The 135,465-nt window shown below is 36.8% G+C and overlaps 4 protein-coding genes and 5 long non-coding RNA genes across 18 annotated transcripts; 6 read left to right on the top strand and 3 right to left on the bottom strand.

Moving 5' to 3' along the window:
* Window positions 1-88,697: 88,697 nt before the first annotated feature.
* On the top strand, window positions 88,698-91,133 carry LOC126876798 (uncharacterized). The gene is made up of 3 exons (XR_007694529.1): window positions 88,698-89,390; window positions 90,087-90,172; window positions 91,027-91,133. It is a non-coding gene; the product is annotated as an uncharacterized LOC126876798 (long non-coding RNA).
* Window positions 91,134-91,838: 705 nt separating this feature from the next.
* LOC126876796 (protein odd-skipped-like) lies at window positions 91,839-93,050 on the top strand. Its single transcript, XM_050639662.1, has 2 exons — window positions 91,839-92,426; window positions 92,568-93,050. The coding sequence occupies exons 1-2, from the start codon at window positions 92,385-92,387 to the stop codon at window positions 93,048-93,050; spliced, it is 525 nt and encodes a 174-aa protein (XP_050495619.1). The 5' UTR covers window positions 91,839-92,384.
* A 2,826-nt stretch (window positions 93,051-95,876) lies between these two features.
* On the bottom strand, window positions 95,877-98,908 carry LOC126876800 (adrenodoxin-like protein 2, mitochondrial). Of its 3 annotated transcripts, none has more exons than XR_007694530.1 (4): window positions 97,398-98,908; window positions 97,077-97,267; window positions 96,870-96,982; window positions 95,877-96,209 (listed from the first exon to the last, which is right to left on the bottom strand). XR_007694530.1 is itself a non-coding variant. In XM_050639671.1 (3 exons), exons 1-3 carry the CDS (start codon window positions 97,544-97,546, stop codon window positions 96,199-96,201), a joined length of 273 nt encoding a protein of 90 aa, XP_050495628.1. In that variant the 5' UTR covers window positions 97,547-97,943; the 3' UTR covers window positions 95,877-96,198. The 3 variants fall into 3 exon arrangements, 1 of the variants encoding a protein (XP_050495628.1); XR_007694531.1 differs by having other exon boundaries at window positions 97,131-97,267; window positions 97,398-97,946; XM_050639671.1 differs by lacking the exon at window positions 97,077-97,267 and having other exon boundaries at window positions 97,398-97,943.
* A 5,346-nt stretch (window positions 98,909-104,254) lies between these two features.
* Window positions 104,255-105,249, top strand: LOC126876805 (survival motor neuron protein-like). Its single transcript, XM_050639674.1, has 5 exons — window positions 104,255-104,276; window positions 104,625-104,747; window positions 104,823-104,922; window positions 105,043-105,122; window positions 105,191-105,249. The coding sequence occupies exons 1-5, from the start codon at window positions 104,255-104,257 to the stop codon at window positions 105,247-105,249; spliced, it is 384 nt and encodes a 127-aa protein (XP_050495631.1).
* Window positions 105,250-105,296: 47 nt separating this feature from the next.
* Window positions 105,297-109,851, bottom strand: LOC126876799 (katanin p60 ATPase-containing subunit A-like 2). 7 transcript variants are annotated; one of them, XM_050639665.1, is made up of 7 exons: window positions 108,670-109,851; window positions 108,337-108,526; window positions 107,964-108,247; window positions 107,619-107,741; window positions 107,430-107,560; window positions 107,035-107,234; window positions 105,297-106,884 (listed from the first exon to the last, which is right to left on the bottom strand). In XM_050639665.1, the coding sequence occupies exons 3-7, from the start codon at window positions 107,965-107,967 to the stop codon at window positions 106,524-106,526; spliced, it is 819 nt and encodes a 272-aa protein (XP_050495622.1). In that variant the 5' UTR covers window positions 107,968-108,247; window positions 108,337-108,526; window positions 108,670-109,851; the 3' UTR covers window positions 105,297-106,523. The 7 variants fall into 7 exon arrangements, with proteins under 7 accessions (XP_050495622.1, XP_050495623.1, XP_050495620.1 ...); XM_050639666.1 differs by having other exon boundaries at window positions 108,821-109,851; XM_050639663.1 differs by having other exon boundaries at window positions 108,337-108,877; window positions 108,951-109,851.
* On the top strand, window positions 107,689-110,469 carry LOC126876801 (uncharacterized). Its single transcript, XR_007694532.1, has 2 exons — window positions 107,689-107,829; window positions 109,842-110,469. It is a non-coding gene; the product is annotated as an uncharacterized LOC126876801 (long non-coding RNA).
* Window positions 110,470-113,922: 3,453 nt separating this feature from the next.
* On the bottom strand, window positions 113,923-119,903 carry LOC126876806 (uncharacterized). 2 transcript variants are annotated; one of them, XR_007694538.1, is made up of 3 exons: window positions 119,821-119,903; window positions 115,000-115,184; window positions 113,923-113,955 (listed from the first exon to the last, which is right to left on the bottom strand). It is a non-coding gene; the product is annotated as an uncharacterized LOC126876806 (long non-coding RNA). The 2 variants fall into 2 exon arrangements; XR_007694537.1 differs by lacking the exon at window positions 113,923-113,955 and adding an exon at window positions 114,433-114,599.
* On the top strand, window positions 115,900-118,543 carry LOC126876807 (uncharacterized). Its single transcript, XR_007694539.1, has 3 exons — window positions 115,900-116,653; window positions 118,071-118,268; window positions 118,447-118,543. It is a non-coding gene; the product is annotated as an uncharacterized LOC126876807 (long non-coding RNA).
* A 1,652-nt stretch (window positions 119,904-121,555) lies between the features above and the next one.
* On the top strand, window positions 121,556-122,397 carry LOC126876797 (uncharacterized). The gene is made up of 3 exons (XR_007694528.1): window positions 121,556-121,578; window positions 121,662-121,758; window positions 121,921-122,397. It is a non-coding gene; the product is annotated as an uncharacterized LOC126876797 (long non-coding RNA).
* The last annotated feature ends 13,068 nt before the right edge of the window (window positions 122,398-135,465 follow it).

Raw genomic sequence — 135,465 nt, 5'->3', positions numbered from 1 at the left:
ATTCGGCGTATCGTTCCTTCGTGGCTCGCCCCATTCTCCCGAAGGACGTGTTTGGTTTCCCGATGGTCTCGAAGCATAGGGTACGATTAATCCGGCATCTACTCGGGCTTTAAATTTGTAACAGTCTTTCACTAGATGCCCGGGTTTTTTGCAATAGTTACACGTGATATTTTGTCTTGTAGAATTCAAAAAATTCTGCGATGGAGGTAGCGATCTTCGATCTTGGCGGTTGTTCCTGATATTGTTGTTAGTGTTCGAAGGATGTGCGTTGTCGCGTCTGTAATAGTTCGAGGGTGTCGGTCGTTGGGGTCGCGTTCTATCGGTTATTTGTTTCAATTCGTGTGTTGCTTTGACGGCTTGACGATACGCATCTTCTAAAGTATGGTACCCTGCTATTTTTACTCGCACATATACCTCGTTCGGAAGTCCTTTAACGAAAGCTTCTTTCGTTTCCCAATCTATAGTATCTTGGATATCGGGGGATATGATGCCGTAGTCGCCTCTTTCTCCGTCCATTATTGCCAATCTAAGATTTCTAACGCGATCCATATAATCTAATATGTCTTCCCCGGGTCGTTGAAATATCGTTCCTAATTCCCCTTTATATTCGTTAAGAGATTTCTTTGGGCCGAATAGATCCTTTAATTTGTTTCCGAAATCGTTTAGACTCGTTAATTCTGTGTCTTCGATGGCGAGGAGCGCGTGTCCACGGAGCTTATTTACTAACAATTTTACCAATTGAGGTTCTTGATATCTGGAAATCATATTTCGCGCGCGCTCACAAGCTCTTAAAAAGTGGAATACCGATGGTCGATATCCGTCAAACACTGGCACCGATTCGATCGCATCTTTTAGCTTAATTGGCTGGGTATGTCCACTCGGCTGGACCGTCTCTTGTTGCGTTTTCGGCGGCGATACGGGTGTTTTAGGTTCTTGTTTTGTTTTAAGTTCGAATAAGCCGCTTTGTAATTCGGCGAGTTTTGCACTCATATCGCGAAAGTTCGCATCCCATGCTTTAAGCTTTTCCGACAATGTCAAAACCATTTCTTCGTCCAACGATTCCACTACACTCGCCATTGTTTCTTAAATATTTGTTAAATATATATATTAATCAAGATAGACTAACTAAATATTAACGACAAGACATAACTGACCTCGGTGCGAAGGAATAAAGTTATGCTACACGAAATAACTGGTAACACAATACACAAAACATTAACTAAATTAAACGAGACTTACATAAATGCAAGTCACGTATAATCAAAACAATGACTATTGAAATTCGGTAACAATACAATCCATGCTATCACATTAAAGTAGCACACGGTATTGACACACAAAATATCATGAAACACAAAACAATATTACAAAACACTACTGAATAAAATTATAGTGATTAACAATTAATTAGTTATTTCAACAACACGTTACTGTTGACATTAAACCAACGCCATACCAAAGAGACACGCGAGCGACCATGTTGAAAAATTCGTCGCGCGCACATACAAATAACAGCCAATGCAATACAATACAGCATCATAATAGCAATGTTAGGTACTAATAAAAAAAAAAAAAAAAAAAAAAAAAACAAGGAAAAGGGGGAGAGAGTTAAGGAAAATATATATAATAAATAACAACTAACATAATTATAACATATTGTTACGACCGTTCGCGGAGAGACGCGGTCGCGAGGAAAACGCGTCAGCGAGAGGCGTAAATTCTCGCTACGATTCGGTGAATCGACGCCGCGAAGTAGTCGTTCCCCTGTTTCGTTTAGGATAACAGAGGTGGTTGATATGAATATGACACAGTAGTAAGTTATATTTCACCGTTTATTCCACAACTTATGACGAGGATAGTTACACTGATGCGTATGTACGAGATGAGTGACTGAGTGATCTGCGGGTGTGTATACCCGCTCGAAGGATGTTGACCGTTCGAAGGATGCAAAAACAGTACTCTTGGAAGACGATGCTGTCTCGGAGGAGAGCTAAGGATGAGTGTGTCTAGCGCACGGGACTTTCGGATTGGTTGGTGCCGATGTTATTTAGGAGAGTGAGGGAATAGGCTTCGTTTTTAATTGGTTAAACGAAGGGTCTTAACCGCCCTCGAGAGAAAGTTGTTAGTGGGAGGAAAGTTGCAGCGTACGTGACAAAAACTGACTTTCCCTTGTTAAGCCGTGGTAGACAATAGTCTCTAGAAATTCCTCCGAACCAGATGTTTGTTTCGTTTGAAGGACCTTTTCCAGGAAATCTATGTGATTTATGGAAGGTCCTTGACATCATGGAAGATACGCTGCGAGTATCCGAAGACATCTGGTTGCCATATTGCCTGCGGTGTGTGGCCTCGGCTAGGTAGAGTGTTACGCGACGTAACACATATTATATATATTATATTATATACAGGGATACAGTATTCGTACAAAGGAACAGATCCAAACGAAAATTATATATATAAAAAAAAATAAATAATATATATATGTAATATCGTGATATAATATATTTACAAGGAATGGATGATACAGATGTTAATCGGACAGAAAAAGACGATTGTTGTTCAACCTGAACTATTCACACCAAACGTACAGAAAACAGCACAACTAAATAATTAGATAACGACTCGACTTTCACAAAATGCAATCAACACTCTCTCGGCAACGCCACTCGCAAACTCTGTTTGTTGATTCCTTTTCTCCCGTCCCTTGGCAACCGCTCGTGGCCAAGATCACGTAGGTCTCCTCTTTCCAAAACTACGCGATCAAAAACAAACGCCTCGGCTCTCGCGACATTCCACGCGGATCACCCGCCAACTCCCAGGCCTCTCACTCACGATACTACATATATACATTAACTATTTTTATATGTGTGTACAGAACTGATGGCGAACTCATCAACCATTTTCTGAACGACGGATGGAACAACATGAATAGCAATTCACACAGTGGAACTGTAAAGTATTTGTACGAAACCAAATACTGATGCTATCCACCTGTAAACAAACAATATTTATAACTATGCATATAATTTTCACTTATGTTCACCACTATATATATATATATATATATATACTCGAAGACAAGGTACATTTGTGATATTTATTCCTATTGATGATATATACTTATATATTTATAACAATAAAACAAATCTCATTTATACTACTTACCAATACGTACGCATATATGTATGTCGGATCACGATTCGAATTTTGGGCGCGCGACGACTCTTCATGTGGACTAGCCATCGTTTCACAAAGCCGAGATTTTATTTACACGTATATACAGGTCTATCACTAAGCTTAACAAATAATAAGTACAACTAATAATAAGTCTAACAAACACTAAGACTAATGAATAATACGATCTACGAATAATTAAATTAAATAATACTATTAGCAATGTTTGAGTTCAAACGAATCCACGGTCACCGGGATAACTCCTTACTAAGCGAAACTGACTTAGACGCAAATGCGATCGTCGAAAATGCTCGATGTATCACTCTCCAAGGCAATCGCAAGAATGCCAGCCTCGTGGTGATTTTTCTCCCTGTACGATTGCATTTTGTTTTCTATACCCGTTTGGAAGCATCGAGAAGGTTCCAAACGCCGTTGCTAGGCACACTCGTTGGAAGCATCGAGAAAGTTCCAAACGCCGTTGCTAGGCAGTTTCTGCCTGGAGTTTTGATTACTAATACAATGTATGTCCCATTGCATCGGCACCTCCGAGGCAACATCACACGTGGCTAGGCCCGCTCTCGAGGCCGCATGCCGCCACAACCACATTTCTCGGAAAACACATACAACCACTCCAGACCTCCGTTAGATAAAACATCCATCCCGTGACCGTGGCTACGTTCAGCGACCGATTCTCACCTCGAACCCAATCTCGCTTATTACAAATCTTAAGCAATTACAACTATAATAAAATCTAGGCTAAGGTACTAGAGGATGTTCCCAAAATTTCCAAGGAAAGGCTTCGGCTTTCCTTTCATCTCCGACATGTATATAATTACAAGCCAAGTAGTATTCATAATATTTATTTTCACTGACAACAAGTACGTAAAACCTAAAATAAATCAAAGGTTTTAACAATAAAAAAAAACAAAAAAAAAAGAAAGAAAAAGGGGAAGAAGAAAAATAAAGAAGAAAAAAAAGGAAAGAAAAAAAATATAATATTGTTAGGGAAGTGATACATTTACACTGTACATGAGAGTGTGTGTGTAAGGGCCAGAGGGCGTCAAGGCTTAGTGGAGACAAAAGACTGTTGCCAGATGTTAGCAGAATCTAGGATAGTCGGTTGGCGACCAGCGTGCGTGCAAGACGTTCTTCAGAGAGTAATATAGATGTATAACTGTTGTGTGGGAAATATAGGCAATAATTTGTATTCCCAAATCCTCGAATTTCCTTAACAAATATATATAAATATAAAATTTTCTTTTTCTATAAAAGGTTATTACTATTTCTGATAAACTCGAGAAATGAAAACATTATACCACTGACACAAAGATACACCACACAGAAGAAACTAACAGAGAACGCTTTAAGCTTGGCAAACTTACCGCCCGACGAATTTGCATACACCATAACCAAAACCCAGGACACATGGCTCTGATCGCAGGAGAAGCGATCCATATAGTCAAATGCATTCCGGTACAAGTAAAGGTACGACATACAACAAAATGCTACTCGGAACTACCCGTTTGGCAAAGGAATCGCACCACAGGAACTCCACCCGGACGTGCGCCAAACGTGGCGATATTCAGCACCATCGTCGTTGGCCACGAGCGGAAGCCACGTCATGTTCCCGGCAGAAAATCTGCAGTCTCGAACGCATTGGCGAGAGGAGCAACAGGAAAAACAATCGTCCCTGGAACAGTAAACATCCTGGGAATGATGGACAAAACACATTAACGACAATAGCGAAAAATACCGTATCAAGCTTATGGACTGGTTTTATGGAATTTGGAACTGTCAGTGCAGCAATATTTGGAATACTCGCAATATTTAAACTAATCAAAACAATAATAGATATAGCCGCACACGGATACCAGTTACGTGAAACTTACGAATGTGGAATCGCCCTATTAGGAGCAATATGCGGCTCAGTCACCCACCCGCTACGATACCTCAAAAGAAGACGAAATATCGATGATCAAACAGCACAACCTCAAGGGATATCGATAACACCGGTAGTCACTCAACTACCAACGACATCTACGTCCGCCTTGAGCGAACTCAGAGATACCATCAGTCAAATTTCCTTTGGAAATTTGAACTTCAAGGGCGGGGGTGTCACGTCCCGCGCTCCGCACACGCCGTAACAAGAACAAGAAAACCATTCTATACAAAACACGCGAATAAGGATTTGAATGCACAAACGAACACACGGCACTACGAAACGAAAGGAAGGATTAACAAAACGAGGGCGATTAACGGATCCAACCAATAAACAAAATACATATACACACAATTCAAAATAAACCAGGAAATAAGAATAACTACAAAAGGGGAAAATAATTGAAACGCCAGGAATATATATATATATATATATATATATATATATATATATATATATATATATATATTTCAATCAATCAATTTGGAGAGTTACATATAAGTATAAACATATATGCCGAACATGTAATAACCTAGTAAATATTAGAGACAGTGCTTCCAATACTATGCAATAAATACAATATTATCAATTTATGAAATAAAAGTATACATGAAGTCAAAAACTAATAGTTTAACGAATACATAAAACATACAATATTGTATTATTAAAGAAATGAAGGTTACATTGTCAGAAACATATATATATATATATATATATATATATATATATATATATATATATATATATATATATATATATATATGTGCGCATTCTATCAAATTGATAATCTAAGATACATACTTAAAACTAGCCTACATTCCGGTAAAGAATTATAAAATAAGAACTATATTACGGAACATGCATGTCTATATATAAATATATAAATTATATTCTAAACTAAACTACTATTAATGTATGCGCATTCTACATTATTGATTCAAATCGATAATCTAAGATACATACTTATAACTAGCATACATTCCGGTAAAGGATTAATAAGTAATTGACATTTCATTTCGTATGAATACTACACTGCCAGGAGAAATATGCATATGAATACGTATATATATACATATATATATATATGTATGTATGTATGTGTGCGCGTATGTTTTATATTATCGAATACTCTATAAAATAAACTACTCAAAACAATAAATAACGCAATCGAAGAATTACAAAACATTATATATATATATATATATATATATAACGTATATATATATATATATATACGTATTCATATGCATATTTCTCTTGACAGTGTAGTATTCATACGAAATGAAATGTCAATTATTTATTTATCCTTTACCGGAATGTAGGCTAGTTTTAAGTATGTATCTTAGATTATCGATTTGATAGAATTCGCACACATATATATATTTCTGACAATGTAACCTTCATTTCTTTAATAATACAATATTGTATGTTTTATGTATTCGTTAAACTATTAGTTTTTGACTTCATGTGTACTTTTATTTCATAAATTGATAATATTGTATTTATTGCATAGTATTGGAAGCACTGTCTCTAATATTTACTAGGTTATTACATGTTCGGCATATATGTTTATACTTATATGTAACTGTCCAAATTGATTGATTGAAATATATTTATATATATATATATATATATATATATATATATATATGCGTCTAAAAAATTTATTGTAGCTGTGTATGTGGACGACATCCTCGTGTTTGGGACGAATGAGTGGATTGAGATATTCAAAACTAGGATTAAGGACAAATTAGATGTTAGAATGCTAGGCGTAGACACTCAATTTCTGTCCATCCACCTGAGTAAGCCAAACAGCACCACTGTAGTATTCGATCAATCTGTACAGATAGGTCAAATGCTGGATCTGTTTGACATTACTCGTGAGGTTGGGGTGGTGGGAGTGTCGACACCGCTAGCTAGAGAATGCGAGGCTGGTTTTGATATTGAACGTGATGAGCCTCTCGACAGTAAATTATATGAACAAGCTGTGGGGCACATAATGTATGTAGCTACTGTAAGTCGTCCTGATGTTGCGTGTGCAATAGGGAAACTAAGCCAAAGATGCGCGAATCCGACTGTATCCGATTGGAAAGCAGCGAAGCGGGTATTCAGATATTTACTAAAGACCAAAGACTTGAAGTTAGTATACCAAAGGACCGGGCAACCTCTGAAGGTGTTTTGCGACTCGGATTTTGCGGGTTGTACGGTAGACAGGAAATCCAGGAGCGGGTATGTGTTCATACTCGCTGGTGGTGCGATATCCTGGCTATCCAAAAAACAACCGATTATAGCTCAATCGACGTGCGAAGCGGAATTTGTGGCAATGCAGGAAGCAGCAAGGGAAACAGTGTGGATTTCTTTACTGTTAAAGGAATTGGGTCAACTGTCATATTGCCATCGCCCCTGCAAGATATTCTGCGATAATATCGGAGCTATTTCATGGTCAAAGGACGAAATAGTTGCTGAGAGTTCTAAGCACGTCCAAGTGCGCTACTTTTACGTTAAGAACTGCGTATCGAGGGGGATACTAGATTATACTTATGTACCTAGTCCTGAGAATGTGGCTGACATTCTCACCAAAGGCCTAAATAGGATTAAGACCCAGCAATTTACCAAAGCTATGGGGCTTGTAGAAACTAGCGATCAAAGGGGAGTGTTGAGAAATGTTAAGTTGGTATGATCGCTGCTTACTACAAGCTAAGTTGGTACGACTTCTAACGACGCTCTTTTGTCTTAGAAGTCGACCACGTTGTTCTATTGACTTGGAGATTCCTGTGTGGTAAGACGTGTTATAAGACTGAAATATATTGGAGAAAACGAATCTAAGTGAATCGTTATTTTATAAACCCAAAACTTTATTAAATAACAATCAAAGCCATGTGTCCTGGGTTTTGGTTATGGTGTATGCAAATTCGTCGGGCGGTAAGTTTGCCAAGCTTAAAGCGTTCTCTATTAGTTTCTTCTGTGTGGTGTATCTTTGTGTCAGTGTATCATGGTATAATGTTTTCGTTTCTCGAGTTTATCAGAAATAGGAATAACCTTTTATAGAAAAAGAAAATTTTATATTTATATATATTATATTTTTTTTCTTTCCTTTTTTTTCTTCTTTTTTTTTCTTCTTCCCCCTTTTTTTTGTTTTTTTTTATTGTTAAAACCTTTGTTTTATTTTAGGTTTTACGTACTTGTTATCAGTGAAAATAAATATTATGAATACTACTTGGATTGTAACTATATACATATATGCGTACAAAATCCACTTCTACATGTTAGATATAATAATATAACAATACTACGTAGATTAATACACAATAAAATATCCTTTTACTCCGGTTATATTTATTACTAACTCTCAATTAATCTATCTTAATTATTTTCTAACCACTTTCTATATTTATCAGCTATTTTATTTCTTTTTGTTAATCTGCGAAATCCATGCATGTACACTTCCTTGTATGGCGATTGATTGTTCACGAGGTAAGTTGCACTTTCACTGTTTTCGTTATTCGTTGAACTAACACGTTTTACATTCAAACAGTAATTGGAACACTCGTAATAAACTTCTTTTCTTTTTCCAAGTTTCCGCTATCTGTGTCATTCGACGAACACTGCCACGCCTCCACAGCACCGTTATAACATTTAGCGATGCTGCTCTTTGCATTAAGGCAATTGAAGTTAATTCGTTCGTTTATTTTCAGCTGGTACATGGTGTCCCGCAAGCAGGGAGCCATATCATATTTTGCATGTAGACCTTCTTGTTTGATGATTACTTGTTTACAAGGTAACTTTCACTTCCCCTCTTTTAATTATTTATTGAATCGACACGTTGTATATTCAAACAATAATTGGAGTACACATAATAATTTTCCCTTTTTCTTTTTAGGTTTTCGCTATCTGTATTATTCGACGGACAGTGTTACACCTCCTTTTGATTTATCCATAATATAGTTATAACATTTAGTAACCTTGTATTTTGCACTGAGACAATTGAAACTAATTTATTCACTTATTTTAGGTAGCTGTCATACATTGTGTTCCACGAACAACGATCCATAACCTATACTTGCACGTACACTTTCTTGTATGTTGATCACTTGTTCACAAGGTAACTTTCACTTTCACTAGTTAATTGTTCATTAAGTTAACACGTTTTATATTTAAGCAATAATTGAAACACGTATAATAATTTTCCTTTTTCCTTTTAGGTGTTCGATATCTGTATTATTCGACGAACAGCACTATAACATATACTACCGCACTACGTTGCCCACTGAAATCGCTTTATTCATTGCTTATTTCGATTATGCGCTAGTTTTAACTTGTTTAAATGCACCGTTCGCGGAATCCCTTTTACTTCGATCTTGACGTTTTGGTTCTGCAAGATTTCTAGCACTTTGTATGGTCCAGTATATTGATCGGAGAATTTTCCTTTACTGGGTTCTTTTAGTAAATATATCGAATCTCCTATTTTAAAATCTTGGGGGTTGATTCGTCGGTCGTAATATTCTTTTGATCTTAGTTTGGATTTTATCAAATTTTCTCTCGCCATTCGTTGTACGGTGTTAATTTTATCGAACAGATCTTCGAGATATTCTGCGTAAGTTGGTTCCATGTTCTCTTCGATTATTACTTCACCAGTAGGTTCTCTGGCTAGATGTCCAAAAACTAATTCGTGCGGGGAGAATTTCGTTCCTTCGTGTACAGAGGTATTATAGGAAAACATAGCTAATTCTACCCATTCGTCCCAATTTTTGGAATTTTCAATGTATAATTTGAGATATTCTATCAGCACGTGGTGAGATCTTTCGATTGAACCGTTACTTTGTGGATGATATGCCGTCGTGGTATATTGTTTGATGCGGAATCTCTTTGCTACTTTCTTCATTAGTGAGGATGTAAAGTTCGTTCCTTGATCAGTGAGAATAGCTCTCGGTGACCCGAAACGACAAATAAATCGCTTTACAAAAACGTCCGCTAAGATAGGCCGAGAGGCTGAAGAGATTCCTCCTAGTGGAATCCCAATTGAGTATTTTGTTAATAAGTCTTGGATAGTTAATATATATTCGTTTCCCTTTTGGGTTTTTGGTAATGGACCTATAATATCCATACTAACCTTATCGAACGCTTTACCTGGTGTGTCTGTAAGTACCATTGGTTGCTTTGCTTTTATTCTTGTGAGTTTCTTCAATTGACATTCCTTACATGTTCTTACGTAATCTTGAATTTCCTTTTTCATATTTTCCCAATAGTAATGTTGTCGTATTCTTTGATAAGTTTTTGTTATTCCTTTGTGTCCTGCTACGCTTGATTCATGTTTTTCTCGTATTATGTTGTTCCGCGCTTCCACAGATGGGGTAATTACTTCCCCAGTGCAAATGGTGATGGTTAAGGTTTTTTCCATAAATATTTCCTTTAATTTTCTGATTGTATATCGCCAGGGTATTGTTTCTCATTTACTGCGTCTAATAGAGATCTTAGCGAGTTTAATAAATTTTCTGGTGTTATTGGAATATTTCTATTTTCCTTTATCGGTAGGAATACAATGTATTTTCCAGAATCGTAATTCAATCTTGCTTTTTCTAACATTAAATCTTCATAACGAGGTAACTTTCCCGTTTCCTTCATTTCTAAGGCTCCTTTATCTATCGGATTGCCATGTATATCTATAAATACTACTTTATGGTCATTTACTCTCGCAATTGAGTCTCGGGTTTCTGAAATTCTTAGTTCCGCAATTATCGTAGGTCTCGTGTCCTTTTCTCGTTGTTGAATTAGTTCTGGAATTACAGTGGAGGTCTCTTTTTCGCTTGTTGTATCCGTGCCTTCTTTTTCTCGATTGGTTATTGCTCTATCTGTACTTACATCGATTTCTGCTAATGCTTGGTCTAAATATTTTATGGGGGTTTCTTCTATTGTAAAATGTTTTCGGGTAAAACCCTTTCCTTGATTTTTAGAATCACTGGATTGAGGCAAGACGTGTGGTTTAGCTTCGAATATGGGAGAGTCTTCGGTTGACGTATCTATTTCGAATCTTTTTGAGACAGGATAGCGAATCGGTGAGACTTCCTCTCTCTTTCTGATTGGTAAACAAACTTCCGGAGGGTTCCTAGATAATGCGTCTGCGTTTGCGTTCGCCCTGCCTTCTTTGTATACAATATCAAATTCGAAGTCCGATAACTTTAATTTCCATTTCCAAATTCTTGAAGTAGGATCTTTGATAGAATGCATCCACGCTAAAGGTTTATGATCGGTTACGATGGTAAACTTTCTTCCGTAAAGATACGGTCGGAAGTGCATTGCGCTGTAAACAATTGCCAGACACTCCTTTTCTATGGTAGAGTAGTTTCGTTCGGCGGGATTTAATAGCCTTGAGGCATACGCAATCGGCAAATCCTTTCCGATTGGCCCTTGACTCAGTACACCGCTTATTGCATATCCTGATGCGTCTGTAGTAAGGTTAAAGGGTTTAGAAAAGTCTGGATATTGCAGGATGGGTTTCGTCACTAACGCTGTCTTTAAATTATTGAATGCGTTTTCTTGATTTTCTGTCCATTTAAAGGGAGTATCTTTCTTTAATAGTTGTGTCAATGGTTTCGCGACCTTGGGGAAATCGGGTATAAATCTTCTGTAATATCCTGCTAGTCCCAGAAATCGTTTGATATTTTTCGCCCTCTTTGGTCGTGGAAATTTTGATACGGCTTCGACTTTCTTTGGGTCGGGTTTCACGCCATCCTCACTAATTATATGTCCTAAATAATTCACCTCGTGTCGTAAAAATTCGCACTTATCAGGTTGTAATCGTAATTTAGCTTTCCTCAGTCTTTCCATTAATTTATTAAATTTAATTTCGCGTTCTTGGAGAGACGTGGAATAAATCACTATGTCATCCAGATAGACGAATAGTTCTATTCCTTGCAGACCAGATAATATTGAATTCATCAAACGTTGAAATGTTGCTGGGGCATCTTTTAATCCAAAGGGCATTCTTTTGAATTGAAAATGCCCGTATGGTGTCGAAAATGCAGTTTTGTGGGCATCTTCCTGTGACATACGGATCTGGTGAAAGCCCGATGCCAAGTCAAACGTGGAAAAATATTTTGCACTTCCTAATTGATCCAATATTTCTGTAATGTTGGGTAGTGGGAAGGCATCGCCAATCGTTTTATCGTTCAATTTTCTATAATCGATGACTAATCTCCAGCGCTTATTTCCTTGCGAATCGGGTTTTTGAGCACAATCCATAACGGGGAGTTATATGGAGATATTGATGGTTCCACTACGTCCGTATCTAGTAGTTCTTGGACCTGTCGATTTATTTCTTCTCGATGTATTGGTGGATATCGATACTGTTTAGTATTGATGGGTATATTATCCGTTGTAATTATCCTATGTTCCAGAACTTCGGTTGCTTCCAATGTATCTCCTGGAATATGAAACCTATCTTGATTATTACGAATCAATTTTTTAGCATTTTCCTTTTCTTCTTCGTTCAAATGTTCGAGTCGTAGTAACTCATTTATTTTATCGTATCTACTTTCCTCCGATCTTAGAACTGTATTGCACGCTGTCCTAGGAAGCGGGGTGGGGGGCGGGGGGGATTTTCAAATTCTTTAATTACCATCGTTGGTGTTGTAAATACGTAATCTCTCGAAGTAGTATTTATTACTCTTATGTAACCTTTTCCTTTATGATTCCTCACAACTGCATTACCAAAATAGATTCCCTTGTTCGGCTCGATTCTTGGAATAAATCCCTCTTTTATCTCTGGATTAGCGATATTAACTGAACACGTTATTGAACTTCGCTTCGGTATAATTATTTTTTCTTTACTATCGAAGGGAATATAAATATTTCCCCATCTGATATGTTTTCCCTCATAATCTAAACGAGCCTTACAACCTGCAAAAAATTCGGATCCTAGGATTCCGTCTTGATCGATTAGCAATGAATCATCGACTATGATGAAAACCAACCGGATGGCCCGCAACCTGTATTACCGTCTGCCCTAGGGAGACCAGGCTCGTTGCCGTAATTCCTCGCACTTCGATTGATTCCTTTTCGTCGATGATGGCTGAATCGAGTAAAGCAGGTTTCTTGATAATGTTGATTTCCGATCCAGAGTCTAATAATAAACTCGTCTTAGTCTTTAGATCTGGGGAAACTATTCGTGCAGTTGGGTTCGTTGGGGAATCGTTAAATTTTATTGAAATAATTCGGAGAGGTCGCCTTCCGAATCTGAATTCAACTCCTGATGATTTTCCTTCGCCGGTTGCTTGTGCTTCACTCTTTTCCTTTTGCCTTGAGATTCTGGATTCTCTGTCTGTGACCTCGTTTGGTTGTGGGATGACTCCCCCACAATATTTAGTGGTTGTTCGTTCGATCTTATGGTCGGCATTGCGTTCGCTCTGTCTCTCGTTATGGGTGGTGGAGTCGATCTCGCGGGGGTGGCTGTCCTTGTTCTGTTTGTTGCCGTCGGCGCCGGTCGCCTGGTTGCCGCCTGTACTCTTGGGCGATTCGGCGTATCGTTCCTTCGTGGCTCGCCCCATTCTCCCGAAGGACGTGTTTGGTTTCCCGATGGTCTCGAAGCATAGGGTACGATTAATCCGGCATCTACTCGGGCTTTAAATTTGTAACAGTCTTTCACTAGATGCCCGGGTTTTTTGCAATAGTTACACGTGATATTTTGTCTTGTAGAATTCAAAAAATTCTGCGATGGAGGTAGCGATCTTCGATCTTGGCGGTTGTTCCTGATATTGTTGTTAGTGTTCGAAGGATGTGCGTTGTCGCGTCTGTAATAGTTCGAGGGTGTCGGTCGTTGGGGTCGCGTTCTATCGGTTATTTGTTTCAATTCGTGTGTTGCTTTGACGGCTTGACGATACGCATCTTCTAAAGTATGGTACCCTGCTATTTTTACTCGCACATATACCTCGTTCGGAAGTCCTTTAACGAAAGCTTCTTTCGTTTCCCAATCTATAGTATCTTGGATATCGGGGGATATGATGCCGTAGTCGCCTCTTTCTCCGTCCATTATTGCCAATCTAAGATTTCTAACGCGATCCATATAATCTAATATGTCTTCCCCGGGTCGTTGAAATATCGTTCCTAATTCCCCTTTATATTCGTTAAGAGATTTCTTTGGGCCGAATAGATCCTTTAATTTGTTTCCGAAATCGTTTAGACTCGTTAATTCTGTGTCTTCGATGGCGAGGAGCGCGTGTCCACGGAGCTTATTTACTAACAATTTTACCAATTGAGGTTCTTGATATCTGGAAATCATATTTCGCGCGCGCTCACAAGCTCTTAAAAAGTGGAATACCGATGGTCGATATCCGTCAAACACTGGCACCGATTCGATCGCATCTTTTAGCTTAATTGGCTGGGTATGTCCACTCGGCTGGACCGTCTCTTGTTGCGTTTTCGGCGGCGATACGGGTGTTTTAGGTTCTTGTTTTGTTTTAAGTTCGAATAAGCCGCTTTGTAATTCGGCGAGTTTTGCACTCATATCGCGAAAGTTCGCATCCCATGCTTTAAGCTTTTCCGACAATGTCAAAACCATTTCTTCGTCCAACGATTCCACTACACTCGCCATTGTTTCTTAAATATTTGTTAAATATATATATTAATCAAGATAGACTAACTAAATATTAACGACAAGACATAACTGACCTCGGTGCGAAGGAATAAAGTTATGCTACACGAAATAACTGGTAACACAATACACAAAACATTAACTAAATTAAACGAGACTTACATAAATGCAAGTCACGTATAATCAAAACAATGACTATTGAAATTCGGTAACAATACAATCCATGCTATCACATTAAAGTAGCACACGGTATTGACACACAAAATATCATGAAACACAAAACAATATTACAAAACACTACTGAATAAAATTATAGTGATTAACAATTAATTAGTTATTTCAACAACACGTTACTGTTGACATTAAACCAACGCCATACCAAAGAGACACGCGAGCGACCATGTTGAAAAATTCGTCGCGCGCACATACAAATAACAGCCAATGCAATACAATACAGCATCATAATAGCAATGTTAGGTACTAATAAAAAAAAAAAAAAAAAAAAAAAAAACAAGGAAAAGGGGGAGAGAGTTAAGGAAAATATATATAATAAATAACAACTAACATAATTATAACATATTGTTACGACCGTTCGCGGAGAGACGCGGTCGCGAGGAAAACGCGTCAGCGAGAGGCGTAAATTCTCGCTACGATTCGGTGAATCGACGCCGCGAAGTAGTCGTTCCCCTGTTTCGTTTAGGATAACAGAGGTGGTTGATATGAATATGACACAGTAGTAAGTTATATTTCACCGTTTATTCCACAACTTATGACGAGGATAGTTACACTGATGCGTATGTACGAGATGAGTGACTGAGTGATCTGCGGGTGTGTATACCCGCTCGAAGGATGTTGACCGTTCGAAGGATGCAAAAACAGTACTCTTGGAAGACGATGCTGTCTCGGAGGAGAGCTAAGGATGAGTGTGTCTAGCGCACGGGACTTTCGGATTGGTTGGTGCCGATGTTATTTAGGAGAGTGAGGGAATAGGCTTCGTTTTTAATTGGTTAAACGAAGGGTCTTAACCGCCCTCGAGAGAAAGTTGTTAGTGGGAGGAAAGTTGCAGCGTACGTGACAAAAACTGACTTTCCCTTGTTAAGCCGTGGTAGACAATAGTCTCTAGAAATTCCTCCGAACCAGATGTTTGTTTCGTTTGAAGGACCTTTTCCAGGAAATCTATGTGATTTATGGAAGGTCCTTGACATCATGGAAGATACGCTGCGAGTATCCGAAGACATCTGGTTGCCATATTGCCTGCGGTGTGTGGCCTCGGCTAGGTAGAGTGTTACGCGACGTAACACATATTATATATATTATATTATATACAGGGATACAGTATTCGTACAAAGGAACAGATCCAAACGAAAATTATATATATAAAAAAAAATAAATAATATATATATGTAATATCGTGATATAATATATTTACAAGGAATGGATGATACAGATGTTAATCGGACAGAAAAAGACGATTGTTGTTCAACCTGAACTATTCACACCAAACGTACAGAAAACAGCACAACTAAATAATTAGATAACGACTCGACTTTCACAAAATGCAATCAACACTCTCTCGGCAACGCCACTCGCAAACTCTGTTTGTTGATTCCTTTTCTCCCGTCCCTTGGCAACCGCTCGTGGCCAAGATCACGTAGGTCTCCTCTTTCCAAAACTACGCGATCAAAAACAAACGCCTCGGCTCTCGCGACATTCCACGCGGATCACCCGCCAACTCCCAGGCCTCTCACTCACGATACTACATATATACATTAACTATTTTTATATGTGTGTACAGAACTGATGGCGAACTCATCAACCATTTTCTGAACGACGGATGGAACAACATGAATAGCAATTCACACAGTGGAACTGTAAAGTATTTGTACGAAACCAAATACTGATGCTATCCACCTGTAAACAAACAATATTTATAACTATGCATATAATTTTCACTTATGTTCACCACTATATATATATATATATATATATACTCGAAGACAAGGTACATTTGTGATATTTATTCCTATTGATGATATATACTTATATATTTATAACAATAAAACAAATCTCATTTATACTACTTACCAATACGTACGCATATATGTATGTCGGATCACGATTCGAATTTTGGGCGCGCGACGACTCTTCATGTGGACTAGCCATCGTTTCACAAAGCCGAGATTTTATTTACACGTATATACAGGTCTATCACTAAGCTTAACAAATAATAAGTACAACTAATAATAAGTCTAACAAACACTAAGACTAATGAATAATACGATCTACGAATAATTAAATTAAATAATACTATTAGCAATGTTTGAGTTCAAACGAATCCACGGTCACCGGGATAACTCCTTACTAAGCGAAACTGACTTAGACGCAAATGCGATCGTCGAAAATGCTCGATGTATCACTCTCCAAGGCAATCGCAAGAATGCCAGCCTCGTGGTGATTTTTCTCCCTGTACGATTGCATTTTGTTTTCTATACCCGTTTGGAAGCATCGAGAAGGTTCCAAACGCCGTTGCTAGGCACACTCGTTGGAAGCATCGAGAAAGTTCCAAACGCCGTTGCTAGGCAGTTTCTGCCTGGAGTTTTGATTACTAATACAATGTATGTCCCATTGCATCGGCACCTCCGAGGCAACATCACACGTGGCTAGGCCCGCTCTCGAGGCCGCATGCCGCCACAACCACATTTCTCGGAAAACACATACAACCACTCCAGACCTCCGTTAGATAAAACATCCATCCCGTGACCGTGGCTACGTTCAGCGACCGATTCTCACCTCGAACCCAATCTCGCTTATTACAAATCTTAAGCAATTACAACTATAATAAAATCTAGGCTAAGGTACTAGAGGATGTTCCCAAAATTTCCAAGGAAAGGCTTCGGCTTTCCTTTCATCTCCGACATGTATATAATTACAAGCCAAGTAGTATTCATAATATTTATTTTCACTGACAACAAGTACGTAAAACCTAAAATAAATCAAAGGTTTTAACAATAAAAAAAAACAAAAAAAAAAGAAAGAAAAAGGGGAAGAAGAAAAATAAAGAAGAAAAAAAAGGAAAGAAAAAAAATATAATATTGTTAGGGAAGTGATACATTTACACTGTACATGAGAGTGTGTGTGTAAGGGCCAGAGGGCGTCAAGGCTTAGTGGAGACAAAAGACTGTTGCCAGATGTTAGCAGAATCTAGGATAGTCGGTTGGCGACCAGCGTGCGTGCAAGACGTTCTTCAGAGAGTAATATAGATGTATAACTGTTGTGTGGGAAATATAGGCAATAATTTGTATTCCCAAATCCTCGAATTTCCTTAACAAATATATATAAATATAAAATTTTCTTTTTCTATAAAAGGTTATTACTATTTCTGATAAACTCGAGAAATGAAAACATTATACCACTGACACAAAGATACACCACACAGAAGAAACTAACAGAGAACGCTTTAAGCTTGGCAAACTTACCGCCCGACGAATTTGCATACACCATAACCAAAACCCAGGACACATGGCTCTGATCGCAGGAGAAGCGATCCATATAGTCAAATGCATTCCGGTACAAGTAAAGGTACGACATACAACAAAATGCTACTCGGAACTACCCGTTTGGCAAAGGAATCGCACCACAGGAACTCCACCCGGACGTGCGCCAAACGTGGCGATATTCAGCACCATCGTCGTTGGCCACGAGCGGAAGCCACGTCATGTTCCCGGCAGAAAATCTGCAGTCTCGAACGCATTGGCGAGAGGAGCAACAGGAAAAACAATCGTCCCTGGAACAGTAAACATCCTGGGAATGATGGACAAAACACATTAACGACAATAGCGAAAAATACCGTATCAAGCTTATGGACTGGTTTTATGGAATTTGGAACTGTCAGTGCAGCAATATTTGGAATACTCGCAATATTTAAACTAATCAAAACAATAATAGATATAGCCGCACACGGATACCAGTTACGTGAAACTTACGAATGTGGAATCGCCCTATTAGGAGCAATATGCGGCTCAGTCACCCACCCGCTACGATACCTCAAAAGAAGACGAAATATCGATGATCAAACAGCACAACCTCAAGGGATATCGATAACACCGGTAGTCACTCAACTACCAACGACATCTACGTCCGCCTTGAGCGAACTCAGAGATACCATCAGTCAAATTTCCTTTGGAAATTTGAACTTCAAGGGCGGGGGTGTCACGTCCCGCGCTCCGCACACGCCGTAACAAGAACAAGAAAACCATTCTATACAAAACACGCGAATAAGGATTTGAATGCACAAACGAACACACGGCACTACGAAACGAAAGGAAGGATTAACAAAACGAGGGCGATTAACGGATCCAACCAATAAACAAAATACATATACACACAATTCAAAATAAACCAGGAAATAAGAATAACTACAAAAGGGGAAAATAATTGAAACGCCAGGAATATATATATATATATATATATATATATATATATATATATATATATATATATTTCAATCAATCAATTTGGAGAGTTACATATAAGTATAAACATATATGCCGAACATGTAATAACCTAGTAAATATTAGAGACAGTGCTTCCAATACTATGCAATAAATACAATATTATCAATTTATGAAATAAAAGTATACATGAAGTCAAAAACTAATAGTTTAACGAATACATAAAACATACAATATTGTATTATTAAAGAAATGAAGGTTACATTGTCAGAAACATATATATATATATATATATATATATATATGTGCGCATTCTATCAAATTGATAATCTAAGATACATACTTAAAACTAGCCTACATTCCGGTAAAGAATTATAAAATAAGAACTATATTACGGAACATGCATGTCTATATATAAATATATAAATTATATTCTAAACTAAACTACTATTAATGTATGCGCATTCTACATTATTGATTCAAATCGATAATCTAAGATACATACTTATAACTAGCATACATTCCGGTAAAGGATTAATAAGTAATTGACATTTCATTTCGTATGAATACTACACTGCCAGGAGAAATATGCATATGAATACGTATATATATACATATATATATATATGTATGTATGTATGTGTGCGCGTATGTTTTATATTATCGAATACTCTATAAAATAAACTACTCAAAACAATAAATAACGCAATCGAAGAATTACAAAACATTATATATATATATATATATATATATAACGTATATATATATATATATATACGTATTCATATGCATATTTCTCTTGACAGTGTAGTATTCATACGAAATGAAATGTCAATTATTTATTTATCCTTTACCGGAATGTAGGCTAGTTTTAAGTATGTATCTTAGATTATCGATTTGATAGAATTCGCACACATATATATATTTCTGACAATGTAACCTTCATTTCTTTAATAATACAATATTGTATGTTTTATGTATTCGTTAAACTATTAGTTTTTGACTTCATGTGTACTTTTATTTCATAAATTGATAATATTGTATTTATTGCATAGTATTGGAAGCACTGTCTCTAATATTTACTAGGTTATTACATGTTCGGCATATATGTTTATACTTATATGTAACTGTCCAAATTGATTGATTGAAATATATTTATATATATATATATATATATATATATATATATATATGCGTCTAAAAAATTTATTGTAGCTGTGTATGTGGACGACATCCTCGTGTTTGGGACGAATGAGTGGATTGAGATATTCAAAACTAGGATTAAGGACAAATTAGATGTTAGAATGCTAGGCGTAGACACTCAATTTCTGTCCATCCACCTGAGTAAGCCAAACAGCACCACTGTAGTATTCGATCAATCTGTACAGATAGGTCAAATGCTGGATCTGTTTGACATTACTCGTGAGGTTGGGGTGGTGGGAGTGTCGACACCGCTAGCTAGAGAATGCGAGGCTGGTTTTGATATTGAACGTGATGAGCCTCTCGACAGTAAATTATATGAACAAGCTGTGGGGCACATAATGTATGTAGCTACTGTAAGTCGTCCTGATGTTGCGTGTGCAATAGGGAAACTAAGCCAAAGATGCGCGAATCCGACTGTATCCGATTGGAAAGCAGCGAAGCGGGTATTCAGATATTTACTAAAGACCAAAGACTTGAAGTTAGTATACCAAAGGACCGGGCAACCTCTGAAGGTGTTTTGCGACTCGGATTTTGCGGGTTGTACGGTAGACAGGAAATCCAGGAGCGGGTATGTGTTCATACTCGCTGGTGGTGCGATATCCTGGCTATCCAAAAAACAACCGATTATAGCTCAATCGACGTGCGAAGCGGAATTTGTGGCAATGCAGGAAGCAGCAAGGGAAACAGTGTGGATTTCTTTACTGTTAAAGGAATTGGGTCAACTGTCATATTGCCATCGCCCCTGCAAGATATTCTGCGATAATATCGGAGCTATTTCATGGTCAAAGGACGAAATAGTTGCTGAGAGTTCTAAGCACGTCCAAGTGCGCTACTTTTACGTTAAGAACTGCGTATCGAGGGGGATACTAGATTATACTTATGTACCTAGTCCTGAGAATGTGGCTGACATTCTCACCAAAGGCCTAAATAGGATTAAGACCCAGCAATTTACCAAAGCTATGGGGCTTGTAGAAACTAGCGATCAAAGGGGAGTGTTGAGAAATGTTAAGTTGGTATGATCGCTGCTTACTACAAGCTAAGTTGGTACGACTTCTAACGACGCTCTTTTGTCTTAGAAGTCGACCACGTTGTTCTATTGACTTGGAGATTCCTGTGTGGTAAGACGTGTTATAAGACTGAAATATATTGGAGAAAACGAATCTAAGTGAATCGTTATTTTATAAACCCAAAACTTTATTAAATAACAATCAAAGCCATGTGTCCTGGGTTTTGGTTATGGTGTATGCAAATTCGTCGGGCGGTAAGTTTGCCAAGCTTAAAGCGTTCTCTATTAGTTTCTTCTGTGTGGTGTATCTTTGTGTCAGTGTATCATGGTATAATGTTTTCGTTTCTCGAGTTTATCAGAAATAGGAATAACCTTTTATAGAAAAAGAAAATTTTATATTTATATATATTATATTTTTTTTCTTTCCTTTTTTTTCTTCTTTTTTTTCTTCTTCCCCTTTTTTTGTTTTTTTTTTATTGTTAAAACCTTTGTTTTATTTTAGGTTTTACGTACTTGTTATCAGTGAAAATAAATATTATGAATACTACTTGGATTGTAACTATATACATATATGCGTACAAAATCCACTTCTACATGTTAGATATAATAATATAACAATACTACGTAGATTAATACACAATAAAATATCCTTTTACTCCGGTTATATTTATTACTAACTCTCAATTAATCTATCTTAATTATTTTCTAACCACTTTCTATATTTATCAGCTATTTTATTTCTTTTTGTTAATCTGCGAAATCCATGCATGTACACTTCCTTGTATGGTGATTGATTGTTCACGAGGTAAGTTGCACTTTCACTGTTTTCGTTATTCGTTGAACTAACACGTTTTACATTCAAACAGTAATTGGAACACTCGTAATAAACTTCTTTTCTTTTTCCAAGTTTCCGCTATCTGTGTCATTCGACGAACACTGCCACGCCTCCACAGCACCGTTATAACATTTAGCGATGCTGCTCTTTGCATTAAGGCAATTGAAGTTAATTCGTTCGTTTATTTTCAGCTGGTACATGGTGTCCCGCAAGCAGGGAGCCATATCATATTTTGCATGTAGACCTTCTTGTTTGATGATTACTTGTTTACAAGGTAACTTTCACTTCCCCTCTTTTAATTATTTATTGAATCGACACGTTGTATATTCAAACAATAATTGGAGTACACATAATAATTTTCCCTTTTTCTTTTTAGGTTTTCGCTATCTGTATTATTCGACGGACAGTGTTACACCTCCTTTTGATTTATCCATAATATAGTTATAACATTTAGTAACCTTGTATTTTGCACTGAGACAATTGAAACTAATTTATTCACTTATTTTAGGTAGCTGTCATACATTGTGTTCCACGAACAACGATCCATAACCTATACTTGCACGTACACTTTCTTGTATGTTGATCACTTGTTCACAAGGTAACTTTCACTTTCACTAGTTAATTGTTCATTAAGTTAACACGTTTTATATTTAAGCAATAATTGAAACACGTATAATAATTTTCCTTTTTCCTTTTAGGTGTTCGATATCTGTATTATTCGACGAACAGCACTATAACATATACTACCGCACTACGTTGCCCACTGAAATCGCTTTATTCATTGCTTATTTCGATTATGCGCTAGTTTTAACTTGTTTAAATGCACCGTTCGCGGAATCCCTTTTACTTCGATCTTGACGTTTTGGTTCTGCAAGATTTCTAGCACTTTGTATGGTCCAGTATATTGATCGGAGAATTTTCCTTTACTGGGTTCTTTTAGTAAATATATCGAATCTCCTATTTTAAAATCTTGGCGGTTGATTCGTCGGTCGTAATATTCTTTTGATCTTAGTTTGCATTTTATCAAATTTTCTCTCGCCATTCGTTGTACGGTGTTAATTTTATCGAACAGATCTTCGAGATATTCTGCGTAAGTTGGTTCCATGTTCTCTTCGATTATTACTTCACCAGTAGGTTCTCTGGCTAGATGTCCAAAAACTAATTCGTGCGGGGAGAATTTCGTTCCTTCGTGTACAGAGGTATTATAGGAAAACATAGCTAATTCTACCCATTCGTCCCAATTTTTGGAATTTTCAATGTATAATTTGAGATATTCTATCAGCACGTGGTGAGATCTTTCGATTGAACCGTTACTTTGTGGATGATATGCCGTCGTGGTATATTGTTTGATGCGGAATCTCTTTGCTACTTTCTTCATTAGTGAGGATGTAAAGTTCGTTCCTTGATCAGTGAGAATAGCTCTCGGTGACCCGAAACGACAAATAAATCGCTTTACAAAAACGTCCGCTAAGATAGGCCGAGAGGCTGAAGAGATTCCTCCTAGTGGAATCCCAATTGAGTATTTTGTTAATAAGTCTTGGATAGTTAATATATATTCGTTTCCCTTTTGGGTTTTTGGTAATGGACCTATAATATCCATACTAACCTTATCGAACGCTTTACCTGGTGTGTCTGTAAGTACCATTGGTTGCTTTGCTTTTATTCTTGTGAGTTTCTTCAATTGACATTCCTTACATGTTCTTACGTAATCTTGAATTTCCTTTTTCATATTTTCCCAATAGTAATGTTGTCGTATTCTTTGATAAGTTTTTGTTATTCCTTTGTGTCCTGCTACGCTTGATTCATGTTTTTCTCGTATTATGTTGTTCCGCGCTTCCACAGATGGGGTAATTACTTCCCCAGTGCAAATGGTGATGGTTAAGGTTTTTTCCATAAATATTTCCTTTAATTTTCTGATTGTATATCGCCAGGGTATTGTTTCTCATTTACTGCGTCTAATAGAGATCTTAGCGAGTTTAATAAATTTTCTGGTGTTATTGGAATATTTCTATTTTCCTTTATCGGTAGGAATACAATGTATTTTCCAGAATCGTAATTCAATCTTGCTTTTTCTAACATTAAATCTTCATAACGAGGTAACTTTCCCGTTTCCTTCATTTCTAAGGCTCCTTTATCTATCGGATTGCCATGTATATCTATAAATACTACTTTATGGTCATTTACTCTCGCAATTGAGTCTCGGGTTTCTGAAATTCTTAGTTCCGCAATTATCGTAGGTCTCGTGTCCTTTTCTCGTTGTTGAATTAGTTCTGGAATTACAGTGGAGGTCTCTTTTTCGCTTGTTGTATCCGTGCCTTCTTTTTCTCGATTGGTTATTGCTCTATCTGTACTTACATCGATTTCTGCTAATGCTTGGTCTAAATATTTTATGGGGGTTTCTTCTATTGTAAAATGTTTTCGGGTAAAACCCTTTCCTTGATTTTTAGAATCACTGGATTGAGGCAAGACGTGTGGTTTAGCTTCGAATATGGGAGAGTCTTCGGTTGACGTATCTATTTCGAATCTTTTTGAGACAGGATAGCGAATCGGTGAGACTTCCTCTCTCTTTCTGATTGGTAAACAAACTTCCGGAGGGTTCCTAGATAATGCGTCTGCGTTTGCGTTCGCCCTGCCTTCTTTGTATACAATATCAAATTCGAAGTCCGATAACTTTAATTTCCATTTCCAAATTCTTGAAGTAGGATCTTTGATAGAATGCATCCAAGCTAAAGGTTTATGATCGGTTACGATGGTAAACTTTCTTCCGTAAAGATACGGTCGGAAGTGCATTGCGCTGTAAACAATTGCCAGACACTCCTTTTCTATGGTAGAGTAGTTTCGTTCGGCGGGATTTAATAGCCTTGAGGCATACGCAATCGGCAAATCCTTTCCGATTGGCCCTTGACTCAGTACACCGCTTATTGCATATCCTGATGCGTCTGTAGTAAGGTTAAAGGGTTTAGAAAAGTCTGGATATTGCAGGATGGGTTTCGTCACTAACGCTGTCTTTAAATTATTGAATGCGTTTTCTTGATTTTCTGTCCATTTAAAGGGAGTATCTTTCTTTAATAGTTGTGTCAATGGTTTCGCGACCTTGGGGAAATCGGGTATAAATCTTCTGTAATATCCTGCTAGTCCCAGAAATCGTTTGATATTTTTCGCCCTCTTTGGTCGTGGAAATTTTGATACGGCTTCGACTTTCTTTGGGTCGGGTTTCACGCCATCCTCACTAATTATATGTCCTAAATAATTCACCTCGTGTCGTAAAAATTCGCACTTATCAGGTTGTAATCGTAATTTAGCTTTCCTCAGTCTTTCCATTAATTTATTAAATTTAATTTCGCGTTCTTGGAGAGACGTGGAATAAATCACTATGTCATCCAGATAGACGAATAGTTCTATTCCTTGCAGACCAGATAATATTGAATTCATCAAACGTTGAAATGTTGCTGGGGCATCTTTTAATCCAAAGGGCATTCTTTTGAATTGAAAATGCCCGTATGGTGTCGAAAATGCAGTTTTGTGGGCATCTTCCTGTGACATACGGATCTGGTGAAAGCCCGATGCCAAGTCAAACGTGGAAAAATATTTTGCACTTCCTAATTGATCCAATATTTCTGTAATGTTGGGTAGTGGGAAGGCATCGCCAATCGTTTTATCGTTCAATTTTCTATAATCGATGACTAATCTCCAGCGCTTATTTCCTTGCGAATCGGGTTTTTGAGCACAATCCATAACGGGGAGTTATATGGAGATATTGATGGTTCCACTACGTCCGTATCTAGTAGTTCTTGGACCTGTCGATTTATTTCTTCTCGATGTATTGGTGGATATCGATACTGTTTAGTATTGATGGGTATATTATCCGTTGTAATTATCCTATGTTCCAGAACTTCGGTTGCTTCCAATGTATCTCCTGGAATATGAAACCTATCTTGATTATTACGAATCAATTTTTTAGCATTTTCCTTTTCTTCTTCGTTCAAATGTTCGAGTCGTAGTAACTCATTTATTTTATCGTATCTACTTTCCTCCGATCTTAGAACTGTATTGCACGCTGTCCTAGGAAGCGGGGTGGGGGGCGGGGGGGATTTTCAAATTCTTTAATTACCATCGTTGGTGTTGTAAATACGTAATCTCTCGAAGTAGTATTTATTACTCTTATGTAACCTTTTCCTTTATGATTCCTCACAACTGCATTACCAAAATAGATTCCCTTGTTCGGCTCGATTCTTGGAATAAATCCCTCTTTTATCTCTGGATTAGCGATATTAACTGAACACGTTATTGAACTTCGCTTCGGTATAATTATTTTTTCTTTACTATCGAAGGGAATATAAATATTTCCCCATCTGATATGTTTTCCCTCATAATCTAAACGAGCCTTACAACCTGCAAAAAATTCGGATCCTAGGATTCCGTCTTGATCGATTAGCAATGAATCATCGACTATGATGAAAACCAACCGGATGGCCCGCAACCTGTATTACCGTCTGCCCTAGGGAGACCAGGCTCGTTGCCGTAATTCCTCGCACTTCGATTGATTCCTTTTCGTCGATGATGGCTGAATCGAGTAAAGCAGGTTTCTTGATAATGTTGATTTCCGATCCAGAGTCTAATAATAAACTCGTCTTAGTCTTTAGATCTGGGGAAACTATTCGTGCAGTTGGGTTCGTTGGGGAATCGTTAAATTTTATTGAAATAATTCGGAGAGGTCGCCTTCCGAATCTGAATTCAACTCCTGATGATTTTCCTTCGCCGGTTGCTTGTGCTTCACTCTTTTCCTTTTGCCTTGAGATTCTGGATTCTCTGTCTGTGACCTCGTTTGGTTGTGGGATGACTCCCCCACAATATTTAGTGGTTGTTCGTTCGATCTTATGGTCGGCATTGCGTTCGCTCTGTCTCTCGTTATGGGTGGTGGAGTCGATCTCGCGGGGGTGGCTGTCCTTGTTCTGTTTGTTGCCGTCGGCGCCGGTCGCCTGGTTGCCGCCTGTACTCTTGGGCGATTCGGCGTATCGTTCCTTCGTGGCTCGCCCCATTCTCCCGAAGGACGTGTTTGGTTTCCCGATGGTCTCGAAGCATAGGGTACGATTAATCCGGCATCTACTCGGGCTTTAAATTTGTAACAGTCTTTCACTAGATGCCCGGGTTTTTTGCAATAGTTACACGTGATATTTTATCTTGTAGAATTCAAAAAATTCTGCGATGGAGGTAGCGATCTTCGATCTTGGCGGTTGTTCCTGATATTGTTGTTAGTGTTCGAAGGATGTGCGTTGTCGCGTCTGTAATAGTTCGAGGGTGTCGGTCGTTGGGGTCGCGTTCTATCGGTTATTTGTTTCAATTCGTGTGTTGCTTTGACGGCTTGACGATACGCATCTTCTAAAGTATGGTACCCTGCTATTTTTACTCGCACATATACCTCGTTCGGAAGTCCTTTAACGAAAGCTTCTTTCGTTTCCCAATCTATAGTATCTTGGATATCGGGGGATATGATGCCGTAGTCGCCTCTTTCTCCGTCCATTATTGCCAATCTAAGATTTCTAACGCGATCCATATAATCTAATATGTCTTCCCCGGGTCGTTGAAATATCGTTCCTAATTCCCCTTTATATTCGTTAAGAGATTTCTTTGGGCCGAATAGATCCTTTAATTTGTTTCCGGAATCGTTTAGACTCGTTAATTCTGTGTCTTCGATGGCGAGGAGCGCGTGTCCACGGAGCTTATTTACTAACAATTTTACCAATTGAGGTTCTTGATATCTGGAAATCATATTTCGCGCGCGCTCACAAGCTCTTAAAAAGTGGAATACCGATGGTCGATATCCGTCAAACACTGGCACCGATTCGATCGCATCTTTTAGCTTAATTGGCTGGGTATGTCCACTCGGCTGGACCGTCTCTTGTTTCGTTGTCGGCGGCGATACGGGTGTTTTAGGTTCTTGTTTTGTTTTAAGTTCGAATAAGCCGCTTTGTAATTCGGCGAGTTTTGCACTCATATCGCGAAAGTTCGCATCCCATGCTTTAAGCTTTTCCGACAATGTCAAAACCATTTCTTCGTCCAACGATTCCACTACACTCGCCATTGTTTCTTAAATATTTGTTAAATATATATATTAATCAAGATAGACTAACTAAATATTAACGACAAGACATAACTGACCTCGGTGCGAAGGAATAAAGTTATGCTACACGAAATAACTGGTAACACAATACACAAAACATTAACTAAATTAAACGAGACTTACATAAATGCAAGTCACGTATAATCAAAACAATGACTATTGAAATTCGGTAACAATACAATCCATGCTATCACATTAAAGTAGCACACGGTATTGACACACACAATATCATGAAACACAAAACAATATTACAAAACACTACTAAATAAAATTATAGTGATTAACAATTAATTAGTTATTTCAACAACACGTTACTGTTGACATTAAACCAACGCCATACCAAAGAGACACGCGAGCGACCATGTTGAAAAATTCGTCGCGCGCACATACAAATAACAGCCAATGCAATACAATACAGCATCATAATAGCAATGTTAGGTACTAATAAAAAAAAAAAAAAAAAAAAAAAAAAAACAAGGAAAATGGGGAGAGAGTTAAGGAAAATATATATAATAAATAACAACTAACATAATTATAACATATTATATATATTATATTATATACAGGGATACAGTATTCGTACAAAGGAACAGATCCAAACGAAAATTATATATATAAAAAAAAATAAATAATATATATATGTAATATCGTGATATAATATATTTACAAGGAATGGATGATACAGATGTTAATCGGACAGAAAAAGACGATTGTTGCTCAACCTGAACTATTCACACCAAACGTACAGAAAACAGCACAACTAAATAATTAGATAACGACTCGACTTTCACAAAATGCAATCAACACTCTCTCGGCAACGCCACTCGCAAACTCTGTTTGTTGATTCCTTTTCTCCCGTCCCTTGGCAACCGCTCGTGGCCAAGATCACGTAGGTCTCCTCTTTCCAAAACTACGCGATCAAAAACAAACGCCTCGGCTCTCGCGACATTCCACGCGGATCACCCGCCAACTCCCAGGCCTCTCACTCACGATACTACATATATACATTAACTATTTTTATATGTGTGTACAGAACTGATGGCGAACTCATCAACCATTTTCTGAACGACGGATGGAACAACATGAATAGCAATTCACACAGTGGAACTGTAAAGTATTTGTACGAAACCAAATACTGATGCTATCCACCTGTAAACAAACAATATTTATAACTATGCATATAATTTTCACTTATGTTCACCACTATATATATATATATATATATATATATATATATATATATACTCGAAGACAAGGTACATTTGTGATATTTATTCCTATTGATGATATATACTTATATATTTATAACAATAAAACAAATCTCATTTATACTACTTACCAATACGTACGCATATATGTATGTCGGATCACGATTCGAATTTTGGGCGCGCGACGACTCTTCATGTGGACTAGCCATCGTTTCACAAAGCCGAGATTTTATTTACACGTATATACAGGTCTATCACTAAGCTTAACAAATAATAAGTACAACTAATAATAAGTCTAACAAACACTAAGACTAATGAATAATACGATCTACGAATAATTAAATTAAATAATACTATTAGCAATGTTTGAGTTCAAACGAATCCACGGTCACCGGGATAACTCCTTACTAAGCGAAACTGACTTAGACGCAAATGCGATCGTCGAAAATGCTCGATGTATCACTCTCCAAGGCAATCGCAAGAATGCCAGCCTCGTGGTGATTTTTCTCCCTGTACGATTGCATTTTGTTTTCTATACCCGTTTGGAAGCATCGAGAAGGTTCCAAACGCCGTTGCTAGGCACACTCGTTGGAAGCATCGAGAAAGTTCCAAACGCCGTTGCTAGGCAGTTTCTGCCTGGAGTTTTGATTACTAATACAATGTATGTCCCATTGCATCGGCACCTCCGAGGCAACATCACACGTGGCTAGGCCCGCTCTCGAGGCCGCATGCCGCCACAACCACATTTCTCGGAAAACACATACAACCACTCCAGACCTCCGTTAGATAAAACATCCATCCCGTGACCGTGGCTACGTTCAGCGACCGATTCTCACCTCGAACCCAATCTCGCTTATTACAAATCTTAAGCAATTACAACTATAATAAAATCTAGGCTAAGGTACTAGAGGATGTTCCCAAAATTTCCAAGGAAAGGCTTCGGCTTTCCTTTCATCTCCGACATGTATATAATTACAAGCCAAGTAGTATTCATAATATTTATTTTCACTGACAACAAGTACGTAAAACCTAAAATAAATCAAAGGTTTTAACAATAAAAAAAAACAAAAAAAAAAGAAAGAAAAAGGGGAAGAAGAAAAATAAAGAAGAAAAAAAAGGAAAGAAAAAAAATATAATATTGTTAGGGAAGTGATACATTTACACTGTACATGAGAGTGTGTGTGTAAGGGCCAGAGGGCGTCAAGGCTTAGTGGAGACAAAAGACTGTTGCCAGATGTTAGCAGAATCTAGGATAGTCGGTTGGCGACCAGCGTGCGTGCAAGACGTTCTTCAGAGAGTAATATAGATGTATAACTGTTGTGTGGGAAATATAGGCAATAATTTGTATTCCCAAATCCTCGAATTTCCTTAACAAATATATATAAATATAAAATTTTCTTTTTCTATAAAAGGTTATTACTATTTCTGATAAACTCGAGAAATGAAAACATTATACCACTGACACAAAGATACACCACACAGAAGAAACTAACAGAGAACGCTTTAAGCTTGGCAAACTTACCGCCCGACGAATTTGCATACACCATAACCAAAACCCAGGACACATGGCTCTGATCGCAGGAGAAGCGATCCATATAGTCAAATGCATTCCGGTACAAGTAAAGGTACGACATACAACAAAATGCTACTCGGAACTACCCGTTTGGCAAAGGAATCGCACCACAGGAACTCCACCCGGACGTGCGCCAAACGTGGCGATATTCAGCACCATCGTCGTTGGCCACGAGCGGAAGCCACGTCATGTTCCCGGCAGAAAATCTGCAGTCTCGAACGCATTGGCGAGAGGAGCAACAGGAAAAACAATCGTCCCTGGAACAGTAAACATCCTGGGAATGATGGACAAAACACATTAACGACAATAGCGAAAAATACCGTATCAAGCTTATGGACTGGTTTTATGGAATTTGGAACTGTCAGTGCAGCAATATTTGGAATACTCGCAATATTTAAACTAATCAAAACAATAATAGATATAGCCGCACACGGATACCAGTTACGTGAAACTTACGAATGTGGAATCGCCCTATTAGGAGCAATATGCGGCTCAGTCACCCACCCGCTACGATACCTCAAAAGAAGACGAAATATCGATGATCAAACAGCACAACCTCAAGGGATATCGATAACACCGGTAGTCACTCAACTACCAACGACATCTACGTCCGCCTTGAGCGAACTCAGAGATACCATCAGTCAAATTTCCTTTGGAAATTTGAACTTCAAGGGCGGGGGTGTCACGTCCCGCGCTCCGCACACGCCGTAACAAGAACAAGAAAACCATTCTATACAAAACACGCGAATAAGGATTTGAATGCACAAACGAACACACGGCACTACGAAACGAAAGGAAGGATTAACAAAACGAGGGCGATTAACGGATCCAACCAATAAACAAAATACATATACACACAATTCAAAATAAACCAGGAAATAAGAATAACTACAAAAGGGGAAAATAATTGAAACGCCAGGAATATATATATATATATATATATATTTCAATCAATCAATTTGGAGAGTTACATATAAGTATAAACATATATGCCGAACATGTAATAACCTAGTAAATATTAGAGACAGTGCTTCCAATACTATGCAATAAATACAATATTATCAATTTATGAAATAAAAGTATACATGAAGTCAAAAACTAATAGTTTAACGAATACATAAAACATACAATATTGTATTATTAAAGAAATGAAGGTTACATTGTCAGAAACATATATATATATATATATATATGTGTGTGCGCATTCTATCAAATCGATAATCTAAGATACATACTTAAAACTAGCCTACATTCCGGTAAAGAATTATAAAATAAGAACTATATTACGGAACATGCATGTTTATATATAAATATATAAATTATATTCTAAACTAAACTACTATTAATGTATGCGCATTCTACATTATTGATTCAAATCGATCATCTAAGATACATACTTATAACTAGCCTACATTCCGGTAAAGGATTAATAAGTAATTGACATTTCATTTCGTATGAATACTACACTGCCAGGAGAAATATGCATATGAATACGTATATATATATATATATATATATGTCGGGTTTACATTAGAATTAGGGTTAGGGGCGTGAAACGAATCTTCGTTTGGGTTACACGTTGTCGTTATGCAATAGAGAAGACATTGACTAGTGCAAATACGATTATTATAGAACCGGACAGGTAACCGCGGTAGTTAGGTGCTCGAGATACTAATGACAATGATCCTAGGTTCAATAACGAATCCGCGGTCAACGGGATGACAACAGAACGTACTCACAAAGTCTAAGTCTGAGAATAATCACTGATCGCGAAGGCGTTACTCTTGGATCGATGAGATCGCGAGCGAGAATGCCTTTCCCGTCCCGATGATGCCACACAGGAAAACTATAACGGGGTGTGTCTAAGGATACGAGATCATCGGATTCGTCGCGGAAAGCCTTCGTTCAGAAAGTGTTGCTGCTAATTGGTTAATCTCCATATCGGTGGTTAGAAAAGGATGCTAGCCGCCCTCGAGGGAAAGTTGCTAGTGGGAGACGCCGCTCGTTGAAAAATATGTCTCCCCTATCTTCCCGTAGTTGGGACAAAGACTGTTTGTCTGTTTGAAGGACTTTAGTTAACTAAACCTTAAGATTTATAACGGGCCCTCGGGCTAGCCGAACATGTACTGCGGAGACGCATCGACATCTGGCAATCATCTTACTCGAAGAATAGGGTCTGCACGTGGCGAGCCACGGGACAGAAACCGTTGGAATGTTTACTGTCGCGTGTCGCCACAAATATTTCTTTTAAGGAGAGCTATAGAATTACTTCATACCTTTGTTAGGCAAAGCGTTCATCCCGTGACCGCGGCTACGTTCGGCGACTGACTGTCGCCTCGAGCCAAAGCTCATTATCACTATTCTCGAATAATTACAATCGGGTTGAATAACTACAATTGTTCAATTACAGCTATAGTAGACTCTAGGTTACAATGTTGCGGGGTTATCCAAAATTCCAAAGGCTCCGGTGTTCTCTCATCTCCGACATATATATATATATATATATATATATATGTTTCTGACAATGTAACCTTCATTTCTTTAATAATACAATATTGTATGTTTTATGTATTCGTTAAACTATTAGTTTTTGACTTCATGTATACTTTTATTTCATAAATTGATAATATTGTATTTATTGCATAGTATTGGAAGCACTGTCTCTAATATTTACTAGGTTATTACATGTTCGGCATATATGTTTATACTTATATGTAACTGTCCAAATTGATTGATTGAAATATATTTATATATATATATATATGCGTCTAAAAAATTTATTGTAGCTGTGTATGTGGACGACATCCTCGTGTTTGGGACGAATGAGTGGATTGAGATATTCAAAACTAGGATTAAGGACAAATTAGATGTTAGAATGCTAGGCGTAGACACTCAATTTCTGTCCATCCACCTGAGTAAGCCAAACAGCACCACTGTAGTATTCGATCAATCTGTACAGATAGGTCAAATGCTGGATCTGTTTGACATTACTCGTGAGGTTGGGGTGGTGGGAGTGTCGACACCGCTAGCTAGAGAATGCGAGGCTGGTTTTGATATTGAACGTGATGAGCCTCTCGACAGTAAATTATATGAACAAGCTGTGGGGCACATAATGTATGTAGCTACTGTAAGTCGTCCTGATGTTGCGTGTGCAATAGGGAAACTAAGCCAAAGATGCGCGAATCCGACTGTATCCGATTGGAAAGCAGCGAAGCGGGTATTCAGATATTTACTAAAGACCAAAGACTTGAAGTTAGTATACCAAAGGACCGGGCAACCTCTGAAGGTGTTTTGCGACTCGGATTTTGCGGGTTGTACGGTAGACAGGAAATCCAGGAGCGGGTATGTGTTCATACTCGCTGGTGGTGCGATATCCTGGCTATCCAAAAAACAACCGATTATAGCTCAATCGACGTGCGAAGCGGAATTTGTGGCAATGCAGGAAGCAGCAAGGGAAACAGTGTGGATTTCTTTACTGTTAAAGGAATTGGGTCAACTGTCATATTGCCATCGCCCCTGCAAGATATTCTGCGATAATATCGGAGCTATTTCATGGTCAAAGGACGAAATAGTTGCTGAGAGTTCTAAGCACGTCCAAGTGCGCTACTTTTACGTTAAGAACTGCGTATCGAGGGGGATACTAGATTATACTTATGTACCTAGTCCTGAGAATGTGGCTGACATTCTCACCAAAGGCCTAAATAGGATTAAGACCCAGCAATTTACCAAAGCTATGGGGCTTGTAGAAACTAGCGATCAAAGGGGAGTGTTGAGAAATGTTAAGTTGGTATGATCGCTGCTTACTACAAGCTAAGTTGGTACGACTTCTAACGACGCTCTTTTGTCTTAGAAGTCGACCACGTTGTTCTATTGACTTGGAGATTCCTGTGTGGTAAGACGTGTTATAAGACTGAAATATATTGGAGAAAACGAATCTAAGTGAATCGTTATTTTATAAACCCAAAACTTTATTAAATAACAATCAAAGCCATGTGTCCTGGGTTTTGGTTATGGTGTATGCAAATTCGTCGGGCGGTAAGTTTGCCAAGCTTAAAGCGTTCTCTATTAGTTTCTTCTGTGTGGTGTATCTTTGTGTCAGTGTATCATGGTATAATGTTTTCGTTTCTCGAGTTTATCAGAAATAGGAATAACCTTTTATAGAAAAAGAAAATTTTATATTTATATATATTATATTTTTTTTCTTTCCTTTTTTTTTTCTTCTTTTTTTTTCTTCTTCCCCCTTTTTTTTGTTTTTTTTTTATTGTTAAAACCTTTGTTTTATTTTAGGTTTTACGTACTTGTTATCAGTGAAAATAAATATTATGAATACTACTTGGATTGTAACTATATACATATATGCGTACAAAATCCACTTCTACATGTTAGATATAATAATATAACAATACTACGTAGATTAATACACAATAAAATATCCTTTTACTCCGGTTATATTTATTACTAACTCTCAATTAATCTATCTTAATTATTTTCTAACCACTTTCTATATTTATCAGCTATTTTATTTCTTTTTGTTAATCTGCGAAATCCATGCATGTACACTTCCTTGTATGGTGATTGATTGTTCACGAGGTAAGTTGCACTTTCACTGTTTTCGTTATTCGTTGAACTAACACGTTTTACATTCAAACAGTAATTGGAACACTCGTAATAAACTTCTTTTCTTTTTCCAAGTTTCCGCTATCTGTGTCATTCGACGAACACTGCCACGCCTCCACAGCACCGTTATAACATTTAGCGATGCTGCTCTTTGCATTAAGGCAATTGAAGTTAATTCGTTCGTTTATTTTCAGCTGGTACATGGTGTCCCGCAAGCAGGGAGCCATATCATATTTTGCATGTAGACCTTCTTGTTTGATGATTACTTGTTTACAAGGTAACTTTCACTTCCCCTCTTTTAATTATTTATTGAATCGACACGTTGTATATTCAAACAATAATTGGAGTACACATAATAATTTTCCCTTTTTCTTTTTAGGTTTTCGCTATCTGTATTATTCGACGGACAGTGTTACACCTCCTTTTGATTTATCCATAATATAGTTATAACATTTAGTAACCTTGTATTTTGCACTGAGACAATTGAAACTAATTTATTCACTTATTTTAGGTAGCTGTCATACATTGTGTTCCACGAACAACGATCCATAACCTATACTTGCACGTACACTTTCTTGTATGTTGATCACTTGTTCACAAGGTAACTTTCACTTTCACTAGTTAATTGTTCATTAAGTTAACACGTTTTATATTTAAGCAATAATTGAAACACGTATAATAATTTTCCTTTTTCCTTTTAGGTGTTCGATATCTGTATTATTCGACGAACAGCACTATAACATATACTACCGCACTACGTTGCCCACTGAAATCGCTTTATTCATTGCTTATTTCGATTATGCGCTAGTTTTAACTTGTTTAAATGCACCGTTCGCGGAATCCCTTTTACTTCGATCTTGACGTTTTGGTTCTGCAAGATTTCTAGCACTTTGTATGGTCCAGTATATTGATCGGAGAATTTTCCTTTACTGGGTTCTTTTAGTAAATATATCGAATCTCCTATTTTAAAATCTTGGCGGTTGATTCGTCGGTCGTAATATTCTTTTGATCTTAGTTTGGATTTTATCAAATTTTCTCTCGCCATTCGTTGTACGGTGTTAATTTTATCGAACAGATCTTCGAGATATTCTGCGTAAGTTGGTTCCATGTTCTCTTCGATTATTACTTCACCAGTAGGTTCTCTGGCTAGATGTCCAAAAACTAATTCGTGCGGGGAGAATTTCGTTCCTTCGTGTACAGAGGTATTATAGGAAAACATAGCTAATTCTACCCATTCGTCCCAATTTTTGGAATTTTCAATGTATAATTTGAGATATTCTATCAGCACGTGGTGAGATCTTTCGATTGAACCGTTACTTTGTGGATGATATGCCGTCGTGGTATATTGTTTGATGCGGAATCTCTTTGCTACTTTCTTCATTAGTGAGGATGTAAAGTTCGTTCCTTGATCAGTGAGAATAGCTCTCGGTGACCCGAAACGACAAATAAATCGCTTTACAAAAACGTCCGCTAAGATAGGCCGAGAGGCTGAAGAGATTCCTCCTAGTGGAATCCCAATTGAGTATTTTGTTAATAAGTCTTGGATAGTTAATATATATTCGTTTCCCTTTTGGGTTTTTGGTAATGGACCTATAATATCCATACTAACCTTATCGAACGCTTTACCTGGTGTGTCTGTAAGTACCATTGGTTGCTTTGCTTTTATTCTTGTGAGTTTCTTCAATTGACATTCCTTACATGTTCTTACGTAATCTTGAATTTCCTTTTTCATATTTTCCCAATAGTAATGTTGTCGTATTCTTTGATAAGTTTTTGTTATTCCTTTGTGTCCTGCTACGCTTGATTCATGTTTTTCTCGTATTATGTTGTTCCGCGCTTCCACAGATGGGGTAATTACTTCCCCAGTGCAAATGGTGATGGTTAAGGTTTTTTCCATAAATATTTCCTTTAATTTTCTGATTGTATATCGCCAGGGTATTGTTTCTCATTTACTGCGTCTAATAGAGATCTTAGCGAGTTTAATAAATTTTCTGGTGTTATTGGAATATTTCTATTTTCCTTTATCGGTAGGAATACAATGTATTTTCCAGAATCGTAATTCAATCTTGCTTTTTCTAACATTAAATCTTCATAACGAGGTAACTTTCCCGTTTCCTTCATTTCTAAGGCTCCTTTATCTATCGGATTGCCATGTATATCTATAAATACTACTTTATGGTCATTTACTCTCGCAATTGAGTCTCGGGTTTCTGAAATTCTTAGTTCCGCAATTATCGTAGGTCTCGTGTCCTTTTCTCGTTGTTGAATTAGTTCTGGAATTACAGTGGAGGTCTCTTTTTCGCTTGTTGTATCCGTGCCTTCTTTTTCTCGATTGGTTATTGCTCTATCTGTACTTACATCGATTTCTGCTAATGCTTGGTCTAAATATTTTATGGGGGTTTCTTCTATTGTAAAATGTTTTCGGGTAAAACCCTTTCCTTGATTTTTAGAATCACTGGATTGAGGCAAGACGTGTGGTTTAGCTTCGAATATGGGAGAGTCTTCGGTTGACGTATCTATTTCGAATCTTTTTGAGACAGGATAGCGAATCGGTGAGACTTCCTCTCTCTTTCTGATTGGTAAACAAACTTCCGGAGGGTTCCTAGATAATGCGTCTGCGTTTGCGTTCGCCCTGCCTTCTTTGTATACAATATCAAATTCGAAGTCCGATAACTTTAATTTCCATTTCCAAATTCTTGAAGTAGGATCTTTGATAGAATGCATCCACGCTAAAGGTTTATGATCGGTTACGATGGTAAACTTTCTTCCGTAAAGATACGGTCGGAAGTGCATTGCGCTGTAAACAATTGCCAGACACTCCTTTTCTATGGTAGAGTAGTTTCGTTCGGCGGGATTTAATAGCCTTGAGGCATACGCAATCGGCAAATCCTTTCCGATTGGCCCTTGACTCAGTACACCGCTTATTGCATATCCTGATGCGTCTGTAGTAAGGTTAAAGGGTTTAGAAAAGTCTGGATATTGCAGGATGGGTTTCGTCACTAACGCTGTCTTTAAATTATTGAATGCGTTTTCTTGATTTTCTGTCCATTTAAAGGGAGTATCTTTCTTTAATAGTTGTGTCAATGGTTTCGCGACCTTGGGGAAATCGGGTATAAATCTTCTGTAATATCCTGCTAGTCCCAGAAATCGTTTGATATTTTTCGCCCTCTTTGGTCGTGGAAATTTTGATACGGCTTCGACTTTCTTTGGGTCGGGTTTCACGCCATCCTCACTAATTATATGTCCTAAATAATTCACCTCGTGTCGTAAAAATTCGCACTTATCAGGTTGTAATCGTAATTTAGCTTTCCTCAGTCTTTCCATTAATTTATTAAATTTAATTTCGCGTTCTTGGAGAGACGTGGAATAAATCACTATGTCATCCAGATAGACGAATAGTTCTATTCCTTGCAGACCAGATAATATTGAATTCATCAAACGTTGAAATGTTGCTGGGGCATCTTTTAATCCAAAGGGCATTCTTTTGAATTGAAAATGCCCGTATGGTGTCGAAAATGCAGTTTTGTGGGCATCTTCCTGTGACATACGGATCTGGTGAAAGCCCGATGCCAAGTCAAACGTGGAAAAATATTTTGCACTTCCTAATTGATCCAATATTTCTGTAATGTTGGGTAGTGGGAAGGCATCGCCAATCGTTTTATCGTTCAATTTTCTATAATCGATGACTAATCTCCAGCGCTTATTTCCTTGCGAATCGGGTTTTTGAGCACAATCCATAACGGGGAGTTATATGGAGATATTGATGGTTCCACTACGTCCGTATCTAGTAGTTCTTGGACCTGTCGATTTATTTCTTCTCGATGTATTGGTGGATATCGATACTGTTTAGTATTGATGGGTATATTATCCGTTGTAATTATCCTATGTTCCAGAACTTCGGTTGCTTCCAATGTATCTCCTGGAATATGAAACCTATCTTGATTATTACGAATCAATTTTTTAGCATTTTCCTTTTCTTCTTCGTTCAAATGTTCGAGTCGTAGTAACTCATTTATTTTATCGTATCTACTTTCCTCCGATCTTAGAACTGTATTGCACGCTGTCCTAGGAAGCGGGGTGGGGGGCGGGGGGGATTTTCAAATTCTTTAATTACCATCGTTGGTGTTGTAAATACGTAATCTCTCGAAGTAGTATTTATTACTCTTATGTAACCTTTTCCTTTATGATTCCTCACAACTGCATTACCAAAATAGATTCCCTTGTTCGGCTCGATTCTTGGAATAAATCCCTCTTTTATCTCTGGATTAGCGATATTAACTGAACACGTTATTGAACTTCGCTTCGGTATAATTATTTTTTCTTTACTATCGAAGGGAATATAAATATTTCCCCATCTGATATGTTTTCCCTCATAATCTAAACGAGCCTTACAACCTGCAAAAAATTCGGATCCTAGGATTCCGTCTTGATCGATTAGCAATGAATCATCGACTATGATGAAAACCAACCGGATGGCCCGCAACCTGTATTACCGTCTGCCCTAGGGAGACCAGGCTCGTTGCCGTAATTCCTCGCACTTCGATTGATTCCTTTTCGTCGATGATGGCTGAATCGAGTAAAGCAGGTTTCTTGATAATGTTGATTTCCGATCCAGAGTCTAATAATAAACTCGTCTTAGTCTTTAGATCTGGGGAAACTATTCGTGCAGTTGGGTTCGTTGGGGAATCGTTAAATTTTATTGAAATAATTCGGAGAGGTCGCCTTCCGAATCTGAATTCAACTCCTGATGATTTTCCTTCGCCGGTTGCTTGTGCTTCACTCTTTTCCTTTTGCCTTGAGATTCTGGATTCTCTGTCTGTGACCTCGTTTGGTTGTGGGATGACTCCCCCACAATATTTAGTGGTTGTTCGTTCGATCTTATGGTCGGCATTGCGTTCGCTCTGTCTCTCGTTATGGGTGGTGGAGTCGATCTCGCGGGTGTGGCTGTCCTTGTTCTGTTTGTTGCCGTCGGCGCCGGTCGCCTGGTTGCCGCCTGTACTCTTGGGCGATTCGGCGTATCGTTCCTTCGTGGCTCGCCCCATTCTCCCGAAGGACGTGTTTGGTTTCCCGATGGTCTCGAAGCATAGGGTACGATTAATCCGGCATCTACTCGGGCTTTAAATTTGTAACAGTCTTTCACTAGATGCCCGGGTTTTTTGCAATAGTTACACGTGATATTTTATCTTGTAGAATTCAAAAAATTCTGCGATGGAGGTAGCGATCTTCGATCTTGGCGGTTGTTCCTGATATTGTTGTTAGTGTTCGAAGGATGTGCGTTGTCGCGTCTGTAATAGTTCGAGGGTGTCGGTCGTTGGGGTCGCGTTCTATCGGTTATTTGTTTCAATTCGTGTGTTGCTTTGACGGCTTGACGATACGCATCTTCTAAAGTATGGTACCCTGCTATTTTTACTCGCACATATACCTCGTTCGGAAGTCCTTTAACGAAAGCTTCTTTCGTTTCCCAATCTATAGTATCTTGGATATCGGGGGATATGATGCCGTAGTCGCCTCTTTCTCCGTCCATTATTGCCAATCTAAGATTTCTAACGCGATCCATATAATCTAATATGTCTTCCCCGGGTCGTTGAAATATCGTTCCTAATTCCCCTTTATATTCGTTAAGAGATTTCTTTGGGCCGAATAGATCCTTTAATTTGTTTCCGGAATCGTTTAGACTCGTTAATTCTGTGTCTTCGATGGCGAGGAGCGCGTGTCCACGGAGCTTATTTACTAACAATTTTACCAATTGAGGTTCTTGATATCTGGAAATCATATTTCGCGCGCGCTCACAAGCTCTTAAAAAGTGGAATACCGATGGTCGATATCCGTCAAACACTGGCACCGATTCGATCGCATCTTTTAGCTTAATTGGCTGGGTATGTCCACTCGGCTGGACCGTCTCTTGTTGCGTTGTCGGCGGCGATACGGGTGTTTTAGGTTCTTGTTTTGTTTTAAGTTCGAATAAGCCGCTTTGTAATTCGGCGAGTTTTGCACTCATATCGCGAAAGTTCGCATCCCATGCTTTAAGCTTTTCCGACAATGTCAAAACCATTTCTTCGTCCAACGATTCCACTACACTCGCCATTGTTTCTTAAATATTTGTTAAATATATATATTAATCAAGATAGACTAACTAAATATTAACGACAAGACATAACTGACCTCGGTGCGAAGGAATAAAGTTATGCTACACGAAATAACTGGTAACACAATACACAAAACATTAACTAAATTAAACGAGACTTACATAAATGCAAGTCACGTATAATCAAAACAATGACTATTGAAATTCGGTAACAATACAATCCATGCTATCACATTAAAGTAGCACACGGTATTGACACACACAATATCATGAAACACAAAACAATATTACAAAACACTACTAAATAAAATTATAGTGATTAACAATTAATTAGTTATTTCAACAACACGTTACTGTTGACATTAAACCAACGCCATACCAAAGAGACACGCGAGCGACCATGTTGAAAAATTCGTCGCGCGCACATACAAATAACAGCCAATGCAATACAATACAGCATCATAATAGCAATGTTAGGTACTAATAAAAAAAAAAAAAAAAAAAAAAAAAAACAAGGAAAAGGGGGAGAGAGTTAAGGAAAATATATATAATAAATAACAACTAACATAATTATAACATATTGTTACGACCGTTCGCGGAGAGACGCGGTCGCGAGGAAAACGCGTCAGCGAGAGGCGTAAATTCTCGCTACGATTCGGTGAATCGACGCCGCGAAGTAGTCGTTCCCCTGTTTCGTTTAGGATAACAGAGGTGGTTGATATGAATATGACACAGTAGTAAGTTATATTTCACCGTTTATTCCACAACTTATGACGAGGATAGTTACACTGATGCGTATGTACGAGATGAGTGACTGAGTGATCTGCGGGTGTGTATACCCGCTCGAAGGATGTTGACCGTTCGAAGGATGCAAAAACAGTACTCTTGGAAGACGATGCTGTCTCGGAGGAGAGCTAAGGATGAGTGTGTCTAGCGCACGGGACTTTCGGATTGGTTGGTGCCGATGTTATTTAGGAGAGTGAGGGAATAGGCTTCGTTTTTAATTGGTTAAACGAAGGGTCTTAACCGCCCTCGAGAGAAAGTTGTTAGTGGGAGGAAAGTTGCAGCGTACGTGACAAAAACTGACTTTCCCTTGTTAAGCCGTGGTAGACAATAGTCTCTAGAAATTCCTCCGAACCAGATGTTTGTTTCGTTTGAAGGACCTTTTCCAGGAAATCTATGTGATTTATGGAAGGTCCTTGACATCATGGAAGATACGCTGCGAGTATCCGAAGACATCTGGTTGCCATATTGCCTGCGGTGTGTGGCCTCGGCTAGGTAGAGTGTTACGCGACGTAACACATATTATATATATTATATTATATACAGGGATACAGTATTCGTACAAAGGAACAGATCCAAACGAAAATTATATATATAAAAAAAAATAAATAATATATATATGTAATATCGTGATATAATATATTTACAAGGAATGGATGATACAGATGTTAATCGGACAGAAAAAGACGATTGTTGTTCAACCTGAACTATTCACACCAAACGTACAGAAAACAGCACAACTAAATAATTAGATAACGACTCGACTTTCACAAAATGCAATCAACACTCTCTCGGCAACGCCACTCGCAAACTCTGTTTGTTGATTCCTTTTCTCCCGTCCCTTGGCAACCGCTCGTGGCCAAGATCACGTAGGTCTCCTCTTTCCAAAACTACGCGATCAAAAACAAACGCCTCGGCTCTCGCGACATTCCACGCGGATCACCCGCCAACTCCCAGGCCTCTCACTCACGATACTACATATATACATTAACTATTTTTATATGTGTGTACAGAACTGATGGCGAACTCATCAACCATTTTCTGAACGACGGATGGAACAACATGAATAGCAATTCACACAGTGGAACTGTAAAGTATTTGTACGAAACCAAATACTGATGCTATTCACCTGTAAACAAACAATATTTATAACTATGCATATAATTTTCACTTATGTTCACCACTATATATATATATATATATATATATATATATATATATATATATATATATATATATATATATATATATACTCGAAGACAAGGTACATTTGTGATATTTATTCCTATTGATGATATATACTTATATATTTATAACAATAAAACAAATCTCATTTATACTACTTACCAATACGTACGCATATATGTATGTCGGATCACGATTCGAATTTTGGGCGCGCGACGACTCTTCATGTGGACTAGCCATCGTTTCACAAAGCCGAGATTTTATTTACACGTATATACAGGTCTATCACTAAGCTTAACAAATAATAAGTACAACTAATAATAAGTCTAACAAACACTAAGACTAATGAATAATACGATCTACGAATAATTAAATTAAATAATACTATTAGCAATGTTTGAGTTCAAACGAATCCACGGTCACCGGGATAACTCCTTACTAAGCGAAACTAACTTAGACGCAAATGCGATCGTCGAAAATACTCGATGTATCACTCTCCAAGGCAATCGCAAGAATGCCAGCCTCGTGGTGATTTTTCTCCCTGTACGATTGCATTTTGTTTTCTATACCCGTTTGGAAGCATCGAGAAGGTTCCAAACGCCGTTGCTAGGCACACTCGTTGGAAGCATCGAGAAAGTTCCAAACGCCGTTGCTAGGCAGTTTCTGCCTGGAGTTTTGATTACTAATACAATGTATGTCCCATTGCATCGGCACCTCCGAGGCAACATCACACGTGGCTAGGCCCGCTCTCGAGGCCGCATGCCGCCACAACCACATTTCTCGGAAAACACATACAACCACTCCAGACCTCCGTTAGATAAAACATCCATCCCGTGACCGTGGCTACGTTCAGCGACCTATTGTCACCTCGAACCCAATCTCGCTTATTACAAATCTTAAGCAATTACAACTATAATAAAATCTAGGCTAAGGTACTAGAGGATGTTCCCAAAATTTCCAAGGAAAGGCTTCGGCTTTCCTTTCATCTCCGACATGTATATAATTACAAGCCAAGTAGTATTCATAATATTTATTTTCACTGACAACAAGTACGTAAAACCTAAAATAAATCAAAGGTTTTAACAATAAAAAAAAACAAAAAAAAAAGAAAGAAAAAGGGGAAGAAGAAAAATAAAGAAGAAAAAAAAGGAAAGAAAAAAAATATAATATTGTTAGGGAAGTGATACATTTACACTGTACATGAGAGTGTGTGTGTAAGGGCCAGAGGGCGTCAAGGCTTAGTGGAGACAAAAGACTGTTAGCAGAATCTAGGATAGTCGGTTGGCGACCAGCGTGCGTGCAAGACGTTCTTCAGAGAGTAATATAGATGTATAACTGTTGTGTGGGAAATATAGGCAATAATTTGTATTCCCAAATCCTCGAATTTCCTTAACAAATATATATAAATATAAAATTTTCTTTTTCTATAAAAGGTTATTACTATTTCTGATAAACTCGAGAAATGAAAACATTATACCATGATACACTGACACAAAGATACACCACACAGAAGAAACTAACAGAGAACGCTTTAAGCTTGGCAAACTTACCGCCCGACGAATTTGCATACACCATAACCAAAACCCAGGACACATGGCTCTGATCGCAGGAGAAGCGATCCATATAGTCAAATGCATTCCGGTACAAGTAAAGGTACGACATACAACAAAATGCTACTCGGAACTACCCGTTTGGCAAAGGAATCGCACCACAGGAACTCCACCCGGACGTGCGCCAAACGTGGCGATATTCAGCACCATCGTCGTTGGCCACGAGCGGAAGCCACGTCATGTTCCCGGCAGAAAATCTGCAGTCTCGAACGCATTGGCGAGAGGAGCAACAGGAAAAACAATCGTCCCTGGAACAGTAAACATCCTGGGAATGATGGACAAAACACATTAACGACAATAGCGAAAAATACCGTATCAAGCTTATGGACTGGTTTTATGGAATTTGGAACTGTCAGTGCAGCAATATTTGGAATACTCGCAATATTTAAACTAATCAAAACAATAATAGATATAGCCGCACACGGATACCAGTTACGTGAAACTTACGAATGTGGAATCGCCCTATTAGGAGCAATATGCGGCTCAGTCACCCACCCGCTACGATACCTCAAAAGAAGACGAAATATCGATGATCAAACAGCACAACCTCAAGGGATATCGATAACACCGGTAGTCACTCAACTACCAACGACATCTACGTCCGCCTTGAGCGAACTCAGAGATACCATCAGTCAAATTTCCTTTGGAAATTTGAACTTCAAGGGCGGGGGTGTCACGTCCCGCGCTCCGCACACGCCGTAACAAGAACAAGAAAACCATTCTATACAAAACACGCGAATAAGGATTTGAATGCACAAACGAACACACGGCACTACGAAACGAAAGGAAGGATTAACAAAACGAGGGCGATTAACGGATCCAACCAATAAACAAAATACATATACACACAATTCAAAATAAACCAGGAAATAAGAATAACTACAAAAGGGGAAAATAATTGAAACGCCAGGAATATATATATATATATATATATATATATATATTAAACTATTAGTTAAACTATTAGTTTTTGACTTCATGTATACTTTTATTTCATAAATTGATAATATTGTATTTATTGCATAGTATTGGAAGCACTGTCTCTAATATTTACTAGGTTATTACATGTTCGGCATATATGTTTATACTTATATGTAACTGTCCAAATTGATTGATTGAAATATATTTATATATATATATATATATATATATATATGCGTCTAAAAAATTTATTGTAGCTGTGTATGTGGACGACATCCTCGTGTTTGGGACGAATGAGTGGATTGAGATATTCAAAACTAGGATTAAGGACAAATTAGATGTTAGAATGCTAGGCGTAGACACTCAATTTCTGTCCATCCACCTGAGTAAGCCAAACAGCACCACTGTAGTATTCGATCAATCTGTACAGATAGGTCAAATGCTGGATCTGTTTGACATTACTCGTGAGGTTGGGGTGGTGGGAGTGTCGACACCGCTAGCTAGAGAATGCGAGGCTGGTTTTGATATTGAACGTGATGAGCCTCTCGACAGTAAATTATATGAACAAGCTGTGGGGCACATAATGTATGTAGCTACTGTAAGTCGTCCTGATGTTGCGTGTGCAATAGGGAAACTAAGCCAAAGATGCGCGAATCCGACTGTATCCGATTGGAAAGCAGCGAAGCGGGTATTCAGATATTTACTAAAGACCAAAGACTTGAAGTTAGTATACCAAAGGACCGGGCAACCTCTGAAGGTGTTTTGCGACTCGGATTTTGCGGGTTGTACGGTAGACAGGAAATCCAGGAGCGGGTATGTGTTCATACTCGCTGGTGGTGCGATATCCTGGCTATCCAAAAAACAACCGATTATAGCTCAATCGACGTGCGAAGCGGAATTTGTGGCAATGCAGGAAGCAGCAAGGGAAACAGTGTGGATTTCTTTACTGTTAAAGGAATTGGGTCAACTGTCATATTGCCATCGCCCCTGCAAGATATTCTGCGATAATATCGGAGCTATTTCATGGTCAAAGGACGAAATAGTTGCTGAGAGTTCTAAGCACGTCCAAGTGCGCTACTTTTACGTTAAGAACTGCGTATCGAGGGGGATACTAGATTATACTTATGTACCTAGTCCTGAGAATGTGGCTGACATTCTCACCAAAGGCCTAAATAGGATTAAGACCCAGCAATTTACCAAAGCTATGGGGCTTGTAGAAACTAGCGATCAAAGGGGAGTGTTGAGAAATGTTAAGTTGGTATGATCGCTGCTTACTACAAGCTAAGTTGGTACGACTTCTAACGACGCTCTTTTGTCTTAGAAGTCGACCACGTTGTTCTATTGACTTGGAGATTCCTGTGTGGTAAGACGTGTTATAAGACTGAAATATATTGGAGAAAACGAATCTAAGTGAATCGTTATTTTATAAACCCAAAACTTTATTAAATAACAATCAAAGCCATGTGTCCTGGGTTTTGGTTATGGTGTATGCAAATTCGTCGGGCGGTAAGTTTGCCAAGCTTAAAGCGTTCTCTATTAGTTTCTTCTGTGTGGTGTATCTTTGTGTCAGTGTATCATGGTATAATGTTTTCGTTTCTCGAGTTTATCAGAAATAGGAATAACCTTTTATAGAAAAAGAAAATTTTATATTTATATATATTATATTTTTTTTCTTTCCTTTTTTTTCTTCTTTTTTTTTCTTCTTCCCCCTTTTTTTTGTTTTTTTTTTATTGTTAAAACCTTTGTTTTATTTTAGGTTTTACGTACTTGTTATCAGTGAAAATAAATATTATGAATACTACTTGGATTGTAACTATATACATATATGCGTACAAAATCCACTTCTACATGTTAGATATAATAATATAACAATACTACGTAGATTAATACACAATAAAATATCCTTTTACTCCGGTTATATTTATTACTAACTCTCAATTAATCTATCTTAATTATTTTCTAACCACTTTCTATATTTATCAGCTATTTTATTTCTTTTTGTTAATCTGCGAAATCCATGCATGTACACTTCCTTGTATGGCGATTGATTGTTCACGAGGTAAGTTGCACTTTCACTGTTTTCGTTATTCGTTGAACTAACACGTTTTACATTCAAACAGTAATTGGAACACTCGTAATAAACTTCTTTTCTTTTTCCAAGTTTCCGCTATCTGTGTCATTCGACGAACACTGCCACGCCTCCACAGCACCGTTATAACATTTAGCGATGCTGCTCTTTGCATTAAGGCAATTGAAGTTAATTCGTTCGTTTATTTTCAGCTGGTACATGGTGTCCCGCAAGCAGGGAGCCATATCATATTTTGCATGTAGACCTTCTTGTTTGATGATTACTTGTTTACAAGGTAACTTTCACTTCCCCTCTTTTAATTATTTATTGAATCGACACGTTGTATATTCAAACCATAATTGGAGTACACATAATAATTTTCCCTTTTTCTTTTTAGGTTTTCGCTATCTGTATTATTCGACGGACAGTGTTACACCTCCTTTTGATTTATCCATAATATAGTTATAACATTTAGTAACCTTGTATTTTGCACTGAGACAATTGAAACTAATTTATTCACTTATTTTAGGTAGCTGTCATACATTGTGTTCCACGAACAACGATCCATAACCTATACTTGCACGTACACTTTCTTGTATGTTGATCACTTGTTCACAAGGTAACTTTCACTTTCACTAGTTAATTGTTCATTAAGTTAACACGTTTTATATTTAAGCAATAATTGAAACACGTATAATAATTTTCCTTTTTCCTTTTAGGTGTTCGATATCTGTATTATTCGACGAACAGCACTATAACATATACTACCGCACTACGTTGCCCACTGAAATCGCTTTATTCATTGCTTATTTCGATTATGCGCTAGTTTTAACTTGTTTAAATGCACCGTTCGCGGAATCCCTTTTACTTCGATCTTGACGTTTTGGTTCTGCAAGATTTCTAGCACTTTGTATGGTCCAGTATATTGATCGGAGAATTTTCCTTTACTGGGTTCTTTTAGTAAATATATCGAATCTCCTATTTTAAAATCTTGGGGGTTGATTCGTCGGTCGTAATATTCTTTTGATCTTAGTTTGGATTTTATCAAATTTTCTCTCGCCATTCGTTGTACGGTGTTAATTTTATCGAACAGATCTTCGAGATATTCTGCGTAAGTTGGTTCCATGTTCTCTTCGATTATTACTTCACCAGTAGGTTCTCTGGCTAGATGTCCAAAAACTAATTCGTGCGGGGAGAATTTCGTTCCTTCGTGTACAGAGGTATTATAGGAAAACATAGCTAATTCTACCCATTCGTCCCAATTTTTGGAATTTTCAATGTATAATTTGAGATATTCTATCAGCACGTGGTGAGATCTTTCGATTGAACCGTTACTTTGTGGATGATATGCCGTCGTGGTATATTGTTTGATGCGGAATCTCTTTGCTACTTTCTTCATTAGTGAGGATGTAAAGTTCGTTCCTTGATCAGTGAGAATAGCTCTCGGTGACCCGAAACGACAAATAAATCGCTTTACAAAAACGTCCGCTAAGATAGGCCGAGAGGCTGAAGAGATTCCTCCTAGTGGAATCCCAATTGAGTATTTTGTTAATAAGTCTTGGATAGTTAATATATATTCGTTTCCCTTTTGGGTTTTTGGTAATGGACCTATAATATCCATACTAACCTTATCGAACGCTTTACCTGGTGTGTCTGTAAGTACCATTGGTTGCTTTGCTTTTATTCTTGTGAGTTTCTTCAATTGACATTCCTTACATGTTCTTACGTAATCTTGAATTTCCTTTTTCATATTTTCCCAATAGTAATGTTGTCGTATTCTTTGATAAGTTTTTGTTATTCCTTTGTGTCCTGCTACGCTTGATTCATGTTTTTCTCGTATTATGTTGTTCCGCGCTTCCACAGATGGGGTAATTACTTCCCCAGTGCAAATGGTGATGGTTAAGGTTTTTTCCATAAATATTTCCTTTAATTTTCTGATTGTATATCGCCAGGGTATTGTTTCTCATTTACTGCGTCTAATAGAGATCTTAGCGAGTTTAATAAATTTTCTGGTGTTATTGGAATATTTCTATTTTCCTTTATCGGTAGGAATACAATGTATTTTCCAGAATCGTAATTCAATCTTGCTTTTTCTAACATTAAATCTTCATAACGAGGTAACTTTCCCGTTTCCTTCATTTCTAAGGCTCCTTTATCTATCGGATTGCCATGTATATCTATAAATACTACTTTATGGTCATTTACTCTCGCAATTGAGTCTCGGGTTTCTGAAATTCTTAGTTCCGCAATTATCGTAGGTCTCGTGTCCTTTTCTCGTTGTTGAATTAGTTCTGGAATTACAGTGGAGGTCTCTTTTTCGCTTGTTGTATCCGTGCCTTCTTTTTCTCGATTGGTTATTGCTCTATCTGTACTTACATCGATTTCTGCTAATGCTTGGTCTAAATATTTTATGGGGGTTTCTTCTATTGTAAAATGTTTTCGGGTAAAACCCTTTCCTTGATTTTTAGAATCACTGGATTGAGGCAAGACGTGTGGTTTAGCTTCGAATATGGGAGAGTCTTCGGTTGACGTATCTATTTCGAATCTTTTTGAGACAGGATAGCGAATCGGTGAGACTTCCTCTCTCTTTCTGATTGGTAAACAAACTTCCGGAGGGTTCCTAGATAATGCGTCTGCGTTTGCGTTCGCCCTGCCTTCTTTGTATACAATATCAAATTCGAAGTCCGATAACTTTAATTTCCATTTCCAAATTCTTGAAGTAGGATCTTTGATAGAATGCATCCACGCTAAAGGTTTATGATCGGTTACGATGGTAAACTTTCTTCCGTAAAGATACGGTCGGAAGTGCATTGCGCTGTAAACAATTGCCAGACACTCCTTTTCTATGGTAGAGTAGTTTCGTTCGGCGGGATTTAATAGCCTTGAGGCATACGCAATCGGCAAATCCTTTCCGATTGGCCCTTGACTCAGTACACCGCTTATTGCATATCCTGATGCGTCTGTAGTAAGGTTAAAGGGTTTAGAAAAGTCTGGATATTGCAGGATGGGTTTCGTCACTAACGCTGTCTTTAAATTATTGAATGCGTTTTCTTGATTTTCTGTCCATTTAAAGGGAGTATCTTTCTTTAATAGTTGTGTCAATGGTTTCGCGACCTTGGGGAAATCGGGTATAAATCTTCTGTAATATCCTGCTAGTCCCAGAAATCGTTTGATATTTTTCGCCCTCTTTGGTCGTGGAAATTTTGATACGGCTTCGACTTTCTTTGGGTCGGGTTTCACGCCATCCTCACTAATTATATGTCCTAAATAATTCACCTCGTGTCGTAAAAATTCGCACTTATCAGGTTGTAATCGTAATTTAGCTTTCCTCAGTCTTTCCATTAATTTATTAAATTTAATTTCGCGTTCTTGGAGAGACGTGGAATAAATCACTATGTCATCCAGATAGACGAATAGTTCTATTCCTTGCAGACCAGATAATATTGAATTCATCAAACGTTGAAATGTTGCTGGGGCATCTTTTAATCCAAAGGGCATTCTTTTGAATTGAAAATGCCCGTATGGTGTCGAAAATGCAGTTTTGTGGGCATCTTCCTGTGACATACGGATCTGGTGAAAGCCCGATGCCAAGTCAAACGTGGAAAAATATTTTGCACTTCCTAATTGATCCAATATTTCTGTAATGTTGGGTAGTGGGAAGGCATCGCCAATCGTTTTATCGTTCAATTTTCTATAATCGATGACTAATCTCCAGCGCTTATTTCCTTGCGAATCGGGTTTTTGAGCACAATCCATAACGGGGAGTTATATGGAGATATTGATGGTTCCACTACGTCCGTATCTAGTAGTTCTTGGACCTGTCGATTTATTTCTTCTCGATGTATTGGTGGATATCGATACTGTTTAGTATTGATGGGTATATTATCCGTTGTAATTATCCTATGTTCCAGAACTTCGGTTGCTTCCAATGTATCTCCTGGAATATGAAACCTATCTTGATTATTACGAATCAATTTTTTAGCATTTTCCTTTTCTTCTTCGTTCAAATGTTCGAGTCGTAGTAACTCATTTATTTTATCGTATCTACTTTCCTCCGATCTTAGAACTGTATTGCACGCTGTCCTAGGAAGCGGGGTGGGGGGCGGGGGGGATTTTCAAATTCTTTAATTACCATCGTTGGTGTTGTAAATACGTAATCTCTCGAAGTAGTATTTATTACTCTTATGTAACCTTTTCCTTTATGATTCCTCACAACTGCATTACCAAAATAGATTCCCTTGTTCGGCTCGATTCTTGGAATAAATCCCTCTTTTATCTCTGGATTAGCGATATTAACTGAACACGTTATTGAACTTCGCTTCGGTATAATTATTTTTTCTTTACTATCGAAGGGAATATAAATATTTCCCCATCTGATATGTTTTCCCTCATAATCTAAACGAGCCTTACAACCTGCAAAAAATTCGGATCCTAGGATTCCGTCTTGATCGATTAGCAATGAATCATCGACTATGATGAAAACCAACCGGATGGCCCGCAACCTGTATTACCGTCTGCCCTAGGGAGACCAGGCTCGTTGCCGTAATTCCTCGCACTTCGATTGATTCCTTTTCGTCGATGATGGCTGAATCGAGTAAAGCAGGTTTCTTGATAATGTTGATTTCCGATCCAGAGTCTAATAATAAACTCGTCTTAGTCTTTAGATCTGGGGAAACTATTCGTGCAGTTGGGTTCGTTGGGGAATCGTTAAATTTTATTGAAATAATTCGGAGAGGTCGCCTTCCGAATCTGAATTCAACTCCTGATGATTTTCCTTCGCCGGTTGCTTGTGCTTCACTCTTTTCCTTTTGCCTTGAGATTCTGGATTCTCTGTCTGTGACCTCGTTTGGTTGTGGGATGACTCCCCCACAATATTTAGTGGTTGTTCGTTCGATCTTATGGTCGGCATTGCGTTCGCTCTGTCTCTCGTTATGGGTGGTGGAGTCGATCTCGCGGGGGTGGCTGTCCTTGTTCTGTTTGTTGCCGTCGGCGCCGGTCGCCTGGTTGCCGCCTGTACTCTTGGGCGATTCGGCGTATCGTTCCTTCGTGGCTCGCCCCATTCTCCCGAAGGACGTGTTTGGTTTCCCGATGGTCTCGAAGCATAGGGTACGATTAATCCGGCATCTACTCGGGCTTTAAATTTGTAACAGTCTTTCACTAGATGCCCGGGTTTTTTGCAATAGTTACACGTGATATTTTGTCTTGTAGAATTCAAAAAATTCTGCGATGGAGGTAGCGATCTTCGATCTTGGCGGTTGTTCCTGATATTGTTGTTAGTGTTCGAAGGATGTGCGTTGTCGCGTCTGTAATAGTTCGAGGGTGTCGGTCGTTGGGGTCGCGTTCTATCGGTTATTTGTTTCAATTCGTGTGTTGCTTTGACGGCTTGACGATACGCATCTTCTAAAGTATGGTACCCTGCTATTTTTACTCGCACATATACCTCGTTCGGAAGTCCTTTAACGAAAGCTTCTTTCGTTTCCCAATCTATAGTATCTTGGATATCGGGGGATATGATGCCGTAGTCGCCTCTTTCTCCGTCCATTATTGCCAATCTAAGATTTCTAACGCGATCCATATAATCTAATATGTCTTCCCCGGGTCGTTGAAATATCGTTCCTAATTCCCCTTTATATTCGTTAAGAGATTTCTTTGGGCCGAATAGATCCTTTAATTTGTTTCCGAAATCGTTTAGACTCGTTAATTCTGTGTCTTCGATGGCGAGGAGCGCGTGTCCACGGAGCTTATTTACTAACAATTTTACCAATTGAGGTTCTTGATATCTGGAAATCATATTTCGCGCGCGCTCACAAGCTCTTAAAAAGTGGAATACCGATGGTCGATATCCGTCAAACACTGGCACCGATTCGATCGCATTTTTTAGCTTAATTGGCTGGGTATGTCCACTCGGCTGGACCGTCTCTTGTTGCGTTGTCGGCGGCGATACGGGTGTTTTAGGTTCTTGTTTTGTTTTAAGTTCGAATAAGCCGCTTTGTAATTCGGCGAGTTTTGCACTCATATCGCGAAAGTTCGCATCCCATGCTTTAAGCTTTTCCGACAATGTCAAAACCATTTCTTCGTCCAACGATTCCACTACACTCGCCATTGTTTCTTAAATATTTGTTAAATGTATATATTAATCAAGATAGACTAACTAAATATTAACGACAAGACATAACTGACCTCGGTGCGAAGGAATAAAGTTATGCTACACGAAATAACTGGTAACACAATACACAAAACATTAACTAAATTAAACGAGACTTACATAAATGCAAGTCACGTATAATCAAAACAATGACTATTGAAATTCGGTAACAATACAATCCATGCTATCACATTAAAGTAGCACACGGTATTGACACACAAAATATCATGAAACACAAAACAATATTACAAAACACTACTGAATAAAATTATAGTGATTAACAATTAATTAGTTATTTCAACAACACGTTACTGTTGACATTAAACCAACGCCATACCAAAGAGACACGCGAGCGACCATGTTGAAAAATTCGTCGCGCGCACATACAAATAACAGCCAATGCAATACAATACAGCATCATAATAGCAATGTTAGGTACTAATAAAAAAAAAAAAAAAAAAAAAAAAACAAGGAAAAGGGGGAGAGAGTTAAGGAAAATATATATAATAAATAACAACTAACATAATTATAACATATTGTTACGACCGTTCGCGGAGAGACGCGGTCGCGAGGAAAACGCGTCAGCGAGAGGCGTAAATTCTCGCTACGATTCGGTGAATCGACGCCGCGAAGTAGTCGTTCCCCTGTTTCGTTTAGGATAACAGAGGTGGTTGATATGAATATGACACAGTAGTAAGTTATATTTCACCGTTTATTCCACAACTTATGACGAGGATAGTTACACTGATGCGTATGTACGAGATGAGTGACTGAGTGATCTGCGGGTGTGTATACCCGCTCGAAGGATGTTGACCGTTCGAAGGATGCAAAAACAGTACTCTTGGAAGACGATGCTGTCTCGGAGGAGAGCTAAGGATGAGTGTGTCTAGCGCACGGGACTTTCGGATTGGTTGGTGCCGATGTTATTTAGGAGAGTGAGGGAATAGGCTTCGTTTTTAATTGGTTAAACGAAGGGTCTTAACCGCCCTCGAGAGAAAGTTGTTAGTGGGAGGAAAGTTGCAGCGTACGTGACAAAAACTGACTTTCCCTTGTTAAGCCGTGGTAGACAATAGTCTCTAGAAATTCCTCCGAACCAGATGTTTGTTTCGTTTGAAGGACCTTTTCCAGGAAATCTATGTGATTTATGGAAGGTCCTTGACATCATGGAAGATACGCTGCGAGTATCCGAAGACATCTGGTTGCCATATTGCCTGCGGTGTGTGGCCTCGGCTAGGTAGAGTGTTACGCGACGTAACACATATTATATATATTATATTATATACAGGGATACAGTATTCGTACAAAGGAACAGATCCAAACGAAAATTATATATATAAAAAAAAAATAAATAATATATATATGTAATATCGTGATATAATATATTTACAAGGAATGGATGATACAGATGTTAATCGGACAGAAAAAGACGATTGTTGTTCAACCTGAACTATTCACACCAAACGTACAGAAAACAGCACAACTAAATAATTAGATAACGACTCGACTTTCACAAAATGCAATCAACACTCTCTCGGCAACGCCACTCGCAAACTCTGTTTGTTGATTCCTTTTCTCCCGTCCCTTGGCAACCGCTCGTGGCCAAGATCACGTAGGTCTCCTCTTTCCAAAACTACGCGATCAAAAACAAACGCCTCGGCTCTCGCGACATTCCACGCGGATCACCCGCCAACTCCCAGGCCTCTCACTCACGATACTACATATATACATTAACTATTTTTATATGTGTGTACAGAACTGATGGCGAACTCATCAACCATTTTCTGAACGACGGATGGAACAACATGAATAGCAATTCACACAGTGGAACTGTAAAGTATTTGTACGAAACCAAATACTGATGCTATTCACCTGTAAACAAACAATATTTATAACTATGCATATAATTTTCACTTATGTTCACCACTATATATATATATATATATATATATATATACTCGAAGACAAGGTACATTTGTGATATTTATTCCTATTGATGATATATACTTATATATTTATAACAATAAAACAAATCTCATTTATACTACTTACCAATACGTACGCATATATGTATGTCGGATCACGATTCGAATTTTGGGCGCGCGACGACTCTTCATGTGGACTAGCCATCGTTTCACAAAGCCGAGATTTTATTTACACGTATATACAGGTCTATCACTAAGCTTAACAAATAATAAGTACAACTAATAATAAGTCTAACAAACACTAAGACTAATGAATAATACTATCTACGAATAATTAAATTAAATAATACTATTAGCAATGTTTGAGTTCAAACGAATCCACGGTCACCGGGATAACTCCTTACTAAGCGAAACTGACTTAGACGCAAATGCGATCGTCGAAAATGCTCGATGTATCACTCTCCAAGGCAATCGCAAGAATGCCAGCCTCGTGGTGATTTTTCTCCCTGTACGATTGCATTTTGTTTTCTATACCCGTTTGGAAGCATCGAGAAGGTTCCAAACGCCGTTGCTAGGCACACTCGTTGGAAGCATCGAGAAAGTTCCAAACGCCGTTGCTAGGCAGTTTCTGCCTGGAGTTTTGATTACTAATACAATGTATGTCCCATTGCATCGGCACCTCCGAGGCAACATCACACGTGGCTAGGCCCGCTCTCGAGGCCGCATGCCGCCACAACCACATTTCTCGGAAAACACATACAACCACTCCAGACCTCCGTTAGATAAAACATCCATCCCGTGACCGTGGCTACGTTCAGCGACCGATTCTCACCTCGAACCCAATCTCGCTTATTACAAATCTTAAGCAATTACAACTATAATAAAATCTAGGCTAAGGTACTAGAGGATGTTCCCAAAATTTCCAAGGAAAGGCTTCGGCTTTCCTTTCATCTCCGACATGTATATAATTACAAGCCAAGTAGTATTCATAATATTTATTTTCACTGACAACAAGTACGTAAAACCTAAAATAAATCAAAGGTTTTAACAATAAAAAAAAACAAAAAAAAAAAGAAAGAAAAAGGGGAAGAAGAAAAATAAAGAAGAAAAAAAAGGAAAGAAAAAAAATATAATATTGTTAGGGAAGTGATACATTTACACTGTACATGAGAGTGTGTGTGTAAGGGCCAGAGGGCGTCAAGGCTTAGTGGAGACAAAAGACTGTTGCCAGATGTTAGCAGAATCTAGGATAGTCGGTTGGCGACCAGCGTGCGTGCAAGACGTTCTTCAGAGAGTAATATAGATGTATAACTGTTGTGTGGGAAATATAGGCAATAATTTGTATTCCCAAATCCTCGAATTTCCTTAACAAATATATATAAATATAAAATTTTCTTTTTCTATAAAAGGTTATTACTATTTCTGATAAACTCGAGAAATGAAAACATTATACCACTGACACAAAGATACACCACACAGAAGAAACTAACAGAGAACGCTTTAAGCTTGGCAAACTTACCGCCCGACGAATTTGCATACACCATAACCAAAACCCAGGACACATGGCTCTGATCGCAGGAGAAGCGATCCATATAGTCAAATGCATTCCGGTACAAGTAAAGGTACGACATACAACAAAATGCTACTCGGAACTACCCGTTTGGCAAAGGAATCGCACCACAGGAACTCCACCCGGACGTGCGCCAAACGTGGCGATATTCAGCACCATCGTCGTTGGCCACGAGCGGAAGCCACGTCATGTTCCCGGCAGAAAATCTGCAGTCTCGAACGCATTGGCGAGAGGAGCAACAGGAAAAACAATCGTCCCTGGAACAGTAAACATCCTGGGAATGATGGACAAAACACATTAACGACAATAGCGAAAAATACCGTATCAAGCTTATGGACTGGTTTTATGGAATTTGGAACTGTCAGTGCAGCAATATTTGGAATACTCGCAATATTTAAACTAATCAAAACAATAATAGATATAGCCGCACACGGATACCAGTTACGTGAAACTTACGAATGTGGAATCGCCCTATTAGGAGCAATATGCGGCTCAGTCACCCACCCGCTACGATACCTCAAAAGAAGACGAAATATCGATGATCAAACAGCACAACCTCAAGGGATATCGATAACACCGGTAGTCACTCAACTACCAACGACATCTACGTCCGCCTTGAGCGAACTCAGAGATACCATCAGTCAAATTTCCTTTGGAAATTTGAACTTCAAGGGCGGGGGTGTCACGTCCCGCGCTCCGCACACGCCGTAACAAGAACAAGAAAACCATTCTATACAAAACACGCGAATAAGGATTTGAATGCACAAACGAACACACGGCACTACGAAACGAAAGGAAGGATTAACAAAACGAGGGCGATTAACGGATCCAACCAATAAACAAAATACATATACACACAATTCAAAATAAACCAGGAAATAAGAATAACTACAAAAGGGGAAAATAATTGAAACGCCAGGAATATATATATATATATATATATATATTAAACTATTAGTTAAACTATTAGTTTTTGACTTCATGTATACTTTTATTTCATAAATTGATAATATTGTATTTATTGCATAGTATTGGAAGCACTGTCTCTAATATTTACTAGGTTATTACATGTTCGGCATATATGTTTATACTTATATGTAACTGTCCAAATTGATTGATTGAAATATATTTATATATATATATATATATATATATATGCGTCTAAAAAATTTATTGTAGCTGTGTATGTGGACGACATCCTCGTGTTTGGGACGAATGAGTGGATTGAGATATTCAAAACTAGGATTAAGGACAAATTAGATGTTAGAATGCTAGGCGTAGACACTCAATTTCTGTCCATCCACCTGAGTAAGCCAAACAGCACCACTGTAGTATTCGATCAATCTGTACAGATAGGTCAAATGCTGGATCTGTTTGACATTACTCGTGAGGTTGGGGTGGTGGGAGTGTCGACACCGCTAGCTAGAGAATGCGAGGCTGGTTTTGATATTGAACGTGATGAGCCTCTCGACAGTAAATTATATGAACAAGCTGTGGGGCACATAATGTATGTAGCTACTGTAAGTCGTCCTGATGTTGCGTGTGCAATAGGGAAACTAAGCCAAAGATGCGCGAATCCGACTGTATCCGATTGGAAAGCAGCGAAGCGGGTATTCAGATATTTACTAAAGACCAAAGACTTGAAGTTAGTATACCAAAGGACCGGGCAACCTCTGAAGGTGTTTTGCGACTCGGATTTTGCGGGTTGTACGGTAGACAGGAAATCCAGGAGCGGGTATGTGTTCATACTCGCTGGTGGTGCGATATCCTGGCTATCCAAAAAACAACCGATTATAGCTCAATCGACGTGCGAAGCGGAATTTGTGGCAATGCAGGAAGCAGCAAGGGAAACAGTGTGGATTTCTTTACTGTTAAAGGAATTGGGTCAACTGTCATATTGCCATCGCCCCTGCAAGATATTCTGCGATAATATCGGAGCTATTTCATGGTCAAAGGACGAAATAGTTGCTGAGAGTTCTAAGCACGTCCAAGTGCGCTACTTTTACGTTAAGAACTGCGTATCGAGGGGGATACTAGATTATACTTATGTACCTAGTCCTGAGAATGTGGCTGACATTCTCACCAAAGGCCTAAATAGGATTAAGACCCAGCAATTTACCAAAGCTATGGGGCTTGTAGAAACTAGCGATCAAAGGGGAGTGTTGAGAAATGTTAAGTTGGTATGATCGCTGCTTACTACAAGCTAAGTTGGTACGACTTCTAACGACGCTCTTTTGTCTTAGAAGTCGACCACGTTGTTCTATTGACTTGGAGATTCCTGTGTGGTAAGACGTGTTATAAGACTGAAATATATTGGAGAAAACGAATCTAAGTGAATCGTTATTTTATAAACCCAAAACCTTATTAAATAACAATCAAAGCCATGTGTCCTGGGTTTTGGTTATGGTGTATGCAAATTCGTCGGGCGGTAAGTTTGCCAAGCTTAAAGCGTTCTCTGTTAGTTTCTTCTGTGTGGTGTATCTTTGTGTCAGTGTATCATGGTATAATGTTTTCATTTCTCGAGTTTATCAGAAATAGTAATAACCTTTTATAGAAAAAGAAAATTTTATATTTATATATATTTGTTAAGGAAATTCGAGGATTTGGGAATACAAATTATTGCCTATATTTCCCACACAACAGTTATACATCTATATTACTCTCTGAAGAACGTCTTGCACGCACGCTGGTCGCCAACCGACTATCCTAGATTCTGCTAACATCTGGCAACAGTCTTTTGTCTCCACTAAGCCTTGACGCCCTCTGGCCCTTACACACACACTCTCATGTACAGTGTAAATGTATCACTTCCCTAACAATATTATATTTTTTTTCTTTCCTTTTTTCTCTTCTTTATTTTTCTTCTTCCCCTTTTTCTTTCTTTTTTTTTTGTTTTTTTTTTATTGTTAAAACCTTTGATTTATTTTAGGTTTTACGTACTTGTTATCAGTGAAAATAAATATTATGAATACTACTTGGCTTGTAATTATATACATGTCGGAGATGAAAGGAAAGCCGAAGCCTTTCCTTGGAAATTTTGGGAACATCCTCTAGTACCTTAGCCTAGATTTTATTATAGTTGTAATTGCTTAAGATTTGTAATAAGCGAGATTGGGTTCGAGGTGACAATCGGTCGCTGAACGTAGCCACGGTCACGGGATGGATGTTTTATCTAACGGAGGTCTGGAGTGGTTGTATGTGTTTTCCGAGGAATGTGGTTGTGGCGGCATGCGGCCTCGAGAGCGGGCCTAGCCACGTGTGATGTTGCCTCGGAGGTGCCGATGCAATGGGACATACATTGTATTAGTAATCAAAACTCCAGGCAGAAACTGCCTAGCAACGGCGTTTGGAACTTTCTCGATGCTTCCAACGAGTGTGCCTAGCAACGGCGTTTGGAACCTTCTCGATGCTTCCAAACGGGTATAGAAAACAAAATGCAATCGTACAGGGAGAAAAATCACCACGAGGCTGGCATTCTTGCGATTGCCTTGGAGAGTGATACATCGAGCATTTTCGACGATCGCATTTGCGTCTAAGTTAGTTTCGCTTAGTAAGGAGTTATCCCGGTGACCGTGGATTCGTTTGAACTCAAACATTGCTAATAGTATTATTTAATTTAATTATTCGTAGATCGTATTATTCATTAGTCTTAGTGTTTGTTAGACTTATTATTAGTTGTACTTATTATTTGTTAAGCTTAGTGATAGACCTGTATATACGTGTAAATAAAATCTCGGCTTTGTGAAACGATGGCTAGTCCACATGAAGAGTCGTCGCGCGCCCAAAATTCGAATCGTGATCCGACATACATATATGCGTACGTATTGGTAAGTAGTATAAATGAGATTTGTTTTATTGTTATAAATATATAAGTATATATCATCAATAGGAATAAATATCACAAATGTACCTTGTCTTCGAGTATATATATATATATATATATATATATATATATATATATATATATATATATAGTGGTGAACATAAGTGAAAATTATATGCATAGTTATAAATATTGTTTGTTTACAGGTGGATAGCATCAGTATTTGGTTTCGTACAAATACTTTACAGTTCCACTGTGTGAATTGCTATTCATGTTGTTCCATCCGTCGTTCAGAAAATGGTTGATGAGTTCGCCATCAGTTCTGTACACACATATAAAAATAGTTAATGTATATATGTAGTATCGTGAGTGAGAGGCCTGGGAGTTGGCGGGTGATCCGCGTGGAATGTCGCGAGAGCCGAGGCGTTTGTTTTTGATCGCGTAGTTTTGGAAAGAGGAGACCTACGTGATCTTGGCCACGAGCGGTTGCCAAGGGACGGGAGAAAAGGAATCAACAAACAGAGTTTGCGAGTGGCGTTGCCGAGAGAGTGTTGATTGCATTTTGTGAAAGTCGAGTCGTTATCTAATTATTTAGTTGTGCTGTTTTCTGTACGTTTGGTGTGAATAGTTCAGGTTGAACAACAATCGTCTTTTTCTGTCCGATTAACATCTGTATCATCCATTCCTTGTAAATATATTATATCACGATATTACATATATATATTATTTATTTTTTTTTATATATATAATTTTCGTTTGGATCTGTTCCTTTGTACGAATACTGTATCCCTGTATATAATATAATATATATAATATGTTATAATTATGTTAGTTGTTATTTATTATATATATTTTCCTTAACTCTCTCCCCCTTTTCCTTGTTTTTTTTTTTTTTTTTTTTTTTTTTTTTTTTTTTTTTTTTTTTTATTAGTACCTAACATTGCTATTATGATGCTGTATTGTATTGCATTGGCTGTTATTTGTATGTGCGCGCGACGAATTTTTCAACATGGTCGCTCGCGTGTCTCTTTGGTATGGCGTTGGTTTAATGTCAACAGTAACGTGTTGTTGAAATAACTAATTAATTGTTAATCACTATAATTTTATTTAGTAGTGTTTTGTAATATTGTTTTGTGTTTCATGATATTGTGTGTGTCAATACCGTGTGCTACTTTAATGTGATAGCATGGATTGTATTGTTACCGAATTTCAATAGTCATTGTTTTGATTATACGTGACTTGCATTTATGTAAGTCTCGTTTAATTTAGTTAATGTTTTGTGTATTGTGTTACCAGTTATTTCGTGTAGCATAACTTTATTCCTTCGCACCGAGGTCAGTTATGTCTTGTCGTTAATATTTAGTTAGTCTATCTTGATTAATATATATATTTAACAAATATTTAAGAAACAATGGCGAGTGTAGTGGAATCGTTGGACGAAGAAATGGTTTTGACATTGTCGGAAAAGCTTAAAGCATGGGATGCGAACTTTCGCGATATGAGTGCAAAACTCGCCGAATTACAAAGCGGCTTATTCGAACTTAAAACAAAACAAGAACCTAAAACACCCGTATCGCCGCCGACAACGCAACAAGAGACGGTCCAGCCGAGTGGACATACCCAGCCAATTAAGCTAAAAGATGCGATCGAATCGGTGCCAGTGTTTGACGGATATCGACCATCGGTATTCCACTTTTTAAGAGCTTGTGAGCGCGCGCGAAATATGATTTCCAGATATCAAGAACCTCAATTGGTAAAATTGTTAGTAAATAAGCTCCGTGGACACGCGCTCCTCGCCATCGAAGACACAGAATTAATGAGTCTAAACGATTTCGGAAACAAATTAAAGGATCTATTCGGCCCAAAGAAATCTCTTAACGAATATAAAGGGGAATTAGGAACGATATTTCAACGACCCGGGGAAGACATATTAGATTATATGGATCGCGTTAGAAATCTTAGATTGGCAATAATGGACGGAGAAACGAAAGAAGCTTTCGTTAAAGGACTTCCGAACGAGGTATATGTGCGAGTAAAAATAGCAGGGTACCATACTTTAGAAGATGCGTATCGTCAAGCCGTCAAAGCAACACACGAATTGAAACAAATAACCGATAGAACGCGACCCCAACGACCGACACCCTCGAACTATTACAGACGCGACAACGCACATCCTTCGAACACTAACAACAATATCAGGAACAACCGCCAAGATCGAAGATCGCTACCTCCATCGCAGAATTTTTTGAATTCTACAAGACAAAATATCACGTGTAACTATTGCAAAAAACCCGGGCATCTAGTGAAAGACTGTTACAAATTTAAAGCCCGAGTAGATGCCGGATTAATCGTACCCTATGCTTCGAGACCATCGGGAAACCAAACACGTCCTTCGGGAGAATGGGGCGAGCCACGAAGGAACGATACGCCGAATCGCCCAAGAGTACAGGCGGCAACCAGGCGACCGGCGCCGACGGCAACAAACAGAACGAGGACAGCCACCCCCGCGAGATCGACTCCACCACCCATAACGAGAGACAGAGCGAACGCAATGCCGACCATAAGATCGAACGAACAACCACTAAATATTGTGGGGGAGTCATCCCACAACCAAACGAGGTCACAGACAGAGAATCCAGAATCTCAAGGCAAAAGGAAAAGAGTGAAGCACAAGCAACCGGCGAAGGAAAATCATCAGGAGTTGAATTCAGATTCGGAAGGCGACCTCTCCGAATTATTTCAATAAAATTTAACGATTCCCCAACGAACCCAACTGCACGAATAGTTTCCCCAGATCTAAAGACTAAGACGAGTTTATTATTAGACTCTGGATCGGAAATCAACATTATCAAGAAACCTGCTTTACTCGATTCAGCCATCATCGACGAAAAGGAATCAATCGAAGTGCGAGGAATTACGGCAACGAGCCTGGTCTCCCTAGGGCAGACGGTAATACAGGTTGCGGGCCATCCGGTTGGTTTTCATCATAGTCGATGATTCATTGCTAATCGATCAAGACGGAATCCTAGGATCCGAATTTTTTGCAGGTTGTAAGGCTCGTTTAGATTATGAGGGAAAACATATCAGATGGGGAAATATTTATATTCCCTTCGATAGTAAAGAAAAAATAATTATACCGAAGCGAAGTTCAATAACGTGTTCAGTTAATATCGCTAATCCAGAGATAAAAGAGGGATTTATTCCAAGAATCGAGCCGAACAAGGGAATCTATTTTGGTAATGCAGTTGTGAGGAATCATAAAGGAAAAGGTTACATAAGAGTAATAAATACTACTTCGAGAGATTACGTATTTACAACACCAACGATGGTAATTAAAGAATTTGAAAATCCCCCCCCCCCCCCCGCCCCCCACCCCGCTTCCTAGGACAGCGTGCAATACAGTTCTAAGATCGGAGGAAAGTAGATACGATAAAATAAATGAGTTACTACGACTCGAACATTTGAACGAAGAAGAAAAGGAAAATGCTAAAAAATTGATTCGTAATAATCAAGATAGGTTTCATATTCCAGGAGATACATTGGAAGCAACCGAAGTTCTGGAACATAGGATAATTACAACGGATAATATACCCATCAATACTAAACAGTATCGATATCCACCAATACATCGAGAAGAAATAAATCGACAGGTCCAAGAACTACTAGATACGGACGTAGTGGAACCATCAATATCTCCATATAACTCCCCGTTATGGATTGTGCTCAAAAACCCGATTCGCAAGGAAATAAGCGCTGGAGATTAGTCATCGATTATAGAAAATTGAACGATAAAACGATTGGCGATGCCTTCCCACTACCCAACATTACAGAAATATTGGATCAATTAGGAAGTGCAAAATATTTTTCCACGTTTGACTTGGCATCGGGCTTTCACCAGATCCGTATGTCACAGGAAGATGCCCACAAAACTGCATTTTCGACACCATACGGGCATTTTCAATTCAAAAGAATGCCCTTTGGATTAAAAGATGCCCCAGCAACATTTCAACGTTTGATGAATTCAATATTATCTGGTCTGCAAGGAATAGAACTATTCGTCTATCTGGATGACATAGTGATTTATTCCACGTCTCTCCAAGAACGCGAAATTAAATTTAATAAATTAATGGAAAGACTGAGGAAAGCTAAATTACGATTACAACCTGATAAGTGCGAATTTTTACGACACGAGGTGAATTATTTAGGACATATAATTAGTGATGATGGCGTGAAACCCGACCCAAAGAAAGTCGAAGCCGTATCAAAATTTCCACGACCAAAGAGGGCGAAAAATATCAAACGATTTCTGGGACTAGCAGGATATTACAGAAGATTTATACCCGATTTCCCCAAGGTCGCGAAACCATTGACACAACTATTAAAGAAAGATACTCCCTTTAAATGGACAGAAAATCAAGAAAACGCATTCAATAATTTAAAGACAGCGTTAGTGACGAAACCCATCCTGCAATATCCAGACTTTTCTAAACCCTTTAACCTTACTACAGACGCATCAGGATATGCAATAAGCGGTGTACTGAGTCAAGGGCCAATCGGAAAGGATTTGCCGATTGCGTATGCCTCAAGGCTATTAAATCCCGCCGAACGAAACTACTCTACCATAGAAAAGGAGTGTCTGGCAATTGTTTACAGCGCAATGCACTTCCGACCGTATCTTTACGGAAGAAAGTTTACCATCGTAACCGATCATAAACCTTTAGCGTGGATGCATTCTATCAAAGATCCTACTTCAAGAATTTGGAAATGGAAATTAAAGTTATCGGACTTCGAATTTGATATTGTATACAAAGAAGGCAGGGCGAACGCAAACGCAGACGCATTATCTAGGAACCCTCCGGAAGTTTGTTTACCAATCAGAAAGAGAGAGGAAGTCTCACCGATTCGCTATCCTGTCTCAAAAAGATTCGAAATAGATACGTCAACCGAAGACTCTCCCATATTCGAAGCTAAACCACACGTCTTGCCTCAATCCAGTGATTCTAAAAATCAAGGAAAGGGTTTTACCCGAAAACATTTTACAATAGAAGAAACCCCCATAAAATATTTAGACCAAGCATTAGCAGAAATCGATGTAAGTACAGATAGAGCAATAACCAATCGAGAAAAAGAAGGCACGGATACAACAAGCGAAAAAGAGACCTCCACTGTAATTCCAGAACTAATTCAACAACGAGAAAAGGACACGAGACCTACGATAATTGCGGAACTAAGAATTTCAGAAACCCGAGACTCAATTGCGAGAGTAAATGACCATAAAGTAGTATTTATAGATATACATGGCAATCCGATAGATAAAGGAGCCTTAGAAATGAAGGAAACGGGAAAGTTACCTCGTTATGAAGATTTAATGTTAGAAAAAGCAAGATTGAATTACGATTCTGGAAAATACATTGTATTCCTACCGATAAAGGAAAATAGAAATATTCCAATAACACCAGAAAATTTATTAAACTCGCTAAGATCTCTATTAGACGCAGTAAATGAGAAACAATACCCTGGCGATATACAATCAGAAAATCAAAGGAAATATTTATGGAAAAAACCTTAACCATCACCATTTGCACTGGGGAAGTAATTACCCCATCTGTGGAAGCGCGGAACAACATAATACGAGAAAAACATGAATCAAGCGTAGCAGGACACAAAGGAATGACAAAAACTTATCAAAGAATACGACAACATTACTATTGGGAAAATATGAAAAAGGAAATTCAAGATTACGTAAGAACATGTAAGGAATGTCAATTGAAGAAACTCACAAGAATAAAAGCAAAGCAACCAATGGTACTTACAGACACACCAGGTAAAGCGTTCGATAAGGTTAGTATGGATATTATAGGTCCATTACCAAAAACCCAAAAGGGAAACGAATATATATTAACTATCCAAGACTTATTAACAAAATACTCAATTGGGATTCCACTAGGAGGAATCTCTTCAGCCTCTCGGCCTATCTTAGCGGACGTTTTTGTAAAGCGATTTATTTGTCGTTTCGGGTCACCGAGAGCTATTCTCACTGATCAAGGAACGAACTTTACATCCTCACTAATGAAGAAAGTAGCAAAGAGATTCCGCATCAAACAATATACCACGACGGCATATCATCCACAAAGTAACGGTTCAATCGAAAGATCTCACCACGTGCTGATAGAATATCTCAAATTATACATTGAAAATTCCAAAAATTGGGACGAATGGGTAGAATTAGCTATGTTTTCCTATAATACCTCTGTACACGAAGGAACGAAATTCTCCCCGCACGAATTAGTTTTTGGACATCTAGCCAGAGAACCTACTGGTGAAGTAATAATCGAAGAGAACATGGAACCAACTTACGCAGAATATCTCGAAGATCTGTTCGATAAAATTAACACCGTACAACGAATGGCGAGAGAAAATTTGATAAAATCCAAACTAAGATCAAAAGAATATTACGACCGACGAATCAACCCCCAAGATTTTAAAATAGGAGATTCGATATATTTACTAAAAGAACCCAGTAAAGGAAAATTCTCCGATCAATATACTGGACCATACAAAGTGCTAGAAATCTTGCAGAACCAAAACGTCAAGATCGAAGTAAAAGGGATTCCGCGAACGGTGCATTTAAACAAGTTAAAACTAGCGCATAATCGAAATAAGCAATGAATAAAGCGATTTCAGTGGGCAACGTAGTGCGGTAGTATATGTTATAGTGCTGTTCGTCGAATAATACAGATATCGAACACCTAAAAGGAAAAAGGAAAATTATTATACGTGTTTCAATTATTGCTTAAATATAAAACGTGTTAACTTAATGAACAATTAACTAGTGAAAGTGAAAGTTACCTTGTGAACAAGTGATCAACATACAAGAAAGTGTACGTGCAAGTATAGGTTATGGATCGTTGTTCGTGGAACACAATGTATGACAGCTACCTAAAATAAGTGAATAAATTAGTTTCAATTGTCTCAGTGCAAAATACAAGGTTACTAAATGTTATAACTATATTATGGATAAATCAAAAGGAGGTGTAACACTGTCCGTCGAATAATACAGATAGCGAAAACCTAAAAAGAAAAAGGGAAAATTATTATGTGTACTCCAATTATTGTTTGAATATACAACGTGTCGATTCAATAAATAATTAAAAGAGGGGAAGTGAAAGTTACCTTGTAAACAAGTAATCATCAAACAAGAAGGTCTACATGCAAAATATGATATGGCTCCCTGCTTGCGGGACACCATGTACCAGCTGAAAATAAACGAACGAATTAACTTCAATTGCCTTAATGCAAAGAGCAGCATCGCTAAATGTTATAACGGTGCTGTGGAGGCGTGGCAGTGTTCGTCGAATGACACAGATAGCGGAAACTTGGAAAAAGAAAAGAAGTTTATTACGAGTGTTCCAATTACTGTTTGTGTTAGTTCAACGAATAACGAAAACAGTGAAAGTGCAACTTACCTCGTGAACAATCAATCACCATACAAGGAAGTGTACATGCATGGATTTCGCAGATTAACAAAAAGAAATAAAATAGCTGATAAATATAGAAAGTGGTTAGAAAATAATTAAGATAGATTAATTGAGAGTTAGTAATAAATATAACCGGAGTAAAAGGATATTTTATTGTGTATTAATCTACGTAGTATTGTTATATTATTATATCTAACATGTAGAAGTGGATTTTGTACGCATATATGTATATAGTTACAATCCAAGTAGTATTCATAATATTTATTTTCACTGATAACAAGTACGTAAAACCTAAAATAAAACAAAGGTTTTAACAATAAAAAAAAAACAAAAAAAAGGGGGAAGAAGAAAAAAAAAGAAGAAAAAAAAAGGAAAGAAAAAAAATATAATATATATAAATATAAAATTTTCTTTTTCTATAAAAGGTTATTCCTATTTCTGATAAACTCGAGAAACGAAAACATTATACCATGATACACTGACACAAAGATACACCACACAGAAGAAACTAATAGAGAACGCTTTAAGCTTGGCAAACTTACCGCCCGACGAATTTGCATACACCATAACCAAAACCCAGGACACATGGCTTTGATTGTTATTTAATAAGGTTTTGGGTTTATAAAATAACGATTCACTTAGATTCGTTTTCTCCAATATATTTCAGTCTTATAACACGTCTTACCACACAGGAATCTCCAAGTCAATAGAACAACGTGGTCGACTTCTAAGACAAAAGAGCGTCGTTAGAAGTCGTACCAACTTAGCTTGTAGTAAGCAGCGATCATACCAACTTAACATTTCTCAACACTCCCCTTTGATCGCTAGTTTCTACAAGCCCCATAGCTTTGGTAAATTGCTGGGTCTTAATCCTATTTAGGCCTTTGGTGAGAATGTCAGCCACATTCTCAGGACTAGGTACATAAGTATAATCTAGTATCCCCCTCGATACGCAGTTCTTAACGTAAAAGTAGCGCACTTGGACGTGCTTAGAACTCTCAGCAATTATTTCGTCCTTTGACCATGAAATAGCTCCGATATTATCGCAGAATATCTTGCAGGGGCGATGGCAATATGACAGTTGACCCAATTCCTTTAACAGTAAAGAAATCCACACTGTTTCCCTTGCTGCTTCCTGCATTGCCACAAATTCCGCTTCGCACGTCGATTGAGCTATAATCGGTTGTTTTTTGGATAGCCAGGATATCGCACCACCAGCGAGTATGAACACATACCCGCTCCTGGATTTCCTGTCTACCGTACAACCCGCAAAATCCGAGTCGCAAAACACCTTCAGAGGTTGCCCGGTCCTTTGGTATACTAACTTCAAGTCTTTGGTCTTTAGTAAATATCTGAATACCCGCTTCGCTGCTTTCCAATCGGATACAGTCGGATTCGCGCATCTTTGGCTTAGTTTCCCTATTGCACACGCAACATCAGGACGACTTACAGTAGCTACATACATTATGTGCCCCACAGCTTGTTCATATAATTTACTGTCGAGAGGCTCATCACGTTCAATATCAAAACCAGCCTCGCATTCTCTAGCTAGCGGTGTCGACACTCCCACCACCCCAACCTCACGAGTAATGTCAAACAGATCCAGCATTTGACCTATCTGTACAGATTGATCGAATACTACAGTGGTGCTGTTTGGCTTACTCAGGTGGATGGACAGAAATTGAGTGTCTACGCCTAGCATTCTAACATCTAATTTGTCCTTAATCCTAGTTTTGAATATCTCAATCCACTCATTCGTCCCAAACACGAGGATGTCGTCCACATACACAGCTACAATAAATTTTTTAGACGCATATATATATATATATAAATATATTTCAATCAATCAATTTGGACAGTTACATATAAGTATAAACATATATGCCGAACATGTAATAACCTAGTAAATATTAGAGACAGTGCTTCCAATACTATGCAATAAATACAATATTATCAATTTATGAAATAAAAGTATACATGAAGTCAAAAACTAATAGTTTAACGAATACATAAAACATACAATAGTGTATTATTAAAGAAATGAAGGTTACATTGTCAGAAATATATATATGTGTGCGAATTCTATCAAATCGATAATCTAAGATACATACTTAAAACTAGCCTACATTCCGGTAAAGAATTATAAAATAAGAACTATATTACTATATATTAGAACTATATTATAAATGAAATTAGAACTATATATATATATTCCTGGCGTTTCAATTATTTTCCCCTTTTGTAGTTATTCTTATTTCCTGGTTTATTTTGAATTGTGTGTATATGTATTTTGTTTATTGGTTGGATCCGTTAATCGCCCTCGTTTTGTTAATCCTTCCTTTCGTTTCGTAGTGCCGTGTGTTCGTTTGTGCATTCAAATCCTTATTCGCGTGTTTTGTATAGAATGGTTTTCTTGTTCTTGTTACGGCGTGTGCGGAGCGCGGGACGTGACACCCCCGCCCTTGAAGTTCAAATTTCCAAAGGAAATTTGACTGATGGTATCTCTGAGTTCGCTCAAGGCGGACGTAGATGTCGTTGGTAGTTGAGTGACTACCGGTGTTATCGATATCCCTTGAGGTTGTGCTGTTTGATCATCGATATTTCGTCTTCTTTTGAGGTATCGTAGCGGGTGGGTGACTGAGCCGCATATTGCTCCTAATAGGGCGATTCCACATTCGTAAGTTTCACGTAACTGGTATCCGTGTGCGGCTATATCTATTATTGTTTTGATTAGTTTAAATATTGCGAGTATTCCAAATATTGCTGCACTGACAGTTCCAAATTCCATAAAACCAGTCCATAAGCTTGATACGGTATTTTTCGCTATTGTCGTTAATGTGTTTTGTCCATCATTCCCAGGATGTTTACTGTTCCAGGGACGATTGTTTTTCCTGTTGCTCCTCTGGCCAATGCGTTCGAGACTGCAGATTTTCTGCCGGGAACATGATGTGGTCCCGTAGTGCAGCGAGGTCTTTTGGGTATATATTCCGCTCGTGGCCAACGACGATGGTGCTGAATATCGCCACATTTGGCGCACGTCCGGGTGGAGTTCCTGTGGTGCGATTCCTTTGCCAAACGGGTAGTTCCGAGTAGCATTTTGTTGTATGTCGTACCTTTACTTGTACCGGAATGCATTTGACTATATGGATCGCTTCTCCTGCGATCAGAGCCATGTGTCCTGGGTTTTGGTTATGGTGTATGCAAATTCGTCGGGCGGTAAGTTTGCCAAGCTTAAAGCGTTCTCTGTTAGTTTCTTCTGTGTGGTGTATCTTTGTGTCAGTGTATCATGGTATAATGTTTTCATTTCTCGAGTTTATCAGAAATAGTAATAACCTTTTATAGAAAAAGAAAATTTTATATTTATATATATTTGTTAAGGAAATTCGAGGATTTGGGAATACAAATTATTGCCTATATTTCCCACACAACAGTTATACATCTATATTACTCTCTGAAGAACGTCTTGCACGCACGCTGGTCGCCAACCGACTATCCTAGATTCTGCTAACATCTGGCAACAGTCTTTTGTCTCCACTAAGCCTTGACGCCCTCTGGCCCTTACACACACACTCTCATGTACAGTGTAAATGTATCACTTCCCTAACAATATTATATTTTTTTTCTTTCCTTTTTTCTCTTCTTTATTTTTCTTCTTCCCCTTTTTCTTTCTTTTTTTTGTTTTTTTTTTATTGTTAAAACCTTTGATTTATTTTAGGTTTTACGTACTTGTTATCAGTGAAAATAAATATTATGAATACTACTTGGCTTGTAATTATATACATGTCGGAGATGAAAGGAAAGCCGAAGCCTTTCCTTGGAAATTTTGGGAACATCCTCTAGTACCTTAGCCTAGATTTTATTATAGTTGTAATTGCTTAAGATTTGTAATAAGCGAGATTGGGTTCGAGGTGAGAATCGGTCGCTGAACGTAGCCACGGTCACGGGATGGATGTTTTATCTAACGGAGGTCTGGAGTGGTTGTATGTGTTTTCCGAGAAATGTGGTTGTGGCGGCATGCGGCCTCGAGAGCGGGCCTAGCCACGTGTGATGTTGCCTCGGAGGTGCCGATGCAATGGGACATACATTGTATTAGTAATCAAAACTCCAGGCAGAAACTGCCTAGCAACGGCGTTTGGAACTTTCTCGATGCTTCCAACGAGTGTGCCTAGCAACGGCGTTTGGAACCTTCTCGATGCTTCCAAACGGGTATAGAAAACAAAATGCAATCGTACAGGGAGAAAAATCACCACGAGGCTGGCATTCTTGCGATTGCCTTGGAGAGTGATACATCGAGCATTTTCGACGATCGCATTTGCGTCTAAGTTAGTTTCGCTTAGTAAGGAGTTATCCCGGTGACCGTGGATTCGTTTGAACTCAAACATTGCTAATAGTATTATTTAATTTAATTATTCGTAGATCGTATTATTCATTAGTCTTAGTGTTTGTTAGACTTATTATTAGTTGTACTTATTATTTGTTAAGCTTAGTGATAGACCTGTATATACGTGTAAATAAAATCTCGGCTTTGTGAAACGATGGCTAGTCCACATGAAGAGTCGTCGCGCGCCCAAAATTCGAATCGTGATCCGACATACATATATGCGTACGTATTGGTAAGTAGTATAAATGAGATTTGTTTTATTGTTATAAATGTATAAGTATATATCATCAATAGGAATAAATATCACAAATGTACCTTGTCTTCGAGTATATATATATATATATATATATATATATATAGTGGTGAACATAAGTGAAAATTATATGCATAGTTATAAATATTGTTTGTTTACAGGTGGATAGCATCAGTATTTGGTTTCGTGAGTGGCGTACAAATACTTTACAGTTCCACTGTGTGGTTTGCTATTCATGTTCTTCCATCCGTTCAGAAAATGGTTGATGAGTTCGCCATCAGTTCTGTACACACATATAAAAATAGTTAATGTATATATGTAGTATCGTGAGTGAGAGGCCTGGGAGTTGGCGGGTGAACCGCGTGGAATGTCGCGAGAGCCGAGGCGTTTGTTTTTGATCGCGTAGTTTTGGAAAGAGGAGACCTACGTGATCTTGGCCACGAGCGGTTGCCAAGGGACGGGAGAAAAGGAATCAACAAACAGAGTTTGCGAGTGGCGTTGCCGAGAGAGTGTTGATTGCATTTTGTGAAAGTCGAGTCGTTATCTAATTATTTAGTTGTGCTGTTTTCTGTACGTTTGGTGTGAATAGTTCAGGTTGAACAACTGTTTAGGAAATTCGAGGATTTGGGAATACAAATTATTTACTATATTTCCCACACAACAGTTATACATCTATATTACTCTCTGAAGAACGTCTTGCACGCACGCTGGTCGCCAACCGACTATCCTAGATTCTTCTAACATCTGGCAACAGTCTTTTGTCTCCACTAAGACCTTGACGCCCTCTAACCCTTACACACACACTCTCATGTACAGTGTAAATGTATCACTTCCCTAACACGCCTCCTTACATTTATACTGTACACTTAATTTTATTTACATACTTGTCGAATTAACAAAATATTTAACATTTATCGCTTTATTTACATTTCTCTTATTTTACATTCATCCATGACCTAAACCTTTCAAATTTCTCTCTACACAGTGCCTTCGTAAAAATATCCGCAGTGTTTTCTTCTGTACTTACTTTTATTATGTTTATCTTATTTTCCTTTACGTACTCGTGAATGTAGTGGTAATGAACTTCGATGTGTTTAGAATTTTTTGTAAAAGTTCCGTATTTTGCTATACTCATTACTCCAGAGTTATCCTCATAGATTTTTACAGGGTTATCGTCTACATTTACATCGAAGATTTTCATTAGTTCTCTGATAGTCATTACTTCGCTCACCGCTTCCGATAGAGCAACATACTCTGCATACGTCGAGGCTTTTGTCACACACCTTTGTTTTTTAGACTTCCATCTAATTACATTTCCATACAATCTAATTACATACCCAGAAGTCGATTTCCTATCTATATGATCTCCTGCCCAATCAGCGTCCACATAACAATCTATCGTTTCGCACTTTTCATTTCTTTTATAATGTAGCCCTAAATCTCTAGTCCGGTACAAATATTTCAATATTCGCAAGGCATATTTAAAATGTGTCTCGTTACAACAATCTTGAAATCTACTCAGATAATTCACACTATAACTTATATCGGGTCTGGTATTTACACTAATATACAGCAATGCGCCAATTAAATTCTTGTATCCAATGTCCTCTCTATTTATCTCAGCTTTTTCAATTTTTAAGTTGGTCTCCATAGGTGTACAGTACAATTTGCTGTTATGTAATTTATATTTGTTTGCTAATGATTCTATGTATTTCTTTTGGCTTAATCTCATTTCATTTTTTAAATAATCATACTCTATATTTATTCCAAGATATTCTTTTACTTCACCTAAATCTTTCATTTCAAATTTATCAGTTAATAATTTTTTTACACTTTGTATCTTCCCTTTGTTTTTACTACAAATCAACAAATCGTCTACGTATATTAACAAATAAACAACATTTTCTCCCTCTGCATAAGTATATAGGCACAGCTCTATATTGTTCTTCTTAAAACCTAATCTCGTCACATACTTATCAAAACACTCATACCAGTCCCTCGGACTTTCTTTTAACCCATAAAGCGCTTTCGATAATTTACAAACTCTATTCGTTCCGTCCGCATATCCCTTTGGTTGATTTACATATACCTCCGAGGTTACTTCACCATTTAAAAAGGCAGTTTCTACATCCATTTGCTCAATTATTACTCCATTTTGACAACAATATGATAGCAATATCTTAAAGGTCTGATTACTCGCCACTGGAGAATATATGTCATCGGCTACGTTTCTTTGTTGAAATCCCCTTACCACTAATCTAGCCTTATACCTGTCCTCTGATTTTTTCGTGTAAACCCATTTTACATCTAATACTTCTTTGCCTTTTACCCTTTCTACCAATTTCCAAGTTTTATTCTTATAGAGACATTCTATTTCCTTATCCATAGCCTGTTTCCAAACTTCACTATTTTCACAACAAATCGCCTCCTCAAATGTGCAAAGGATATCTACTCTACAATAATTTGCGTGAATCTCACTACTGTTTTCCTTTTCTGGATACCTTACTGGAGTTTTCTTATTACGTGTAGATCTCCTAGGAATCTTTACGCTTTCAGAACTATTATCATTTTCATCTTCTCTACTTTCTAACTCTTCCTTATTCATGCTGTCCAATAAATAATTATCTTTACTATCATCGCTAACTGCATCGAATGAATTCTCCTCAAAACCGATACATTTTTTGTCTGTTTCTACGACCTCTACATGTCGCTACTGTTATTTTTACACCTAATAGGACTCTCTAACCTACTTCACTATATCCTAACAGAATTCCCATATCTGCCTTCTTATCCCATTTGGAAACTCTTTTTTGTTCTGGCCTTCTTACAAAAACTTTACTTCCATATAGATGTAGATTTTTAACACTTGGTTTTCTCCCGAAGAATATTTCAAAAGGTGTCTTTCTTTCTATAGTATTCGCTAATATTCGATTTTTCAAGTATGCCGCTGTACAAACTATTTCCGGCCAGTACCTTTTATGTACTTTCGCTTCCGCTAACAAGCAACGCGCCATGTCCATCACTGTTCTATTATACCTTTCCGCTGTCCCGTTTAATTCATGTACGTATGTTGGGCAATTATTTATTCTTATACCTTTATCCCTAGCAAATTTATAAATTCGATTATTTAAATATTCTTTACCATTATCGCATCTTAATATTTTTAACCTCTTGCCCGTTAAATTTTCGGCTTCATTTACGAACTGTACGAAAGAATCAAAGACCTCATCTTTTGATTTTATACAATAGATCCTAGCTATTTTACTATAATTATCGATAAATGAAATGAAATATTTTTCTCCATTGAATCCGGTAGTCTTAAAGGGACCACATACGTCCGTATGAATAATTTCCATTATTTCCCTAGCCTTAGTTCGATTATTTTTGAAAGGTAAGTTATGCATTTTGCTTTCTATACACACCCTACATTTCAAAAGTTCCTTTTCAAATTCATTCGGTATGCCAGTCACTAGCTGCTCTTTACCCAAAATCTCTAAATATTTAAAATTTACGTGTCCTAGCATCCTATGCCATCTTTCCTTTTTACTCATACCACTACGTTCGGCGCTGTTTACTAAGTGCTTCTTCCCTTTCAATATACTTTTTATTCTATATGTCCCATTCTCTTTGAACGCTACAGCTGTAAGTATATTATCCTCATCTATTACTTTCGCAATAGTTCGTTTGGAAATAACCGTATTCTTATTGTCTGTTAGTTTACCTAAACTAATCAAATTTGCGGACATTTCTTTCGCGTAAAATACTTTCCTCATATTTATTTTATTTTGTTTTCCGAATGCTTCAAAATAACTTATAACATTCCCAACTTTTGTCGCTTTTATCGGTCTATTATCGCCTAAATATATATTTACCGGTTCTTTTAGGTCGATAGATTTATCGAAATAATTTATATTATTAATTATGTGATCGCTACAACCGCTATCTAATAGCCACACTATTTCGTTCTTACTTATTTCATTCGTCTCACTGCTGTTTGCTGCGTGCGTCGTTGCTGTCCATATGCCTGCTCTTGAGTTTCCATGCTCGCCCGTGCCGGTTCTTGATTGACGATGAAAGTTTCCACGTCCTCTGCTCGTATTGCCTTTGTTCTCTCTTCCTCTGTTTCGACCACGTGTTGGCCCATGCCAATAGCCGTTACTGCTTCCCGCTTGGACGCCATTTTGACACTCTCTCGCAAAGTGTCCTAATCTTCCACATCTGAAGCATCCTTCCTTTTTTGCAGAAAAGGCGTTGGTTTGCCTTTCTCCTCGATTGGATTTATTTTTCTTCTCTGCTATTTCTATTTTATTTTTCACATACGCTACCGTTTGATTCTCTTCTTTCAATGCGTCTATTATGTCCGCTATGTAGCTGTATTCTTCGGGTAACGTATTCAGCATGTAATTCAGCTTTTCCCTCTCACTTACTTGTGCGTCCGCACTTTTTAATTCATTTATTAATTTTTCGAAATCGTTAAAGAATGATGCTGAATCACTGTAGTTCTCCAGTCTTATGTTTTCCAATCTCCTTCTGCATACGATCTGCAGTGCCGTCGACTCTTTCAAGTACATTTCATCGAACCTTTTTATTATATCATACGCCGTTTTTCCTTCCCTAACATACTCCAATTGTCTGTTCGATATTGCACTATAAATTATATTAATTGCCTTCAAGTCCTTTTTGTCCCAGTCTTCATCGTCTCTTTCGTTCTTCATTCTAGTTGTAACAACCTCGCATTCCTTATATTCGAGAAACATCGTGATTCTTTGCTTCCACATTCCATAATCCTCACCATCGAATATAAGTATCATGATTTCCGATCTCTCCATTTTAATTGATTCTTCTTTTTTTTCTTTTCTTACTCAAGCGTTCCTACGTGCTCGAAGTATATTTTTTCCTCTGAAAGTTTTTTTTTCTTTACTGAAAACTCACTCGCAAGATCGTAACCACGCACTAAATATCTTGCAAAACTAGTAACCACGCTCTGCTACCATGTTAAGGAAATTCGAGGATTTGGGAATACAAATAATTGACTATATTTCCCACACAACAGTTATACATCTATATTCCACTCTGAAAAACGTCTTGCACGCACGCTGGTCGCCAACCGACTATCCTAGATTCTTCTAACATCTGGCAACAGTCTTTTGTCTCCACTAAGACCTTGACGCCCTCTAACCCTTACACACACACTCTCATGTACAGTGTAAATGTATCTCTTCCCTAACAATTTCAATTCTTTGAATTTTGTTTGAATTATTGTTAATTACAATCACAATTTCTGATAATATCATGCACACGATTAAGTGTAACCACGCTCTTAATCGTTATCGTTGTCAATTACAATTATAATTCCAAGTTTACTTACATTCATTTTAACGAAACCAATGTTTACTACTAGAACACGCACATATTCGTACAACGATGTTAAAAATCTGAGCATAATGGAAATGTACGTACAGCAGATACTCACAGGAAAAACCAACGAGACTAATAATAAAATCAATGAATTAGAAAAAAAGAGCTATAGACAAATATCTTATAATATACCGTGGCATAATCTGCAATTTATTATAAAATAATTGATCCGAGCAGTATCAATTATAAAAGAAGATGGCTGAATGTGATAGACACTGTCGAATACTAATCAAATATAATCATTTAGTTAATCTTTAAGATTTAAGTTAAGATACATCTTTGAGGAATCAATAAGTGTTTCGCTAATAGCCTAATAGATCTCTTGATAGATCAAACGAAGAAATACCTAACCGCGATTACAGCCAATTGGTACATATTATTCGATACATAATTAATATTTGTATCACGTACAGCGATGCAAGTGGTATTGAAGAAAATAGCCATTTTACGTTACAACTATAACGAGTAAATTTACTCGTTTAACTTGAGAGGAATTAAAAAGGTACCTGACTTTTAAATAAGCATTAAATAAGAAATTTAAATATCGCAGACGGTGATGTAGGTGTTATTCAAGAAAAGAGAACATTTTATTTTGTAATTAGCACGAGTAAATGAACGAATATCGATAATATAATATAATGATTAATATGAATTTTATCTGGCTGATTATTTAAATACCATAACATATTTCACAGTAACGTCATCGACTGCCGTTAGGCTCTTTTCCCTTTTTGTTCAAACTAATTGATAGTCGAAAACTAGTATCAAGGAGGTGTGAATTTAGTCTTAGTTTGTAGAAACTATTAAAATGATAAAAATGGATACCGTATTAAATCGTCGAAGGCGCCAATTTACGATAAAAATTAAGAAATTGTTCAATTTGATTTTGTTATAATGGAAAACCCGTCCTTTGCTATGTCAAGAGATCGTTAACGTTTGATTGACATCTCGACACCTTGTCAAGATATATAAGGAACGCGAGAAGTCGCGCGCGAGCTCTTTCGTGCCTGAAATTCCGGACAGTGAACATCCAAGAAGAATTTAAATATAAGGTAAATAAAAAAAAATATCAAATAACAACATTGTAACTAGTAATTTATAACGTCTAAGTCATTAATTTACAATACTTGAGAAATTAATTTATAATATTTAAGCTATTAATTTATAACATTTAAGCCATTAATATATAACATATAAGCAATTAATTTATAACGTCTAAACTATTAATTTATAACATTTGTTGAGATATGTATAATTTTCTGTGTTGGACTGGGTTAAGTGTGTAGTAGAGATACTTGTATGTGAATATCAGCGTGTGGATGTATGTGTGTGCGCGGCGTCTCGAAAACAGATGAATGTAAACTGTTCAGTCGTTTAACAGTCGGGTATAGAAGAAAGTGCTGAGACGCGCGCAAGTGTGTATCGATGAATATATAAGAAATCGTCCATGAAATAAATAGATTACTATTTTAATATTAATCCTCAGTATAAATTTAGTGTTCTTATAACATTATTTCGGCTTCAAAGATCCACAATTGTCAAAAACATTTGTGCTATTAATTTATAACATTTAAGCTATTAATTTACAACATCTAAGCCATTAATTTACAACATTTGAACTGTCATTTTATACATGTAAGTTATTAATTTATAACATTTAGGCTATTAATTTACAACATCTTAGCCATTAATTTACAATATTTGAACTATTATTTTATACATTTAAGCCATTAATTTATAACATTTAAACTATTAATTTATAACATTTAAGCCATTAATTTATAACATTTAAGCTATTAATTTTCAACATCTAAGCCAATAATGTACAACATTTAAACTGTTATTTTATACATTTAAACTATTAATTTATAACATTTAAGCTATTCATTTATACCTTCTAAGCCATTAATTTATAACATTTAAGCCATTAATCTAAAACAATTACATCATTAATTCTTAACAGTTATACCAATAATTTATAACAACATTTTCCCATTAATTCAATGTAATTATGCTCTTAATTTATAACAGTTGTACCCTTAATCGGAAGTAACTCTACATTCATTGATTTTAATCAATACCATAAATTCGTAGTGAGTGAATTAAAGATTTATTTTGCTTTATTTTATTAACGAAATCTATCAAGTCTTTGAAGTGCTATTTCATTTCCATATAGCATTATATTTTAACTCTGAATACAGTATTCAATTTCCAATTTCACTATTTCGTATAAAATCTGTGGTAACACAGAGTGTCGATGTATGTAACGATATATGGTATAACGTTATAACGTATTACTTTACATGATATAACTTTATAACGTATTACGTTTTATGGTATGACGTTATAACGTATTACGTTATATGGGACGACGTTATGACGTATTACGTTTTATGATATTACGTTTTATGATATAACGTTATAACGTATCACGTTATATCTTATAACGTTATAACGTAATACGTTATATGCTATAACTTTATAACGTAATACGTTATATGGTATGACGTTATAACGTAATACGTTATATGCTATAACTTTATAACGTAATACGTTATATGGTATAACGTTATAACGTATCACGTTATATGGTATGACGTTAGAACGTATTACGTTATATGGGACGACTTTATAACGTATTACGTTATATGGCATAACGTTATAACGTATTACGTTATATGTTATAACGTTATAACGTAATACGTTATATGGTATGACGTTATAAAGTATTACGTTATATGGGATGACGTTATATCGTAATACCTCATATGGTATGCCGTTATAACGTATTATGTTAAATGGTATGACGTTATAACGTATTACGTTATATGGTATAACGTTATAACGTATTACGTTATATGGTATGACGTTATAACGTGTTACGTTATATGGGACGATGTTATGACGTACTACGTTATATGGTATAACGTTATAACGTATCACGTTATATTTTATAACGTTATAACGTCATACGTTATATGCTATAACTTCATAACGTAATACGTTATATGGTATGACGTTATAACGTATTACGTTATATGGTATGACATTAGAACGTATTACGTTATATGGTATGACGTTATAACGTATTACGTTATATTTTATAACGTTATAACGTAATACGTTGTATGCTATGACGTTATAACGTATAACGTTATATGCTATAACTTTATAACGTAATACGTTATATGGTATGACGTTATAACGTAATACGTTATATGCTATAACTTTATAACGTAATACGTTATATGGTATAACGTTATAACGTATCACGTTATATGGTATGACGTTAGAACGTATTACGTTATATGGGACGACTTTATAACGTATTACGTTATATGGCATAACGTTATAACGTATTACGTTATATGTTATAACGTTATAACGTAATACGTTATATGGTATGACGTTATAAAGTATTACGTTATATGGGATGACGTTATATCGTAATACCTCATATGGTATGCCGTTATAACGTATTATGTTAAATGGTATGACGTTATAACGTATTACGTTATATGGTATAACGTTATAACGTATTACGTTATATGGTATGACGTTAGAACGTATTACGTTATATGGGATGACGGTATAACGTATTACGTTATATGGTATGGCGTTATAACGTATTACGTTATATGGTATGACGTTAGAACGTAATACGAAATCGCCAAGGTTGAACCTAACTATTTTAGCTTTGTTTTCGTCGAACCTGTCCTTATCGTATTTGGCGCTTGCTTCTATATTCTTTATCGCCTGCTGTCTTACATGGGAGATATTTACTTCTCTTTCTTCGATATTGTCGCGTAGGGATAAGCCGTAGGGTCTCGCTGTTTTACCGATTAGTAGTTCCAACGGGCTTGACTTAGTCACGCGGTTGGTGGTACAATTTAGGGCCAGTTGTATTTCCCCGATCGCGTCTTGCCAGTGGTTTCTATTGTTGTGTTTTTTAGCGTACTCATAATACGCTCCACCTGTCCGTTGGCCCTACTAGCTCCGGTCGCAATTAAATGGAGTTTAATGTATTTATTTTGCCAAAAGTCTCGAAATTCTTTGCCCGTAAAACATCTTCCCTGATCCGCTATTATCCGGCAGGGAGTGCCGAACAAAAATATAGCGGACTTAAGCGCTTTAATGGTGTTAACGGATTCTATCTTACGGGTATAGTGCAAGTATACGAACTTAGTAAAGGCGTCGACCAACACAATGACGTATTCCTTCGAATCGTTTTTACCGCTTAATTTGCCCGTTATGTCCATATGAACCGTATGCCAATGTATACTGGTCTTATGTATGGGGTGTAATTCGGCTTGTACTCTACCCGAACTTGCCTTTGAAACTCGACAAGCATGACAGTTCTCTACGAATTTGCGAACATACTTCGCCATTCCTTCGAACCAGTAATACTCGTACAGTTTCGCAAGCGTTTTATCCCAACCTAAGTGCATAATGGACTGGTGCACATGGTTAATAACAGACCACCTAAACCCTCTCGAAACGATGGGCAGGCAGAGAGTTCTACCTTTTCTCTGTATTTTACGATGAAGGGTGCCGGACCGTAACTCATACGTATTCGCGACGTCTTCCGCGAGCTCTTCGTTTTGTAATTTATCGACGATCTCAGAAATTTGTGGGTCGCGACGTTGTTCCGCTAGTAGCCAATCGTCGAAGATTTCGGTTAGGTTAATTTCTTTCTCTACAATTTTGCTGAACGTACTGCGATCCAAGTCTACGGGATTTCGCGAAAAGAAATCTACGTGGGCCATTCGTTTACCTTCCCGGTACATAATGTCAAAGGTAAAAGTTTGCAGGTAAGCCCACCATCTGTAAACCCTGTCGTTCAAGTGTACCTTATTACTGGACGCTTTCAGGGAGTTGCAATCGGTGACAACGAGAAATTCTCGTCCGTGTAAGTAATGACGGAAGTGCTTGACGACGTTTACAACTGCTAACGTTTCCAATTCGTAGGAATGATACCTAGACTCCGCAGGGCTAGTTCTTTTGCTGTAATATTCCACTACTCGATTTTTACCTTCGACCCTGTGCATTAAAATGGCTCCATATCCTTCCGAGCTAGCGTCCGTATGTAGTTCTATGGGGTAATTGGGGTCAAATATCATTAGCACCGGCGCGTCAGTCAGGACGGAAATTACCTTTTGTCTTATCTGTTCGTGCCTATCCGTCCAAGGTATATTCTTGTTATTCGAGGTAAGTGCATACAGGGGTTTCATTACTTGTGAAAGTTTGGGAATGAAGTTTCGGAAATAAGAGGCCAAACCTATGAATTGCCTAAGTTGTGTGACGGTCGACGGTGCAGGTAAAGAACTCAAGGCTTGTATTTTACCCGGGTTTGGACGGACTTCTCCGTTACGAATTACATATCCCAAGTAGAGTACCGATGTCTTTAAAGAGCAGCATTTTGAAAAGTTAAAGGAGAATCCGGCTTTCACGAGGGTATCTAATACGGTGCTCAACCTTTCTAGGGCTTGATCTACTGAGTCGACAATAATTAGGACGTCGTCCAAGTAAACAACAACGAACGAATACGCGAGGTCGCCTAAGGCGTTGAGAATGGCCCTCTGGAAAACGGATGGTGCATTTTTCAATCCGAACGGCATAGTCACGTACTCGTATTGCCCGTCGGGTGTAACGAACGCCGTATATTCCGTCGAATTAGGATGAATGGGAATTTGGTGGAATCCGCTGGCCATGTCCAGGCTAATGAAGTATCTCGCCTTCTGCAATCTCGCGATTTGATCCGCGATGAGGGGTAGGGAATACCGGTTCGCGACCGTATTTTTATTTAATGCCCGAAAATCTACGCACAGTCTGTCTGAGCCGTCTTTCTTCTTTACAAGTAAGATAGGGCTCGCGAACGGTGAGTTGCTCGGCCTCACGATTTTTGCTCTAATTAACTCGTCTATTCTCTCACGTACTATCCTACGCTCTTCTTCGCTAAGTCGGTAAGGACTTCTTTGCACGGTGACATTAGGATCGATTAACCGTATTTCTAACTGGCCCGTGCTTACGCGAGTACGTGGGAAGCCCGTAATGAATGAATTTTTGAATTTCTCGAGGACAGAAATTAACCGACTTTTATCGTTACCAACCACGTCAGTGTCAACCGCATTGATATTGATCTCGTTTTTGGAGGTTTTACTACAGGCATTAATAGTCTTCGTTTTACAAATATCGACACTATTTCGTGTAATAGTTACATCAAAACCCTGGCTTAAGATCTCGCGGCCAATCATGATATCATAATGCAAGTGACTATCGGCCAGAACGTGAAAGGTTATCTCCAATGTAAAACAGTTAATGCGTACCGTAGATAAGATCTGGGATGTACTCTTAACGCAGGTGTTTCCTATTCCTCGCATAACTACTATATCTGTCGTTCTCCTACCGGAGAATTTCGGAGCGACAGATTCTCTAATTAATGAGCACTCGGCTCCGGAATCGAAGTAAAATGGGAACGACTCACCCAGATGACTTAAACTACCGGCTGGGGACTCCACCACGCAGGAGTTGACTTTACGCTCATCCTTGGGGCTTGGTCTACCGTCCCGTCGTGCCGGGCAGTTAGGTGTGATATGGCCTTCCGCATGACACCTGTAGCAAACCGCCTTGGACGGTGCGGCCGGTCGGCTTCCTTCCTGGCGTCGTGCATCCCTCTGCTGTTCGTTCTGCATCCTCTTGCGGCAGTCCTTTATTCTGTGTCCGAGAGTACCACAGTAATGACACCTCGTCTGGTGGCCCGATAACTTGCGTCGCTTAGCTTCGGGTTCCGCCGGTGCATCTCTCGGCGAAAATGTCGACTCTTCTTCGTAACAAAAGGGTCGCATTTCGCTCAGAAATTGGTCCTCCGTTCTGATATCGCTCGTGAGGGCCAATCGTTTAAGACGTTGGTCGTGTGGAATTAATATGTAGAGAGTGACAGCGTTAAGTATTTCGTCTAGCGTAGAATGTTGCCACCGCGTCTGCAGGAGGGAACGGACACGGCCGGCAAACGCCCCCGTGGATTCGCCCACTCCCCGCGGTTCCCTGGATACCTTGATTAACGATGAGGACGTCGTCTCTCGGCCACCGAAATGTATAAGGAATCGTTCCTTAACGGTAGACCAAGTAACCTCTCCGTCTCCCGTCATTCGTGCCAGCCAATGTGCTGCAGAACCCTGTAGAGAGTCACTTAAGGCAGAGTATAGCGCGTCATCTCGTAGGGGGTTGTTCTTCATGGCCCTACTAACAGCCGCGCACCACGCGGCTGGGTCGGCGCCTGCGACTTCTGGGTTAAAATGTGGTAATTTGGTGGTTCCCGCATTTGGCCTTTGCATTAGCGTATGAATTAGGTTGTTCATGACAGCGACCTGCCCTTCCAGCGCTCGAAGCCGTTCTGATCCCACTTCTGATGTCGGATTGGCACTGGGAGTGGGGTTGTGAGCGTCAAAGGAATCTTCTCGAGGATTAGCCATTGATACGGTACACACAGGTGTAGTTTATTGCAATGATAGAATTAGTACAGTCTCGACAATTGATCACGGCGGTTCGGCACTCGCGACACGAGTGACGATGCTCTCGGGCTCAATAACGAATCCGCGGCCAATGGGATGACAACAGAACGTACTCACAAAGTCTAAGTCTGGTTAAAACGTGAAATAACCACTGATCGCGAAGACGTTACTCTTTTATCGATGAGATCGCGAGCGAGAATGCCTTTCCCGTCCCGATGATGCCACAGAGGAAAACTATAATGGGGTGTGTCTAAGGATACGAGATCATAGGATTCGTCGAGAAAAGCCTTCGTTCAGAAAGTAAGGGAAATTGGCGTTGCTGCTAATTGGTCAATCTCGATATTGGTGGTTAGAAAAAGATGCTAGCCGCCCTCGAGGGAAAGTTGCTAGCCGCCCTCGAGGGAAAGTTGCTAGTGGGAGACGCCGCTCGTTGAAAAATATGTCTCCCCTATCTTCCCGTAGTTGGGACAGAGACTGTTTGTCTGTTTGAAGGACTTTAGTTAACTAAACCTTAAGATTTATAACGGGCCCTCGGGCTAGCCGAACATGTACTGCGGAGACGCGTCGACATCTGGCAATCATCTTACTCGAAGAATAGGATCTGCGTGTGGCAAGCTACGGGACAGAAACCGTTGGAATGTTTACTGCCACGTGCCGCTACAAATCTTTCTTTTAAGGAGAGCTATAGTATAATTGTCGCCTTGAGCCCAAGCTCATTGTCACAAGTCTCAAACAAATACAATTGGTTAGAATGACGGCAAATCGTTTAGTTACAACTGTAGATTTTAATTACAATGTTTTTATGGATTTTCCCGAGGTTTCAGAGGGAAGGCACCGGTGTCCTCTTATGTCCGACATATATAAATTATATTTAGGAAGTTTGGGATAGTTTAAAGATGAAATAAATTGCTTTTTAAGTTTAATCTCTTACTTTCGACGAAATCAAGTTTCTCTGGAATTTGATGGAGTTTAAGATTTGATATCGGTGTCGTAGGAGTTATGTGACACTTTAAGGTGGAATAAATCTAGCGAGGAGTTTAAGGTGCGGCAAAGGAGCGTGGAATGTTGCAATAGAAATTTATTGCAGTGTTAGTGCATTGGTAGATTGATCAAATTTACGTGTAGCGTGGGTAACCAATGGTAAATATTTTGCAATGTGTATAATTTCTCAGTAATCTGAAGCTTATAAAATCTATTGACAACTAATGGAAATTGTTGATTTAACAGATCAATTTTAAATTCCTCGTTAATCTAAATTTTTTTAATCCTATTTACAGCTAAACCTTACGACGAAAAATTAACGAAGTGGAATAAAAATGGCATTGTGATTCTTCTCGTCGTGTATTGGTGTCACATCAAATTTAAGAGACAGTTTTACTTGCGGATGCTGCATGTTACGTTGGTGAAGTCGACGAAAGCGTAAAATAGGAACTCGTCCGAAATACACTAACGCGGAAGGTTAAATTTAACGCAAAAGGCTGAGAAATTAGTTTAGAACTCGAAGTTTCATTGGTACGACGCTCTTGAAACGCATTCAAAGAGGTCGGCGACCTCGAAAGGGGATGAACGCAACTGTTTCGTGGGAATTTCTTATTGTGGCTTATTTGGATGAAGCTGCTTTAAAATCAGCGCTGGATTCGTCTGTATTTTGCCCGGAAATCATAAAATGTTTAGGCCAGGCGACTCCATGTACAGAAAATGTTATGTCCACTTTTTACGTCCGTAGAATTCAACTCTTTACTACTATGCACTTCTTCTCCAAAAAAATATCGCGTTTCAATATTAAAAAAGTTTCAATAATATACTATCCATTAGAAGAATGATAACCTGATAACCTTACAAATTATTAGTATTAACAAATTCTTATTGTCGTATAGAAATGCCAACTATTGCTTTGGTAAAACAAACAAAGGAATTTTACAGGTAAATTTTACAAATTACAAGTCATCTTATAACGCAAAATACGACGTGTAAAATTGTCTCAATTTATTAATAGTATTAATAAATTATTATGATAAAAGATGCAGGAATCTTAGCCTCATGAGAAATTAGAGATGAAAATGAGTGGGAAAAGATTAATCGAGGACACAATAGTATTATTCCAGGAAGTGCTAGTTCTTCCTAGATTCCGGTTACAATGTTCTTAACGCGTGGAAATTAGTCTTGACCAGGAAACATCTATAACGGCATGTATTTTCTGCCGTGATTGTAAATCTGTTTGGAACATGCGGTTTGTCCGTTAATCTAGGCGCTGTTGTTCAATTGAGTCAATATTATTTGTTGGTAGATTAGTGTGTGCAAGAGCGCTCTATCCATTATTGACCAATTCGAGCACGTATTGGTAAATTTCACACCGGCAATTACGGTGAAATCGTTCGTGGTCGCTGGAAATTGGCAGTATCGTTTGCGGTCGTGAGCTGATTGACACTGCGTGAGCGGGGAATTATGTGAAGCAGCTTTGCTTTGTCGTTTCATGCATTTAATAGGTTTACGGCGGTGGACAGAGTTTGTAAAAAATGAAGACAAGGTAGAAAAAGATTATTTTTCATTTTTTACCATTAGATTATTTTCAAAGTGATCTTTTCAGTGAAATATGATTGACAAAAAATAAGATATATAATTGAATCATTATAGAAAATAGAATAATATTTATAATAAAGAAATAAAAATCAATTATAGAATAACATATAATAATAATAATAATAATAATAATAATAATAATAATAATAATAATAATAATGTGGATAGACTTTATGTTTACTTTTATATGTATAATGATACTGTTTGATCCTTGAATTAAAGTTAAGATTAACGTTGCGATTATGATTATCCTTTGTCTGACTAAATATATTTGAAGTATCAATTACAGTAGAATTTTTGAAAGATTCTTGGCTGTTAAACAAAAAACTGGTTCCTTTATTGTTAGGGAAGTGATACATTTACACTGTACATGAGAGTGTGTGTGTAAGGGTTAGAGGGCGTCAAGGACTTAGTGGGGACAAAAGACTGTTGCCAGATGTTAGAAGAATCTAGGATAGTCGGTTGGCGACCAGCGTGCGTGCAAGACGTTCTTCAGAGAGTAATATAGATGTATAACTGTTGTGTGGGAAATATAGTCAATAATTTGTATTCCCAAATCCTCGAATTTCCTTAACATTTATATTTCGCTCAATTATCATAGAATCGTGAAACTGACTTTCACTTCAAATTTTGTCTGTTTCAGGAGTAACAAGTACCTGCAAAAATCATCCATCAGCCGGATATGTGCTGTCGGAGGGTTTTTCATTAGCATTCCCGTCTTTCTAACTGGTAAGAACCAATTCCTTCAATTCTGTCAACTTTAACCTTTTGAAAGATACTAGTACATAAGTTATACGTTTAATTTTTCTTGAATTCAGGCATGAATCTAAAAGATACTGTGAACTATCTCTGAGTGTATGAAATCAGTTTAGAAATCCAATGGAAATAAAGTTAATTTTAACGCCGAATAGTCATTATTTTTCTTAGAAAAATAAAAATGATCGTCTTTTAGGGAAGTTTTAACAGATTAATTTATAAAGAGCTGAAACAGAATATTCATGTCATGCATGAATACGGCTGGTGGATGGATCGAGATCTAATCTAAAGTTTACGTTGTGTCATGCTAGTTTACACAGCTATCATTCGCTCGATCGATCGTTAAGCTGTTGAACTCGATTCAAGACGGACATTTTGACTCTGTTCAGAAGAAAACTGCGTTTTAATAAATTTGACGGAATAGAAATTATGATAGACTACAACGTTTTTTTAATTATATCATAAAATTTATTTATTTTTTTTTTAATGTCATGTTAGAAACTTCAAATACTGTCCAAAACTTCGAACGTAATCGTTTTAGAAATTTGTAAATTACTTAACGACCAAAAATATTGAATTCTCTATTGTCTGAAGATAGATTCTCTATAATTTAAGTAATTTATTCGTCGAGAATTGATATATAAAGACTTAAATAATAAATTAATTGAAAAATAATTTGCGACTAGTATTGAAAATTTCAATGAAAAGCATATGTATATAGTTTACGCTTCGAGAATTATATGTATTGAGAATATGTATTTGCGCTGATTCTTTGTCCCGCTTGTTATGGCATACGTGTTATAATAATCCTTTAACAATGCTTTCAGGTATGATATTGTATACATTCATCCAGTTTCATTCGACGCCGGTGTCACGTAAAATGGATACTTGGGTTGCGAGAGAAAAGAAAGCTGAGTCGCAGCCCAACTATTAATTCTCTTTTATCGAACTTTATTATGACTTTGGCACTTACAGTAGAATAATGTTGAACAGAGAAAGGGGTGTTGTACAAGAACAGTAACTAGAACGAGAACTCCCCGGGCTGGATGAAGTCTCGGCTTATATACACCCTGGCTTGGGGATGTTGGGGGGTTTGGTGTGGATTCCAAGGAGTCCGAAAGTCGGGGTTGGGGCCTTATCTCTGATGGGGACTAAGATGCGTTGCGGCGTTGGCGTCCGACAGTCGGGAGTCGATGTCTTTTCTCTGAGAGGTAATTGGTGTCACACCGGCAGTCGTTACGTCGGTTTTCATAGGCCTTGGCATCGTGTTTTGTGAATGCGCAATGGTCCATAACGTCTTCGTGTGGCAGAGGGTAAGAACATATCGCTATTAAAAAAGAAAACGAACACGTTCAAACACGTCTAAATCATCTTTTATGTGTATTTTACCCGGAAATCATTTTATCGTGAAATTTTGTTTTTCAGAGTTACCATAATTTATCTGGTAAAAATTTTTCTGAAATCAATTGCAAGCTTTTAGGAAACCAGGATTTTTCACATTTTTAAGAAGCGTTATAATTATATTGCTGATCTTTATTTTATTCGTGCGAAATTGAAAAGTACGCAAATGGCGCAAAATGCATAAAATGCGCTAAAATATACGTATATAAGAAAACAAATCTCGATTAAAATTTTATTTCCTTGATTATGTTCGTAAAACTACAAACTTGTATAAAAATACGCATTCTAGTTATAAGTGTTAAAACATTCGATCTAGTCCTTATCACATTCATGAAAACCTCCATTTAACCATTCGTTGTATCAACGAACATTCATATGCAAAACTTACCACCTACCACATCCTCCGCGTATTAATATAATCCCCTTTTATAAATTATACACTTTAGAGTGGACTGGTTGGGTCAGAGTGATATAAGCTTACAAGTTCTCGAGGAGTTCTACCGAAGTTACATTTACGTTTGCATAATTTCACCGAAAAAGATACTCTGTAGAATGACAGGTTCGTTTGTTTATGTGATCCGCGATCGCAACTATTTCAAGGGGATTTTATAAATAACCATACACACGATATTCAGTGTATTTTCGTATTCTCGTTTATTTTTGGGAGATTTGTAAAACTGTTGAACAAAATAATTGAGTAACGATTATATTTGCTGAGAAAAAGTCTTTTTCTCTGTACCCCTCCTTCTACTTCAAGCATGTAGTATTGACAATAAGATTGACAATGGCTGAAAGTAATCCAAAAGAGTTTTCACCATGGTTATCGGTAACGAAAAAGATTTGAATCATCTTTAATACTTATTCGTAACTAGAATCATTTCAACTAAAATGTAAATTCTTATATTATAACTTTTTTAATTTGTTATGGCCCCTGACTACAACCTAACCTATCATTCTTATTTCGTAGGAGAAGACGAATGCCGTGAAGGCGTTAGCGCGCGAACAGTGCGAAGCGGCGGTACAGCTGCAGCGTCAGCAGCAGCTGCAACAGCACCAGAACCAGCACCAGCTACAACAGCAACAACAACTACGTGGCCCGTTAACCATCCACCATGCTGGCTGCCCAACGAAAGTCGGGCCCGTGACGAACCAACTAAATACCAGCCACGCAACGCACGGCCGAGCTGCACAGTACCAACACTATCATCACCATCATCATCATCGACACGTGTCAATGTCTCCACCGCTCTTGTTGCTCTCATCGCCAGCTCCGATCGCGGCGACGCACAATCATCTGAACGTGAGCGGACACAGAAACGTGGTTACGCCACCGGATACACCAGCAGATAGATCGCCACCGAGTCCTGGAAATAAGCTAAATAGATCGCAGCATTTGCCACGGGAAGCAACCGGCCTGGTCCTGGTCTTCCGGCTGCCACATTGGATCTAAGTAGCGCAGCAACCACCAATAGTCCGCATGAATTGTCCACGTTAGTTTAGAAATTTGGTCCGAACATTATATCTTCACATAGGATTGGAGATTAATAGTTGATAGTTAATTTACACATCGATCTTTTTATTTGTAAATTGGGTCGTGGTTTAGAGTTGGTTTGTAAAAATTCGGTCCTAATTGTTAAATGATGAATATTGATTAAGAATAATAGGCATTGATGTACCAATCTTTACTTGAGCACACGCATTGGAGATTTCACTTTTATTCAGTGAAACAGCAACTTCATTACTCGCTTATTCAATACGGCAATTGCATATATTTCATGGACATTTTAACAATGTTTTGAATAATTTCTAACGGTACAATTGTGATGAAGTGAAAAAAATCGTGATAAGAAACAGAGAGAAAAGTTGCTCGTTAATGAATATTGACCAGAAATAAAGTAATTTCTAAAGAATATCCCGAAGACGTCGTAGATATTACGAAAGGAATGATTAATTTATACCCGCGTGTATCTTGCCATTACCATACTATTATTATTATTATTAATATTGTTAGTAGTACTCGATTACATTATTATTAATATTAATATTATTGCCTTATTATTATTAATGTTATGGAACCTCTAGTCCTAGGTTACTTTCGCTGCCACGAAAGGATAAGATTTTCGAATTTTTTACTATTACGTGTAATTCAAGTTTTCCTGTTGCGCATGCGCAGTAGAAAGAAAGTTAGCGGAACTCAAATCTCGAACTATAGAGAGTTGAAAAGTAGTAAAAGTAAAAAAGCACGAATAACATTTGTATTTGTGCTGGATTAAGTTTGATAATTGAAAATTGAGTTTGATGATAACATTTTTTTCGTATTCGCTTTGGTAAATATTAGTTTTATTTAAAATTGAACAAAGCATTTTATGTTTTTCAAATACGGTACATAATCGTAATATCGAATTTTGTAAACTGATAGTAAGAAACTCTATAATTCGAGACTGGAACTTTGATCAAGTTCACATTGAACGTAAACTGACTTAATTTTGTTATTTAAGCGTGTATACTATACGTGTTTGTTCCTTCTTCTCTTGTGCGCAGGCTATAGCTTAATTACTTCCAATAAACGCAGTTATATCGAATCAATGACCGATACAAATTTAGATATTAGGATTATTTAAACAAGAGATTAAAAACTAAAAAGTATTGTTTTTATACTGCATATGTACATATGCAATATGAACGACAGTTTGTGTAATAATATGTACCCCTCTTCTTAGTTTACTTTTGTATATTTTGCGACATTTGATATTAATTTTATGAGGAACGTACTTACACTTTATCTTTGTAATTAAATGTGAAATGAAAGAAAAGAAATGACATGAGAAAAGGAAATTCGATGTATGAGTATATACGAATTGACGGAATTAAAATTTAACGCTATATTTAAATAGAAGACGTGAAATATCTTGTCATCTTAAAATAACTTGATCATTCCTATTCTTTTACATAAAAACACTTTTCGACTGTAACTTAAGAAACATGTCTGCTAACGTGAAACGTGCCAGAAAAAATTAACAACTTCCATTAAATTGGCAAATTTCTCATTAATATCGTAAAACTCGCGTTTACAAAGATCAGATCAGTGTACATAATATACAAAACAAATGCAGAATATATAAATATAGCACATACGTTCTGAATTATATTCGAATTGGGCAGGGTAACCAAGTGAAAATATGTAAATTTCACGATGTGTAATGTACACTTTATCGAACTTGTAAGTAGTGTAGAAATAGAATATTTTACACGTAACAAAATATACAAACGACAATACACAAGTTAAATTATTTGTTAGATCCATGTATAACAAGCATAGTACAAAAGTGTTTTAGCTTTATGTACTGGTAATTATGAGAAATACCAACTTAATAGATGTATTTGGTATGTACCTAGTTAAGAAAACAATAAATTATTCTGAACAGATAAAGCGTTTAGTAGCTTGTGAAGTATGAATTTTCGAAAACGTAAGTATTTTATATCTAAGTAGTTAAGAAACGCGAGCAAGGGATATCAAACAAAGGAACAAAGTTTTTTTGTTTAAAAATATTTAATTTGTTGTTCTATTATCCGAGGTTAGAAGCGATAATGTACAAAATCTGAATAAATAAGATTCTTCAATATTATTGAATTTTAATTCTAGGGTAAAGTAATATATCCGCATATTTTATTTATATACAATATGTATAAATAATGATGTGATTTGACTAATTTTGTTGAAAGAATATTTGTACTTTTTACGTAAAACTTCAGTCTTTTACAAACTTTCTTGTAATTAATAAACCAGTAAACACAATATTAATAAAATCTATTAAAATTATAAACAAACTCATAAGTTTTAATTTTAGTCCTTAAAAGTTGAAATATTTCGCTCCAATGTCGAGACATTTGTTTTAATCCAAAACATTACTATACTGAATCGATAATGTTGCATGTGCCAGGAAAATGATGATAGTGTCAGATAACTTGTTGTGAAACGAAAAAGCATTGCATGTACATTTCTGTTGTTTTGTTGACCATGAGTTTGATGATCTTTTAAACTTGCCCATAGCTAAGAAATCAAACAGTATATCTAAACGAAATTAATTTCAAATTATTTTTTAGGTTCTAAGCTTTTATCTAATCTTTCAGAAGTTGCAAAATTTATTCCACAAGAGTCTTTTTTATCATAACCAAGTACACATCTTAAAACCATTTAAGTCTTCCTTAGTAATTTCTTCTTATCTTTAATAGTAACGAAAATAATTTAGATGAACGTTTTAAAATTGACACCCTGTATATTAAAAATAAAAGATATATTTTCTTCATAATTGGATAGGCTTTTTACAATGGCAATGTACAAATATCAAAATTGCAATTATACTATAACATATGTATATATATAAGCTTCACATTTAAACACAAGATTCTTTATTATATTTTTTTAATACCAATATTTTAATAATTATAACAAGGGTTTTTTAACAAGAGATGTATAACATTGTATACAAATTTTCAAAAACCTATAGATAATTTCAGTTATGCTCTTGCATCATTAATTGTTGATGGAACTCTTACCTCAATTCCATCTAGTTCCTTAGACATTACTATTTGACAGCCTAGCCGTGACCTGAAATTAAATATTATATAACTGAATATGTCAATAAATATATTTATTGCTATACAAATTAATACTAATACACAATAAGATTTCTATTTATCCATTTGAAAATCAACATTGTAAATATGCTAATTCCAACATAGATTTGTAATGATTATAGGGTCATAAATAAAAAACTATGAAAATTTATTATAATTTCAGTTTCGTAGTATTCAGAGATAGCGATTTGAAATTCTACATTGAGATGCAGATTTCGAAATACCCAATACTAACCTGTTTTTACATAAATTTGAATAGAAAAATTCACTTTATAAAATATTAAAAGGTAATAGAATTAATAATGTGAATGATTTGATACTGATTATTAATATTACTGATTATAACGTATCTGTTAATTCATATGCTAAATCCAACATGTCTAATTCTTCATCTGTTGGTTTGTCAGGAAGTGCATCATAAACTTCTTTCGAAAATATTAAACAAGTTAATGTTCCTTCACAAGCACCTATATCAATTATATTTTAAGATTACAACATACTTATATAATAAAGTATCAAAAGTTAAAAATAATAAGAATATTAAACTTGATAAAAATGAAAATTTTCAAATATTTTCTACCTCAAAATTATTTATTTTAAATTAAGTAAATTATGCTTCTTTAAAACATACCATATCCACCTAAATCAATTTCATTATTTACTACTATGTCTAATATAGTATCTCCTACTTTCCCTTTTGCTTTGATTCTCTCTCCACTTGCTTTAACAAACGTTATATTTACTCTGAAAATAATATTTATGAAAGATAAAAATTATTTCAATATAATTATTTTCTTTATTTTTTGTGTTTCTTCAATTAATCTTCTCTTAATTATACCTTAATTATATGTATCACTTATGATAATAGAAATAATTTAAAAATAAGATATACTTGTCTTAATAATACATAAATAAAATTCGTATATCATATATTTATAACAGTGTTATATTTTTAGTTGTTCACTGTCAATGTTGTTCTTATTAATACTATTCTATTAATACTATGTTATTTTTCTAGATGTTATACTCCTACAAAGAGAAAAATTTCTTAGACATTATTATTAGCATTATTATTTTGACACCAATTTTATATTGGAAGGCAAGTACTGAAATTCTATTAAAAAAAGAAGGAAAGCACAAGAAAATTTGTATCACTTACTCTTGTTTTTCTGAAAGTGGTTGCGTGGTCGATATTCCTCTTGTTGCCTGCAAAAAGGGCAACGTTGTGTTGCTTGTATATTTTGAATAATTTGATGCAATATCGAGAATTGATCTCGAAAATTTTTGTAATTGATTTACTAACGCCATTCCACTGTCATAAATATCATGAGTATGGGACACCCTGACCGAACACCAGATAAGTATTGCGGAAAATATCAATTGTAGATCAATTGTATTTTGTACAAAAACTTCCACTGCATTCTTCGGCTGCTATACTGGGACGTTCCTTTACTGTGATAGGTTATAAAACGATTCCTAACACAAGTGACGTATCTCTACCGGACACGTGCTCTTCGGGCCACACGTTTTATGATACAAGACCAGCAAAATGATCAATGTGTAATTTTACATATCTTACATTTTTTTCAAATGAAATATTGTTTTTATTAAACGTTTAAAACCTCAGGCAACATTTATTTCATCTGATTTCAGTTTTACAAATATATATCTATAATACATATCTGTATAAATTACGGTCTGGTTATATCAAACAGGAACCGACACTCGCTAGGGAAAACTGCCCAAAAATTGAATCGTAAAAACCAATATGAAAGACAACAAATTTCTCGTTCTGCGGAACAAATAGAAATGAGCAGAGTATCTTTATCTTTATCTGAGACATTCAAAGCGTATCACGCATACGCTAAACCTGAAGAAAACTTTCTTGTCTTCCATGTTCATTTTTCCCTTTCCATTTCCGAACGGTTTCTTCTATATTTATTTATATGTTCGTGATTGATGCTATTGACAACATACAACTAAGGGGAAATACGAATAGTAATAGATAGATGTATAATTCATTATGCAATTTTATAGAATTAAATCTTATTTATCTTCAGATATAAAAACTATATTTACCAGCTGAAACACTAACGCATATGCAGTATAATATAATCTACTTAACAATCTCGTTTTAGTTATAATATGTGATTAATTCTTTTGCTATTTCGCTATAAACAGTTTCTTGTGCATACAATATTTTTTTATAGTATTCTAATATATTGTTAGATATTGTAAAGAAAGTAAAGTACAGTTATTGAAGTTTGGGAACATTCAATGTTAACCTTGCTTCAAAAAATAATCTTTCGAATGAATGGGGAATAGATTTTTAGTATTATAGTTGGTATAATGTCATCATTGTTTACAATGTGTTAGAGTTAAAGAAATGAGACAAATTAATATTTCAGAAGCAAATTCAATATTTAAATGATGTTATTTTAAAATGGCAGATGATATGAATGTTCTTTTTATACGAGGAAATGGAAACGTATGTATGGTAATGGAAACGTAATGGTTTTAACATTATTTTAGTACAAGATCTTAGCATAATAGTAATTAACAGTATCCACTACCTTTTAGTCAATTTTTGAAAAATGACATATATGATAATTTGCAATAGTTTGATAATAAAATACTTGTATCAATATTAATAACGTATAATTTGCTATCTCAAAAAGATACAGACTCAGCCAATGATAATGTTTGGGATGATAGTGCATTAATAGAAGCATATGATAAAGCAATATATTTAGCAAAAGAAGAAGTTATCAAGCGAATGGGAATGGATGTTGGAAATTCTCAACCGAAAGAAAACCTACAAAATCTTAAGCAGCCTAAACACGCAAGTAAATTACACAAGGTTGTGATTTTGATAGAATATTACAAATTTGATACAGAATATTATTAAATATATTGATTAAGAAGCAAATTATTTTATTTTGCTATTTACTTATATTTATTTGTATACACATCTTCTCTCTATAGAAATGGATCATAGGAGCACCTTCTCGTGCAATATACTCAGAGGATGGAGAAACTTATGAAGCTATAATATCAAAAATTTACGAAAACAATGGCACGTGTTGAAGTGGTTACCACTTCTAAGAAAACTCTACATCTGGTCTTTTTTAGTTTTCTCAAGCACTGAAGCCATCGACAGCGTGTAGACAAAAGACTGCGACGAAGTCAGGCCATAAACAGTAGACAGGCGACGTTGGCTTCGGGGTTTTTCAGTTATTAGGTAACACAGCTAGCGTGCGGATCTGGACCAGCTCAAATTGTATTTTTACTTATTACACTTCTATTTAAATATATTTTCTACCTTACAATTTATCCACGTGTTTTCTCTGTTTACACACCGAATAACCTCAACAGGTTATGGGCCCAGGGCTGTAAATTGCAAGGTAGCAACGTGAAATGAATAAATTGTTAAAGTGTTGTGCTTAGTAAAATAAGGGATAGTGCTAAAATGGAATCAGCAAGTGCGAAGGTCGAGATATTAGGCGGCGAAGGAAATTGGCTCCAGTGGCGTTTTGTTATGCGTACACTTTTGGAGGAAGATGACGACCTGATCAACGTGTGTGAAGGGAATTTCTGTCATCCAGGTAACAGCGCGGAGAAAGAAATCGCTCGTGGAAGATTTTTGAAAGCAGATCGATTAGCGAGAAAATTAATCGTGACCTCAGTAGGAAAGAAACCGTTGGATCTTCTTTTATGTTGCACGACGGCACATGAAATGTGGAAAAAGCTGAATACAGTATATGACATGAAGTCGGATGAGAATTTAAATATGGTCCAGAAGCAGTTCTTCGATTTTAAATGGGAAGAATCTGAAAATGTCTCTTACAACCTATCAAAGTTGGAACTCATAGCGGCGAAGATGAAAGTCCTTGGGAGTGAAATTGGCGAGAAAATGCTGATAACACGCATTTTATCGGTGTTACCAAACAAATTCGATCATTTTCACAGTGCGTGGGATTCCGTGGAAGAAGAAAAGAAGACCTTAGACAGGCTTAGTACCAGGCTGATGACGGAAGAAATTAGATGGAAGAAAGACGACCAGGAAACATCGGTGGCACTGGTAACAAAAGGTAATAATTATAAAAGGGAACAGCAGAAGCAGTCAAGTAAACGTGAATACGAGAAACAAGGACCAAGTTGCTTTAACTGTGAAAAAGTTGGCCATCTAAAGAAGGATTGCTTTAGATGCTTTATATGCAAAAGGAAAGGCCACACCAGCAAAAACTGTTTTAAAAATAACAAAAGAAGCAACAATAGAGACAACCAGGAACCTAGAAACCAAAATCGGGATCACAGCGGAATTGGTCTATTAGGAAGTACCTCAGCGATACAAACGGCAAACGCTGATGTTTGGATAATCGACTCAGGAGCTACGGATCACATGACAGGACGACGGGAATGGTTCAGCGTTTTCGAAGAATTCGATAACACGGTGAAGATAGAGATCGGCGATGGTCCGTTTATGGATGCGTGCGGCAAAGGAAAAATCAGAGTAGAGACTTTTGTGGACGGCAAATGGGTAACATGTACAATGAACGATGTTCTATACGTACCAGGTATGAAAAGAAATCTGTTTTCGATTAGATCTGTCGCAAGAAGGGGCATAGATTTTTGTATTTCAAAGGAAGGGACCAATTGCATATTTTTACAAAATCAGAAAATAATAGCAAGAGGTTCTGTTATCGGAAATTTGTATAAAGTAGATATGCGAGTTATCATACCGTCAGTTTGTAATTTTAGCAATAGAGCGGAGTCAAACGCGGACACATTGCAGTTATGGCACGAACGGCTATGTCATCAGAACATCAGACATGTTAAAGAATTCTTAAAGAATTCAAATATGAAAGTTGTAGAGGATAATAACTTTTTCTGTGAAGGTTGCGAGTACGGGAAACAGCACAGATCGAGTTTTCACGAGAAAATCAATCGGGCGACTAAACCTCGCGAAATTATTTATATGGATGTATGTGGACCTATGGAAGTCGAGTCATTAGGCAAGAAACTGCATTTTCTGACATTTAAAGATGATTTTTCGAAATTCACAAAGATTTACTTCTTACGACGTAAGTCAGAAGTAATTGAAAAACTAAAAACCTTTTGCCTAGAAGTTGAAAATCAATTTAAGGATAAAATTAAAGAAATTCATAGTGATGGAGGGAAAGAATTCCAAAATAAAGAAGTCAAAGAATTTTTAAGAAGTCAGGGAATTAGGCACACGATTAACGTCCCATACACTCCTGAACAGAATGGTGTCGCAGAAAGGGAAAATAGAACAATAGTAGAGGCAGGTCGGTCGATGCTATATTCGAAACCAAATCTACCGCTGTTCTTATGGGCCGAAGCCATGAACACAGCAGTACATGTCATAAATAAGACGGGGCCGACAAGACAAGATAAGAAAACACCATATGAACTGTGGTACGGGAAACCGCCGAATTTAGAAAAGTTTAGGGTTTTCGGTACTGAGTGCTTTGCTCACATACCTGCGGAGAAAAGGACAAAACTTGACAAAAAGGCTAACAAAGGATATTTGGTAGGCTATTTAGATGACGGACGAGGGTATCGAGTGTACGTGCCAACAGTAAAAAATGTAATATTAAGCCGTGACGTAATATTTAAGCCTGAACTAGAAAATGCGAAATTCGTAAAATTAAGTTTACCGAAAATTGTCGAGCGCGAAGATGTGAGTGCGCAGAGCGATAGAGCATGTACGTATGAAAGTGCAGAGAGTGAACATGAAAAACAACCTCATGGAACTAGCGACAATATGAGACAATTGAGAGATAGAGATAAGATCAAACGAACCGATTTTTATGGTAACCCAGTAACGTACGTGGCGGAAAAATTACCGGTGGATTTTAACGAAGCGATGAGATCCGAAAAGAAAGAGTTATGGGAAACAGCTATGAATGATGAAATGAAATCGCACCATGAAAATAAGACGTGGATACTTGTAGAAAAACCTAAAGATCAGAAGGTACTTAGCAATAGGTGGGTTTTAACGATAAAGCTAAATCCGGACAACTCGGAACGATACAAAGCGCGACTTGTAATAAGAGGGTGTTCACAGAAAGAAGGCATAGATTATAATGAAACATATAGTCCCGTTGCTCGGTTTGACACAATTAGATTAATGCTCAGTATTGCAGCCAAAAATAATTTACACCTCGGACAGTTCGACATTAAAACCGCATTCTTATATGGAAGTCTGAAAGAAGATATTTATATGAAACAACCTAAAGGTTATGATGATGGTACAAATCGGGTTTGTAAATTGCTAAAAAGCCTATATGGCTTAAAGCAGTCTCCAAGATGTTGGACGGAACGTTTCACAAAATTTATCTCGAACTTAAAATTTTATCAGAGTAACGCAGATCCTTGTTTTTATATTTATACAGAAGACGACAAATTAATGTTGATGACCATATACGTAGACGATGGACTGGTAGCAGCTTCAGACGAATCTTTAATTGATAAATTCTTCGATGATTTAAATAAAGAATTCAAAATTACGAGTTCGAAAGAAGTAAAGAGTTTTCTTGGACTTGAAATTAATAGATTAGAAGATGGTTCAATATTCATTCATCAGAGTAGGTATATCGAAAACATATTGGAAAAATTTAATATGAATGAGGCAAACAGTGTTTCTACACCTATCGAGACTAATTGGAACGAAAGTAACATAGGCGATAATGATTGTAACGCACCATACAGAGAAGCCGTAGGGAACTTAATGTTTTTACAAACCGTAAGTAGGCCAGATATTAGTTTTGCAATAAATATAGCGGCGAGACACTTAGAGAATCCAAACCAGTATCAATGGAAATTAGTCAAACGAATTTTGCGCTACATAAAAGGGACCGCAGACATGGGACTCTTATATACAAAAGCAGGCAGTCTCGAAACCTTTAGCGACGCTGACTATGCAGGCGACAAAGAAACAAAAAAGTCGACATCAGGCGTTGTATGTAAGTATGCGAATGCGGCCATCACATGGCAATGTAAGCGACAACAATGTATAGCTTTATCTACGACCGAAGCTGAATATGTCAGTGCAGCCTCAGGAGCGAAAGAAATTATGTGGCTAAAGAAAATATTTCTTGAATGTAAATTAGAGATCCTTAAGTATATGCTATGTGTAGACAATACTAGTGCCGTGAAATTAATTAAGAATCCAGAATTCCATCAAAGAAGTAAGCATATTGACGTAAGATATCATTTCTTGCGAGATTTATACAATAGAGGCGAAATTGATATAACGTATGTAACAAGCGAAGAGCAATTGGCGGATATATGTACAAAGGCATTGCCAAAACCGAGATTTGAATATTTAAGGAAAAAGTTAGGTTTGAAAAGTAAAAAAGATATTAAGATGTAATTGTTTGTAAACATGTAGAGTTTTTAGGGAGGGTGTCGAAGTGATTATTACTTCTCAAACAAAAAGAGGAAAAACTCTACATGATCTGTTTAGTCTTCTAGTTTTTTTTTTTTTTTTTTTGTGTAATAAATTAATTTGTATGGAAAAGAGAAAGGCGGCTGGCAAATGTACTTGAGAAGGCATTGACAAATTAATTTTCAGATATTTACGACAAGAGTTAGAAAATATTAAGAGATAATTTGTAAATTTGAGATAATTGTTTGTAGGGATGTAGAGTTTTAGGGAGGGTGTTGAAGTTCACTTCTAAGAAAACTCTACATCTGGTCTTTTTTAGTTTTCTCAAGCACTGAAGCCATCGACAGCGTGTAGACAAAAGACTGCGACGAAGTCAGGCCATAAACAGTAGACAGGCGACGTTGGCTTCGGGGTTTTTCAGTTATTAGGTAACACAGCTAGCGTGCGGATCTGGACCAGCTCAAATTGTATTTTTACTTATTACACTTCTATTTAAATATATTTTCTACCTTACAATTTATCCACGTGTTTTCTCTGTTTACACACCGAATAACCTCAACAGCACGTGTGTTGTAAAATTTGTAGGTAATACCTTTAGCATGATGGTTATGTCAATTAAGAAATGTACTAAAAATACATATATATATGAAGTAAAGGCTTTCGCATAGTCTATCACAGTGTCATTCAGCAGGTCCTTAACTGGGCAGGAGTACCTGTCAATGTCTATGGGGAGACCCGTGGGATATAGGGTCATGAACCATAAACATGCATGTTACTTATTGTTCATTATTAGCTGCTTGGAATATAATTCTCCTCATTAGACGAGTGATTATTACTACATATATCAAGGCAAACATTTATACATATACATTTATGCACGGGAAATTCTAATACATTGCCTGTAAGGACAGTAACCGAATGGCACTCAGTCATTCTATTAAATGACAAAAATTTCTTTTACTCTGTGTTTAGGCTATGGTAATACACAGAAAGTCGAGTTGAGTTCTCTTTTAGAATCAGAAGGTTTGCAAAGTCAAATAGGACAACAAAAGAAAGCTTTGGAAGAGAAATTCAATGAAGAGAACGATGAGACTTGTGAGACTAATTTTTCTACAAATGTAAATTCGAAAAAATATAATGTAGAAAAAATGGATTGTGACTCTGAAGAAGCAAATGCGTATAAACATCACTTCATACCGGGACCATCTTTCAATTCGATGACTGATATAATGCCACCTGCACCTCCTTTACCACCACAATTAATGGCCAAGTAAGTACAATTTAAAAATTCTAATGGAATGCTGAATACTTCTAATATTAATAAGTAATTTGGAATAAGTTTAACATTTTATTTGGAAAAAAAATACGAAATTTTAATAAAATGTACTAGATTACCAGATAATGATACAGACGCACTTTCAAGTATGTTGATGTCATGGTATATTAGTGGTTGCATGGTATATTACACAGGTAATTATTTCATATAAGTATTTTATTGTATATTAAATTTTCAATGGACTATGTTATTTCTTTTGTAGGTTATTACCATGGTTTGAAACAAGCAAGAAACAATCAAGAGAACAGGAAGAACTGTTGATTATATCAATTTTTTCAATAACAATATAACAATAATATAAGATATAATAAAATATAAAACTCATTGTATTTATTTACTTCAATTATTTGAAATAAAGAACAGCTTTATTTTCATATAAGACTTTAAGACTTTTTTAAAAATAATTACTAAGATAAGAAAACATAAAAAACATATTTTTGATAAAATACACTCACATATATATGTCGGGTTATCATTAGGATTTAAGGCGCGTAATGATCCTTCGTTTGAATTAGCCATTGTTTTACGAAACAGAGAATATATTTACGCGAATAAACAAGGTTTTACAAAATATTATGAATAATGAGTTTAATAAATAATAAGATTAACAAACGATAAGTTTAACTAATAATTAGATTAAAGATTAATAAGTTTAACGAACAATAAGAGGAACGAATAATATGTCTTACGAATAATGAATTTAACGTATAATGAGATTAACGATTGATAAGTTTCACGAATAATGAATTTAATTAACGCTATTAACAATGTTCCGGGGTTCAAACGAATCCACGGTCAACAGGATAACTCTTTACTATGTGTAGAATAATTTTAAACACAAACTACAATTGCTGAGACACTCGGTAAATTGCTCGATGTATCACTTTCCAAGGTGATCACACGAATGAATATCTGATGAAAATCTTTTTCGCTATACGATTGCATTTGTTTGTTATATGCTCGCTGGAAACATCGAGAAGGTTCCAATCGTTGTTGCTAGGCAATTTCTGTCAAAAGTTTGTTGTATACTCTTTGGAAACATCGAGAAAGATTCAAACGCCGTTACTAGGCAGTTTCTGTCTGGAGATTGATTCCTAATACAACGTGTGTCCCATTATATCGACATCTCTAAAGTACAATTCTATGTGATTTCTAGGGAGAACAATACAACCGATCCACACCTTCGTCAGGCAAAACGTTTATCCCGTGACCGTGGCTACGTTCAGCGACCAGTTGTCACCTCGAACCCACTTTCGCTTTCACAAATATCAAACAATTACAAATGACAATTGCTTAATTACAGTTATGATAAAATCTAGGCTAAAGCATTAGAAGGCTTCCTCAAAATTGCAAAGGGAAGGCTCCGGTTTTCCTTTCATCTCCGACATATATAATACAAGGATATAATACAACCGAACATTTTAAACTTAGCCTATAGCGCGTGCGCGCACACACATGCACACACATGCGAATGATTTCTCGAACGATAATCCATTTATTTATATTTTTCAATATCTGTCCTTACGATTGCGTATTTATTTGTTCCACGTATCATATTTATCTATTTGCATAACTGTAGGTGACATTTTTTTTAACAATTTTGCTAATATTTCATAACTTTTTAATTCATATTTCAAAGTGGTAACAGGTGTTTCTTTCTTTTCAAGTCTCCTCCATATCGGGCTTATTTCTAGTAGCCACGCTTGCTTACAAAGCAATTTTATATCTGCACAAGAATATCTTTCAGTACATTTTACTATGTGGTTTACAATATCTGTATTTTCTAATAAGTGGTTGCTAAGGTATAATTTGAATATACCAAGTCGAGCAACTTCATTGGGTAATGATACGTATATTTGCTTTTCGAGACGCCTGAGTAAAGCTGCATCAATGCCCCTAATAACATATTTACAATAAATATTATCGTTCTATTATACTAATAATAATGAAGGAATACTTCAAACAACACAATAACATATTTGGAATTTGGAGAAATATTACGATATTTTCTACTTAGAAAACATTGAAATAACGTGATATACGTACCAAGGGGAATTAGTTGTAGCCAGAAGAACTACATTAGAATTTTCATTAGACACTAATCCATCCAATCTAGAAAGAAGTTCTGATCTGAATCTCTTTGCAGGTTCAGACAATATACAGTCTCCTTTATTTGTGGCGATCCAGTCAATCTCGTCGATAAAAATAATTGTAGGCGAATGACTATAGGCAAGTTCAAATAAAACCTGTTCAGTTTAACAAATGTATTATTCATTAAATATTATATTCGAAATTCCTTAAATTCATTGCCTCATCACGAATATGATATCATTTCGTTTTCCAAACAACTATTCTATTTATATATAAATGACGAAAAATAAAATCAAATCTTTTTATACCTAGAATCTCTCCTTCATAGACAAAGGAACAAAGAAACTTACATAGACAAAGCAACTTACACGTATATACTTCTCGGAATCGCCTCTCCATTTGCTGACCAATGAGCTGGCATTTATGTTAAAAAAGGTGCAATGGCATTCTGTCGCGACTACCTTCGCTAACTTCGTTTTCCCTGTTTTGTATATTTCTTGTAAACACGTACAGAAATGAAAAGAATACGAGTATCTTACCTGTACCAGGTGGGCCGTACAGCAAAATACCTTTCCAGGGGGAAAACGGGCCATCAAAAAAGATAGGATACTTAAGGGGATACACAACGGCCTCCTTAACAGCGGTTTTACATTCCTCTAGGCCTATAACGTCATCCCAATGTACATTTAATTTGTTTACTATGATCTCCTGTGACGATACAAAGATAAAATGGCGTCTTCTCTATATTAAGTAAGTGTTACGTAATTTGATATTTGAAGCGTTACTGAAATCACGTCATCGTCGATATACGTTGGACGGTTTATCGACGGGAATTTTATCGTTTAAAAGCTTTACGATACGTATATTACTTGAAAATAACTTACGCATGAGATGTCCTCAGCCTCGTAATTCCGGATTATCTGAATAAAGCTTTTCAATGCATTTCAATATCTTCGATTGCATGGATGGTTCCATTGGGACGTTAAATAGCTCTTCTGATGAACGTCCATCACTCTCATTGGGGAATATTGACGTCACTGTCATTGCGAGATTAATATGATTCGTATTGTCATCAGTTATCTTCTGCTGTAGATTCGTCTCTTTCACAGGCTCACTTCTCGCTTGTTTACTAACAGATTTGGCTTTTGTCTCAATACTTCTACAAACACTGGATCATATTGTAATACGATACGTTGAATACGATACGTTGAATACGTTGAATACCGTTTAATATCGTTAAATAATTTAAATTCTTACGTTTTGCTTGCATTTGTCACTTCCCTCGTCATTTCCCTTCCAGTTATTTTCTTACACAATATGGGATATTTTTGAAATTTCATCTTGTAATAATTTTCATACTCTGCAACGATAATTTCCAAATCGATGTTGTCGCAAACCCGATGTTCGGGAGATAGACGAGCTTCCCGGAATAATACATCGCTAACGTCTATATACATAAAAAAATGTAGTTTTTAATTAATTATAGTTTTTAACTAATTAAAAATATTTTTCGCAATGACTGAACACTATAAGATAACCATCAAACAACTATTTTATCTCTAGGTAAGACAGGCAAAAGAATGTATTTACTATATAAATCCTCGAAGATAATTTCTTGTCTTCTGCTTTTTAATTTCCAATTTTTAGATGGATAAGAATAATTTGAATTTATACTTCATATATTTGTTTATAACTAGTTAATCTACATAATCGATTGAGTTATTCTTAACTACTGAATTACCGATGTCGAATTTTCAAATTTGGTTTCGCCTTCTCTCTCCATGATGTCCACTGATTTCTATTTCGATTGGTCACTGACACTATTCAAAAGAATTGGAACTAGGAATATATTTTAATTATAATATACTCACCCATTGTGTTCCAAATAATCACATACAAGGTGTAATATGTTCCGATGACGTTCCGAAATACGACTCTCCTCCTAATATAATTATTTTTTCATTACAATAATATAAGGTTTTTCATGTAATTTTTTGTTACATTTGCGAATTCAACGAGTTACACATGATTTTTCATGAAACACGAACGTTAAAAATATTTGATACAGCCTAATTATAAAAATTGTTAGAAGCAAAAGTCATAGATACTATGTGCGAGTATCGCATGAAACGAACAGCTATTAAGAGAACTGCAGCAATATTACAAATCAAATAACAAAACACACTCGTCTGTGACGTGGAAATTCTAAAATCTAAAATCTAGAATATTCCTTACCTTTTTTCGCAGATTATAAAATATCTTATTCATACTACCTTGCATCGATAAATCACCGTTCATAGTGACACTTTCAAATCGCCTATCGTTTCTCAATGGATACGAGAATTTCCGTTTATTACTTTAAAAACAACCCGTCCATTGCGTTTCTCTTAAAAAATTCTTTCAACTCTGTTGAAAACCGAGCATCAAACAAGAGACAAACGATTTGTTGTCATGGAAATGTTTGGTTCACACATAAGCAACGCACAAATATAATGATAGAATAGCTGAGTGTGTGTACTGTATAGTAAGATGGATGCAACATGGAAATAGAAAGAGAACACCATGTATAGATACTTCCTGTCCTTGTTTAATCAGGCATGCACACTAGTGGACACTGACGCTGCTCGTATACCGCTGTTACATATTTCCTGTACAAGTGCGCGTCATTATACAAGGACGGAACATCCTCTCTCTACTTCTCTATCGCGTTTTTAGTTCGCTCACGCGCTCTGTACTTATATCTATTACATTTCCACCATAAGCAGCGGCCGTGCAGTGACTTACAAAAGTTCCGAACGGTTCCATCCTGGGCGGACGGTTAATTGCGTTCGGTACTTCGAGGCAGGAAGGTGAGTACAGAATCGCTCCTCTTAGTACTCTTATTAGAAGTGTTATCATCGAATATAAGTTTTTTCAATAAATTCTTATCGTTTTACAATCTTTCTAGAATACAATGACGTCAGCAATCGATCATTTTCGCGAATTTATTGTAAAATAATTGGGGGAATATCTGGAGTTCTTTATCGGTTTCGACTGTAAAATCAGCAACTATTCGAATTTTTCATTCATAATTGTGACATTTTCGACTCTTCCGTTGCCAAGACTCTCTTGAGAGATTTTTGGCACGTTCCATCACCCTTGTTAAACGAGTGCACATTGGTGGATATATTGATTTTAAAAACCAATACGTGTACGAGATTTATTATCTCACTGGGACAAAGAAATCCGTTTTATTCGCGAATTTTCCGTGTTTCTTCTTAATTTTCGTGAGTGTCTGGCGCGGAGCATTATTTGAATGAACTTTTCATCGTTCAGATTATATTTCGTTTAAAAAGATTGAAATTGATGTCGAGAAGAAATGAAACAAGGTGCTCGGGCATTCTTTCGTTTCCCGGGGAAAGAGAAATATGAAAAAAAACGGTCGTTCTTCCTTCTGCCATTTTCGTCCATTACCAAAATGGCATGACCCAAGTGTCTCGGGCCGTGAATCAATCAAGCGAATTTTGAATAATTTTTGAATAATATCCAGTTGGCTATATGGCTAACTATATCCTAACCAGGATTTATTAAACAATATATAGATTTAAAAAAGAATATATAACGACATTACTTGTTTAGGCTAGATTGGTTTAACTTGTATAGTTTTAATAACTGTGTAAGATCAAACAAGAACTTATCGTTAGTTTGGCGAGATTTGATTACACGAAGCAACATAATTGCTTTGAAACTCAGGACAGAAAACAATGTCAACCGGTAGACGCGTTTGTCTGGTGAACGTGTAACGCGTGAATAATAGATAGCGACAATCACGCGAACGCTAGTTACAGCTGACTTGGCTTACATTGTAGCATTCAAACTAGAGTATACGAGCCGTAAGCGCTATTGAAAGTTCAAAGGCCGACTAGTGAGCTTCATCCTATCTCATTTTTTAATCAGGCGATGGATCGACGAATCGTATTGATTTCGAGGATTATTATAGTTCTGTGGCAATTTTAAAGCGTGGTTTGTCTAATCTTGTCTCGTTAGCTACAGACTCTTTGGCGAGCAGCCTGAAACTTGATCCAGTTTCGAGAAAATGAAAAATTCGTTTCTTCTCTTTGCTTCCCTGTTCCCTCTTTCCTCCTTTTTCCCTTTTTACATCGCGTTAAGACCCGTTAAATAATATTGACTGCCGTGGACGCTGGCTGAGAAGTGCACTTTATAACTAGCTTTAAAATCACTGACGTCGATGAGGACAAAGGTAAGTTAGAGGGTCATTTATCTGAGCTGGTGTTATTCGACCTGAACTCTGCAGCTTTTCAGAGCTTCTTTCGTTTTTCTTTTAAGAGCAGAGATGTTAACTGGTCTTTTGTTACGTGTAAGAAGTATGTACTAAAGCTTATTTAGCACCAATTGGTTGCTCAAAGTCGAGATATACATACCTATATTATATTAATACGTTACAGAAGATTACGCGTTAGTTAGCTTATGAGAATTTATAGTGTGTCACAGATCACAAAAGCAGAATGACTACTTTTTCATAAACGATATATGTATATGAATTGAAAGTTTAACTATTACGCCACATACTTCTCTCGATAAACGTCGTCGAGTGCATATTGTTAAAGAATATTAGCCATTTGAATTAAATAGTTTCGAAGATACTAATGCTTCTGTGAAGTTTTTGCAGGCTGTTAATTTTTTATTGAGATAGTACAAATTTTGAATAACTTCGATTAGAAATAAAAATCACATTACATTAACGCGTAGAATGTAACGTAACGTAGATAATGTAAATATAAATTATATTACAAGGAAATAATACGGGTAAGTAATGTGAAACATTCTGGTTAAAATTGCATCCTTTGAAGGCTAGGACACACAGTACTTACGAAGTAGATTAAGTACCAAATGGGGTACTTAAGAAAATTCATGTTGTCATTGTTTAATAAACATCTTCAGCTAATAGCTTTCTGCAAAAGCTGGTTTAAGTTATGCTAGCTTATTCCTTATTAATTGCAATTATATTGTTCGTATCTCCTAGAGGATTAACAATCCATTTTTATAATGGATAATAAAAGTAAATTCCTATTAGGTTGTCCCAAGTTTCTTTCGTTTTATAAAGAAATGACAGATGCACAACATATTTTGTTTTATGTTATTCTATATTATTTTACATTAAATTGGAAAAAGGTGGATCACACGTAATTCAATAAAATAATATAAAACGAAAAATGTTGTACATCTATTACTATCTTATAAAACGAAAGAAACTTTTAAAACAACCTAATATTTCTCTACTACGACGCTTTTACAGTGCTAAAATATTTGATAAAAATGTTAAGAAATTCTAATATTGATTTAAGCGTATCGATTTATCTGCTCTTCATATTTAATCAAACAGAAATTGTTAATTATGATTTCCACTTAAAAGCGGATTGCATATTATGAGGATAAATTATCAAATTCATCTCTAATATAGACATTAGAGAATCATTCATAGCCGCAATCCTGTTTACCGCTAACATTCCTGGTACTCAATAATTCATTAGGTGATTGCTTTAGCCGCACAGAATACACCTATATATATATATATATATATATATATATATATATACATAACTGTATGCGTATATGTATAATATACGTATAACAACCAAAGTTCAGCTCTCAAGTGTACGCAAAACTTTTATGTTCATTTTACGCTATACCAGTATGTTTCATGAATTTGTTTGCTAACAGTATCGAAACAAATAACAAGCAGAGGACGAGCTATTCATGAATTGTTTTGCCAGCGTGTACGCTCCCAATATTTTCTATTTGAGAAAACATACTTGTTGCTATTGCAACTACAAATATTTTTACAGTCGACGCTTTTGCCGTGAATCATTGGCTAATATGTAAAATCGAGAAAAAACATGGTTTATTGTGATGGAAATGTGGAAAACCGCAAAACCGATATAGAAGAGAAAATAAAGGAAAGGAAGATAGATAAGTAGAAGCTTGGGGTCAAGTTTAATTCACTGAAACCGAGCTGCTTGTATTATCACAAAACAAAATTGCCAGTACGTCATTTCCGTACTCTCGTCCTCGCGAAAATGGTTTCGCTTGTTAAGGAAAAACGAAGAGACAGGGAAGAGAGGAAAAAGCAGACGGAGAGCGCTTTTAAAAAGCTGGCGAACCGTGTGTTACCACAACGAGACACGCGATGCTATTTGTCGCTTTAAATTGTGCCGCAACTCGTTTTTGAGATCTTTGCCAGGGGCGCGTTAAAACATGCTGAAAATATATTTCTGGCTTTTCTGGGGTTTAACTGAAATATGACAAATAACGTTGTAAAACATATGTACTTATGACTTACAGAGTAATTGAGTGTACAAAATATATAGTATACAAAATAGCCAGCGATTTAGGGCTTTAAAAGATCAAAAGGAAAGAAAAGAAAAGAAAAGAAGAAAGATAATATGTTGTGGCAGTCTAAGTCGATCTAAGAAAATAGATAAAGGGAGGGAGGGGCAAAGCTAGTTAATCTGGAAAGAATCCAAGCGTCAATTTCAAGCATTTACAGAGAATCAAGCGGGCTGGTTAAAGTCGTGAGTTGAGCAATTATCCCGCGTTAGGTTCAATCAGGTTAGTCCCACGCGAAATTGATCCAAACATGCGAAAACGAGTGTATTCTGATTTCTGTCGCAGATACTTCTGGCTAGTGCAGTACCTACACGGTGGTTGTTGAAATAGCCGCTTATCATCTATTTTCCCTAGCGCGGACATCATCCTTTGATCCCTTACGACTAACGAAGTTTTCGAAGATGTACGGCAGTTTGAGATTCTACTTGAAAATGATCATGATTGCGGTCTGTGTGTCGTCTGCTCTTCTTTTTGTCCTTCCGTTAAAGACTGGTAAGTTGATACTGATTAATTATGCGATCGAAACCCTATATAATGGCTACAAAAATGCCGCTAATATAATATTCCTTCTTTCTTGTATCTGTCTGCCTCTCAGGTCGTTTTACTAATTATTATAAGCTAATATGTATTACTAATATTATTATATATATATTATTAATATATATATATAATATTATATATTAATATTATATATATATATACATATTATATATATATAATAATTCTATATTGAAAAAAATATAAAATTATCATGATATATACATTACTACATAAGTTATATATAAAATATGTATATTATACCCTTGCCTACTGACTGATATTAATTTCTTTCGGTCCCGAATGCGTTAAAAGAGAGCGCAAAGAAGTCGAAATTACTTATTGTAATATAATATATAACAGAATATATTTAAGAAAGATATTTAATTTTTTGCTAGTTAAGTATTGATCGATTAAGTTACTGTACCTTTGTTCCGATAAATGCGTGCCATTTTCTCGAATCTAATATCATAGCAAATGCCAATACCTATTTTGCAGCCCTTCACATCGAACGTCGTTAGGGAGTTACCAGGACTGAGTGAATCACTCTCTCGAAAAGTAATCTTATTAGGAATGTCGATGTCGAATAGATGTACCTAATAACATAAAAATGTGGTCGCTAATTCTATTGCTGCAACTTTTGTAATTTAATATCAAAGTTACCAACTCCTAAACTTTAATTATTTTTTATTTAATAACTGACAGCGTTTTTATCACTTTCTTTTATTAAAAAATCTTATCATTTAATAATGTTTAAAAAGGAGAAAAAATAAGTATAATAATATTTTAAGTATTTGAAAAATTTATACAACACAAACACATTACAACAAAAATGGGCGTTTCCCGTATCATAACGTATTTTATAAACCGTAAATTATAGAATTGGTTATAGTATACGTATGTACATATGTATATTCCTAAATTATTCCTAGATAGAGTCACTTTCTTCGCCCCAATATTTTCAAATTCAAAGCCATAAAGGAATATATTACTTACCTTTCGGTGTTTTGCTATCAAAGTTCCATCGGGACCCCAAATAGTACAGGTATTGTACAATTTATCGCCCTCTATTTCAGGCATCGTACCACCAACTACATAGATGTTGTTTTCTTTAGCTGCGTTCGATGTAGCAACGCTCGTTTCACCATCAGGAATACTCTCGGCGTATTTTGGAAAGTACTCTGCATTGCAATATTTCAATTAATGAAATGTCTTTTGTTCCAACCATAAATTAAATTGAAATGTTTGTCAGTTTTTTATTTTTTAAATTATTAAAATAACTAAGTTTTATATTTCGACTTAATTAAATATGCAATTACTTAGCTAATAGTATATATAATAAATTGTTTCTACAGGTTCAAAATGAAAAATGAATATTTAGAAATATTTAATTACGACAATGCTATTTGTGTTAGCATCAGTGGCTTGTTACTCAACGACTTTGCTAGTACTTTTTGAAACATAAAGTTAGTTTTCAATTAACACTTATACTAGAGGCGGAATTATAAATGCAAAATAATTGATAATACTAATTTATAAGTACCTAATTATTAGTATCTTCAAAAATATATTTATACAAAAATCACGATAATCATGAAAATGGGGAAATCCTATATTCTCGAATCAATTCACAATTTATTTTGTATATTAATTAGATTCCGCGCTCATCAGTACGTACTCACTGGCGAGATCGAGAAAATGTATCGGCAATTCCTCGTACGACCAGAGGATCGGAAATATCAAAGGATATTATGGCGCAGCGCGAGTGGAGAAACAGAAACATATGAGCTTAACACCGTAATACTCTTATCATAGAAATAGAAGCAGTCCTCAATTCCCGCCCGCTAACTCCTATCTCCACCGATCCAAATGATCTCCTAGCCCTCACTCCCGGACATTTCCTCATTGGCGATTCATTAATGTGCTTACGTGATCGAGATTTCAGAGACATTCCATCGAACCGACTCTCCAAATGGCAGCATATCCAACAGCTTAAACAACATTTTTGGAACCGCTGGCATAAGGAGTATTTGAACGAGCTAACCAACCGCAATAAATGGAGCAAGGGTGGACACAGCATCCAAAAGGGCACAATCGTCATCCTCAGAGAGGACAACGTTCCCTCCATGCATTGGCCTCTGGGCCGAGTTATCAAGGTTCATCCAGGCGCCGATGGTGTCATCCGGACAGCTACAGTTCAGACGGCAAAGAGCATTTTGGATCGGGGCGTCAAAAGGCTTGTCCCACTGCCAATTCAACCCGATCTCGAGAAACCCGAACAACTAGCCACCGAGCCGAAATAAGATGGGAACTTCAACCACACCTCGCTAGTTTGATCGGTACCCTCTCAACGGGGGGAGAATGTTACGCCATGCGGCTTACCATAGGTCATATTCTTAACTATCGATCGCGGCACTATAATGTCGCAGACGGATCGTCGCGTCTGCCCGGCAAACAAACATTGTAGTGGCAAGCGCATGGTTCATTAAGCAGGGCGACTTCCAGAAACGTCGACTCGTGGCCCGTATTTTACCTCGCAGTAAAAGAATGTGGCGTGATCCGAACGTAGTGGGGGTCGCCTTCCAGAAAAAACGAAAAAAATCGAAAGGCGTTCAGAACTTTTCGAGAAGTCGAACCGTCAACACATGTGGTATGTCGCGCATTACTTATCAACCAAAACGCAGTTACATTTTTTTTGTTCCATTTATATCTTTCTAGTTAATAAGTTGTTGAAATAAACATTAATTTATTTGTGTTAATTCTGTGGAATTTCATTGAACTACCCTTATTATCATAATCGAAATAAGGGGATCGATCAGTTCGTGGCGTCGATTATTTAATCGTAACGGGAACTTACAACTCTCGTTGACGTGCTATCTCGCGATCGCGTCTCTCCGCGAACGGTCGAAACAAAATGATTCACTAAAAACTGTCCTGAATTCCTAAGAATTTATTTACCGAAAAACTGACAAAGTGTTTATTTAAAAAATGAGGTTGAAGGTAGTCCTTTTCTTTCATTTCATTCATTTTCATTTTCTTTCTTAAGTATGGCTAACACAATATCTAATCAATTAAAATTTTATATTTTCACGTGAAAAGTTTCTTTAGATAATTATTATCAACATGATGACTAACTCTTACGGATTAATACGTGTCTGTAGGGCAATCCGGTGGACTGGATCGGCTTTTTACTTCGAAAGTTGAGTAATCGGTGTCGCTTTCTTACGCATCTTTGAACTGTATAAATGTTTTAAAATTGTTTGATCCAGAATGTACCACACCGGACAATCAAGAAGGCAGGTGCCTTGACTACAGAAAATGTAAACCTCTGCAAGAAATATGGCAGATACAGTACCGTACAGCCACCGATTTTTATAGACGATCAGTGTGCAGATACCAGGTCAATGTTACGATCGTTTGCTGTCCGAACGATCCAAACAAAGAGAAGAGAGAAATTTTAATAAAAACTGTGTATAAGTATAAGGCTTTGCGACCACCATACTGTGGTTTTAGCAACGTCTCTCATACCAGGGTGGTCGATGGTAAACCAGCTGAACTTGGTACGTTTTATGTCTTTCTTTCCGATTAATAATAAGCCATTTACTGCAAAGAATGAACTTTAAAGGCATTAAACAGCACATCAATGTACATTTCAATTAGACTAAATAATAATGCTATGATTTTATCGGTAGTAACTTTACTTATTAACTTGAATTATTTCTTTCTTTTACTTCATGTTAGGAAGAGTATCTTTTTGCTTGAAATAAAAAATTGATATAGGAGTAATAATATGGATAGAGATCAAAAACTGTTAGGGCAGAAATTACACGTTTGAACTTTATAGTTCAGTATAGTTCAAATAGAAATTATATAGAATTATTTAATAATTTGTATTCCACTGGAATAAAAATTTAATTTCTGTCTTTATCAAATCTCTGTTTCAGAGTATTTGTACGTATGTACTTATCGTCTGCTGTATGATCGAATTTCGAATAGGTAATAATCGTTGTTACTCGTTATGTGAGAAAAAATTATGTATATTCACAACTATGACTATTGCATTTTAGGCGCTTGGCCATGAATCGCTGCATTAGGTTTTCGTAATCCCCGAAAACCAGACAAACCACTATGGAAGTGCGGAGGTTCCCTGATATCGGCTAGGCATGTTTTGACCGCAGCACATTGTGCACATATGGATGGAATAGAAAACATACACAATCATAATATTGCCATTCTTAGATTGGTGGAGGAGGTGCCATTTTCGAGTAAGTCCTCAAATATATATATATATATATATATATATATGCTATTGAGTATTACTGAAGTGTCATATCCTGAAATTTCTTACTGTACACATATATTGTGTCATAAAGCGTGTATAATTCTTTCTCATACTTTTGGTCATTCGTTTCCTGCATTTTCATTTATTTTTTTATTTTTCAGGGTACGTATATCCCATTTGTACGAAAGAGCCCCTACGAAAGAGCAACTTCGTCGGCTATAACCCCCTTGTTGCTGGATCGGGAGCATTAAGATATAGTAAGTGATATCAATTTTATAATAAAATTAAATAGTTCCAGTCTTAAATATCTTTCTTATTTTCTTCGTAGGACGACCACGACGTAATGCATTAATGGAAGTACAAATGCCAGTGATTAAGAACGCCGAATGCAAAATAGCTTATTCCAAATTTCCTAATGCACCTGATATCACTGATGGTATAATATGCGCCGAACATGCTCAGGGTGGAGAGGATTCTTGTACGGTAATTAAGTTACAGAGTTACTACAAACTATACGGTATCTGAAGACACGTCGATTCGAATTAACATCAAATCGACGTCTTAAACATTAAAAATAATAGATAAACACAATTTAATAGTTTTGCCCACTTCTCACACCTCGTTATGGTATTTAATCTAATTTCCTTCTAATCTTAGTTTTGCTCAAAATACATATAACATGTACGTTATAAATTGGAGTATTTCAATACACAAATCAATAGAAGATTATTACTGTATATAAGTATAATTTCAATACAATTCGATCGATATATTTCAGTATCTTTGATTAAAAATTTAACGATCCTTTCAGGCTGACCGCGGCGGACCACTGCTGATACAACATGAATTAACCTCGTATTTAATAGGTATTGTGTCTTATGCTTATAAGTGCGGCACAGCTGGGTATCCCAGCGTTTACACTAGGGTCACATCGTACCTTGACTTCATTCTCCAAGCGATGCAATAATATGATATTACTGTTCCATAAATATCATTGTGTAAAAAACGTAAAGTTGGATTTTCTTATTGTGGAGATAAGAAACAGCTCAAATTTACATTGTTTTGTACGTTACAAATTATAGGCTTAAAATGTACGAAATGTAACTTTGAAACGACACTAATTTTTTACGCACGATAAACCTCCACGACTTAGGTATGTAAAGATGATAAACGTGTATTAATTCTATAAATTTGGTAATAATAAACCAACTTTCTGAGAAGTTCTGTAAATTTCGTTTCTGTTGTATCAAGAGAATAATGGAATATTCCACTTAGATCGTATACTTCTTGTACGTACGTACAAAATTTTCCGGCTAATCTAAAACACTTCATAAGATAGAGAGCTTCTGGAAATTCGGACACAGAGAGTGCATAAAATACAAGATAAGTCTCGTGTCTTTCAAAATTATTTTTTATTCGCTAAAAACGTCCTGTGAAACTTCACTTATTTTTTATCACTTTCCAATTCAATACACAGTTTCTGCATTTTTGACTATATGTAAGAGAAATTTCCATTCAGCCAAAGGTGTACTTACAGATTATAGATTCCTATACGACTCTCAGTAAAAATTTATCCGCACTCCAGATAGTTAAAACTTCTGTCGACCGTATTGATCCATCTGCACTCTTCGTATGACGTCAATATCTGTTCAGTGCTGCTGCGCAGGTTTCTTTGTGTTACGTCAATTCGTTTGTGACCGTTGCGCGAGTAATGGCGCTTTGCAATGGTGATTTGCAGGAAAACAGTGCAGGATGCTGTGATTCGTTTCTTGTGGTCGGAGGTTATGTTTGATGCCTATATTTATCAAAGATTTAATGCACATTATGGAGAAAGTGTTTTGTCACGAAGTGTGTTTGAATGGGCACAAAAGTTCAAAGAAGATCGCACAAGTGTTATGAAAAAACAGCTGGACGCCCGTCCACATCCACGATGACAACATTGAACGTGCTCATGAACTTATGCTCTATGGAATAGACGAGTGACAGTGGATAATGTGGCAAATCATTTGCAAATCAGCCACGGCTCTGCTTATGCAATAGTACACGACAGATTTGGATTTTAAAAAGTTTGTGCGAGATGGATGCCGAAAAAGCTGATGAAAAGGTGAAGACGACGATGCATTCGTGGTTCGCAGCTCAGCCCAAAACATTTTTTAATGAGAAAATACAAAGGTCCTTCGGCAAATGGACAAAGTGTATACAGAAATCGAGTGATTATGTCAAAAAATGATGTATGTCTTTTTTGACAATTGCTTAAAATAAATTCTACACCGACAGAGCGGGTAACTTTTTACTCACCCTCGTAAGACACTTAAATTTCCAATCTATTATGATGAATAAAAGAGCTTATACTATTAAATCTAATTGTATTTTGTTGCATGAGAGTACACGTGTATGTGATGTACATTACCTTTATATCCCCTTGAACGCTTCAATATTGCGCATATATACTATATTTTGTACAGCTTCTATAAAATTTCGTATGTTTGTTTAGGCTGTTAATCTAGAGGCTGGAGTACAAAGAAGTGGCACAATGATGTGGGCTGATGACATTTATAATTATCAAGGAATCACCCCTACATTCGCTCAGGTATATATCGTTGACTATAACGTATTTAACATATATGATTGTTAGAATATTAATAATTAATTTTTAATTCTATCAGAATTTTAATGAAACTGTCCCTTGGGAAGGAAGAACTGATACCTTGATATCACGGTTTGTACATCCTATATATACGACAAATTTTAGAACATTATATAACGAAGAACCAGATCGTCGTGGCCATGTGATGTGAATAAAAGGACTTGAATTTGATGATATTTTTATAATGTTAGATAACATAACTAAGTATCTTCACAGTAAGATAGGATGACATGGTTTACATGATCTTAATGTTGTTCACTCGAGTGATGATATTATAAGGAAAAGCGTAATATCACAGGTAGGATGATTCATAATTTAGAACTACTAACTCATGTATGTATTAAAAATTAAAGAAATATATTAAATTTTATAGGATATTTATGTTTAGTAACCAGTAATTCAGAGATTGGTATTCATGGTTACTATAACGAGGCTGTAGAAACGCACCCTTTCTTCTTTGCAAATGGTCCTGTATTTATGTCTAAGCCGAAACTGGAACCTCTGAATAATTTAGATTTATTCTTGTTATTTTCTAAAATACTTATCTACAGTATACCATAAGGAATGATACCGTATCGCACCTAATCAAGTGCCTTAAGAAACATCAACAGGATATCACAGTAAGTAATCCCTTATCGACAGATATGTAAGTAAAAGTTATGTGTCATTGTTATACACAATTATGTGTTAGTGTTATACACAGTTATTTATCATTTTCTATTAATTCAGTTGTAGCCACTACAATATCTATGACACTGGTAGTAATTATAAGAACAATAATGATGTTCTATAAGAGGAAATGATGATTAGGAACAAAAACTTACAGGTAAGTCAAAGTATATGTTATTTGCCATTTGAAAAGAAAGTTACTAACTTGGAATTTTTTGATAAATAATAATTGTGCAAAATATATTGGATTTCAAATTTGTCAAAAATTGATATTTAAGAAGCATTGTAATAATATAACATTAATATTTTGATTTTTCAGGAGATATCATGCGGTGGATGGATAATATGCAAAAAATATTAAGCAGTATATGAATTTTCGTATTGCGTAGAGATAACAAAATGAATTTTAAAAAATGTCGACACGGTAATAAGAAATAGCATCATGACAAAGAATATATAAAGACAGTTTCATTTTTTATAAATAAAAATTTGTTGTTCCAGATTTTGAAATACAGTGAAACGTTTAATTAGTATCTTAATATCTTTAAATAATTATTATTTTAGAATCAATTGTAATTGTATCATACGTACTTTTGAATTCGTGCAAGAACATATGTAATTTTGAAGTAGTTATTATTAGGAAATTGTTAGACGCGAACAGTATGCGAAAAGTTAGTATGCAGTGTAATAATTATCAATCAAAACACAAGAATTAAATTCTTGAGGAAAAAATTTCCGGAATTTCTTATTTACATGATTATAAAGAAATCCATAATAAAAAGGAGCTGCTTTCTAATACTTCTCTTCCTTGTAATGCCTACATTAACAATAACGAGGTTCGACTTTTTGTTTTTAGAGGGATACTGGAAAATTTGAAAGTACAGTACCATTGGGAAGAAAATCACGATATTGAAAACGATATTTGCAAGTAAATTTCCAAAAAATCTGTTTTCAAATTTTCGCTTTCTATTTCACATTAAAAGAAAGGGAGGGCTGCCTTCTTTTTCTGCAAGACAAAACAAACATTCTGAATCTCGTATCAATGAATGATGTCAATAAGTTATTTTTCTTTTCAGATTGAACAATATTCCAGATTTATTCATAATTTCATACTACGCGAAGAATAGACTTTCATAGGTATATAAAGGAAATATTAAGTATAGGAAAACTCTTTTTCGTTGTAGGTGACATATGCTTCACGGTTGAACACATGTATTTTTGAACACATATAAATGAAAAAGTACTCTTATGGAGAAAAAGAATTGATACCTTCGATTGACATTAGATAATGTATATAAACTTATGAACAATCACTATCACTATCAGTTTGTATTTTAGGTGCACACGTAGATTTGTTGGAGTTCTTATAAAATGTACTTCCTGTACGAACGTTTTATACTTCCAAATTTTACGATACTATGTCTCATATGATAACTATATGGATTAAACGTAATATAAATGATCCGAAAATAGACTCGAACGACATTAATTGTCTTTCTATTTATACCAATATCGAAAATACAAGTAAAGCTGGAGCAATAGTATGCAAGAATGGACTATTTATTATTTTAAACCAAATCATAGCATATTCAGAATGCACAGTATTATCATGAAACGACGAGTTTTATGTTAATTCCGACCGATTACAATACCTTTCTTTCGTTTACAAGGAACGACGAGACTGGCAGTTGCGTGATTTCCAATGCAAAAGCCGCGATATCTGCACGATAACCTAACCTCAACCGATTTTGTTGTACTATTCTTATGTGGACTTCGTTTGTACCACTTTCGTAACAAAAATAGAATACGTAGAACACAGCATTCCGTTATGCGATATTGTCGATTCCTAACATCCGAAAAATCAGAGATAATTTTTTCCCTACAGTTGTACATTTGTGTGAAAAATTACGAACGTAAAGTTGTTTGGTGCATGCACAGTCCTCCCCTCCGCTGCATTTGCGTGGACATGCTAGAAAGATTCACTTTTCCACGGTGAAACTGTATGTATTATAATTTCATTTTTACAAAGGTCGAACATCCTACTATGCATAAATTTAATATTAATATAAGCAGGTTTCCTGTTAAGTATTACATCTGACGTATAAGCACACGTGTGTACGAGCCTTGGTTTTAAATGTCTTATAGTAGACACCGAAAAGATTATTCAGTTGGATATCTGACTCAACATCAATATTTTACTAGGAGATAACATGTTAAGAACACGTTGGTGGATGGCATGGGAGATGATGAATGAAGACATACTTCTGTGAGATACATAAAATAGTAGTCAGAACGTATTTTGGCGCTTGGGGACAGCAACAGCTTTTTTTTTGTTTTTATTTATTTGTTGAAATTACAATCAATTCTCGTGTTGAGAATTTTCAGTAATTTTTCTGGCGTGGCGCAGTGACATGGCTGTTTATTTACAATAAGTTAATACTTATTATAGATAGGTATAATTTATAAGTATTATAAGTAAGTGCATATGCTTAATTTGGATAATTAAATGAATCTAACGTTTAGGTCTAGCGAGTAGTGCCTCTTCAGCCTGCGAATCTGGTCCGTCGTATCGAGTAGTCCAGTGATTAGGGGGTTTCGGTGTTTGTTGACTCTTTTGCTATATCTGTCGCTATATTTTGCTATTTCCTCTTTGACTGTAGGTATCTTGAGGTGGCGATGGATGGTTTCGTTGGTAACATACCAAGGTGCGTCTATTAAGGCTCTTAGCGTTTTCGATTGGAATCGTTGTAGTATTTCGATGTTGGAGTTACTTGGACAGCAACAGCTGGTGATACTGTCATACACCTCCATTTATAAACTTTCGAAAATCGATGTGACCTTCAAACTTTAGTGTATTCTGTTTCACAGCACAAAATGTTTCCGAAACGTAAGTTTATTGTTACAATAAACTTGACTAGTGGCTCTGAAATACTATCCTTGAAAAAACAATGGGGAAATTGGAGCAAAAAAAAAGAAGGAAATAAACAAAGACCTTGTTGGTTCGTAAAAATAAAATATGCTACAGGAAAAATTTTTTCCAACGGATTGAGATGCGACAAGCTTTAAAAGCTATGACGCGAATCGAGCGTTTGTCTACAAGAGCGCATTTTCGGTGGATATATATGTCGGAATGACATTGGGGATAGGGTTGTCGGTGTTTGAGGAGTCTTCATTGAAGGTAGCCATCGTTGCGGTGTAACGAAGATACGATTTATTGACACAGGTATGAATAACACAGGTTTTGACAATCTACCACGGCGGTGAGACGTCCGCGACACTAGTGACAGTGGTCTCCGGTTCAATAACGAATCCGCGGCCAACGGGATGACAGATGGGCGTTCTCGCTGAATCTAAGTCTGACTCGTAAAAATAATTGCTGAGCGTAAAGACGTTACTCTTTGGTCGACGGGAGCGCGTAAAAGAATGCCCGTCCCGTCCCGATGATGTCACAGAGGAAAACTATAATGGGGTGTGTCTAAGGACACGAGATCATCGGATTCGTCGAGGAAAGCCTTCGTTTAGGAAGTAAGGGAAATTGACGTTGCTGCTAATTGGTCAATCTCCATATCGGTGGTTAGAAAAAGATGTTAGCCGCCCTCGAGGGAAAGTTGCTAGTGGGAGACGCCGCTCGTTGAAAAATATGTCTCCCCTATCTTCCCGTAGTTGGGACAAAGACTGTTTGTCTGTTTGAAGGACTTTAGTTAACTAAACCTTAAGATTTATAACGGGCCCTCGGGCTAGCCGAACATGTACTGCAGAGACGCATCGACATCTGGCAATCATCTTACTCGAAGAATAGGGTCTGCGTGTGGCGAGCCACGGGACAGAAACCGTTGGAATGTTTACTGTCGCGTGTCGCCACGAATATTTCTTTTAAGGAGAGCTATAGAATTACTCCATACCTTTGTTAGGCAAAGCGTTTATCCCTTGACCGCGGCTACGTTGGGCGACAGACTGTCACCTCGAGCCAAAGCTCACCGTCACTAATCTAGAACAATTACAATCGGATTGAATAACTACAATTGTTCAATTACAGCTATAGTAGACTCTAGGTTACAATGTTGCGGGATTATCTAAAATTCCAAAGGCTCCGGTGTTCTTTCATCTCCGACATATAATTATATAATGACTCATTGAAAACCAGCTTTCATTTTTTGTTGATAGTATGGTAAGAAAATGTGAAGTTCGAACGCTTGTAACGATTGCCTGAGTTGCGTCATCCTTGGTTTTAGGAAAAGATAGGGAAGTCACTGAAGGGTGTCGCGGCTTCGATGTCTTTCGTAGCTGCGACGCGGAGGCCTCTCGGTTGTTCTTTGAACAATCGTCAACGTGGATGAACGTCAAAGCGAAACCACGCGAATTCGGCATTTCCGATAATACGGAACTCTGTAAACGCGACTGCGTTGAATTCGTTTGATTAATTCCTAGCAGTATCTATAAACAGTGAACTTAAGGCCCCATACACAACTGCATACGCTAGGTTGTAAGAAATAATAGCTATATAAGTATGTAGCGGCGCATGAGTTAGAGAACGATGCAAATCGAGAGCGACTCATATTATTGTTTTGCCTCGTGACACTTACACAGTCTTGACGTACATGTAACGTCAACAAATATCTCCAACAGACTCAGGAAACCTGAAAAGCCTTGCACACGACACCGACTCCCAAAACAAAGGAATATGAATTCGGCACATAGGCATAAGATAAACGAACATCTAGAAGGGCTGTGTCTTGATCGAGTCTTTCAGTCTTTCGGTAACGGTCAAATCGCACACTTGTAATCCTATTATAAAATAAAGGTACCTCGAACTCTGGTTCAAGAACCCAACATTTTTTTATTATTATTTTCCCATTATTTTTACGTGACATTTTGGCGATCCTGCCAGGATCCATTCGCTTCAGTGTAAACGAAGTTACGATTTCGGTCTACGGACATTATTGAAGATCGAAGGATTCGAACTACTTGTGTTATGAACTTTGCTGTCAATAATTTACCACGGTGGACCAAATCAACGGGGCCACTGTCAGCATAGAACAAATCAACAGAACGAGTTTGACACTCAAACAACACATTTGAACGCGCCACAGAGGAAAACACCGCAAGGGAACCTCATTCTACGAACTTACGTATCAAGGTGAGAAAAGTCGGAATTCTTTTAAACAATATAGAACGCGAAAAGTTAGTTTCTCTAGTAGCTCTAGCGAAGAGACAATATGAACAAGAAAGACACAAAAGCCGAGACAAGTTTACCCTCTACAAGTGGAGTTCAAAATAAAACGGGATCACTCGATTCCTCTACCAGAGCAATTTTAGACTTAATACAGAGACAGAACGAAGAATTTCGACAACAATTTAACGAAATAAAGAATGCTTTAAAATTAGCGAACGAAGAAAATAGAAAACGCGCTAACGAAATGGAAATATTAAGTAGAAACCTCTCTCGTGTTAAACTACCACAAATAAACGTAAAATCAACTGAATTCGGTTCTATGATGACTGACGATGACGATAATATATCAGTATTAAAACACGATACTAATCCACCTCCACCTATGCCACAAAAGCCACCAACATATGTCCAACCATCCAATCCAACAGCTGGAAACTCTGGAAATCTAAAAGCTGTTTAGTATCTCCGATACTAAACGGAGAAAACGATATAAGTGTAGAAGATTTTATTCGTGAAATAAAAGAAATGAGAATGATGTGTAGCGAACAAACGTTATTATTAAAAATGATCAAAATAGAGAAAATTGTAGGAAAAGCCGCAATGACAATCCGCAATATCCATATTAACGAATTCGAAACTCTGTACGAAGGATTAAGACGTAACGTAGCTACTCAAGCATCAGTAAGAGAACACCAAGATCAGTTAAGAGTGATAAAGCAAGGAATAACCGAAAGCGTGCAAAATTATAACATTAGATTTCGACGTGTTTTCAACAAACTTCAATACAGCATTACCAATGAATATAAAGACGAACTAACTCGATGAGCGATGAACGATCGACTATACATGGTTTCTGTGATTGACTATGTAAGAGGCCTTCATTCAGAAATAGGACACGTGCTATTGGCTAATCCCCCCCCCCCAAACATCATCGATGCAGAAAAAAAGGCAATGGACGTGGAAAAATACTTTCGCGAAGACAACGCTCGCAGACGGATGACACGACAAACAACCACTCCACCATCTTATCGTAACCAGACGTCTCGTCCAGTAGGTAACCGCTTCACGATTACAAGTAACATGAATAACAAAACTCCACCCACACAAAACATTCTACCAAGAATGAATAATTTTACAAAGCTTGAAAATCGACCATTAAACGAAAGGCCACAAACGAAATGTTTCAAATGCGATCGATTGGGACACCTTGCCAATCAATGCCAAAATTTTCGAATACCGCCTCAAACAAAAGCCCCTCCAGGAATAAACCACATTCAAGAACAATCAGAATTAACAATGCTACCTCAGGAAGATTATCCACAATACGACTACAATTACCAGGACGACGAGGATTGCGATTTTTCGTTGACTCGGGAGCAGGAATCAACTTGCTTAAACGAGGATGCTACCCAGGAAGGACAATAATACCAGACACATAGAAATTCTCCATGGAACATTCCAAATACGAATCCAATTCCAAAATTAAACTAAATTTATTCAACAAAGAGATAGAATTTTCCTTAGTAGATGATAATTTCCCTATCATAGAAGACGGCATATTAGGCTTACCCGGTTTAAATCAATATCGATTCGAACTCTCCAATAAAACATTAAAATTAGATAATAATACTCTTCTGCTGCAGCAAGAACCACCCCTCGCATCGGGAGAAATCGTTCAAAAAATTGTATACTTCGACGGAAAGCCAACGCCAGTATGCTTTATCAATGGTGGTAAGTTTTCAGTCCAAATTTCTAACATTATTAAAAATATAAACACTGTAGATCAAATCGAAAAATTCAAATCTTTGATTCGACTATCGCACATAGAAAAACCTCTTAGAGAACCTATGTAGTATTTTCGTCTGTACCTACTTAAATTATATTTATCTTATTTTCCTTTAAGCATTCGTGAACGTAGTGGTAATGAACTTCAATGTGTTTAGAATTTTTTGTGAAATTTCCGTACTTTGCTATACTTATCACTCCAGAGTTATCGTCATAAATTTTTACAGGGTTATTGTCTAGATTTACATTGAAGACCTTCATAATTTCTCTAATAGACATTAATTCACTCACCGCTTCCGATAGAGCTACATACTCTGCATACGTCCAGGCTTTTGTCACACACCTTTGTTTTTTAGATTTCCAACCGATTACATTTCCATACAATTTAATTACATATCCAGAAGTAGATTTTCTATCTAAATGATCTCCTGCCCAATCAGCGTCCACATAACAATCTATCGTTTCACATTTTTCATTCCTTTTCTAATGTAACCTTAAATCTTTAATATTAAATATTTCAATATTTCGGTACAAATATTTCAATATTCGCAAAGCATATTTAAAATGTGTCTCGCTACAACAATCTTGAAATCTACTTAAGATAATTCACACTATAACTTATATTGGGTCTGGTATTTGTACTAATATACAGCAATGCGCCAATTAAATTCTTGTATCCAATGTCATTTCTATTTATCTCAGCGTTTTCAATTTTTAAATTTGTTTCCGTTGGTGTACAGTACAATTTGCTGTTTTGTAATTTATATTTGTTCGCTAATGATTCAATGTATTTCGTTTGGCTTAGTTTCATTTCATTTTTTATATAATCATACTCTATATTTATTCCAAAATATTCTTTTACTTCACTTAAATCTTTCATTTTAAATTTATCAGGTAATAGCTTCTTTACATTTTGTATCCTTTTTTTGTTTTTACTACAGATTAACAAATCGTCTACATATATTAGCAAATAAACAACATTTTCCCCCTCTCCATGAGTATATAGGCACAACTCTATGTTATTCTTCTTAAAATCCAATGTCGTCACATACCTATCAAAACACTCATACCAATCCCTCGGACTTTCTTTTAACCCATAAAGCGCTTTCGATAATTTACAAACTCTATTCGTTCCGTCCGCATATCCCTTTGGTTGATTTACATATACCTCCGAGGTTACTTCACCATTTAAAAAGGCAGTTTCTACATCCATTTGCTCAATTATTACTCCATTTTGACAACAATATGATAGCAATATCTTAAAGGTCTGATTACTCGCCACTGGAGAATATATGTCATCGGCTACGTTTCTTTGTTGAAATCCCCTTACCACTAATCTAGCCTTATACCTGTCCTCTGATTTTTTCGTGTAAACCCATTTTACATCTAATACTTCTTTGCCTTTTACCCTTTCTACCAATTTCCAAGTTTTATTCTTATAGAGACATTCTATTTCCTTATCCATAGCCTGTTTCCAAACTTCACTATTTTCACAACAAATCGCCTCCTCAAATGTGCAAAAGATATCTACTCTACAATAATTTGCGTGAATCTCACTACTGTTTTCCTTTTCTGGATACCTTACTGGAGTTTTCTTATTACGTGTAGATCTCCTAGGAATCTTTACGCTTTCAGAACTATTATCATTTTCATCTTCTCTACTTTCTAACTCTTCCTTATTCATGCTGTCCAATAAATAATTATCTTTACTATCATCGCTAACTGCATCGAATGAATTCTCCTCAAAACCGATACATTTTTTGTCTGTTTCTACGACCTCTACATGTCGCTACTGTTATTTTTACACCTAATAGGACTCTCTAACCTACTTCACTATATCCTAACAGAATTCCCATATCTGCCTTCTTATCCCATTTGGAAACTCTTTTTTGTTCTGGCCTTCTTACAAAAACTTTACTTCCATATAGATGTAGATTTTTAACACTTGGTTTTCTCCCGAAGAATATTTCAAAAGGTGTCTTTCTTTCTATAGTATTCGCTAATATTCGATTTTTCAAGTATGCCGCTGTACAAACTATTTCCGGCCAGTACCTTTTATGTACTTTCGCTTCCGCTAACAAGCAACGCGCCATGTCCATCACTGTTCTATTATACCTTTCCGCTGTCCCGTTTAATTCATGTACGTATGTTGGGCAATTATTTATTCTTATACTTTTATCCCTAGCAAATTTATAAATTCGATTATTTAAATATTCTTTACCATTATCGCATCTTAATATTTTTAACCTCTTGCCCGTTAAATTTTCGGCTTCATTTACGAACTGTACGAAAGAATCAAAGACCTCATCTTTTGATTTTATACAATAGATCCTAGCTATTTTACTATAATCATCGATAAATGAAATGAAATATTTTTCTCCATTGAATCCGGTAGTCTTAAAGGGACCACATACGTCCGTATGAATAATTTCCATTATTCCCCTAGCCTTAGTTCGATTATTTTTGAAAGGTAAGTTATGCATTTTGCTTTCTATACACACCCTACTTTTCAAAAGTTCCTTTTCAAATTCATTCGGTATGCCAGTCACTAGCTGCTCTTTACCCAAAATCTCTAAATATTTAAAATTTACGTGTCCTAGCATCCTATGCCATCTTTCCTTTTTACTCATACCACTACGTTCGGCGCTGTTTACTAAGTGCTTCTTCCCTTTCAATATACTTTTTATTCTATATGTCCCATTCTCTTTGAACGCTACAGCTGTAAGTATATTATCCTCATCTATTACTTTCGCAATATTTCGTTTGGAAATAACCGTATTCTTATTGTCTGCTGGTTTACCTAAACTAATCAAATTTGCGGACATTTCTTTCGCGTAAAATACTTTCCTCATATTTATTTTATTTTGTTTTCCGAATGCTTCAAAATAACTTATAACATTCCCAACTTTTGTCGCTTTTATCGGTCTATTATCGCCTAAATATATATTTACCGGTTCTTTTAGGTCGATAGATTTATCGAAATAATTTATATTATTAATTATGTGATCGGTACAACCGCTATCTAATAGCCACACTATTTCGTTCTTACTTATTTCATTCGTCTCACTGCTGTTTGCTGCGTGCGCCGTTGCTGTCCATATGCCTGCTCTTGAGTTTCCATGCTCGCCCGTGCCGGTTCTTGATTGATGATGAAAGTTTCCACGTCCTCTGCTCGTATTGCCTTTGTTCTCTCTGCCTCTGTTTCGACCAGGTGTTGGCCCATGCCAATAGCCGTTACTGCTTCCCGCTTGGACGCCATTTTGACACTCTCTCGCAAAGTGTCCTAATCTTCCACATCTGAAGCATCCTTCCTTTTTTGCAGAAAAGGCGTTGGTTTGCCTTTCTCCTCGATTGGATTTATTTTTCTTCTCTGCTATCTCTATTTTATTTTTTACATACGCTACCGTTTGATCCTCTTCTTTCAATGCGTCTATTATGTCCGCTATGTAGCTGTATTCTTCGGGTAACGTATTCAGCATGTAATTCAGCTTTTCCCTCTCACTTACTTGTGCGTCCGCACTTTTTAATTCATTTATTAATTTTTCGAAATCGTTAAAGAATGATGCTGAATCACTGTAGTTCTCCAGTCTTATGTTTTCCAATCTCCTTCTGCATACGATCTGCAGTGCCGTCGACTCTTTCAAGTACATTTCATCGAACCTTTTTATTATATCATACGCCGTTTTTCCTTCCCTAACATACTCCAATTGTCTGTTCGATATTGCACTATAAATTATATTTATCGCCTTCAAATCCTTTTTGTCCCAGTCTTCATCGTCTCTTTCGTTCTTCATTCTAGTTGTAACAACCTCGCATTCCTTATATTTGAGAAACATCGTGATTCTTTGCTTCCACATTCCATAATCCTCACCATCGAATATAGGTATCATGATTTCCGATCTCTCCATTTTAATTGATTCTTCTTTTTTTTTCTTTTCTTACTCAAGCGTTCCTACGTGCTCGAAGTATATTTTTTTTCTCTGAAAGTTTTTTTTTCTTTACTGAAAACTCACTCGCAAGATCGTAACCACGCACTAAATATCTTGCAAAACTAGTAACCACGCTCTGCTACCATGTTAAGGAAATTCGAGGATTTGGGAATACAAATAATTGACTATATTTCCCACACAACAGTTATACATCTATATTACTCTCTGAAGAACGTCTTGCACGCACGCTGGTCGCCAACCGACTATCCTAGATTCTTCTAACATCTGGCAACAGTCTTTTGTCTCCACTAAGACCTTGACGCCCTCTAACCCTTACACACACACTCTCATGTACAGTGTAAATGTATCACTTCCCTAACAAATAAGTATGTTATTTCGTTACCACTTATCTCGTTCATCTCGCTGCTGTGTGCTGCGTGCGCTGTTGCCATCCATATGCCTGCTCCTGAGTTGCCATATTCGCTCGTGCCGGCTGCTGATTGATGATGGAAGTTTCCACGCCCCCTGTTCGTATTGCCTTTGTTTCCTCTTCCTCTGCTGCGACCACGTGTTGACCCACGCCGATAACTGTTACTGCTTCCCGCTTGGACGCCATTTTGACACTCTCATGCAAAATATCCCACTCTTCCACATTTGAAGCATCCTTCCTTTTTTGCAGCAAAGGCATTAGTTTTCATTTCTCCTCGATTAGACTTATCTTTCTTTTCCGCTATTTCTATTTTATTCTTCACGCACGCTACCGTTTGTTTCTCTTCTTTCACTGCATCTATTATATCCGCTATGTAGCTATACTCTTCGGGTAACGTATTGTTTTCGCACGTTCGCTGGGAGACGCGATCTCGAAGAAGCGCGTCAACGGGAGTCGTAAATTCCCGTTACGATTTGCTAATCGACGCCGCGAATCGCTCGATCCCTTATTTCGTTTAGGATAATAAGGGTAGTTAAATGAAGGATAACGCTGTTGCTAACAGGTTATTATATATTTTCACAAACCAACAACTTCGGTGTAACACAAAATGAATATTTGTTATGAGATGACTACGAATGAGTGCGACCTGAGTCTCTAGACGGATTATCGCGTATACTGATGGATTTGTCGACTCATTGTATTCGAATTGCTGACCGCTTGACGAGATGCTTGATTGAGACTGACTGATCTTCGGGTGTAAACCCGGTCGAAGGATGTTGACTGTTCGAAGGATGTAAAGTCAGTGATGTTCGGAGACGATGCTGTGGCGGAGGAAAGCTAAGGATGGGTGTGTCTAGCGCACGGGACCATCGGATTTGTTGGTGACGATTTTGACTAAGGGAGTGAGGGAAATAGTCTTCGTTGTTAATTGGTTAAACGAAGGGTCTTAACCGCCCTCGAGAGAAAGTGGTTCGTGGGAGGAAAGTTGCATCATACGTGAGAAAAACCAACTTTCCCTTGTCAAGCCGTAGTAGACAAAGGTCTTTAGAAATGCTTTGGAAACAGACGTTTGTTCAGTTTGAAGGACCTCGACTAGGAAATTCCTAAGATTTATGGAAGATACTTGAGACTATTGAGGGTACGCAGTGAGTATCCGAAGACATCTGGTTGCCATCTTGCCCGCGGTGTGTGGCCTGGGCTAGGTAGAGTTACGCGACGTAACACGTATTTATCATGTAATTCAGCTTTTCCCTCTCACTCACTTTTGCGCCTGCACCTTTTAATTCATTTATTAATTTTTCAAGATCGCTAAAAAACGATGCTGAATCACTGTATTTATCAAGACTTATCTTCTCCAATCTCCTTCTGCACACGATCTAGTGCCGTCGATTCTTTCAAGTACACTTCGTCGAACTTTTTCATTATTTCATACGCTGTTTTTTCTTCCCTAATATATTCTAATTGTCTATTTGAGAAGGCACTGTAAATTATATTTATCGCCTTCAGATCCTTTTTATCCCAGTCTGGATTGTCTGTTTCAGTCTTCACTCTAGTTATAACAATATCACATTCTTTATATCTCAGAAACATTGTTATTCTTTTCTTCCACATACCGTAACCCTCACCATCGAATATCGATAGCATAATTTCCGATCTCTCCATTTTAATTGATTTCCTATTCTTTACTCAAGCGTTCCTACGTGCTTGAAGTATTTTTTCTTTTATTTTATATTCTTTGAACGTTTCTTCCCTTACTAAACTCGCAAGACTAAAAACCACGCACTAAATAGCTTGCAAAACTAGTAACCACGCTCTGCTACCATGTTAAGGTATAGAGAGGATTCGAAAATACAAATAGTTTACTTTATTTCGCACACAACAGCTATACATATATATATTACACTCTGAAGACTTCGATAACCTTCTTGCACGCACGCTTGTTGTCAACCACCTCCTCTAGATTCTCCTAACAGCCTCCAATCGTCTTTTGTCTCTACTGAGACCTGGACGCCCTCTGACGCTTACACACACATTCACGTGTACAGTGTAAATGTATCATCTACCTAACAAGATCATCAACGTAAAATCCTACCGTCCTCCCGAACATCATAAAACCGAAATAAATAAACAGATGACTGAAATGTTAAACAAAGAGATTATAGAACCCTCCGACTCTCCCTATAACTCTCCTGTCTGGGTCGTTCCAAAGAAAATCGACGCATCAGGGAAACAAAAGTGGCGAGTAGTGATTGACTTTAGGAAGTTAAACGAACTAACAGACCAAGACGCGTATCCACTACCTGACATTGACGATATACTATCACAGCTAGGAAATAAGAAATATTTCTCCTCTTTAGACTTATCCTCAGGGTTCCATCAAATACCCATGGACGAAAATTCAAAGAAATACACTACATTTAGCACACCACAAGAACACTTCCACTATAATAGAATGCCATTCGGGCTCAAGAACGCACCTGCTACCTTTCAAAGAATGATGGATACCACGTTAAGAGGTTTGATTAATAATCATTGTTTCGTTTATCT

Source organism: Bombus huntii, unplaced genomic scaffold, assembly GCF_024542735.1.
Source record: "Bombus huntii isolate Logan2020A unplaced genomic scaffold, iyBomHunt1.1 ctg00000095.1, whole genome shotgun sequence".
NCBI classification, from domain to species: Eukaryota; Metazoa; Arthropoda; class Insecta; order Hymenoptera; family Apidae; genus Bombus; species Bombus huntii.
Note: the sequence above shows the minus strand (reverse complement) of the source record. Positions and strands in the feature narration are given on the sequence as shown.

Bases quoted from the DNA above. Each gene is read 5' to 3' on its own strand.
- LOC126876796 (XM_050639662.1), top strand. From the start codon at position 92,385: ATGGCTGAAAGTAATCCAAAAGAGTTTTCACCATGGTTATCG. The intron at 92,427-92,567 runs GTAACGAAAAAG...CTTATTTCGTAG, and splicing joins AGTTTTCACCATGGTTATCG to GAGAAGACGAATGCCGTGAA.
- LOC126876800 (XM_050639671.1), bottom strand. From the start codon at position 97,546: ATGGCGTTAGTAAATCAATTACAAAAATTTTCGAGATCAATTCTCGAT. The intron at 96,983-97,397 runs GTAAGTGATACA...TATTATTTTCAG, and splicing joins CCACTTTCAGAAAAACAAGA to AGTAAATATAACGTTTGTTA.
- LOC126876805 (XM_050639674.1), top strand. From the start codon at position 104,255: ATGGTTATGTCAATTAAGAAAT. The intron at 104,748-104,822 runs GTGAGACTAATT...ACTCTGAAGAAG, and splicing joins TGAAGAGAACGATGAGACTT to CAAATGCGTATAAACATCAC. The intron at 104,923-105,042 runs GTAAGTACAATT...AAAATGTACTAG, and splicing joins CCACCACAATTAATGGCCAA to ATTACCAGATAATGATACAG.
- LOC126876799 (XM_050639668.1), bottom strand. The intron at 107,235-107,429 runs GTAAGTTTCTTT...TAAACTGAACAG, and splicing joins GTGTAAGTTGCTTTGTCTAT to GTTTTATTTGAACTTGCCTA. The intron at 106,885-107,034 runs GTACGTATATCA...ATATGTTATTAG, and splicing joins GCTACAACTAATTCCCCTTG to GGGCATTGATGCAGCTTTAC.